This window comes from Azolla caroliniana, unplaced genomic scaffold, assembly GCF_043228905.1.
Source record: "Azolla caroliniana isolate FFs.n. ecotype wild unplaced genomic scaffold, voAzoCaro1.0.p SCAF_10, whole genome shotgun sequence".
Lineage (NCBI taxonomy): Eukaryota > Viridiplantae > Streptophyta > Polypodiopsida > Salviniales > Salviniaceae > Azolla > Azolla caroliniana.
In genome coordinates, this window is record NW_028230445.1 from 12025616 (window position 1) to 12140742 (window position 115127).

At 41.8% G+C, this 115127-nt stretch overlaps 5 protein-coding genes and 1 long non-coding RNA gene across 6 annotated transcripts; 4 read left to right on the plus strand and 2 right to left on the minus strand.

Moving 5' to 3' along the window:
- Positions 1-4534: 4534 nt before the first annotated feature.
- LOC147859049 (uncharacterized) lies at positions 4535-28340 on the plus strand. The gene is made up of 19 exons (XM_087325454.1): positions 4535-4840; positions 5506-5884; positions 6089-6319; positions 6483-6809; positions 10134-10302; positions 12267-12484; positions 12579-12800; positions 12916-13027; positions 14390-14640; positions 14735-14887; positions 16561-16667; positions 23350-23443; positions 23614-23768; positions 25792-25977; positions 26190-26274; positions 26437-26564; positions 26739-26904; positions 27028-27159; positions 27251-28340. The coding sequence occupies exons 1-19, from the start codon at positions 4578-4580 to the stop codon at positions 27917-27919; spliced, it is 4047 nt and encodes a 1348-aa protein (XP_087181580.1). The 5' UTR covers positions 4535-4577; the 3' UTR covers positions 27920-28340.
- A 1250-nt stretch (positions 28341-29590) lies between these two features.
- On the minus strand, positions 29591-32885 carry LOC147859050 (uncharacterized). Its single transcript, XM_087325748.1, has 3 exons — positions 31528-32885; positions 30478-30644; positions 29591-30365 (listed from the first exon to the last, which is right to left on the minus strand). Exons 1-3 carry the CDS (start codon positions 32678-32680, stop codon positions 29844-29846), a joined length of 1842 nt encoding a protein of 613 aa, XP_087181874.1. The 5' UTR covers positions 32681-32885; the 3' UTR covers positions 29591-29843.
- Positions 32886-48995: 16110 nt separating this feature from the next.
- Positions 48996-51436, plus strand: LOC147859051 (uncharacterized). The gene is made up of 4 exons (XR_015530396.1): positions 48996-49267; positions 49639-49759; positions 49996-50156; positions 51079-51436. It is a non-coding gene; the product is annotated as an uncharacterized LOC147859051 (long non-coding RNA).
- Positions 51437-71394: 19958 nt separating this feature from the next.
- On the plus strand, positions 71395-73277 carry LOC147859052 (1-acyl-sn-glycerol-3-phosphate acyltransferase). Its single transcript, XM_087325287.1, has 3 exons — positions 71395-71970; positions 72183-72200; positions 72922-73277. Exons 1-3 carry the CDS (start codon positions 71445-71447, stop codon positions 73092-73094), a joined length of 717 nt encoding a protein of 238 aa, XP_087181413.1. The 5' UTR covers positions 71395-71444; the 3' UTR covers positions 73095-73277.
- Positions 73278-76563: 3286 nt separating this feature from the next.
- Positions 76564-77308, plus strand: LOC147859053 (uncharacterized). The gene has a single exon (XM_087326148.1). It carries the CDS (start codon positions 76779-76781, stop codon positions 77241-77243), a length of 465 nt encoding a protein of 154 aa, XP_087182274.1. The 5' UTR covers positions 76564-76778; the 3' UTR covers positions 77244-77308.
- Positions 77309-83218: 5910 nt separating this feature from the next.
- On the minus strand, positions 83219-100487 carry LOC147859054 (3-oxo-5-alpha-steroid 4-dehydrogenase (DUF1295)). Its single transcript, XM_087326590.1, has 3 exons — positions 100158-100487; positions 99786-100049; positions 83219-84013 (listed from the first exon to the last, which is right to left on the minus strand). Exons 1-3 carry the CDS (start codon positions 100470-100472, stop codon positions 83534-83536), a joined length of 1059 nt encoding a protein of 352 aa, XP_087182716.1. The 5' UTR covers positions 100473-100487; the 3' UTR covers positions 83219-83533.
- Between the last annotated feature and the right edge of the window lie 14640 nt (positions 100488-115127).

The following is a 115127-nucleotide window of genomic DNA, read 5'->3' on the forward strand; positions in this document are numbered from 1 at the left end:
CATGCTTCGAGCATACGTTGGTGCAAAACCAACAAAATGGGAACGTTACCTCCCAATTTTGGAGTTTGCTTATAACAACTCCAAGCATACGTCGACGGGATATAGTCCTTTTATGTTGATGTATGGATTTCAGCCACGAGCCCCGATTGATGTTAATATACATCATGATGAGTTGCGAAGTACGCAAAACTTTCTTCGGGATATGCAAGATATGTTGCATATTGCACGGGATAATATAAAAACAGCTCAAGATAGAGCGCGTTTTATGCCGATCATCACAGGCAACCTCGTGTATTCAGCCCTGGACAGAAGGTATTTTTACGTGTACCTCACAATTCTAAGACATTGTCTACGGGTAAGTGCGCTAAGTTAGCCCCACGGTTTTGTGGACCTTTTACAGTCCTCAAACGCATTGGATCATCAGCCTATCGTCTCGCTCTTCCCGATGGTGTTGGAATCCATCCAGTCTTTCATGTAAGTCGTCTAAAAGAACTTCTAGGTTCTGTCGACAATACAGTTACAACTGAAACTCTGGTTACTTCTGAAGATTTATCTTCTAAACCACATGTACCAGAAAGAATTCTCGATGTTAAAACAAAAAAATTACGTGCTAAGGAAATCCGAGAATTTAAAATAAAATGGATGGATAAATCAATCAAAGATGCCACATGGGAACACGAAACGACTCTAAGAACTAACTTCCCTAACTTTCCATTGCAAGAGTGCAATGTTTTAAAGAGGGGGAGTATGTTACGGGCATGACCATATAATATCCCGTGGTGAGAATTGTCGTAGTATTCTATACACGTGGATAAGTGTGAGGGTTAAACAAAGAGTCTAAAGAAGGGGAGGATTACTTTTAATCCTCGGGATTGAGACAACCCATGAGGCCAAGTGTGAACATGGCTGGGGGCCTTGAGAATTACTATAAATAAGAGGCCTAGCTACCCTCATTTGGGCATGCATTGACTACGTCGAGACTCTGTCCGTGAGTGGAACGACTCTTGTAGCAAGCGCGCTATCGTCCAGGTACGACTCGACGCCAAGGCGGTGGTATGGGACGCCGATCGAGGCTCGAGTCCGTCTCGATCCCTTCGCTCGGGGGTGGTCGGGTGGATCGGCACCCTTCTTTCTCTCTTTTCTCTCTATTCTTTCTAGATCTATCATTGATATATCCTTATTTTATGCTTACTTTAGTACCTAATCTCTAATACCGTGCATGCCTTTGTGTGGCGGTTCATGTAGAATGCCTAGAAATCCTCCAGACTACGGAAATGCATTGCTCCTTATGCTTTCTTCTCTCTTATTTTGTTGCTTCGCTCTCTTCTTCGAATCCTTCTTCTTTCGTTGCTTCTTTTTTTCTCCTTTGCGATTAGATCCGTGCCAAACAAACCAAACACAGACCAACATAACACACTCGTATAGAGATTAGTTCATAGTAAAATTGTGCAGGCAGTCAATTTGCCATTTCCCGCTCTCTCGCACATCACATATTGTTGTTTCCCGCACATTGTTGTCATCATTTGTCACAGACTCGCACATACTGTTGCCATTTCTCGTTCTCTCATGTACTTCCACCTTGTCCATTCATCAATTCTTCTCGCACATTGTCATCGCATATCATTTTTCGACTTCTTCTCCAAAGGGGGTTTGCTAACAATCGGCAATGGTTCGGTTCGGTTCGGTTTAAGAGGGTCCAAACCGAACCGTTAAATTTTGAAACCTGAACCAAACCGTTAAACATTTTTTCAAACTATTCAACTGTAAAAACCACGGTTTCGTAGTTCGGTTTCGGTTTTGAACATAGGTCAAATTTTTAATTTTTAATTTTTTTAAAATTTATAATATTTCATGATTTAAAATTTTTAAAATTTTTATGATGTTCCTAAAATGTGAGAATAAGGTCTAAAAATGAAAAGATTGTTTAAAACAAATTTTAAATTTTTTTAGAATTTTTAGAATTTTTTTACAATTTTCTTTAAAAAATAAAAAAATAAAAAACCGTTAAACCGTTTAAACCATGATTTTGACTATTGAAACCAAACCAAACCATTTAAAAAACCCAAACTTGAACCAAACCAAACCATTGCCGATTGTTAGGGTTCGCCATTGTGGTCGCCAAATAATTGTTTATGGGTTGGGGGATGGAACCTAGAATGGCTCCACCCCCACTGCCAAAGGGGTTGAGCATGAGAGGGAGGGAGGGAGAGAGAGAAAGCAGAAAGCTTATTCTTCTTACCCATAGATGCCCCATGTGGGGTAGTATAGTGAGGTTTACATATCAAGGTGATACATAAGGGTGCATACCATTCACACACACCCTTTCATATCTAACCACATGCACACACATATGCATTTGTTCATACAAATACGCATATACTCACTCACTCTCACTCTCACTCTCACTCTCGTGCACATTTGCACATACACAACAACAAAACTATAGACTTTCACCATTATCCATCCCCGTACCTCTCGTACGGGTAACAATTGAGTATCCGACCTTTGCTTCCTAGGGATTAGGAACATGTTCAGCCCCCTAGATTTCAATCTGAAATGAACAAGTCAGCCATGTGGTCAGCGGAAGAAGTCGCTTTATGGCCTTAAGCAAGCCCCTTGAGCTTGGAACTCAAAGGTTATGCCATGACTAAGTAGGATGGGGTTTCAGCCATCAAAGTCCGTCTCTTCTTTTGTTCATCCGGCAAGGTTAGAAAGGGTCTAGTGTGCACATTGCTATATGTTGATGACATGGTCATCGCCGACACCAACCTTGACGAAATCGGCAATGTCAAGTCTCAATTGTCGACAACCTTTGAAATGAAGGATCTAGAGGAACTTCATTACTTCCTCGAGATCGAAGTGATCTACACCCCGAATGACATACTAATCAACCAAAGACATTATGTCCTGAATATGTTGTTTAAATTCGACATGGCGGGCCGTTGATCCATCTCAACTCCTCTAGACAAAAGTGTCAAGCTTCGCCACGATTCAGCGCCGACTTGCGACGCGACACGGTTCCGACTGATAGTTGAAAGTCTTATCTACCTGACGATCACCCGACCCGACCTCAGCTATCCGGTCGGTGTGATAAGTCAATTTATGTCCAAGCCGATGGTCAATCACCTTCGGTGCGTGTATCGGATACTAAGGGATGTTAGTGGCATGAAGGACAATGGTTTGTTGTATCGGATCGGTGTAGCTGAACAATTAGTCGGCTACACGGATATCGATTGGGCTGAAAATGTTGGTGATCGCTGATATGGTTTCTCCTTGGGGAGTGTGGCGATCACATGGTGCAGCAAGAAGAAACCGATAGTTGTTGAGCACGGAGGTCAAATATCGAGGAACGGTTGTCGCAACGTCCAAAGCCATATGACTCAAGCGGCTATTGAAGGATCTCTGCAGGTGGAGGTTGCCGATCCGACAACGATATTTTGTGACAACCTCAACAACATCCAGGTCATGAAGAACATTGTCTTCCAAGCTTGGACCAAATACATTGAAGTTCACTATCACTTCGTGCGTGAGCGCATTCTCAACGGTGAAGTTGAACTGAAATACGTTCCGACTGATTGGTTGGTGGCCAATTTCTTCACCAGACCTCTTGGATTCAACAAGTTGCGACAATTCTCGAGCATGCTTGGGTTACAACACCTCGACGTGCCGAACTTGAGGGGGAGAGTCGAGGGGGGAGGAGACAACTAAAAGAGTTGAGAGAATGGAAGGGAGCAAATCGTCTAGGGGGAGCAACAAAATAGACGAACTTGAGCCAACCTAAGACAAAGGAAGAGTCGATGGAGAAGATGAATTAGAGGCAACCGATTTGGACGAGTCAAATCATGTAAGCGCCGAACAAGGGAGAGGGCAGCCAAAGCAGATGGATCGAAGGGCGCCAAAGCCCGAAGAGGTGAGAAGAAGGCCGATGAGGGCGGGACAAGCTGACTGAATGGGTCGAAGAGCATGGGACCAGACGGGGTCGTGGAGTGTGGGCCAAAAGGCAAGTAGCCAAGAGAAGCCGGAGCAGAGGACCGGTTGGAGCTATAATGATGACCTCAAGTTGAGCTTGAGTGACAAGCTCAACATGGGCTGAATCGGCTAAAGGCCGAAAGGTCGAGTCGGTTGAAGAAACCAATAGCTGAATCGGCGAGGAGGATCGGCTGAAGAATCCGAGAGGCCGTTAAGGTTGTATGATTTAGGTGTGCAAATAGACACGAGCATGCATGTACATATGTATGCGATACATACATACATACATGACATGTATGTATTGTATGTATGCGATGTGGATGATGATGGTATGTACATACATACATAGTAGAAACGGAATACGAAGAGCCTGGAAAATCCATGGCGGCTGCAGCAGTTGTTGTTGTTGGATGAATCATGATGCATGGCGCCTCCTCCTCCTCCTCCTGCCTTCTTCTTCTTCTTCTTCTTCTTCTTCTTCTTCTTCTTCTCTCATCTCAGTAGATCGACGACTAGGATAGAATAGAATAGAATAGAATAGAAGGAAAGAGCGGCGCAGAAAGAACAGAGAGCGAGAGCCCGCAGAAAGATTTCATTCATCGCCAGTCATGGCTCATCTCCTCCCCAACCACGTGATCGGATTGAAAGGATCCCTGAAGGACTCCATCCATTTCATGGATGAAACGACCTACTTCTTCGTGTCGGGACACAGCCTGGTGGTTGCATCCACTGAGTCGAAGCAGCAGAAGCTCCTCCCGGGGACCAACGACACCAGCGCCATCACAGCAGTTGCCCTCAGCCCCACCAAGAAGCTCCTGGCTGTTGCCGAAAGTGCCCTCCCAAGCCCTGCTGCTCTACAAGCCGAAGCCAGGTAAGTACCCATTCCAGAATCTCTGATAAAATATGAATATTCTGATCCCTTCTAGTTATTAGAGATTTTTTTTCAAAAGGATTAACCCCTCTTCCGATTGAGAAAAACAAGTATGACTGCCAGAGATGCAACATCAACTCTACCAATCCCTCCTCAATCGTTTTCAAAAGATTATATCAACGCTGCCCTCCTTCACCCCTAGTGGTTTCATATGGTTCTAATTAAAAGAAGTAAGCTTTGCCGTGGGAAATCATCAAATCTACCCCTTGTAGTCTCGATAACATACAAAATAGTACCCCTAATTGGAAAGAAGTATTGAGTGCCTGAGGTAAAAATGATCAACTCTATCTAACCTTGGGAGGTTCAAAGTGATCAAGTAATGCCCCCATAATATGAAAATTGCACGATTGCGACAGATAAAATGTCTGACTCCATCACAGGTAGTTTTTGGAAATATTTCAAGTAATACCCCCAAATTGGAAAAAGCATGAGTGCCACAGGCACTTACCAACTCACCCATTTTAGTTTTGAAAATATAAGAAACAGAACCCACTAAAAAATGAAGCGCCAGGGAGAAACTATCAACTTTCTCCCTAGTACTATTCCTAATAAATAAGTATATGTATATATTTGGTTTAACCAAAAAGAAAGGGTTTAACTGCCAGGTATGCCTCTGCCCTTACTTCTGATTCGCGGAGCTCAGCTGGGGGTGGATCTGGACCCAATGGACCTATAGATAGCAAGTCCCTTGATGGCGCTGAATCAAAAGATAGCGACTTGAGATGCCTCTCTCCGGAAGTCAAAACGAGCAGCCCTATCATCAGCCTTTGGGAAACTGGTGTTTGGAAGAAGAGAAAGGTCCTCTCAGGTGGGGAATCTCTTGCTGGTATGAAAGAGTATATTTCGATATCATTTAGTGCCGATGGGAGGAACATTGCTGCCCAAGGAAGTGGTCCAGATTGGATCCTTGTGCTGTGGAGTTTGGAGAAGTCGAAGATTTTTGCCACTGCCAAGGCTTCTACACCTCAAACAGAAGTGTATCAGGTGACTTTCTCATGAAGCTGGTTTGGACCTCATTTTACTTCACTGCAATACATTTCTATGCAATGCAATGCGTATTTATGCGTAACTATACATTGGTATGCATAAGTATACATTGCTCGACATTGCTAGAAACTCACTAGTTTCGTTGTTGAACCCTTAATTTTCCAGTAGCATATTGAAACTTTCTATTTTGTTTCGTCGTAGGTGCAATACTGTCTTACCGATGCATCACTTGTTAGTGTTGTTGGTGATGGTTTCACAAAGACATTTAAGCTAACAGAGACGGCATTCCGACAAATTGCTACTGATATCTCAAAGTGGGAGGGAAAAAGCTTCTTGTGGCACACATGGCTTCCAGAAGTAGAGCACTCTGGAAAAGATTGTTGCATTTATTCATTTGGCACTGGAGAGCTTGTGCGAGTAGAAGGTGGTGAGGTAATGTGAAATTATCCGTATGTCAAGGAATCCTATTAACCCTGTAAAATACGGTAAACCTCCATAAAAAGAGTGATGCCCTCACTAAATTCAAATGGTTACTGTGCTGCATTTTGTTAATTTTCATCATTATTCCCCTGAACCAAAGGATGTGTTCGTATAGATTATGGCAGTGGTTCCTTCTTCCTCTTCTGATGGTTCAAGTTCTGCAGAGATTATCATTTTATATTCCAAAGGAATTATATGTGGCGAAACATGTGGTACCATATCTGTTTATGAAAAGGTAGACGAGAAAGAAGTTAAAGAAGGTTTGAAGAAGGTTTCTAGTTTTAAAGTTGATAAGAATGGGGCAAAAGTATGTGGCCTTGCACTCTCTGCGAATGAAGAGGTTCTAGTGTGCATTCTAGACAACAACCATCTGTTGAATTTACCATTCCAGCATAGAGATCTTTTCAAGCTGGACGAGGTTCCGAAGGAGGTGGTTTGTCAGGTACTTTAAAAATCAGGAAGTCTGCTATTAGTAATGTGTGCTATGTAGTTCGATGTTTCTTCTTGTAAACCGAAGTCAAAATGTATTCCATATCTTGAATTACACCATTGAAGTGATATAGAGGAGTGTTTGCAATTCTACATAAGTTGTATATATAGTTATTTGTTAAAGATATATTCTATTACTATGTAAATGGTACATGTTCAGCTTCCCCAGGCCACTGAAGGATCATGCTAGAAAGCACAGTGCAGAAAATCTAGGATGCATTATGTTTCACCATTTTATTGCATATTCACCATTTACAGTTGTATGCTTTTTGTTTCTATCTTTGGCAAGCTCAAGATATAAGTGAAGTAACAAAATATGGCAAACATTTTCTAGTGTTGGGAAGTACACATAGATTTGTGATATGTAATGTTTTATCTCTATGGCCCAGATCAGATGCCTTGACATGTTGGAACAAGCACATGTGATTAACTAATCAGATCTCCATCTTTTCTACCCGAAATAACAGAGTTCACTATGTTTTGTAGACCTATAGGGTTGGCAACAGATGACGCATATCTATGCTTTGATGTGAAGGATGGATGCCAAAAGAATGTATATGCTAAGAATGAGAATGCTAAATACCAATTCACCCAAGAGACAATAGATGTGTGTAGTTGTGGAGTATACAATGGCATGCTATATTTGGATCCTTTCGCACCTCTAGAGGAAGTCACACAAGGATTTTCTAAACAATTGCATAAAGCAGCCAGGAATACCTTTTGTCACACAATAGGCAATGCGCCCACACCTTGTAGAGTCATGCGAGATAGTTGGTATGGTGAGGAATGTCACGATACAAGAAGAGACTTCGAACGCCAAGTAACTCGGAGAATTTGTGACAAACAAGCAAGAGCAACATTCCAATGCTTTGTGAGGAAGAAGATGAGTTCGTCTTTGGCTAAATTTGAACCACATCTGTAACCCTAAGACAAGACAGTAAAAGAGCATGGAAAATGTTTAATTAGAGGCAACCCTACTACACAACTGACCTCATCTGAGGTGTGGCATGAATATGGAAAGCAACAATATGATATCCCATGGCAACTTCCACTCCCCTACTGACATGGTTCATGTATACATGCATCCAACTTAATACTCTAGAAACTGTAAGAAATGCCATTGAACAATTAGAATTAGGGAAGGCCCAAGATCATCATGGATTGATAGGATATAAATGAGCATTTTATCCATACCTGTGAGACCTTGCTCCTGTTACGAGCACACATCTTTAATAGAGCTATATGTGAAGGTTTCGTTACTAGCTGGACCGAACATAGTGCACCAATCTTGATAGGCGGAGACCCCATAATGCTGAGCAATTATAGGACAATCATGATTTTCCATTACTTGGCTAAACTATATGGCTCAATCCTAGAGTTAGGATTGAGTGTATGGGCAGACAAGAATGGCTGCTGTTCAGCTTGGAAGGGATTCATTACTTTGGATTACATATTGAACTTCCAAGCCCATATCAAGGAGGTAGAGCCCATAAAAAGAGGATTTATTGTTGCTTTGTGAATTTCTAAAAGCCTTCCATGCTGTACGACATCACATGCCAAGCTCATGTACCGGAGAGAAGCCCTTGGTGTCCCCATAGATATGCAATCAGCAATTGGCAACGATTCAGTTTGGAAGTCTCAAACTTGAACTGTTTAAAAAATTTGAAACTTAAACCGAAGCAAACCACAAAACCGTTCAAACCGAACCTTTATAGGAATTTCCAAGTCAAACCAATGGTTCTAGAGTTTTACAAACGGTTAAGCTGTTAAGCCACGGTTTTGGAGTTCAATTTTGCTTTCGGGTGTAGACCGGGATCTATGATCTGTGTGACTTCAAATCTAAGAAAACGCTGTCTCAATAGGTTGTTGGAGGCTATGGCTGCCACAAGTGGAGTAAAACAAGGATGCCATTGTCACCCAGTCTTTCTAGTCTTTATGTAGATGAGGCATTGCATTGCATAGGGAGATTTGGTGGTTGAGGAGCATGCCTAGCGGGTATAGCCATATGAATAATACTATATACTGATGAATGATATTGTGCTGATTTCCATTTCTTTAGAGGGACTACAAAAACATCCAAACGCCTTAAAATCATTTTGTATGGACAAAGATTTGTCAGTAAGCCTACTAAAATGATTGGGTTCAACACCACTCAAGCATGTATAATGAAATCAGAATCAGAATTCTCTTTGGCAGAGGAAAAGGTGCTATATGCATGATCTCCACATACATTGGAGTAACATTCAGGAAGCTGCTTGTGCTCAACTTTCTTGTGGATGTGCAACCCTTGGTGCTCTTGAAAGCCACAGACTAAATTGTGGCTGTTTTGATACACTTGTCTCACAGCCTTTTCTCTTAAAGTCTAGAAACCTTGGGACCAAGCCTTAACAAGGCAAACAATTGGAAAGATTTGGAGAAACCTATAGTCCCAATGGTAAGGAGCAAAGCATCGGTGCCTCATGATATTATCTGGGCAGCTATGGGAGCATTCACAGTAATCAGCGATGCATTATTCTAATAGTGACCACACTCCAAAGGTGTTGTGAGCTCCCCAAACAAAGGTACTTAAGGTTGGCACTTATGTCATCAAATCAACTTTCTAAACATGGCAATAATCATCATTGGTACTCTGAAATGCAGCAGTGTTTTGAGCCAATGGCAAAGTATAAATGCACCACCCCTATTCTATTAAGCTTAGATTGTCCCAATCTAAACATAACGAAAGTGGAAAAGAATAGAGTGATCGTTGTATCAAATTGGATAATGGAAGAACACCTAAATGGATCAGCCTCACCCATAAATGGCTCCCTTAATTTGAGGCTTCATTATTTATGAACATAATTTTTTTATCGTCCTCATAAATCCTTAGCATTACGAACAAATATAAGAGTCTCCATGGGTTGCTTCACAATTATTTGTTTACAAATGGATATTTGATATCACGTTACTGCAGATTTTAGTCCGGATTTGAACAGCTAACTTCAATGAGTTGTTTAGAACATTGATCTAATGCTTGGTCTGAATAGTGCTGCTTTTGGATTTTGATGGCGATACATATTTATATTTAGTTGTAAGCCTAATATCCTATATATGATCGGTGATCATCTTCTGTGTGAACCCCAAACAGTGGACGATTCTCTGCTCATGCAATACACACCAATATGACTAATTGTTTAAAATTGTTGAGATTTGGAAACACAACCTAAGATTCAAGCTATATATAAGCCAACTACTAATATTTATCTGTGAGCTGTTTTCTGGATTTATTATTTTTCAGGCTTATCATGTGGGACGAATAACAGGTTTAGACATTTGTGTTCGTAAGCCTATACTAGTCACATGTGGTGTAGATAAAACTGTTCGAGTATGGAATTATCACGAAAAGACTTGTGAGATTATGAAATTTTTTCATGAGGATGCATTCTCTGTAGCTTTACATCCAAGTGGTAATTTCATCTATATTCTGCCAGTCTAACCAAATAATTATTTGTAGTTAAGTACAGAACATTTAAACCATAAGGCTCCTCTACCTTGGGCCAGTATAAAAAAAACTGTGTTGAAGTTTCGAGGCAATTAAATGCATGGCAAGTATGCCTAGAGCTGGTACATTCACCATTTGAAGAATCCCATTCCAGTATGCTAGTTGTTCCATATTCTAAAATCAGTCAAGCTATTCTGGTAGCTGCCTCCAGTTTCAATGCTCATCGTGGTTAGTATATTGCCGTAGAGAGACCATTTAAACCCTCAAACTGTTCACACCAATCACTAATGTATTGGACTAAAGATTATTAATTTATAGCCGATACAAACATGATTTATTAAACTTCCATTTCCGATCCCAGAGACATGGTAATTTTTAAAAGTACTGAAGTTACAGTAGTAGCTCACATCCTAATTCTTTATTGTCATAGTTAGTCCTAGGATACAGGTAAATGGCTTGATTTTTGGGTTTGAATGGATTCTAGGAAGAAATCTCTTTTATGCTAGAAGCTAACACATAATAAGATAACGGCCCCTGAACCTCTTAGCTTTGTCCTCCCTCTTTAGCTGATTCTCTTAGTCCTGGGAATAAAACTGAGTAGTTCCCCGTAAAGAATCTTTTTATATTATGACATCCCGTGTTGACCTACCGGATGTAATGATTTGGTAGCATGGTGTATTAAACGGCAGAGGTATGGAGGCATCAGCCTGGGGAATGCAAACAGGATCTTCAGAGGATTGACATTGTGATATACCACATTCAATAGCAAATTCCTTTTTCACAGGCAGTATGTCATTTTTGGGAGAGTGATCTTCTCACATTTTGAGTAGTTCAGGCACTAGAATTGCCCCATCTTAGAGCTTACATAACTCATCTGAGATCTGACAGTTTTTGGGGATGTAATGGGCTTGTACATTTGGGAAACCTTGCCTTCTCAAAGGCCATGGGCATAAAGAGTTTCCCAGGGCCCAAATTCTTATATGCTTTGCAGTTCAACAGCTAAGATTCAGATTGAATCTTAGGTATTGAGTGATGGCAATAACATTTTATCTCTGAGGCTGTCTTTATAGTGTTGTTTACACCAGGGAAGGATCTACTGCATTGCTTGGCTAGAGGATGTCTAGGCGCAGTTAGTCATAGAGTATGTGGACCTCCTACAGGATCTAGTATGCTAGTACTTCTGTAAAACCCAGGTTCTAACTTCTCAAAGCTAATTGTCAGTGAGGCTTGCCCCACAACCCAAACCCTTACAGTGCTCAAAGGCCATTGACAGTCATGGGTAGCCTACAGACAAGTTTCAACAATTCAGTCCATTAGAGACAAACATGAATAGATTCAGGGTGATTCTTATGCTCATGTGGCAACTAGTAGAAGTTTGTGCTAGTATGGGGTTCTGATGATATATTTTTTCATTCTGAAAGATGGCCATCTTAGATACATTTTGTTCCCACTGGTAGTTTCTCTCAGATTTCATATTTATACTATAATCGATAGTAGGTCTCAGATCCTCGTGCTTAAGCTCTAATGCTTCTATCTGATCTCATTTTCTGGTCCCTCAACCCGACGATAATAATTAATGGGAATAAGTCCTATATATTGTTTCAGTGCAGTCGTCGAGTCTCTTGGGTAAGGTTTCTTCGCTAATATGGTTAGATGCTCGTTTTTATATCTAAATGTCATCTTGTAAGGATCTTGTTATCTAGTGTTAAGTTTATGTTATGCAAGGCTGAGTGAAAAATAGTGATGTTGGGAAATATTTGGGCTCTGAAATGTTAGCATTTTTGCATATGTGATCACATGTTCCTGTTTAGTACTTTACTCAGAAAGAGGAGACTTTCATCATGAATTGACATAGGGAACATATATTAATGTTAGTCACAAGTAAAATTGACTTTGCTTGATTTTGTGCTTTTTTGTTTTGGTATGTAGGGTTACATATATTGGTAGGATTCTCGGACAAGTTAAGGTTTATGAATCTTTTAATTGATGATATCCGACTTGCCAAGGAAATTGGGATAAAGAGCTGCCAAGAGTGTACATTCAGCAATGGTGGTCAATACTTTGCAGCTGTACATAACAATGTTGTTCAGATATTCTCTACGTACACTTGTGAAAACATTGGGAATTTGAGAGGCCACAGTGGTAAGGTAAGTTCTAAAATGGCTTGTATGACCTGAGCTACTCTGCATGTATATTCATAATCATTCCTCATATTTATATTATGTCATATGAAGTTTTCAGGTTCATAATGTATGGTGGTCCTCGGATGACGCATTTATCCTAACAGCTGGTTTGGATGGAGCCATTTATGAATGGAAAGTTAAGGATTACAAACGCAACCGTGAAAATGTCTTGAAAGGGTGTGCTTACACCAGTGTTACTGGTGCATACAACACTAATACTTTCATCGCTGTTGGCTCGGACAGGAAACTGAAGGAAATGGATGAAAGTCAAGTAGTAAAGGTACATAATATAACTATGTTTGCATGATACGTAATTTTTATTGCGTCGTTTTCTTTTAGTTTCACATTCTATTCAAACATCTTTGAAAATCTAAGTGAATCTATAACTTCTCCAGAGCTTCAGTAGTGCTGCATTACTGACCCAAATTACTCTTCCTGATGGAAGCCGTTTGCTGTTTGCTGGTACTGAATTTGGTGGTGTTAGGACCTACCGTTATCCTCTAACAGGCAAGGATTAAATCAGCTTTTCACTGCTTGTTCCTAAGGAAATGATTGGTTTTATATGAGTTAGTCTCACTAGAGTGCTTCATTTAACACCCTGACAATACTTCGTTTCTATGAAAATGATTAGCATGTACTAATTTACATAAAATTTCTAGGGATTCTACAAATAATTCCTCAAACACAAAGGAACATTTTACTGGCTTGTAGTGACAGTTATTACAAAGGGGAGTGTTGGCAACACACTTTCCAAATGTTTGTTGGACCATCAATTAGATGTCATGATTTCGATAACAGATGTATGGGTTTCTTGATAACAGATAACGATCTTTCTTGGTGGTTTATATCTTTGTTTCTTTTAAGTATTACTTCACTTTATAAAACATATTTGAAAAAAGTATTCATCCATATAAGACAGTCTGATGAATGTCAGAGTGAAAATGTGCCAAAGGTTATAATGTATCCAGGATATGCCATGTAGAAACGAAAGGGTATTATGAGAGGCAGGGTCGTCATGTTTTCAATTTCTTGCAAACTTGTATAAAGATCCAGTGATTCTATTCAAAGTTTCTCTCAATATGATCTGTCCTTAAATTTCCTGGTTTCTGTGATGTTACTTGGGTTGGTAAAGCTGTATGCAAATTCCGCAGCATTGCACATCAGGGCAATCATGCAGGGAAGGCCCAATGAAGGAACTGTTAGAAGGCCTTTTCAAGGAAATATCAAAGAGACTGCATTGTGACTCCAGTTCTTCTAGATTTTGATAGGATTCTTCAAATAAGGCACATCAAAGAAATAAAAAAAGGAGGCAGATGTATCTAGTTCCAGAATATTTTTCCAAACGAAATCTTAGGCTGACTCTTGCCCATCTGGGAGATTCTTGTGGATGAACAGGTTCTGGGGAGAATTGTTCCAGAACAGCCAACTCCAAATAATGCACATCAAATAAATTAAAAATGGAAGGGCACAAGTGTCAGGTTCCAGAATATTTTCCAAAGGAAATCTCCGGCTGGCTCATGGCCATCAGGGATATTTTTGTGGATGAACAAACTTTAAAGACATCACCAAGTCTTACAAAATGTGAAGGTTGTTCATAATTGTGAAAGAGAATAGACATAAAGGGGCCTATGACATCGTTAAACAAACTATGATGCAAACAGCTGATACTTACCATGTTTTGTAGCATAAATTATTAGTATGTGGTGTAGATACCATGTGTATGTGAGACTGCTTGTGAGTATTCTGGAAAATCTTGCTTGATACAGCCCTAACTATTATTTCTGTTTTCAATTTGTTTCATTTTCTTTTACAATGGACATAGTGTTTGTTATGTTCTGATGCATATCTAATATAATATCTGGTTTGCAGGAGAATATCAAGAAGTTCAGGCTAGCAGTGCATATGTTACTAGAATGGTTGCATCTTATGATGCCAGCCTCCTTTTTGTTGCTGGTGATGATGGCGTGGTTTCAATATTTGAGGTAAAGGATAGAGAGAAGGCATTAGTGGTCGGTTCATTAAGGCGGGAGAAAGATGCATTTGGATGGGCTGAAGAAGTGTTGATTACCAAGACTGATCTAGAGGAAATGCGAGTGCACATGCAAGAGCTGGAGGAAAAGGTGTTGTGCTAGTACATGATGGCTCATAAGAAGGGAAATTGCACATAAGTTCAGCTTATGAATGCCAAGATTCTAACTTTGAAATATCTTGTAGGTTTCGGAGCTGAAGACAGACAATGAATATCAGATGCGACTAAAAGATATATCGTTAAACGAAAAAGTAAAGGCTATCAGTGATAATTTCCAGCGTCAAATTGATGAGGCTCAAGCTAGATATGAGAAGCTTTTCCAAGAGAAAAACCAAGAGGTAAAGATTAATTTATATTTCAAAAACTTAAGGTTTAAATTGAGAGCGGTCCAATATAGCATTATGGTCTAGAAAAATGCTTCATTGTTATATTGGATGAACACTTCACTCAAGAGAGAGGACGAGTATCTCAGAGGGGAACTGTATAGTGTTAGCAGCATTTACAACCCAGGAGTTAAGGTGCTACAATAGCTTATTTGTGAGATTTATAACCCATGGTCGTTTCATAAAACCATTAGTTATGATGGAGCTAGTCAGAACCTCAATTAGTTGCCCTCACTTTGGGGAGTTTGTTGGGAGTATATCCCATTTAATATCCCCATTTATGTAGGCATGTTTTGAGACCTAAGTGGGGCCTATATGAAGGTCTCCTCCCAACACAGTTTCTCATCGTAGGTGCTTCCCTCGCTTCGGAGACATTTCCATTCTGGATCGGCCTATGCTAGAGATCTTTCGAAGACAAAAGCTACAATATACCTAACTTGAGGATCTCACATGTGCCAAAAACCAGATTCCCTCATTTCTTTTCTTTTCATGTTATTTACTGTGTAATATTTATTTTATTTTGATTTGTTCTCAAAGACGAGACAACACGTAAGATGTAATCTCTTATTTGGTCTTATAGGCCATTTTGGCCTCTTAAAAGACGTTAATATATCTTTCTTTCTCTCTTTCATCTAGCTTTCAGACATAAGTTTAAACTGTCTTAATCAGTTTCTTTTGTCTTCTCATTTGAGCCCTTTTTCGCAGCCTACTCTTGAGGGTTCTCACACTCTCACAAGCTTCTGGTAACCTTGTGTTCTTCTCTTGCATTCTCAGCTCATGCAGTGACTAGAAGCCTTCGATTTCCAGTACATATGCAATGGGGGATCTATGCGCTATGTGAATGGGTGTAGGCCTATCCATTGGGGTTGGACTACGTGTTTGCCTTGGAGTTGGAGCAGGGCTATATGTTTGCCTTCTGTGCACTATTGGGTTGTCAAAGGTCATGGATAACACGATTGGAGTAAAGCAAGGATGCCCACTATGACCCTCTCTTTTCGGTCTTCATATAGGTGAGATATCTTAAATTACATAAATTGGGTGGTTCAGGAGCATGCTTAACATTGGTAGCCATACTGATTTTATTGTATGTTGATGAGATTGTGTTGATTTCCAAACTCTCCAGAGTTTACAAAGACATCACTTTCTATAGAGAAGTTTGTCAGTCAACTGTGGTAAAACTAAAGTGATCGTGTTTAACACCACTCTTGCATGAGTAACAAGATCAGAACTGGAATTCTTCTTGGAAGAGGAAAAATTCACAAATGGTCCTAAAAATATCTGGTAGTAACATTACAAGAGGCTACACGTGGTTGACTTTTCTTTGGATGTGCAGCCTTTGGTGCTCTTGTAAAACATTGTTACATATCCAGTTCCAAGAATCACGAACTAAAATGGGGTTGTTTCATACACTTGTAACAGTAACTCTTCCCTATAGATCAGAAATTTGGGGACCGAGCCTTGATAGGGCTCATGACTGACAGATTTAGAGTGACCTTCAGTCGTAATGATTTCTGAGCTTTGATAGGGTTCTGATGTTTTTCTGTGATGTTTAAGTTTGTTTTATCCTCATGCTTTGTAAATGAGAAGATGATATTTTGGCCATGGACACTGTTCTGGAAACTTCTCAGGAATTGAATATGGAGGAGAAGCGGATTCATACAGAAGAGAGACATCTACAACAGTTAAAGGAATTAGAGGAACAGTGGCAGCAGAAAATGATGATGGAAGTTCAAAGGTAACTTTTAATACTAGCGGCTCAGAGATATGACTGCGACGATAGCAATGAACTAGTTTTTAGTGGGTAAGATTAAGGAATCTGTAAGTCTTAATGGTCATTGGTAATAGTCAAAATACCTCATAGGGAAAATGGTCTCTCTTTAAGCAATAAGTGAACTAAACCATCTATCTAATATCCATGGCCTGGAACTTGTGCATGAGAGACAATGCTGGTTATTTGTGATTATTTCTTTTTTTTGTGAAATAAGTGGCAGATGCCCTCTTCAAGCAAAGTTTTGGCACACTCCGAAAGGTAACGGAATGCAAAGAGGAATGTCGCTTTCTTGCTAGAAATCTAGGGACTCGAAGAGAAGTTGATGAAGTAAAAAATACAAGCATAAAAGCTAATCAACAGAGAAGTGTCGCAACTTTCTTTAGCTCTGTCACTCTTTGCAGATTGCAATGAGTCTCTTGTCGATGTTGAAAAGAAATTTATCATTTTGTAAGCCAATTAGGGGTTACAAAGAAGGGTCTCAATCACAACATTTGATAGGGGTTAACAGAGAGCGGGCAATAGCAATTTGTTGTGCATGTAAAACATCTCTAGTTAGACCATGCTGTGTAACTGTTATTGACAAATCAAGGCCATTATCACCTCATCACCCAAGGTGCTGTCTATAGAACGAAAGATATATTAACGTATTTTAAGAGGCCAAAATGGCCACTAAGACCAAACAAGAGATTACATCTTAAGTTTCGTCTCGTTTCTGAGAACAAATCAAAATAAAATAAATGTTACTAGGTAAACATAAAAGCAAATAAGATAATACGAGACTAAAAAATCTTGTTATCGGCACAGTCAGATATATTGCAACTGTTGTCTTTGAAATATCTCTAGCATAGGTTGATCCAGAATGTAGAGGTCTCCGAAGTGAAGGAAGCACCTCCGATGACGGGAGATAATGACCTTTATCTGTTGATGACAAGGGTGGTGAGATCGTGGTCCATAGGGCCGGGGCCTATGTGCAAAAAAAATTCTATTGCCCCCTCTATTGTAACCCCTTCGTTATGTCCTGGTCAGGGGGCCATTTGTGTAGCCCTTGATTGTCTTGTAACATTAGGAGTGATAGGGGCTAAAGAAAGTTGTGATTGTTCTTTGTGGATGAGCATATGTGGCCGTGCTGTTGTCCTTCAACAACTTTTCCTTGTGTCTCTTTAGTTCAAGCAAGAAAAGTCCTAGGCACCGTTGGTTCTCATATTCCATTACCTTGCATAGTGGTCCAAAGACTTGTTTAAAGAGGCAATGGTATCTCCCTCTTATTTCATAAAATACGCTATAGTGACAAACATAGTGTTCTTCCAATTTCACTCCTTGATGACACAATTGGCAAATTCTTTCGTCTAGAGGTATTCTATTATCTGGCTACCTGAATCTCTAACTAAATTAATAGCCTGAATTAAATAAAAAGGCAATCGATCATAGTCTCTAGTCTAGATACAGCCTACATAGAAAAAAGAAAAAACGATAATAAAGTACTCCCTAAAGTACTAGAGAAATTTGCTGTCTAACCAAGCATTTCTTCATCTTAAACTCATATGGACTGAAACTTCTACCTTCAAATGATCTCCAAACATGGGCCGATCAAAGGTGGAGATGGAAGCACCTTCATCTTGGGTGATAATGACCTTTATTTGTCCATAACAAAGGTGATGGGATCATGGTCTAGATATATGTGCACGACAAATTACTATTCTCAATCCATTGTATTCCTCTTTGAATGTTTGTCACAACCCTATTTGTGTAGTCCTTGATTGACTTGTATCACTAAGAGTAGCAGAGCTAAAGAAAGTTGTAAAAGTTCTTGATTGAGTTGTAGTGGTTGTTTTGTTGTCCTTCAATGAATTCTCTTTGCCATGCCACCCTTTTATTGACTTATAAACACCATTATCTTCTGCCATCACAGGTGCTTCCTCACTTTAGAAACCTCTCCATTCGGGATCAACCTATGCTAGAGATCTTTCGAAGACAAAAATTACAATAGAAAAATGAGAAAGCGCGTTTGTTTAATAATAATATACATTGGTATATGCCACACCACAACATCATCTGATTTTCTTGATTCACCTTTAGTTCTACTAGGAGAGTTCTCAGGCATAACACCTCCGCAACTCCTACAACAATAGCTCTATACTCTGCTTCTGCTGTTGACCTTGCACTACTGACTGTTTCTTACTTTTCCAAGAGACCATATTGCCCCCAACAAACATGCAGTATCCTGATGTGGATTTCCTATCATCAGCACAACTGGCCCAATAAGAATCACAATAGCCTTCAATGTTAAAATGACCATGTTTTCTAAAGATCAATCCGTTCCTTGGGGCACCTTTGAGATATCTTGAATATGGTACACTGCATCCATATGATCTTTCGTCGGATCATGCATGTAGCGACTTACCACACTTACTACAAATGAAATATCTGGACAGGTGTAAGTCGAATAAATCAGCCGGCCTACCAATCTTTGATACCTTTCACGATTTGCAAGTTCAGTTAGCTTGATCTTTTGGTCGATTGGAGAAGCTACGGGCCTACAACCCTACATTCCAGTTTTTGTGAGAAGATCTAATACATATTTTCGCTGAGATAGAACAACTCCTTTTGCTTCATGAGCTACCGCAATTCCGAGAAAGTATCGTAGCAATCCTAGATCCTTCAGCTCAAACTCTTTACCCAATTGCACGTTTAGTTGGGCAATTTCTCCTTCATCGTTACCCATGATAATTATATCATCCACATACACAACAAGTAATGTAGTATGTTCCTTGTCGAAAAAACATTGTATGGTTTGCATTGGTTTTTTGGTATCCCATCCCACCATATCCCTTCTTAACCTGTCGAACCAGGCTCGAGGAGATTGCTTTAGTCCATAAAACGACTTCCTTAGTATGCAAACCTTACCTACTGTTTGAATTGTACCAAAACCTGGGGGGATATCCATGTACACTTCCTCCATCAACTCTCCATGAAGGAATGCATTTTTTACATCCAATAGGTGTAATTTCCAATCCTTATTCACCGCTAAGGAAATAAGTGTTCTAACAGTGCTCATCTTCGCTATAGTTGCAAAAGTCTCATCATAATCAATGCCATATGTCTGACTAATCAGGCCTTGTATCGATCTATTTTTCCCTCTAGGGTCTGTTTTATTGTAAACACCCATTTGCACCCAACCGCCTTCTTTCTTGGTGGTAGTGACATAATCTCCCAAGTTTTGTTCTTTTCAAGAGCTTCGAGTTCTTCTTGCATGGCTGCTTTCCACTTTGGATCTTCTTTAGCAACTTGCCAACACTTGGGTAAAGTGACAGAGGCTAATGATGCAATGAATGCTCTATGTGTAGCTGATATATTAGAATAAGAGATAAACTGAGCAATATCATGAGGAAAACCATAACGATCAGGAGGGACTCCTGCATTATTGCGAGAGGTCCTCCTAACCTTTACAGGAGAAGGAGAGGAAATCATATCACGTGTGATTTTTGGGTTTGGGAGTTCTATAAGTATTTCATAAGTCGAGGCAGGTCGGGACATGGAACTTGATGGCACAAGTGGCACTGAAGACGTGTTCATATTTTTTTCTTTCTGCCTCCTCTTCCGCGTATACACCATTAGCTCCTCCTCAGCTTGAGTCCCAACATATATAGGTTCCTCGTCTTTTCCTTCTTCTTATCTCCTACGCTCACTTGTTTCTCAGCTGATGTAGGGATCAACAAAGGAATTTATCCTAATTTTAGCAACCTCTCATCCTTATCTCTTCCCCTCATATTTTCAGTCTCAATTAAGTCATCAAAGGGTGAAGTTACCCCTTGTTTATAATATGGCTCCGACTCTCTGAAATGCACATCCATGCTCGCAAATAATCTCTTCTCTATTGGACTCCAACAAACATAGCCTTTTTGTGTGGCAGTGTATTCCACAAATACACATTTTACAACTCTAGGATCAAATTTTCCTATAGATGGTCTACTGTCCTTTACAAAACACACACATCCAAACACCTTCAGAGGAAGGATTCCATAGTTATTCCCTTGCAACAACTCACATGGAGACTTCCACTCCAATACTCTAGAGGGCATTCTATTGATCAATGCGGCGGCCGTCAAAATTGCTTGTCCCCACAACTGCTTTGGGACATTCATAGAAATCATCATGCTTCTTGTTACCTCTAGAAGACGTCTATTCTTGTTACCTCTATGCATTTTATTTGGTCTTATAGGCCATTTTGGCCTCTTAAAAGACGTTAATATATCTTTCTTTCTTTCTTTCTACTACTCCATTTTGTGCTGGTGCGTATGGGCATGTAGTTTGATATTGTATTCCTTGATTTGAGAGGTATGCCCTAAACGTAATGTTAGCATACTCTATTCCATTATCAAACCTCGCAACACTTTTACTGCTGCACCATAGTGAGTTTGAACTGCTCTATGAAAATCTTTAAAACAAGCAAATACTTCATTCTTTTTTCTCATCAAATATAACCAAGTCACACGAGAGAAGCAATCTATATCCATTAATAGAACTTGTGGAACACTGTCCCCAAACATTGGAGTGTATTACATCAAATGCATGGGAACTCCTATGACCTGAACTAACATATGAGCTTTTAGTAAGCTTACCAAATTCACATGCATCACAAAAAAGTTTCGTTTGATCAACCTTTTCAAAAGGGTGTGGATACACCTGACTCAAAATGCCATAAGAGGTATGTCCCATACGTTGGTGGTAAAGTATCAACAAGTCCTCATAACTCATTTTAGATCCCCTTACATTTGTTCCCTCTACCATAGATGCTAATGCTGAATCCAGCCCTTCACGATCCAAATGCCATAGTCCACTATGCCATGTGCCAGTCCCAAGTCTCCGACCTGTCCCTTTCTCTTGGAATATCACCTTGGGAATATCATAAGAAACAACACATTTTAGTTGGAGTATGATAGACCTTATGAATAATAGGTTTATTGGGAAAGAAGGAGCATGCAACACATTAGACAATGTCATAGAGTCGGTACATTTCATTGTACCTATACCAACTTCAGGTTGTGTTGTACCATCAGCAGTTTGAATGCTCTTTGGCATTGCTAAGTGAGTATATGAGGAGAATTTACCAGCATTACCCGTCACTAGCTTGATCCTCTTCGGTGAACACCACCTTAGTTCCTCTTCTTCCGCTACAATCAGGTTTGCTTGGTGACCTCCTCTTCCACCTCTTCGGCCCCCTCAACCCCAACCTCTAGTTTGTCCACATCCTCCATATTCTCTCTCCTTAGATGGTTTAGGGCAAGCATTCTTTAAATGTCCAGCTTCACCACAATTGTAGCATTTTCGATTTTCACTTCCGCTTGAATTTGACACTATTAGTGTCGATCGTACCCTTGGAAGTTGGTGGTGTCAGAGAGCAACTTCATTCTACTTCTCCTGTATCATAGTCACAATTGCCTCATTAAGTGTGGGAATTTCAGCCTTGGCTAGAAGAGCTGCCCTTCTTTGATCAAACGATGGGTTGAGATGTTAAAAAAATTGCATGGTTCTTCTTTAAGCAGAAACCTTCTTGCTCTTACATTGAGGATCAATGCACACTGTCACAGGCGAGAAATGATCATATTCTGCCCATAAACGCTCCAGTTCTATGGCATATTCCTGAATCATCCTATTTCCCTGCCATATGGCATCTATCTCCTGCTTGATGTGAAATACTCTCATGTTATTTCCCCTCCCAACATACGTCTTTTGCAATTTCTCACCAATCTCCTTCATGTAATCTCCTGTTTGGTGTTATAGGCTGTTGTAAGTGTTGTCTCATCTTTGCGAACAACAAATCGAAATAAAACAAATGTTACTAAGTAAACAAAAAAAGTAAATACGATAAAAAGAGACTAAAATATCTTGTTATCAGCAAATGTAAGATTCTCAATTCAGATATATTGTAAATTTTGTCTTCGAAAGATCTCTAGCATAGAGAGGTCGATCCAGAATGGAGAGGTCTCTGAAGTGAGAGAAGCACCTCTGATGGCAGGAGATAATGGCCTTTATCTGTCAATGACAAGGGTGGTGAGATCGTGGTCCATGGTGCCGGGGCCTACATGCACGACAAATTGCTATTGCGCCATCTATTGTGCTCCTTTCGTCTCTTAAATTACGTTAATATATCTTTCTTTCTTTCATAGCTCTAGAAGGGTAGATCATTGGTACAAGTCTAACAGTATCTAGTTTAATGGCATTGATATAGTTTAGAAATGGCTTGGGATGAGTAAAGGTTCTCTTTGAGAACACTGAAAATAGGTAATTAAAGCAGTTTGAACATTAAGAACATGTTTGTGAGATATCTATATAGTACTTCAAGAACATTTTCTATGCAACCAAATAACCGAATAACTTGTCAAACTTATTTGCAAATCTCCTTTTGAGTGGATTTAGAAATTGTGTGAGACCGTTCCTTTATAATATCCAATATTCCAATTGGGCGTTCCATAAGAAAAGATATACAGCTAGCATATTTTCTGGAACTAGTGAATCTTTAAACCCCTATCTTAGGTCTATGGGGAATGTGTGTACAGGGTAACTTGTTTGTATTATTCTTTACTATATCTCAACTAAATGGATATGAAGATAATCCTCATCTTGATGTAAATCAACCTCCCTGTAGGTATTCATCGTTGAGCCATGATAAAGACATGTTAAATGAACGTTGGGAGGAGGAAAATGCAGCAATGGTGGCTTCACATCAACAGATTATTCAGGTATGCAATTAATTTCTGAAATTAACATATGAAATCTATCTCAGACCATTTATGAGTAGAATGTTATACCATTTCAATGTTCTTCATCAAGCTTTCATATATTTTGTCAAATAATGCAAATATGTTTAATTATCTTTAATATAATGATTCTGATATAAAAAGGAGTGTAGGAACTCACTGAAGAGTTTGAGACAAAGCTAGAGGAAGAGCATCAAGCATATGAAAAGCTACAATGTGAATTATTTCAAACAAAGAAGGATTTTGAGGAGATCAAGAAACAGACTGAACAGGATACTGATCATGAGATTGAAGAAATCAAGCAGAAGTATGAAAGTCATCTAAACTTACTTTTATTTGAGGGCAAAGATTTATGTCTCTAAAATACCATATGGTATGTGTAGTATATACGTACACTAAGAAATCCCATTAAATGATGTCCTATAGAATTCGTTAATGATGAGATGAGTCTCTTATAGAGGCTAATGAGATAGATATTTTGAAAATGATTGTACTCAAAACTCAGGATCATCATGATTAGACACTGTCTTGTGAAGATGTATGCCTCCATTCTAGACTCCGGATGGCGAGAAACAGACTGACATACACCATGGCAAGTGGGTTCATGAGAGCTTCACCACACATCACAACTCAAGGGAAGTCATGATTACCAGCAATGCCTTAGAATAACATTACAAGCTGGGGGTGCAAAAATATTTGTTTGGATGGAAGTCCAGGAATCAGGTTCTGTCAATGCAATTAGAGATTTCAATTAGAAGGAAACATGTTGCAGCATCCCCATGGATGGAAGCAGCCTTAAAGCTTTCTCTTCACAATATTTATCGGTATCCTTTTGGACTGACAAGTCAATGAGTGATACTTCCTCAAAGACTAGTACAGGAATCCCAATATCTCTTATATATATATATATTGTATGCAATTCTCAACATTAAAAAGTGCTTTTGACTGTTGGGTGCTGATCCCAACTCAACTCTAACTATCTCTGATGATACCAATGTAAAATTTCAGCAATAACCATGCGTAAATTTGTGGCACTATACTGTTGATATGTTCAGCATTACATACCTGCTCATTTCTTACCAGTAAACTATTGTCATGATATTCGACTGTGTCAGCTCAAGGGGTTCAGGCTGAGCGCAAGTCTTTATATTGGCGTAGTTATATCTCTACACCAATATCATTCACGAATGGTTACAGACAGACATATCTCTATTGATGACGAGTTGGGTGAAAGTGATTGTCAATCACCTTCGAGCTGTTAATCTAACACTAACAAGAAGTTAACTGATGCCTAAAGGCTAAAGTGTTAACCATATTAAGATAAGTAAATACAAATGGAAATACGTTAACCACACCTCAATTACTATGTCACCACATACAATGTGGAGAGTGATTAGTGTTTGGCTTAGAAGCATTTAACACTAATATTTGACAAATGAGGAGAGAGAAATAGGGAGAGAACTCTAGCTTAAGCTACAAGAGGGCTTAAAACTAAAGTTAAAGAGGAAAAGCTAAAGTCACTAAAGTAAAGCAAAAGTGACTTTTATAACTCTAGCTTAGATTTTCCCCTTCACATTTGGGTTGCCATTTGGCCAATGCCGATGCTATTGTTGGTCATGCTACGTTGGGCAATTTCTTAACATTGACATTGCTCATCGGGCGTAATAAAGGACAACAATGTTGAATGCATCCCCAGTTTCATTTGACAGGTGTCTTTCTGATTTTTTTACAACAATTTAAATAAAATTCAAAGAGGGAAAAAGTTTTAACAAAGACAAAAAGATATATAAAAGTTGAACCGACATTTTCATTAATACAGAAATTTTAATGATTGCTGTCGAAAACTATGTAAGTAGGCAAGGCAGGCAAACATCATGGCCAAAGGCCTTCCCATGTTTCTCTATCTTTTGCATCATGGTTCAAGAATGCTTGGTTCTCCTTTACCTCTTCCATCCACAAACGGTGGACAGCCAAAATCATGAACAGCCATAGTTTACAAACATGCTGTCTCTCAAGCGTCCTGAAAATCTGTGTAGCCTTTAGAGAGCATGGATGTTCCGTTGCTTTCATTCTCATATCCATGATACTATAGTTTAGTTGTAGCCTCATTTCGTTTCTAATAGGCCATTCTGCTACTGGCTCTCTTCCCTATTTTGTTTTGCGGTATACGCACTGTTTTTAGGGCTTTCTGGTATTTCTGTCTATGACAGAATGTTCTATACAGTGGATGCTGGTTTCTGCATAATATGTGTAACCTCTAGATAGTCTGGATGATCATCTTTTTCTTAGATCATCAAAATTGGATTGGTTCATCTTCGATATATGTGCAGATATGAAGCAAGACTTTTACAAGAAGCAGATACTATACTCAGATTGAAAGGAGAAAATGGTCTTCTGAAGAAAAAGTTCAATGAATTCCAAAAGGACATAGAGGAGCAAAAAGCGGAAATCAAACAACTCTTTGATCAAAAGAAGGAGCTCTATTCAACATTAGGATTTTTCGAACGAGATATTGCGTATGTGTCATTTAATTCTTTTGAGTCATTTCTGCTGTAGTTTTTTGGTCTGTTTTACAGAATGTATTTGCTCTTGCTGACTCTTAACTACCCTATCAATGCATGGTCTTGCTGACTCTTTACAGAATGTTTTTGATAATGTAAGATATCAATTTTGAGGTGCTTTAAAAGAATATAAATCTAATGCAATGGAGTGGAAATGTCTCATGAAGATCATTGAAGAAGGATGTATCTGAAAGAGATGAAACAATAGGAGAGAAAGAGAAACGGATTTTTGAACTTAAAAGAAAGACACAAGTGAGAAACAACAAACCGTGAATCTTCTTCTGACCATTTTTTCAGATCTGAAAATTAATTCCTTTGCTAGATCTCAACAAGAAAACTCTAAAGATTGCTATTGTAAATTTTGCAGAATTATGTAACTGTGTTTTAAACTCTAAATTTCACCGACTTCTGCAGGAGCTTGAGAAAGTGAAATTTGTTCTAGACTTTAAGATAAAAGATTTGAAACAAACAATAGAACCAAGAGAGCTTGAGCTTCAGAATGCAAAACTTCAAATCGCAAATATGGAGAAAGAGCTGGAGAGGTAAGAATCTATCTTACTTTCTTCTCTTATAGGGGTCTGCTTTACAGCCAGTGGTTGAGGCATAAGGTGAACTTCTAGTCTATGGATTGCAACTAGGGCAAATTCTCAGCCCAAAATGTATCTGTAACTGATTGAATTATCTCTCATGAATGTCGTACTCTCATGGTTACACAGGGCTCACAATGGAAACACGAGAAAGGAATTGATTATTGCAGAAATGAAGCTTAAAGTTGATGGATTACGAATTGAAGAGGCTAATATGAGAACAAAACTTGCCAGTACATCTCAACTCATTAAGAGCTTTAACCATGATTTCTACCAACTGACGCAACTTATCCAGGTAATTTACCTCCAGAATATCTGAAACACATGCTGCTTTTGGTCGAAGATTTAGCTCTATAAAACCTTACATTTTTTACTTGAGATTGTTCCATGATGATGTCCCTGCTTTATGCCAATGTAGGAACCACGTGCTCTGAAAGAGGCTGTCAAAGATCTGAACATGAAATATGGTACTCACAAAGTGAAGATCGTTCCTGTCGATAAGGATTTAAAGAAAGAGATGTTGAGACAACGAGAGTACCTTGAACGGAACGTAAGATGCTTAAATGTTTCTCTAGTTGAAGCATTGAGAGAGATTGAAACAGCATTCAGATCCAATGCAACATTCTTGAATTATTTTTCAGGTTGAGGGTCTCCAACGCAAACTTACAAAAGATTCCAGTACCAGCCACAAAAGCCATCAAAAGATTCTACAAGAGAATGTGGTGTTAATAACTGAACTAAATGAGCTGAGGAGAGAGCTGAAAGTTCTGAAGTTGAATGCTCAAAGAGGTCCACAGTTAAGATCAGATAGCAGTGTTAAGAACATCCCAAAAGAGATTGAATCATCCTACAGTCGAATCAATGAATTGCAACTAGAGCTAGAAAGAAAAAATGAACAGGTGAAGGAGCTTAAGAGATTGGTTGAAGACAGTGCTGAAGGAGGCAAGGACGGACCCAAACTTTGGCTGAATGACAAAAACTCTGAGGAGAAACTGAAGGAAGGCAGTAGTCAACCCATGGACACATCTGAAGGTGTTGGTTTTGAGTTGGTAGGGTCAATGTCACAATTGAGTGAAGACAATAATGCACGTGAATGCAGCAGTTTGGAGACTGATCTTGAAGAACCTCTACCACCACAGCCTGAAAGGTTGATGCAAGGATTTCATGGTGTTTCTGAGCATGACCAAGGAAATGTCCAAGTAGAGGCTATTACTGACTTTGAGTCTGATCATGGACCACCCCCACAACCTGAAAAGATTATGGAAGAGCAACTGTGTGACCAAGATCCTGTCCCAACTACAAGTGACTAATAACATGGATGAGAATCAGTAAGAACTGACATCGCAATCTTCTACAACAAGCAGGTAGGAGGCATTAACACCTATTGAAAGGAAGATTAAATAAGATTTCCTCTGTGACATGCCTATCAAGTGTATAGATAGATGTTTGACAGCAAGATGTACACACATGATGGCGTTGTCAATAGTCTAGTTGTGGGGGGCTGAAATTGTAACATAATTGTCCCGTGAAAGATATGGATAGTTTGAAATGCAATCCTAAATCTTCTTTCCCCATATTATCTAATCATGACTGTTCTATAGGGGAATAATAAACATTTTTGTCAATATGTTTTGCAGCATTTCAATATTGAATGTTTCATATTTGAAATGGAGATGTATTTCATGTATCTCAAAATTCTACTGTTCCAATCAATGTTTCTTTCTGATTCTAGTGGAAATATTTGATGCTTAGTGAACACAATGGACAGTGTTTTAGTACAGTTGAGTGTATAATAACCCAGGATATAGAAATCCCACCTAGTTTAGAACACTTGTATGTGATTTTCCCATTGATGTTTTATCAAAAATATTAGGTTATTTTGTTCTCTATAGAGGGGAAAAGAACTTAGTCAGTTTCACACTTTTAACCTTGCTGTAGTTTTCTTGGCATATAGCTAGAGGCTCTTTTTCTTGTGCTTTGTATTCATAGCTAACGGCTCTTTTTCTTGTACTTACATGTTTTTCCAAAGTTTTATGTCTGAATTGCTGCTGCATTTAACCATTTTGTTTGTGCTCAGTATCTTTATGGGTTTTATGCCTATCGAAAGATGAATATTAAATGTATTAAGCATTACGTATGTAAGGTATAAAGATTTAAGATTTCAAGTTGATCTCTAGTGTCTTGAATCTATTTTACTAGTTGTGAATGTGGTGTTGGTTATGACATGGTTTCATTTACTTTTCTTGCTCATATCAACTCATAACAAGTACTAGTGTGTCCACTTACATAACTCCCAACTACCGTTTGATGTTCTGGTACTACCTATATATAGTATACAATGTTATCCATCAATGACAAACAAAACACTCTTTTAGAATAAGCTCCCTGACACTTTTCTCTGCCTAGGTTTACAGAATATATTTTATGCACAATGACATTTACTATAATCACTGTAATAACTATTAATCTAAAAGTTATAATCACAATGACCTTCACATGGCACCCTTCTAGACCCCAACCATCTATTACTGTGTAATAGCCTTCATTCCCTTTGCCTTGGAACCCACAATACAGATGATATAGTCAATTGTGTGCATCAACACGTTTCATTTCTACGGGTTCAGAAGTAAAAAACGGCTCATATCTTGGGTCAGAAGTAAAAAACGGCTCATATCTTGATTCGCCTCTTGATGAATGCCAAAAGCAAAAAGTTGCCAAAGACTTTTAACCCTATTAATACCCTCAAGTTTCTCAAGTGTCTTCAAAGATAAACTAAATGTATTATTGCAGATTGCAAGAAAATTAATCTTTTGTAAGCTTTACAATTTTCCCAGCCAAACAACTTTCGAATGAGATGATGGTTTTATAACTAAGGTATAAAAGACAAATTAATCAGACAATGATGAATAGATGCATTGAGTTCATTTACCAATAACATAATCACAACACAAGTTCTAAATTGGAGGACCTCACTCTGTCAGTGAAGAGAAATGATCCATTTTCCACTTTTGATTACCTTGAAGTCATTGGCATTTCTTGCTATTTGAATGAGAAAATTACACACCTTTATACTCATTTTATACTGACTTCACCGCATAGACGAGATATCTCAAACCTGATTTGAGAAGGTAGATATATAACGAAATTATGCTTAAGAGACATGCGGCATCCCATCGGCACATGGGTCAATAATTCGGATACACAAATCTACCAAAACTAAAAACATCAGAACACCTAGCGAAGGAATTGAGATGGATACGGTGTCTGAGAGGCAAGCCCGTTGCCATAAGGGTAACCTGAGTAGCCTCCTGCAGGCAAACCAGAATAGGCAGAAGGTGCAGTAGGATACGCTGATGCTGACATCATATCGGCAGAATAGAGATACGAATTTGGAATCGAACCAGGGCTTCTAGTATCAGTCCCATAAATAGAGCTATAATTCGCTTGTGGCCTTCTATCATAGGCTGATCCAAAAGGTGGTATTGTGGATGCAGTTGCATACTGCCCTCGATCAGTAGACATCTGTTGAGGAAGAGATGATGGCCCTTGAGAACCCATACCGAGACGAGGCCTCTTCTGTTGTTGCGTCTGGGTCTTACTTGGAACTGAGGGCTTCCTCCTATCTGCTTTGGACTTCTCTAATTGAGCAAAACGTTTGTGAAGTCCTTCAGTCGGAAATTGATCAGCCAATTTGTACTCTTCCACAGCTTTCAAAACCGCTCTTACTGCAGACAGCTCCTTCATCATTGATTCATGCTGTACTCAGACACCATTCAATAAATGTCAATAAATGTCATTGAATAACACCCATACTACTAGGGTCATATACAGTTCAGTAAACTTCATTGATAGTAATAGCAAAGCAAACCTTTGGATTAGCACTGTTCTTGGGTGTCTCTTGAGCAGCTTTGCGAGCTTCCTTCATGTAGGACTTTAGCATAGCCCCTGGGTGGATTTTATCCATAATTCCAAAGTAATGAGCAAAACACAAGGCCTCTATCTGCTTACCGTCTTTGCTTAGGGTCTCCACAAAACCTACATGTTCAAATGAAAGATAACCATATATATAAGACATGCTATAAAACATGTATTCAGGTGTTTAAATAGACCCTTAGGATTCGCCTCTATGAAACAAAATAATGAACAAAACACAGATTACACTGTATTTGCTTAGGATTTCCACTATTAGATAATCTACAAATTTTATTCAGATGATTTGAACAAACTACAGCCCTTATTTTCTCAGTCATCCTTTACCAAAAGCATGGTCAAGAAAAAAGCTAATCAATCAAGTTTCCTTCTCATGCATGGCTTAAAGACAAGAAATGGCACAAAATTACAGGAATTTTACAACATTAATGCATATTTTCAAAACTTCGAAGCCTTATGCAGCATTTCCATAAAGAGCCCACCTTTTTCCTAAGCCCCAATGTACAAGTGTGAGATTTTAAGGCTTTAATGGAAACAAAGTGTTGACAAGCGTATATGAAAATTTCTTAGTTCCAAATTTTGATGGAAAAAAAATTCTGACATACCACTGAGTTTTCTTTGGCTACCACAATTCTATTATGATTTTGTCATTCCTTACAAATGTTAGTTCATCCCTTAAATGCTCAAACTGTTTCGAGAAATTATATGTGCCATTTGAGAGATTAAATGATCAGTTCATCCCCATTTTCTCAATTATATGTACTATGTGAGCAAGTATATAGTCAATTCGTCATGCTTTTCTCTCTATAAGGGGGGCTGACCAAGGGCATTTAATGAAAACTTATGGGAAAACTCAAGGACAAAAGTTCTGGTGTTTGCCCAATTTCAAGACAACAAATAAATTGGATTGAATAGAGGGCGAGAGAGAGAGAGAGAGGACGCCGTTCACTTCATGAAAAATAATTCAGTTCAAAGACAGATGGATTACCTGGCATTTTGTTTTCAAGGCCAAGCTCCCGGCAAAGAGCAGGAGTCTGCTTACGACGGCAGACTGCATAAACTAGCTTCAGCATCTCCTCATCCTCGAATTCCGACGAGATACCGAATGTGGCAAGCAACTGAAGGAAAGCTTGTGCATCGAGTGAATTCTCAGTACTACCTCCTCCTCCACCATCTAAAGTGGCTGACGCTGAGGATGATAAAGTTGTGGCTGAATCACGTCTCGATTTCCAAAGATCAGCCACTTTCTTGGCAGCTTCTTTGATGTTGGGCGGCACGACAGGTGGCTCCCCACCCATCCTTCCACCTGTAAGGACTGGGTCTGAAAGCACCTCAGAGAGGCATTCCATGAGCAGAATACAAGCCCTTCGATTGGTTGATGCACCGGCTTCTTTCGCATGATTGGAGTCAGGTTCAAGGGCGTGATACCCTTCTAATGCATTCAACACAAGCCGGGATGGATCGATTGCACTGTGTAGAGCCACTTTAACCTCGTTGCGTAGAGCTACTATCTCTCTCCTATGGTCAACTATAAACTTCCTGAGACCCTCACCATCCATATTCTCGCACAAAGAAACAATATGTGGTCGAGGCCTTACCTTGTTAGACGATTCTTTTCCTTCTTCTTTTTCTTCATCATCTTCTTCTTCTTCTTCTTCTTCTCCTCCTCCTCCTTCACCCTCATTTCCGGTGTCTTTATCTTCATTCTTCTTCTTCTTCTTCTTTATCTTATTCTCTTTCGCATGAATTTCAGCTTTTCCACCTTCAGGCATAGCTTTCGCGGATTCTTCCATGGCCATGATCGATGCATGCTTTTCGGAGGAAAACTTAGGTTTACTGTATTTCTCCATCGCAGCTTCTTGCTGTTCATGGAGGCGAGCTAAGGAAGCTTCCTCCCTCACAGGGATGGCTTCTTCTCTGCGATCGAGAGCCTGAGACATGGCCATATTCTTTTCTTTAAATTCTTTCTCTTTGGCATCCAGCTCTTCGAGCTTCAAGACCAGAGATCGATCGATTTCGGCAATGAAGGAATCCAGGTCTTTCCATTCAGAAGTGTATGTGGAGAGAAGTTCTTTGTAGCTGTCGAGCTCTATGATTGCTTTCTCAGCTCGCTCCTTCGCCGAGCACAGAGATGACGCCATAGCTTCTTCTTCTTCTTCTTCTTCTTCTTACTACTCCTCCTGCTGCTGCTGCTGCTGTTGCAGAGGAAGCGAGATTACGATTTTGCTTGCGTTTCCACAGAAGGAGAAGGAGAAGGAGAAGGAGAAGGGTTATGGGTTTGGGTTTATTGGTTTCTTGGCAGGGAAGCGGGATTAGGGTTGCGCCATGTTTGGGTTGGTTTGGTCAGGTCAAGATTAGGGTTTCCCTTAAGAGGAAAACAAAAACAGTTGAAACCACCACAGAGAGAGAGAGAGAGAGAGAGAGAGAGAGAGAAGGGGGTATGTGTGTGTGTAGTGGACCAAGCAAGGCTCAAGCAAGCAAGCCCATCCTTTTCTCCTTTTTTTTCCTTTTGTTATTTCGGCTTTTTCCAGGCTTCGGCTTCGGCTTTGGCAGGTACGAGGAGATGGAGAAGTTTGGACGGAAGGTGAGGCCATTCGTGGCACCCTTACCAGAGGACATCTGGGAGCAAATGAAGGGGGTCGTGACCCACCCAAGTCTACAAGAACTAGTCGGCATAGGGCATCGGGTCACCGACGAAACATTGCGGAAGTTGAAGATCGGTGGGGGTGGCTTTTTACTACCGACGGAGGAGGACCGGTTCCGGAGAATGCTCGAAAGGCATGAAAAAGCCTTTACATTCTCGTTAGCAGAGATCGGGTGTGTCGACCCGACCATCGTCGAACCAATAGTGATATTCATGGTACCGCATGTACCGTAGAACCTGAAGTCGATTCCGGTGCCGAGGTCTCACATCCCGAAGTACGACATAGGGATCCTCGAACCGTCAAATGCCCCTTATTCGAAGCAGTGGTTCACTATGCTGAAGAAGAACGCCACATTGTGCTTCATTCAGGACCTGCATCCGGTCAACAAGGTGACCATTTGAAATGTAGGAGTCGGCATGACGATCAATGGATTCCCAGAGGCCTTCGCCGGAAGGTCGATCTACTCGGTCGATGACTTGTAACTAGCCATCGAAAGCAGGGACATCACGACGATGTAGACACCTCTCGCCTTAGTTCGGATGTGTATCGTGCCTCAAGTAGGCACGAATTCGGTGGAACACATGGTGAATGCAATGAACAAGGTGTTGAGGGACTACATCCCAGACATCACCATGACATTCTTGGATGACATCCCAATAAAGGGGTGTTTGGAGGATGCGAAGGACGAGTCAGCCGGAGAGGATGGGTATCGGAAGTTCACGGCTGACCACATCACCGACTGTGAAAAGATACTAGAGAGATTGAAAGGGGCGCACCTAACCTTCTCAGGAGAGAAATCCGCATTCGGGAAATCAGAGATCTTGGTGGTCGGACACTTGTGCGGGCCATATGGCCGAAAACCGCCTCCGGCAAAGATCGAGGCCATCTCGGCGATGAAAGAGGTATGCAGGTTGACCGCGGAGGTTCAACGGTTCTTAGGGGCCTGGGTCTTTTTTACCACATATGGATCCCACACTACATGCATATTGTAGAGCTGCTATATGGCTTGCTGAAGAAAGGGCAGAGGTTTGAGTGGAGAGAAGAGCACTCAGAGGCGGTTCAGAGATTAAAGGGGATGTTGACATCGGCACCGGCCCTCCGGAAGGCAATATATGGGAAGGACTCTCCGATTTTCGTCACGGTCGATACGAGCTCGATCGGAATCGGATGGGTAATCAACCAAGAGGATGAAACTGAAACGTGGTTCACCATCCGATTCGGAGCAAAGGTCCTAAGCGGCAACGAGGATACGCCCAAGTTAAGCGCGAACTATGGGGTACCATTTCAACAGTAAAGGCCGACAAAGACGACTTAATCGGGATAGAGGTGATAACCAAGACAGACTACCTCTCGATTCTCGGAATGGTATCCGGATGCGCGACTCCGGACCTAGAGATGCCTAGGTGGATCGTGTACATTAAGTCCCTCGATTTGGAGATACGGGACATCTCCGGAAAGGACAACGCCATGCCCAACATGCTATCAAGAACACGGTACAATAATGAAGACGACATGGTGTCTGAAGATGAAGAAGTCAGTGTGGACTTCTTCGAGTCGCCTCGACTTTCGATGAACGAGCAAAGCACTCCGGCCCTACACAGGTTCAATGAGGATAACTTTAATGGGGAGTGGCTTTGAATCGGGAGATTTTTGAGCACAATGACAACAGATGCAACGTGGACAAAGGAAGAAGTTGGTTGGATCCGGAGGAAGGCTTACAAGTTCTTCTTATGAGACGAGGTGATCTGGCAACACTTGAAGAACTGGAAAGGCACGCCACTCCAGGTGGTGACGAAGAGGGAAGACCAGTCGGTGCTATTGTCGGAGTTCCATGAGAGCCCTTGGTCTGGACATCGAGGGACTTGGGCCACGTTCGAGAATCTAAAGGAAAGGTACTGGTGGCTAGGGATGTACAGGGATGTGCACCACTTTGTGTCGACATGCGAGAACTACCAAATGCATTCGGCGGTTCGACATCGCAATGAGTTGCACCCGACTTATCTGTCGACCATTCACTTTAAGTGGATGGTTGACTTAGTGACAATGCCGATGGGGGTGGAGCAGATGCGGTACCTGGTGCTTGTGAGAGAGGATCTAATGAACCAAATGGAGGGCCAAGCATTAACAAACAAGTGAACTGTAGCAATATGTTGATTCCTAATCAAGGATGTAATATGCCGGTACGGGTGTGTTAGGAAGATCGTGGCTCACCAAGGGGAACTAAACGCGCAAGAAGCCGAGGAGCTATTTGATCGACTAGGGGTCAAGATTTCCCTCATGGTGGCGTACAATCCGGAGGCCAACAGGAAGGTCGAGAGAGGACACGGGCCGATTGTCAAGGCGATAGTGCGAGCCTGCGACGAACGGGTCGGGAACTGGCTAAGACTTCTACCTTATTGTTGGGAATTCAGTCCCTTCGGATGAGAATCGGACAAACCGGATTAGACGAGCCGAAGGAAAGAACCGGACCAGATGGATCCAGAAGATATCCAGTCAGACATTAGTTTATGTATATGTTCCGATGTGACTGTTTCAGGCCGTATTTGTAAATAGCCCATAAGTTATATGAGTATAAATATAACTAGGGCAAACAATAGTATTGTGTGTAGTTGATATAGAAGTTGTACAGAGACAGACAAACAAACAGACAGAAAGCTCTTTCTGTTCTAACCGCTGGTTGGCGAAGATACAGAGCTCGAGGTCGTTGCCTTTGAGTCTCATTCTATTGTACCCCTCCTCTATAATGATCCTGTTCGGAGTTAGAGAGCTCCCATGGTTTTCCCTGATTAGGGTTTCCACGTTAATATCCAGTGTTGACCCATTTGTGTGTGTAAGTGCATTAATCTTTATTTCTGTTCTGTTTCTTCCATTGTGATTGAGACTCGGTTGTGGCCGAGCACTATTTGCAACAAATTGGTATAAGAGCGAAGTTCTAAACTTCAAAAAGAAGAAGAAGGAAGACTCATTCGACGACATTTTCAAGCTCACTGGCTCCAACTACCTAGTATGGAAGTCGAAGATGAGGAACATGTTGGTGGTCAAAGATCTCTGGTTGCCGGTACAGTTTGGGGACAAAAGTAATGCCACGACAAAGATCTCTGGTTGCCGGTACAGTTTGGGTACAGTTTGGGGTCAAAGATCTCTGGTTGCCGGTACAGTTTGGGTACAGTTTGGGTACAGTCCGAACAAGATCGATGCCACGACCTGGAAAGTAATGCACATGAAAACGACGACATACATTCGATGCTTCATCAACATGAGCCTATACAATAACTATAATGAAGAGAACAAGGCCAATAAGCTTTGGGAGAAGATCGACACGATTTTGGAGAACAAGAGCATCGTAAATCGGGTCTCAATATTCTGGAAGATAGTGAGGCTCCGGTATCAAGACATCGCTATCATGGCAGAGCATATGAATGTGTTTAAGGGGCTGATAAACCAGACTACCTTGCTCGAAGTATTGTTAGCCGACAAGGTACCAGCATTGTTATTGCTTCAGTCCCTTCTGGATAGTTGGGAGACATTGGTTGCCACTATGGGCAATGCCGGACTAGAAGGAAAGAACCTATCCCTGGCGAGAGTGAAGTCAAGTTGGCTAAACGAAGAAGCTCGACGGAAGGATCGGGAGTCCAGAACCGATCCGAAGGCCTTGGTTACGGAAGACAACCATAACCGGGGAAGAGGCCCCAAAACCGGGACAAATCGAGTATGAGGTCGAAGTCAAGGAGGAGGCCCACTTGCTTTTGATGCGGAAAGCCAGGGCACTTCTAGAAGAATTGCCAAAACTTCTGGAAAGCCAAAGGGGGAGCCTACATTTTGGAACCGAAGAAGATTTCGGAAAGAAGAGAAACGTGGGCAATCATGACAAGTGAAGAAGAACTGTTGCTAATCACTGAGGAGAGTGAGCTGCATCTTGTTAGCAACGAAACAACGTGGGTGGTCAATTCTGGTGCGTCGTTCCATCTGACCCCCAATTGGAAGTGCTTCTCATCCTATAGAGCCGGAGATCATGGTTGTGTCTGAATAGGGAATGAAGGTGCATGCCGATTTGTCGGCATAGGAGACGTGTTGTTTACGACGTCAACCAGGTGCAAGATGTTGTTGAAAGGTGTCTGACACGTTTCGGAGGTTCGGTTGAACCTGATATCAGCCGGTCGGTTGGATGATTAGGGCTACATGGGTAGCATCCAAAACAGAGTAATGAAGTTTTGTAAAGGGAACTTGGTCGTGGCTCAAACCTGGAAGATCAACACATTGTACCAAATGCATGCTCAGATATGCCAGGAAGAAGTGAACCTGATATCCAACACTATCGGTGAGCTATGGCACAAGAGGTTGTGCCACATGAGGCAGAACAGGATGTACAGACTTGCCGAGGATAACCTCATTCCGGAGGTGAAAGATGTGCAGCTTGAGAAGTGCACCGATTGCTTGGAAGATCAACACATTGTACCAAATGCATGCTCAGATATGCCAGGAAGAAGTGAACCTGATATCCAACACTATCGGTGAGCTATGGCACAAGAGGTTGTGCCACATGAGGCAGAACAGGATGTACAGACTTGCCGAGGATAACCTCATTCCGGAGGTGAAAGATGTGCAGCTTGAGAAGTGCACCGATTGCTTGGAAGATCAACACATTGTACCAAATGCATACTCGGATATGCCAGGAAGAAGTGAACCTGATATCCGACACTATCGGTGAGCTATGGCACAAGAGGTTGTGCCACATGAGGCAGAACAGGATGTACAGACTTGCCGAGGATAACCTCATTCCGGAGGTGAAAGATGTGCAGCTTGAGAAGTGCACCGATTGCTTGGTTGGCAAGTAGAACCGAACCTCTTACTGAACCCAACCACCGATAAGATGGAAAGAACCGTTGGAATTTGTGCATACCGATGTATGCCAAGTGGACATGAAGTCACATGCCGGATCGAAGTTGTTCGTGACATTCATAGATGATCACAACCGGAAGTTGTGGGTCTCACCGCTGAAGACAAAGGATCAGGTATTGACCGTCTTCAAGGAGTTCCATGCGAGAGTGGAAAGAGAAACCGGTCGAAAGCTAAAGGCAGTTCAAGCCAACAATGGTGGAGAGTATCGGGGGCAGTTCAAGGAATATTGTCGGTCAAAAGGAATCCAACTCAAATTCACCATGCCAAAGACACCAGAACTGAACGGATTGGCCGAAAGGATGAACCAGACTATGATGGAGAGAGTTCGGAGCATGCTTGCACATGCCAACCTATCCAAGATGTTTTGGGTGTAGGCGTTAATGACAACGACATATGTGATAAATAGATCACCCTCAACACCCTTGGGTGAAGACACACCACATAGAGTATGGACCGGTAAAGACGTGTCTTACCGACACATGAAGGTGTTCGGTTGTCTCACCTACGTACATGTGGCAAACGACAAGAGAGAAAAAATTGGATCCGAAGTCTCAACCATGCATTTTCCTTGGATACGATGATGATGAGTTCGGCTACCGAGTGTTGGACTTGGTCGACAAGAAAGTCTTTCAGAGTCGAGACATAGTCTTCATAGAAGACAATACCATTGCCGATTGGGAATCGGAGAAGAAGATAATGGACTCCGGGTTGATTGACAGAGATCGATTGGAAGAGCAAGGACACATCCGGTCAAAAGCCGGATGTCAGCCGAAGACCATAATGAACCGGTTGGATTTGGACAAAGAACCAAACCGACCAAAGAAGAATCGGACACTGGAATCGGACAAGACCCTGAATCAGATTCAGATGAAGAATAGACGAAGGATCTGGTAGTCGTAAACCAAGGATGGAGATACCCTCTAAGAGAGAGAAGGCCCCCCTAGAGATTTCTAGATGCAGATCATGTTTTACTGACCGATGAGGGGGAGCCGGAAAGCTTCGAATAAGCAAAGAAAGACACTACAACTGTAAGTGGTTAAGTGTCATGTAGGATGAGATGGATTTCTTGCATGAGAGCCACACATATGAATTGACAAAGCTGCCGAAAGGAAAGAGAGCACTCCAGAACAAGTGGGTATACAAGCTAAAACCGGAAATCCACCGAGATACAAAGCCTGCATTGTGGTGAGGGCTTCCAACAGAAAAAAGGAGTGGATTTTGATGAGATCTTTCCCTTGGTAGTGAAGATGATATCCATCCGGACGGTGTTGAGCATAGCGGCAAGCATGGACCTTAATGTAGAGCAACTAGACGTCAAGACGACGTTCCTACATGGCAACCTCAAAGAAGAGATCTACATGCAACAATCGGATGGATTTGTCAAGAAAGGGAAGGAGCACCATGTGTGCCAGTTGAAGAAGAGCTTGTATGGACTGAAGCAAGCTCCCCGGCAATGGTACCAGAAGTTCGACTCCTTCATGACCGACCAAGGATACCACAAGACGTAGGCCGACCACTGCATATTTTTGAAGAAGTTCGATGGAGGAGCTCCCTAATACTGTTGCTGTACGTGGACAATATGCTGATCGTCGGATGGGACCGTATCAAAATTGGGATGCTGAAGAAGGCCTTCAACCGGTCATTAGCAATGAAAGATATGGGTCCGACAAAGTAGAGATTGGGGATGCACATGGTCCGAGACTGGACGAAGAAGCAGTTGTGGCTATCACATGAAAAGTACATGACAAAGGTGCTTCAACGGTTCAACATGACGGATGCTAGTTGGGTCGACACTTCTGACAAATTGCAAGTTGTCTAGGAAACAGAGCCCGAAGACAAAGGTAGAGAAGTCGGAAATGATGAAGATACCATATGCCCCTCTATCGTCGGAAGTTTGATGTACGCTATGGTATGCACATGATCGGATATCGGATATGCAGTCGGAGTGGTCAGCCGGTTCATGAGCCATTGTTGTAAAATACTTAACATAAAATACGCGTACAATACGTATTCTAAGTATTCTACAAGTATTCTAACTTCTTTTTTTTAAATACTTAGAATACGTATTTTATAGATAAAGTACGTTAAATACGTTAAATACTTAGAATACGTGTAGAATACTTGTAAAATACGTTAAATACTTCTTAAAATTTAAAGTTTTTTTTTCAAAAAAAGAAAATATTTTTTGAAATGATAAATACTTGTTAAATACGTTGAATATGTCAAATTTTAAAAAACGGCAATTCTAAAACGTAGAATACTTCAGAGTATTCTAAAACATACTCTAAACGTAGAATACACGTTTTTTAACAATTATGTCATGAGCAATCCGGGAAAGGACCACTAGGCAGTCGTCAAGTGGATACTCCGGTACTTGAAAGGCACTTTGAATATGTGCCTCTGATTTGGCTTGGGTAAACCCCTATTGTAAGGCTTCACGAATTCAGACATGTCAGTTGATGCAGATAACATCCGGTCAACGTCCAAATATGTTATGACTTATGCAGGGGGAGCCGTATCGTGGCAGTCGAGGATGCAGAAGTCTGTTGCACCATCGACAACGAAGCAGAGTACATGGCAACCGTGGAAGCTGGCAAGGAAGTCATCTGGATGAAGGACTCCATCGGAGAGCTAGGAATCCGGTAGGAGGAATATCGGCTCTACAACGATAGTCAAAGTGCCATTCACCTTGCAAAGAAGGTGGCCTACCACTCCCGAACCAAGCACATCTAGAGGAGATATTGGCTCTGGGAGAAGGTAGAACATAAAGAGTTTTCGCTGACAAAGATCCATATAGAGGAGAACAGGTCAGACATGCTAACCAAGGTACTGCCAGTCGACAAGCTGGACGCATGTTGGAAACAGATTGGATTGACAAGACATCCCATGCCTGAGTGAAGGGGGAGTTTGTCGGGAATTTAGTCCCTCCGTATGGGATCCGGATGAGAATGGATTGCCACAGCTTGCTTGGAATTGGTAATGGTTCTAATAAACCATATGGATGATGCCTTGGCATATTTTCTCTACAACATGTATCACAAGTTTGAACAAAATCTTCGACCAATTGTTGCATACGGGGCCACCAGAATGATCGTTGTACTAAATCTAATGTTTTAGTACTACCAAAATGCCCAACTGTATATATGTCATGATATTTTTGGACTACTCGAAGGCGACAAGAACCATTAGGAACATACAAGAGTTTCTTAAAGAATAGTAATCCATCATGACATTCGAATTGTGGATAGTCCGTACGTGGTTGTTGCGATTGTGAACAAGATGCTTGAGAGGGATCAATTTGTGCTAGAATGGCTTGGGTGAAAGCATTTGTCTTCAAGTCCTCACGTATGGTATCGATAACGTGGGAATCCAAGGGCATACCGAAGACCTGCGTTGCCTGCATTCATGCCGGTCCCAAGATTACTTGCTTTTGGTTATCGAAAGTTGGCTCGCCATGACGTGGTGCTAGATATGAGCGCCGTGATAATGCATCTGCCTTCCCTTGTTGCTTCCCCGGATGATATGTAATTTTGAAGTCGAAACGAGTGAGGAATTGGGCCCACCGATCTTGACGTCAATTTAACACATGAGCATTCTAAAAGTAGGCAAGGTTTTTGTGATCACTGAATACGGTGACTTGATGAAACGGTCCCTCTAGAAAATGCCTCCATTGCATAAAAGAGTCCACTATTGCTAATAGCTCCTTATCATTAATTTCATGGTTGACTTCGGCGGCGTCAAACTTGCATGAATGGAAAGCCACAGGATGCAGCTTTTCATCATTGTCGTGTTGTGAAAGAATGTTACCCAAGGCGAAATCCGACACGTCTGCTTCAATGATGAATGGTTTTTTCGGATCAACATGAGCTAGAATAGGAGCTAATGTAAATGCCTTCTTAAGACTCTCAAAAGGCATGTCTGCTTCTTCAGACCAAATGAACGATTGTCCCTTCCTGGTATGTTGTGTGAGAGGTAGAACAAGCTTTGAGTAATCCTGTATAAACTTGCAACAGAAATTGGCAAAGCCTAAAAAGCATTGCATATCTCGCAACGAACGCAGAGTCTGTCACTCTACCACTGTTTTGACCTTTGCTGGATCCATGGAGATGCCTTCCGAGGAAATGACATAGCCCAGAAATTCTACCTGGTTGCACCCGAAACTACATTTTTCAAGCTTTGCATAAAGACCATGTTCTCGAAGTCGTTTTAGTACTAACAATACATGAGAATCATGCTCTTCTTGGGTCTTCAAATAAACCAGTAGATCATCCAAATAGATGATCAAACAAACATCCAAGAGATCTTGGAATATATCATTTGCCATGTGCTTGAAGACTGTTTGCGCATTAGTGAGGCCGAATGGCATGACCGTATACTCGAAGTGCCCATATCTGGTGTGAAACATGGTCTTCCATTCATCTCCTGGTCGGATCCATACGAGGTTATATGCTCCTCGTAAGTCGATCTTTGTGAAGAACCTTGCACCATTGATCCGTTCTAAAAGACTTGAGATAAGGGGAAGTGCATACCTATTCCTGATGGTGACCTTATTCAAGCCACGATAATCTACGACGAGACGAAGTGATCCATCCTTTTTCTTGACGAAGAAAATGGGTGTGCTGACTGGAGATTTCGAATGTCGAATGAAACCATTTGCCAAATTCTCCTCTATATAGGCTTGAAGGACTTCTAGCTCGGTTGGTGAAAAATTGTAGATTGGTTCCCATGGTGGCTCTTTTCCCAGTTGTAAATCGATGGGGCAATCATACGGTCGATGGTGAGGAAGCGTATTGGCTTGTACTTTATTGAACACATCGACATAATGATGATACTTCTTTGGAAGTTGAATGGTGGACTCCTCTTTAGTGGTGTTGGAGGGTTTACTGATATCGCGAAGAGAAACATTTCTTCCTTGCGTCCTTCCTCATGCATTTGATGTAGCGAAATGGTTGCAATTTGTTGAGCGAGCAAGCTCAACCGGATCCGGATCGGCTGAATAAGCTTGAGTTGGATCGGCATCCAGAAGGATGAGTCGGATCGGTATCCAAAAACAACCGGCCGGATCGGGGAGCTGGATCGGAGAGCCGGATTCGAGCAGGAACCGGAAGCCTAGTAGTATCCTAGACTACTAGGTAATCATTGTCTCGTAGTTAGTGTCAATCACACGTTGTCGAGTTGTTACACTCTTCGCGTGTGGAAAGAGGCGGGACCGCAGGGGCCTTGAACTAAGGAGCGTGAGAAAGAAGAGAGAGAGAACAGCTTGCAGAAACACAGCGGGAGGAAGAGAGAGAGAACAAAGTCTTAATTACAAAATCAATAACGATTACAACCGGCAAGCCGACAACGGACCCAACTCAGGCGAACACACACACACACACGATGCTCACGCACGCACACAACCTGACTGCCCTATGGAGCCTCTGTCGGAAGCACACGGGCTGTCCACGAAGCAGAGGCAACTCAGTCCAAAAACAATCTTGCAGAGAATGACGAACGATGGAGGAGAGAGCTCGGTCCCCGTCCCACCGCACTTCGTCCTCGCTCCCCAAAACGCGATGATTTTATCCCCCCTTCTTCCTTCCCCTTTTGTAGGCCGTCGAGGCCTGCCGTTGCACCCTCATTTTCATCAATTTATTCTCTGTCCTTTTGGACGGAGATACTCTTCGATTCCCAAGACTTTCAATGCGTCACCTCTAGTCTCTTTGCTCCCACCGTCCTACTCCTAGTTATTTACAGGGTATCAATTGGTGTGGAAAAGTGTAGGCCCGATTCATGTGCCCTGCTTCGCTGATTCCGCTTCTAGCCGATTTTCTTCACGACATCCACCCCCACCAAACCGCGCATCCACCGGTATGCGCCGGAGAGGGATAGATACCGGAGAAAACCAGCTCACGTTCACTCGTCGCCCTCCGGACTATCGACGTCCCAGAACCGATCGTCATTCTTATCGCTTCCCCGCTCCGGCTCGTCTTCGTACCGCTTCTTGAACATTTTAATCCGCTTCCTGGCTACTGGCACCGCCAATCGTGTCCCGTCGAGCTCCGCAAGACGGTACGTGCCGTTGTCGTTCGTGCTTGTCACCGCATAGGGTCCGAACCATCTCCTCGCAAATTTGCGGGTCGCCTTGTGCTGATTATCGAGGTTGTTGTCGTAAACCAGCACCTAGTCGCCTTCCTCGATCTTCTTCGGTCGTAGCCAATGTGTCCAGTCAAACCGGGTTTTGTTTCGTTCCCTTGCTGCGCGCAGCTTCTCCTTCGCCTGTTCCACGTCCTCCGGCCTCCGCTCAGGTTGCCGGATCCACGCTGCCAACAACTCTTCCCGACTCATTTCGTCCTTCCAGCCCACCGCGGCCCACGAAGAAATCGTCTGTTCCACCTGCATGATCGGCTTCTGCCCGTACATTAGTTCCGTTGGCATGAACCCTGTTACCGAACTGTGCGTAGTCTGGTCTGCCCACAACGCATAGGGTAAGAGCCGCGACCTGTTCCTAACTTGGCCTCCACACACCCGTACTAACGCTTTGACGATCGGCCCGTGTCCGCATTCCACCTTCCCGTTAGCCTCCGGATTGTACGCTGTGGTGAGCGAGAGTTTAACCCCTAGCCAGTGAAACAGCTCTTCCGCCTCTTGCGCGTCCAATTCCCCGCGGTCGGCCATGATCTTACCGACGCACCCATACCGGCATACCACATCTTCGATTAAAAACCGGCACACGGCCGCAGTCGTTTTGTTCTGCAACGCTCGGCCTTCCACTTGGTTCGTCAGGTCCTCCCGAGCCAGCACCAGATACCGCATTTGCCCTACCCCCATCGGCATTGTCACCAGATCCACCATCCACTTGAAGTGGACGGTTGGAGGGTAGGTCGGGTGAAGCTCGTCTCGATGTTGGACTATGGAGTGCATCTGACAACTTTCGCAAGTCGTTACGAACCAATGCACGTCCCAGTATAGTCCCGGCCAGCAGTACTTCCCCTTCAGCTTCTCGAATGTGGCCCATGTCCCGCGGTGTCCGGCCCAAGGGCTCTCGTGGTACTCCATAAGAAGCGCTTTCTGCTCGTCCTCCCTCGCCACCACTCGGAGCGGGATGTCGTTTCTCTTCTTCGGGTGCTTCCATATGCGCCCTTCCCGTAGGAAGAACCGGTACGCCTTCCTCCGCACCTGGCAGGCCTCTTCTCTCGTCCATGCCGCGTCCGGCGCCATTGTCCGTAGGAACCTCCCGATTCGGAGCCACTCTTCGTCGTATTCGCTCTCATGGAACTCGTTTAACGCCGGAGTGCTCCCCTTTCTTGTTGTAACGTTGGCTGACCCGAAGAAGTCCTCGCCGACTTCTTCGTTATCCGAAACCATGCCGTCCTCGTCGTTGAACTGCCCCAGGGGCTTCACTATGAAAGCTTGTATGATAGCATGTGAGTTCATCAAAAGGGGTTTAAATTAACCATTGAGATACAGAATGTATATATATAAGGGTATTAACAAATGCATAAAAAATATATTTACATAAGGGTATTATCAATTATGCTATAGAAAAAAATTACATAAGCCCATGAAATATTAGATATTTCAATGAGATAATAAATAATATATTGTGCAAACAATAGTCAAATTTGGAGTGGCATACATACAACATACATATACATGCATACATGCATATATGTACCTACATTTAAACATCACATTCATAAACATGTATATACATACATTACACCCATTTATACATGCATATTGATTAAACATGAATTGTATACAAATATATATTATCATATGTAGATATGTACATACACATACATAAATACAAATATGTAAATGCATACATGCTACATACATATTATAATAAGCCCATGAAATATTAGATATTTCAATGAGATAATAAAGAATATATCGTGCAAACAATAGTCAAATTTGGAGTGGCATACATACATACATACATATCCATGCATATATCTACCTACATTTAAACATTACATCCATAAATATGTTACATGTATATACATACATTACACCCATTTATACATGCATACCGACTAAACATGAATAAATTATATACAAATATGTATATATTATCATATGTAGATATGTACATACACATACATAAATACAAATATGTAAATGCATACATGCTACATACATATTATAATAAGCCATATGTATTGACAGATAATAATACATGCATAAAAATTACCTATTACACAATATACAAATTTACATACACATACATACACTGCATTACATATATACATACATACATATATATACATATATTACATATGTACATACATATTCCACATATCGCAATATATATAGGTTATATGGAACCATACAACCTACAATACTTACATATATACATACATACATACATACATACATACACACACATCGGATATATGATTACATATTACGTACATATTGAAAATATAAATCCATATATGATCCATACACATACTAGACATGAAAATATCCCAAAAATATACATACATAAATACATTACATATATACAAATGTGTACATTCATACATGTACATACATATATTCATTCATAGATTGCTACACATATATACGTACATACATACACACACATCGGATATATGACTGCATATTACGTACATATTGAAAACATAAATCCATATACTATCCATACACATACTAGACATGAAAATATCCCAAAAATATACATACATACATACATTAAATATATACACATATGTACATTCATACATGTCCATACATATATTCATTCATAGATTGCTACACATATATACATACTTACATACACACACATCGGATATATGACTGCATATTACGTACATATTGAAAACATAAATCCATATACTATCCATACACATACTAGACATGAAAATATCCCAAAAATAATACATTACATATATACACATACGTACATTCATACTTGTACATACATATATTCATTCATAGATTGCTACACATATATACGTACATATGCCTACAATGTTACATATACAAATTTTACAAACATACATACATACATACATTACATATGTACATACATATCACACATACACGAACATAGACACACACAAGATCATACACACTATAATAGTACATATATGCATACACATACATACATTAGACATATACATACATATTATGCACATATTATAAACACACATCCAGACACATTAAATCATGTGCATTGACACATGCATACATGTACATACATACATATTCCACATATCACTATATATATAGGTCATACAAGTTACAATACTTTCATACACACACACATTAGATATACATATGCTTACACATACATTGGATATATTCATGCATATTATGTGATATTGCAAACATACATCCATATATGAGCCATAAACATACTAAACACGATAAATACACCAAAAATATACATACATAAATACATTACATATTACATGTATACACATATATGCATTCATACATGGACATACATATATTCATTCATACACTGCTACACGTATATAGGTACGCATGCCTACAATGATACTTGTATAAATGTTACCAACTTACATACATACATGTACATACATGCATGCATGCATACATACATACACACATACATACGTGCATGTGTAAATATGTATGTGGTGTGTGTATTATATGCATGAATAGACACACATAACACATACACATGTGCCATACATACAATACATACATATGGACATGTAAAGAATATATATACACACACATGCCATACATATGATACATTCAACACATGCAATACAATACAATATGTACATACACACACATACATATATACACATGCAATACAATACATACATATGAACATCAATAGAAAATACAAACACACACACACACAACACATACATACATAGCCACATGATAGATATACAATGTACATAATACATACATACATATGTAGAAATATAGAATACACACACACATATAACACATACATACGTACACACATACATACACACATATAACACATATGTGCATGGACACATGCCATACATACAATACATACATATGCTACATGCCATACATACAATACATACATATGCTACATGCCATACATACAATGCACATATACAATAATGCAATTAATACAAAATGATACAATACAATAAAATGCAATACATGTACATACATGCATATACACATCGATACATACACACAACACATACATATATATGCATAGTCACATGCCATACATACATCACATGCAACACAATACAATATGTATGTCATACATACACATGCACACATGCCATACATACAATGCATATATACAATAATGCAATTAAAACAAAACGATACGATACAATACAATGCAATACAACATGTACATACATACATATACACATCAATACATACACACAACATATACATACATAAACATGCATATACGCATCAATACATACACATAACACATACATATATATGCATGCAATACAATATAGATGCACATATACAGAACATACACATACATGCTATATATATAAATTTACATACAATACATACTTAAGCACAAGTATAAAACATATACATACATACACACATGCAATACAATGCACATACATAGAACATACAATACATATGCAATACATAGAACATACAATATATGCATGCAATACATATGCACATACACATAAGCACATAACACATACCCTACATACTCACATGCCATACACACAAACATACAATATAATATGTAATACACTCACATGCCATACATACATACACACAACACAATGAGAATCCCATCAAACAATATGTACCTACCTACATACATATATACAACATACACACATTGTTTTTAAAACACTAATTGTTTGAAAAAATGGGGGAAGAAAAAGGGGGGAGATTAGATAGATATGTGTTGTTAGCAAAAAGTGGGGGAAAAAGAAGAAAGTTGGAGAGAGAGAGAGAGAGAGAGAGAGAGAGAGAGAGATTCATCTTTGTTAATTGTTTCTCTTCCTTTTTCTCAAAGGAGGAACAAGATAGAGAGAGACAAGGTTTACCTGTATCTATGGTCGTCTTCACCTTCATCAGCAGAAGCGGCGACGACTCTTGGAGTGCTAAGCAACACCTTGCTTCTGAGGACGGAGTTTGCCTTGAGGGATCCGCTGATTCTTCCTTCAATCTTTAGCGCTTGCTTATGAAGCTCTCTCTCTCTCTCTCTCTTATGGCGCTTTTGGATCGGTCTTCTAGGTAATCATTGGCGGTGGAACAAGGGCGGCTTTGTGTCTAATGGTGCAATAACATCGGTTGTGGGTGGGGGTGGGGGTAGTGGTGGTGCTCCTATTGTAGAAGAGAAGGAAGAAGTAAAAGAGAAAGAAGAAGACAACGATGATGATATGGGATTCTCATTGTTTGATTAAAATTAATTAATTCAACTATCTGAGTAGAGGTAGCGTCTTTTTGTTTGCATTTTTTATCGGCCTTTTCCCCTTTATTGGGTCTAGTTGCTTAGAAATAGTAGCTATTGGGAATTTATTTGTAAGGGTTTTTTCTTCATGAATGGATTTATGTATGTTTACACTTTGGAGTTATCAATAGTAAGTGAGTTGCTTTGGTTTCAGAGAGAGAGAGAGAGAGAGGAAAAGAAAGCAAAGAGAGCAAGAGAGGAGCCATGAGTGTGATCGACCTCTTCGAAGTGACCTCCTTTGGCAAGCAAGGATGTGTAGGATGAGCTACAAGAAGGTGAGAATTTGTGGCCATTAGGATCCAAACCACTTTTCGAGGGTTATTGATTTAGTACCATATCAATTTTTTACCATATTCATATGTGTGCATGTGTATTTGCATATGCATGGTTGTGTTTGTATGTGTCTATTTGTATGCATGTATGAATGCATGCACACATGCATTGGTAGCATTCCATCTCATGTTCTTTTTTTCCATGTTAATTTGTGTATTTGCTATTGTCATTTCACAAGCAAGAAGAATTCTTTTGGTCTTGAGAAGTCTCATGGGGAGCTCATGATGGCGGTGCTTTCTCTAGGAAGACCAAGTTTGATTCGAGTAAGGCTACATTGTGAGGCAAGTTGTGAAGAGTATTGTTGCAGCAACAAGACTTGCTCGTCATTGCATTGTCCCGGTATGTATTCTTCTTGTGACCTTGGTGGATGTTGAACCTTGTTCTTTACTCATTGTGGCACACTTTGTCCTTTTTCATGCAAATAAATTCATGAGAAAAGATTGAACACTATTCTTCTTAGGAGCTTAGTAGAATCCAAGTTTGGTTGTGCATATTCGTCAAGGAATGTATAATAGTTTAGGAAAATGTATTCATTGTGTTTCCTTTTTATTCTTGAAATTGAAACGAAATGATGAGAAATTGTTTTACTTCAAGAAACCCTAATCCCAATGTTTTTCGATCTTAGATGATGGCTATCCACCTCGACCTTTGTAGAGGCAGAAACAAACATAACTAGAAGACCCCTACATATGGTCACTTTGGTCGTAATGACCCCGACTTCATTTGGGAAATTGTTAAGCCATTGAAGTGGGAGAAAACTTAGCTCGACTTAACTTTTGATTAGTTATTGTCAAAATGAAACAAAAAGCCGACAAAATTTACTATTATGACTAAGGGTTTTGCGTATGATCTATGTCTTTCTTTCTATTAGAGAAGTATGCAAAAATAAGAATGAAATGGTTGGAAAGGAAAGTATAGAGGGAGATGATATTTTGCTTATTCCAAATTTTTTCTCTTAAAACTCCTTTTTAACTAATATGGGAGTTTTGTCCCATTTGTTTGAAGTTTTTTCTTCAAATATTTGCTTTCTTTTCATTATCTCAAATGGAAGAAAAATAATGGGCTATTTATAAGAGAGCACAACAACAAATATTCATGTACTATTTGTGGTGATGGAGATGTTGAGTTACTTGGATATCTTCATCAAAGACTCGTTGTGCTTAATTCCTTTTCTAGATGATATCTTTGTATTTAAGGATATGGAGTTTTCAATACTTGAGACTAGGCTTCACACCTAACTAGTTTTTATTTTGGTGTTCAGTTATGCTAAGAATGCACCATCAAGGCTCTCATACCATGAGTTTGTTTTGAGGCTCGCTATCAAGGGAGGTCGAAGCATGCATTTCTTCCTATGATTGCCTTTTGTTCTATAAGTATGGATGGTCTTCATTCTTTTCATGACTTTTTGGATTTGGAGGTTGACATTTATTAGGTTATTAGGAACATTTTTGAAGCCAAGTGGGTGTTTCTTTTCATTGAATCCCACCCACTTTAATCTTCACTGACCGTGTTTGTGGATTTTTATTATCACCTAACATTGTATTCATCTTTCTTGGTGCTACATCATTAGGAGAATGCAAGGTCCTCATTTCTACTTGTTGTAAAGGAAGGAGATTGATAAATAAATCATTGCATGTGTTGTAATATATTACTTTCCTCTCATCTTATGAATCATTGTTTGTTTGAAACATTATTTGAATTGTAGGTATTTCATTATTATAGCAAGTTGGTTTTGCATGTGTTTGTTTGTTGCAAACTATATAATCTAAAGAAAAGGTGTATTAGAAAGAGATGTTGTATTGCCAATAGTGTGATTGATACGTATGTCAAATGTGGCTTGACCCATGTAGCACATATATGCTTGATAAGTTTCACATATTGAATTAGTTATATATTAATCTCTTCCTCGTTAAATAATGTTGTGATGTGAGAAGTCATTGAGCATTTGAAGGAACTTCTTGTAGTGATGGGGTATTCATGATGATTGTTGATGAAATTTCGTGAAGTTTAAATACAGAATAGAATTAAACCAAATAATGAACTCTTAAGACTTTATTAATAAAAGAATATCTATGATTTAGGTGCAAATAGACATGAGCCCCCTACACACATACACACATAACACGTAGATACATACACACATGTCATACAACTAAGATATACCACACATACAATATAATACATACATAAATAAACATGGAATACGATACATACATAAATAAACATGGAATACGATACATACATATGAACACACACATAACACATACATACATAAAATATATACAACATATGCAATACAATATAATACATACATACACACATGTAAAAAGCATACATGTGTCTTCTATGTAAGGGCATTTAAAATGAGTTGTTGTCAAAATATAAGGAGTATTTTTATTAACCGTGTTTTTATAGAAGGGTATCTAAAATGGTAAAAACCATATGTATAAGGGGTTTATAAAAGGTGTCATGAACGCACGTGATATAACCTCTTTATATATAGTGGAGCCCCCGGGTGAACTGCGCCCTTGAAAGCATATCAGCCATGGCATTATCTTTCCCGGAGATGTACCGTATCTCTGGGTTCAGGGACTTGATGTACGCGATCCACCTAAGCATCGCCAGGTCCGAAGTCGCGCATCCGGAGACCATACCCAGAATCGGTAGGCAGTCTCTCTCGATGATCACTCCCGTCCCGATCGGATAGTCCTTGTCGGCCTTGACTGCCGAAACGATACCCCATAGCTCGCGCTTAACTTGGGCGTATCCTCGCTGCCGCTCGCTCAATACCTTCGCCCCGAACCGGATCGGGAACCATACGCCGTCCTTGTCCTCCTGACTGATCACCCACCCGATCCCGGTCGGGCTCATGTCCACCGTCACGTAGATGGGGACTTCCTTGCCGTAAACCGCTTTTCGGAGAGCCAGTGCTGCGGCGAGCGCCTCCTTCAGTCTCCGGACCGACTCCGTGTGCTTGTCTCTCCACTTGAATTTACACCCTTTCTTCAATAGCCCGTAGAGCGGTTCCGCGACATGCGCGTAGTGTGGAATCCAGATGTGGTAGAACGTGCACGCACCCAAGAATATGCGGACCTCTGTAACCAACCTGTAGTCGTCCTGCATTACGGAGATGGCTTCTACCTTCGCCGGGGATGGTTTCCGGCCATAGGGCCTGCACAGGTGTCCGACTACCATGATCTCTGTTTGCCCGAACGCTGATTTCTGTCCGGAGAAGGTGAGCCGCGCGCTCTCGAGCCTCTACAACACCTTATCGCAGTCGTTGATGTGGTTCACGACGAACCTTCGGCATCCGTCCGGCCCGACCGTTTCGTCCGCATCCTCCACCGGACACCCCTTTATCGGTACGTCGTTTAGGAATGACATAATGATGTTCGGGATGCAATCCCTCAGCACCTTGTTCATTGCATTCACCATGTGCGCCACCGAATTCGTTCCTCCTTGCGGTAGGGTACACATTCGCACCAAGCCAAGAGGAGTCTGCATTGTTGTGATGTCCCTGCTCTCTACGACTAGTTGGAACTGGTCGTACCCCGAGTATAAGTCACCGACCGAATAGATCGACCTTCTGACGAAGGCCTCCGCGAACTCGTCTATGGTCGGCCTGATTCCTACGTTACGGACGGTCACCTTGTTGACCGGTTGCAGGTCCTGTATGAAGCGCAACACGCCATTCTTCTTTGGTATCGTGAACCACCGATTCGAGTATGGGGCACTCGACGGTTCGAGGGTGCCCATATCCACCTTCTGCTTCAGTAGCTCCATCAACATCGGGATGTGAGCTCTGGGCACCGGAATCGGTTTGAGATTCCACGGCACATGCGGTACTGTGAAGATCACCATTGGCTCGACGATCGTCGGGTCTACGCACCCGATCTCCTCCTGCGAGAATGTGAAGGCCTTCCTGTGCCTTCCAAGCATTCTCCGAAACCGGTCTTCTTCCGCCGGCAGTAGGAAGCCACCCCCACCGATCTTGAGCTCCCGTAACGTTATGTCGATGAACGTGTGTCCTATGCTGGCTGGATCTCGTAAACTTGGGTCCGACGCGACCCCTTTTATCCGTAACTCACTGCCCTCCGGCAAGGCTGCCGCGACTGGCCTCACCTTCCGGTCCACAGTCTTGTACTTCGTATCCACTCGGGCTGTCCGATTCGACTCGAGTCCATTACCAAAGTTGGCGATGACTTTGTACATCTCTTCCGAACATACCGGAATCGTCCGGTCCTCAGTAAGGCCTTCTCCGAGCATCTCCCGTAACCTCCCCAAGGTGTCGTCGAAAGAGACCGCCTCCATGGCTCTATTGATTTCCTCTTCAGGGCCGAGGACTCCGCATGCCCGAAGTCGTTCCTCTGCCCGCTTCTTTTCCCGGCTAGCTACGCCGGTTATCATACAACCTCCATTTTCAGAGAGCCAAATTTTCCTACCTATGATACATGTGTGGGGTTCTTCCGGGGTGTCCGGACTATCACGGCCCCACGCTTTGATAGCCCTCTCTAAAAGTCCCCTTGGTTGTCGCCGCCGAGGGTCTCGCGGTTCCTCTCGTGGTTGGGTCGCACTGTCATGAATTGGACGGAATGCCGACCATCTTGGCTCTTGACGCGCGCATACGTCGAACTGTTGTCCAGTACCTTCGTCTCCATGCGTGCTGCCGTAATGTACGGTTCGCTAGAATTACCAGGTGCGAGGAAGTCTCCTACACGAAGAAATGTTGATCTATCTCGACGTCGCCGATCTTCACGCGTATGTTCGGGCACACACCATGCATCTCCTTTGTAGCGCGCATCGCCGCGCGTATCTTCCACCCGTGCTCGGTGTTGATCGGCCATTTCCCCTTTTTATAGAAGTCCATGGACATCAGGTTGATCTCCGAACCGTGGTCTACTAATGCCACCATCGGCTCCTGGACGTCGTCGATCCGAACAAGGGCTTCCGTAGTGGCCCTAGGCCAATGCGGCTTCGCGTAGTGGCTTTCCGCCAACTCATCCTCTAGGGCCGTGTCTTTTAAGTGCGTCGTCCGCACTTCCACCGGCCTCTCCGGTTCCGGCTCCGTCGAGAGCCTCTTCCGCTTCACCAAGTCCACGATGGAGTCGTGGAACTCCTTCTTGGCGATTCCCAGCACCTCCCATAATGACAACTCGACCTTGCTATCGAGAATTCTCTCTTCCAGGACCTTCCGCAGGTCCGTTGTTCGTTCGATTTCGGTGCTCAGCCGGAAACCGGCCTGCTTTTTCTTCTCCGGTGTGCCGGCGTTGGCGGCCTCATTCGGCTTCGGTCCGAACCGGGTCTCGTACCGTTGTGAGGGGCCGCCCCCTCCGGCCTTTCCCGCGCGCTCGTCTTGTCTTCTACCAGAACCTCGTAGTTCTAGCATGCGGCTGCCACGAAGCCAGTCTTTTCTTCCACCACGCGTCCCATCCGGTGACCTCTGGATCCGTTGTTCCGCGTGGTTTTCCTCTTCCTTCTTCAGCCATACTCCGGAGAGACCCTCTAGCACTAGCGGCTAGAATCCAGAGTCCTTCGCTTTCCGGGCCTCATCACCCCCGACCCGGATTCCCGCCGACGCCGAGTAGTTAACGGGCAGGTCTCGCTCGCGTGCACCCACCCGTTCCAGAGGTATACCACGTTGGTCCCGAGTGCCTTGGCGAAATCTGCGCATTCTTTCCGGATGTGGCCGATCACGTCGCACCACATGCACCGCTGCCCCGCCGACGACCTTCGGTCACGAGACTGTTCGCCGTTGTCCCTCTGGACTTGTGCGATTTGGAGATCTCGCACCATCTGCGACAACTCTTCTAGAGCTGCGCCTCCGGAGGGACCTTTGACCATTCCACTCGAGGCTGAGCCCGTCTCAAGCCAACTCCGAGTTTCTTCCTTCCTAGCCGGTACCGACACCGGCTCCTCGAGCTCCCTCGCCGGGACCGGCCTTGCCGCCGATGAGCTCTTGTCGCTCCACTCGTGCTGCTTGTCGAAACGACAGTAGACCCTCCTTACCATGGCCCAGTCTGCCGTGAGCCCTTCATCCGTTTCCAACAGGAGACCCACCTTCTCCCGGTCCATGGTGTCCACCGACTTGACGAATAGTAGTACCTAGCTTGTGTCGAGCACGGTCCGGTCTAGCGTTGACAGCCGTGCGAACCGTTTCTTGAACTCCTGGAGGAGTGTCGATGCGTTCCTCCCCTTCCTAGGGCTCTCAACCCATGCCATGAAGTCTCGCTTCGACAACCGAAGTGATTCATCGAACCCATACATCTCGAGGAGCCGTAGCTCGAACTCCTCCCAAGTCTGGCATCCGGCTAGCACCTTGAGCACCTCTGCGTGGATGCTCGGCGTCACCACCCGAGGGAATCCGGACAACCGCCTGTCCACCGAGATATCCCTCATGATCATTTCGGCCCGATAGGCCTCCAAGTAGCTCGTGGCATTCTTCCCACCGAATCGACCTATGGTGCCAACGATCGACTCAATGGCCCTGTCGAGGGCACCCGTTCCCTCGCGAGCGCTCACTAGCCGGTCGACGGCTGCGTCCATAGCTTCAGCAAGCTCGGATCCCCTCATCCTTCACTCCTTTGCCACCTTTTTCACGTCAGGTTCACAAGATATGTCGAGTTGTTACACTCTTCGCGTGTGGAAAGAGGCGGGACCGTAGGGGCCTTGAACCAAGGAGCGTGAGAAAGAAAAGAGAGAGAGCAGCTTGCAGAAACACAACGGGACGAAGAGAGAGAGAACAAAGTCTTAATTACAAAATCAATAACGATTACAACAGGCAAGCTGGCAACGGACCCAACTCAGGCGAACACACACACACACACGATGCTCACTCACGCACACAGCCCGACTGCCCTGTGGAGCCTCTGTCGGAAGCACACGGGCTGTCCACGAAGCAAAGGCGACTCAGTCCAAAAACAATCTTGCAAAGAATGACGAACGATGGAGGAGAGAGCTCGGTCCCCGTCCCACCGCACTTCGTCCTCACTCCCCAAAACATGATGATTTTATCCCCCCTTCTTCCTCCCCCTTTTGTAGGCCGTCGAGGCCTGCCCTTGCACCCTCGTTTTCATCAATTTATTCTCTGTCCTTTCGGACGGAGATACTCTTCGATTCCCAAGACATTCAATGGGTCACCTCTAGTCTCTTTGCTCCCACCGTCCTACTCCTAGTTATTTACAGGGTATCAATTGGTGTGGAAAAGTGTAGGCCCGGTTCATGCGCCTTGCTTTGCCGATTTCGCTTCTGGCCAGTTTTCTTCACGACAACGTCTGAGCATTGAAGTACCTGTCAGTAGTTCTGTCAGTCCTTTATGGACTTGTATAAATAATGTTTTTTAGCACATTGTATGCACAGAGTTTTAGAGTTAATTTTTGAATATAGTTTTATGTTCTGCTCTCTCTGTCTCCTCTGTGTTTTTAAGCTTTTCCATTAAACCTTCATCTCATTTTCTGTTGCTATCTGGCTAAGCCGGTTCTATCTGAAGCTTTCGCACATTAACATTCACATGGTATCAGAGCGCGAGGGTTGAGAACCTCTACAGCCGGCATTTGCTTCCGTAGACGAACCCTAGAACCCGGTAACAACAAATAGAGAGAAGATATGGACAGAGGAATGGTGAGTTCACTTCCAACAGAGAAGCTCGACTGGAGCAACTATGCGTCCTGGTCATATAAAATGCACCAGTACCTGCTGGGGCATGGATATTGGAGCCTCGTGGAATGAACAAATGAAATAGCACCGAAGTCGTCACACAAAGACTTCCCGGTATGGGAGCAAGGATCGAGTTGGGTACTGTACTGTCTCGCATCCTGTGTGCATGATCAAATGCTCAGCTACATCAAGGATGCAAAGGCGTTGAAGGAGGCCTGGGAAAATCTACGGAAGATTTTCGCCGCAAGTACCACAACTCGTAAGTTGCAGCTTCGGCAAGAGTTGAATAACATCCGGCAAAGAGACATGTCGGTTACAGACTACACCACCACAATAAAGGAGATTTGCGACATACTCGGGTCCATCAACGTGACGGTGGACAAAGATGAGATGGTACAAATCTGCTTCAGTGGTCTAGCGCAAAGGTATGGGCCAATCCGGACAGTGATCTGCGCTCGGGAGAAACCACTGTCCTTCTTCGACTTGCAATCGATGCTGATGGTCGAAGAAAACCACGGGAGTGGGTCAAGGACCACTCAATTGGACAACCGGATGCTGTACACGGAGACCGATCGGAGAGGAAGATCAAGTGCCTGCAGTCAGATGGCACGAAAGAATACTTTTCCGGCCAATTCAACAGTTATCTATAGCAGAATGGAATTCAAAGAGAATTCAACTGCAAGTACACACCGGAGCAAAACGGTGTGGCCGAAAGGAAGAACCGGTCGATTGTCGACGCGGCAAGGGCAATGCTGGAGGAGAAGAGCATGCCCTATTTCTACTGGGCCGAGGCAATCCGGATGGCCGTCTACATCCAAAACTGGATCGGTGACAAGGTGTCAGCACATGAGTTGTATTTCGGGCGAAACCCGAATTTGAGACACCTTCGGTTATTCGGTAGCATAGCATATGTGCATGTACCGGATGAGAAGCGGAGGAAGCTGGATCCAAAGTCAGAGAAGTGCATTCTAGTCAGTTACTCGCATGAGCAAAAGGGGTATAAGTGCTATAACCACCAGACTAAGCAGGTCCGAGTAAGCCGAGATGTCGAGTTTGATGAGACGGCATCATGGTACTCCTTACCGACTCCAACTCCCGATGAAGACCCGATTCCGAAAGATGAGGCTAGTGAGCCCGAGGAGGTCTAGGTAGAAGATGAAGACTTCAGCACTCTAGAGGAGAGTCTAACCTCATTCCGGCTAAGTGTATCGAATGAGTGGCTGAGCCGGGGTGACCAGTCGGATGGGGAACCGGAGAGTAGTAGAGACTCTTCCATGCTCTCCCCGTGCAAGGAACCAAGGAGACGGTTCACGCGCAAAGAGAAGGGGAAGAAGAAGATGCTGGAATATGAAACCGGCAACGTTGAGTCGGATTGGAGCGAATCTGACTCCGGAAAGGATTAAGGTGGATCTTCAGGAACGAAGTCCGACTTGGCCAAGAAGGGCCCCAAACCGGGTAATACCAAGTTACGCCGGTCTTCCCGCCTGAAGAACCCCATTACGCGGTACGGGTACAATGAGTACATGGCGCATCATTATGTGTTCATGACTAAGGTGGCGGAAGTGCGTGAGTTGGAGAGCTACGCAGAAGCAGCAAAGGACGCAAATTAGCGTGCCGCTATGGAGGAAGAAATGTAGGCACTAGATGCCAACGACACATGGGACCTCATTCACCCTCCTTGACACTGTAAACCGATCGGTTGCAAATGGGTAAACAAGGTAAGTACAATGCCGACGGTTCGGTTCATCGGTACAAGGCCCAGTTAGTGGCGAAGGGATATGCATAGACCCAGGGAATCGATTACAATGAGACCTTCGCCCCGGTAGCGAAGATGACGACGGTTCGCGTGGTACTAGCGGTTGTTGCGGCAAGGGGGTAGCATCTTCACCAGATGGACGTTGAAGAACGGGTCTATATGATTCAATCTCCCGGTTTTCAGTCGGAGATGAACAAGTCGGCAGTGTGCCGGCTCAAGAAGTTGCTTTACAATCTGAAACAAGCCTCCCGAGCTTGGAATGCGAAGATCATGCACCGGTTGCATAAGATGGGGTTTGTGACCTCTAAATCCGACTCGTTGTTGTTCATCCGGCAAGGTCCAGAAGGTCCAGTTTGCATCCTACTTTATGTTGATGATTTAGTCATCACTAGACCCAGACTCAATGAAATCAGCCAAGTAAAGTCCCAACTGTCGGATGCATTTGAAATGAAGGACCTGGGGGACCTTCATTATTTTCTTGGGATCGAGGTGATCCAAACCCCCGACGGCATATTGCTCTCACAATGACACTATCTGTTGAATATGTTGTACAAGTTTGGTATGACGGAGTGTCGACTTGTCTCCACACCCCTGGACCGGAACCAAAAGCTCTGTCCCAACTCCGAACCGGCATGCGATGAGAAACAGTTCCGATAAATCATCAGAAGCCTGATATACTTGACAATCACTCGACCCGACCTCAGTTACCCGGTCGGAGTAATCAGCTAGTTCATGCAGAAGCCGACCGTCGAGCACCTTCAGAGCGCACACCGGATCCTCCGGTATGTGAGCGGCACGAAGGACTAGGGACTGTTATACCAGCATGGTATAACTGAAGCACTAGCCGGATATACAGATCCCGACTGGGCCGGTGATGCATCAAATCGTTGATCCACCTCCGGTTACATGTTTTCTCTGGGTAGCGCGATTGTTGCGTGGAGCAACAAAAAGCAACCAACAGTGGCTCTATCGAGCACTGAGGCTGAATACCGGGGCGCTACCAATGCCACCTGTGAAGCCATCTAGCTTCCATGACTGCTGCGAGACCTACGGTTTGAGGTCCCGACCCCAATCCTGCTCTATTATGACAACATGAGCAACATTCAGCTCGCCAAGAACCTCGTGTTCCATGCTCAGATGAAGCACATAGAAGTCCACTATCACTTTGTGCGTGAGCGGGTTTTGAGCGGTGAAGTAGAACTTCGGTATGTTCAGACGGATCGGCAAATTGCCGATATCTTCACCAAACCACTCGGATCGGACAAGTTGCAACACTTCACCGAAATGCTTGGTGTTCAGCATCTCGACGTGCCACAATTGAGGGGGAGAAAAGGAATGGGAACGGATGGCACCGAACAAGGAGCCGGAGAGGAAGAAAGAACCAACAAAGGGGGAGACAAGAGGAAAAAGGAAGCCAAGCCGACCGAAGGAGTCGGCACATTCGAAAAGGTCAGAACAAGCGGCAACGACGACAGAGTCAAGAAGGACAAAGCCGACCGGAAGAAAACAGCCAAGACCCGGACGTGGTCCAGTGTGGTGAAGGGCCTGAAACCGGAAGACGAGTTGGAGAACACCGACTCGGACAAGAGTTGAAATGAATCGAAGGAAACCGATTCAATTCAAGATTCGGAGAAGCCGGATCAACTAAAGGCCAAGCGGACACGGACACAGCGGAAGTCGACGCCAACACGAAGGAACCAACGGGTCGAGAAGCGCCGGAGTTGCAGCAACAAGGGAGCTGAAATGGGCTTGTTGAGCAGACAAACCAAACGATGAGGTTGAGGTCCGTAGAACCAGAAGGGTCTCGGCAAACAAGAGCGGACAGGACGAGCGAGGCGGAGCAACGCCAGAAGGAGCCGGGTAGAAGAACCGGTTGCCGCAGACACTAACAACACGATCCGACTTCAAGTTGAGCTTGAGGGGGAGTGTTGAGCGAGCAAGCTCAACCGGATCCAGATCAGCTGAATAAGCTTGAGCCGGATCGGCATCCAGAAGGATGAGCCGGATTGGTATCGGGAAACAACCGGCCGGATCGAGGAGTCGGATCAAAGAGCCGGATTCGAGCGGGAATCGGAAGCCTAGTAGTAGCCTAGACTACTAGGTAATCATTGTCTCGTAGTTAGTGTCAGTTGCACGTCTGAGCATTGAAGTACCTGTCAATAGTTTTGTAGCCCTTTATGAACTTGTATAAATAGTGTTATTTAACACGTTGTATGCACAAAGTTTTAGAGTTAATTTTTGAATATAGTTTTATGTTCTGCTCTCTCTGTCTCCTCTGTGTTTTTAAACCTTTCCATTAAACCTTCATCTCATTTTTTGTTGCTATCCAACTGAGCTGGTTCTGTCTGACGCTTCCGCACATTAACATTCACACAATCTTATAAGTAGATCCTCGGGTTTGTCAATACCGGATTTCTCTTGTTCTCCAATCTATGTTTGGGTTATGTTATTCGAACCATGGTAATCCGAAAACAATGGGATGTTTTGGGATACTAATTATATTAAATGATACTACACATGCTAAATTATTTAGGACAATATTAACGGGATCTGACTCTTCTATGATATTTCCGGAAGCAATGGGACGACCATCAATGACTACTACAGAGGCTGGACATGGGAGTTTTCTTAGGGATATCTGATGAGCTTGGGCAAAATTCCTATGCATGAAGTAAGAATTAGCTCTGGAATCTAGGAGTGCTGAGACATGTACTAGAGAGGTACTTTTAGTACTAACTGTTACTTGGGCTAAGAACACATTGAGGGAATGGAACCACTAATGGGTTGCACATATCTAGGGTTGTCCAACCAAATGGTTCCTATTTTGGATGGACTTAATCGTTTAACTCTTCTTCTAACTGACTAAGGACATCAAATTTGTTTGATAGATTTGGGCTATTTGTACTATTAGGACTATTAGATATTCCTATTGAAATAGACTCGGGGTTAGTACAATTAGAACTAGTAACTATTTGGTTTACCTGTCTAGTTGGCCTATTGGGATAGTTCACTGCAATATGCCCTGGTCCACCATAATAAAGACGTAGTCGATTTGCTTGGCGTCGCTGCTTTACTTCTTCCGCGAATGGTCCGCAACGACGTGTAGTGTCAATTTCCATCGGAGTTGGAGTAATCATTGGAGATGCATTATATGACTCCCTTGGAAAAGGTTTTGCTACCATTGAGGCGTAGGTGGGTTCTGATCTTTCCCTTGGCATCTGGAACTGACGTTCCAGACGTAGGTTCGAAAAGATGGTTGTCGCATCTCACAGCGCGATTGATTGCTTTTGTCAATGACTTTTGTTCTTTGGGGAAGGTCAAGAGTAAATCCTTGACATTGTTATGTAGACCATAACGAAATTGCTCCATTAGTGCTTGGTCATCCCAGGGGATATCAGAGGTGAGTAGGCAGAAATCTGTAGCATATGCGGAGGCTGGATGATCACCTTGACGTAATCGTCAGATTCTCACTTAAAAACTCTTCAAATTTGTTCGTAAAGGAGATTCCTTTTCTAACAACGGAGCGAACCATGCCAAAGCTGAGCCACTTAACAACATGCCTACTAAACCCACTCGTGATGCATCGGTGGGATATCGAGAAGGACGCATTTGAATGACTAATTGTACCTGATTAAGGAATCCTCTAAATTGCGATCACGTGCCATCGAATTTCATGGGAAGGCCGATCTTGGGTTCTTTATGAATCCCTTGCATACTAGGTTCTTGTTGTTGCATCGCTACTATGGTTGCTTCGAGTTGTTGCACGTGTAACACTAGTTCCCCAATGTGTTGTTGTTGCGTCTGGTGCTTTTCTAAGGAGATGTGTTGAAGATCCCCCAACAACCGTTGATTTTCTTGTTCCAAAGTAAGGAACTTCTCTTTCAAGCAATGCAGCTCTGAGAAAACAGATTGATATTCTTGAGCGCTAACAATGGCCATAGGATGAGAGGAAAGAGGAATAAGATATTAGTATGAAGGGAGGGAAACGTAAGAAGATAAAAGGAAGAGGAGGAAAGAGGTGAGGAAAAATCGGTTCAAATTGTCAGGAATAGTACTGAGACAGAGAGGAAATTAGTACTAAGAGATGAATATTAGTACTAAGAGGAAAAGAGGGTGTAGAACACTCGAGAGAAGGGGGGGGGAAGAGAGAGAGAGAGAGAGAGAGAGAGAATGATGATGACAACGATGTATTATGTGAAAAGAATATACAAGGATGGCTAGGAGGCTTAAGACTGGCGTTGAACCGATTTGGTTCGAAATAATGCCTTGTGCCTCCTTTTATAGTGTTCTCAGGAGTACTCCTGACGTTTCTAGAATATTCCAGAGAAATCTGGAATATACATCAATTTTCTATAGTAAAACTTAAATGAAAATAATATCTTTCGTATTACAACATATAGTCTAATGGTCAAGAGTTCGACCCATGTAACATAAGGTTATGGTTTCGAGTCTTGTCATATCATATCAATAGAGAGGCTTCTTGAGTCGGCAGACAAATTTTGGATGAATGTTGGATTCGAAGCTAGGTGGTTGTGCTTGAAGAAAGGTGTTCCTGACATCCATCTGGTGGAGGTGCCACCCTTTCACTGTAGCAAGCATTATCACAGTCTACACGGTTGTCATCTTTGCCATCGGGGCAAAGGTCTCTTCATAGTCGACTCCCTGTGTTTGTGCGTAGCCCTTTGCTACAAGTCGAGCTTTGTAGCGGTTGACGGAACCATCAGCATTATACTTCACTTTGTATATCCATCTACAACCGATTGACTTCTTGTGCGGTGAGTGAGGGACAAGATCCCATGTCTCATTCTAGTTGAGAGCTTGCATCTTCTCGTTCATCGCTTCGACCTAGTGCAGATCTTTAAAGGCTTCGGCAAAGCTCTCCGGTTCGTGAATTGCTGCCACCTTCATCATAAAGGCATAGTGGTATGCCATATAGTCGTTGTAGCCGAATCGACTAACCGGATTCTTCTCTCGGGTGGAGCGACAGAGTTTCTCATTTGTCGATGTGAGAGCTTTCTTTACTCCGGGTGACCTCATAAGAGGCACATCAAAGCCATCGAACTCACTATCGAGTGAGTGAGTCGATTCGTTGCCGTCGAAGTGATCATCTTCATATTTCATCGGAATATAGTGAGAGATAATTAATTATAGAATTGACTTCTGTTATTTCAACCTAAAGCATAACCTTTCAATGAAGGGAAAGAAACAATGCACTATGTAGTATTAGTAATTGTTCAGTTAGGTTAAAATTGCTACAAATCTAATCCTCATGACCCAACTTAGATATATTTTCCCACTTCTTCTTTTAAATAGGTCTTTTGAGAATCTTTTGGACCGTTTGGTGAAGAAAATTAAGCTAAAATATCAAAACTCACCAGTGGAGAACCAAAACAACCAGTTGCACATAATGTGAAAAAGGGAAAGAAACTACTTTTTCACGACAACATTAGGAAACAACTGTTTGACAAAGTTAGTCAAAAGGAGATGGTTGCAGCAATTGGTGGGGAGGACCTACCTGGCCATGATTTGACAAACAATGAGTGGTGCATGCAATATGTCGACTTGAAAAAGAAAGTTGTCCTATTTACCGCAAAAAAGAAGGGGGACAGTCAACTTAGTAAAGAGAAAACCTTTACTTATGGCTGATTGTTACACCTTGACTACGAAGCCGCCGATTCCCTCAATCTTATCATAATGGTGGACTATTCGAAGGGAGTCCGAAAAATGTTTCTGTCTAAAGATCAGCTTGTTAAGGATTCATATGGTCCCGAATCTTTTAAAATCGTCATCGAGACTTCACAAATTCTTATAACAACATTAAGACCATATATAAAAAAACTCTAAGGGATGTGTCGCCATCTTCGGTGAAGGCCCCACAAAAGGACTCAAAGATGCAGTCGAGACCAACAAAGAAAAAGATCACAAAGATGTTAGAGTCCGAATCATCAAGTTCAATAGATGATGAGGAAACTCGGGCCACACCAGGTGCTGAGCTAGCATCAAGTGTTTTGTCTTCTGAGCAGAACAAGATTCGAAGAGAGTTAATGCAAAAGAAACTGGTGAGAAAAGGTTGAAAGTCTTCAATTTGCCTATTATAACACACATTCATAGGCCACTAGTAGATGTTAATGCAGGACGAAGCAACTTGAGATTAGAGAGCCACATAGAATGCATGTTCAAAATCTCAAGAAAAAAATGAAAATAAATCCACATGCCACAGTTGTACCATTTATCGTAATGGTGGATCCTGACGAATGTTCTGCAATTGAGTATTTTGATGTGAGAAATCATGATCAATACAATTACTTTGTAATTGGTGGATCACATTCGGCTGAAGCACGGCGACTACTTGTAAGAGAGCACCCAACCACTTTTTTCTTCAAGTATGCCGAGTGTAAAATATACGTGGGCCTCACAACTGAAGAGGCAAAACTCTTGGCATGGGACCACAACAATGACAACGACTACCAGCAAAAAATGCCATCCATCGAGCGGATAAGGTTCTTCCACCATGAGTACTTGGACGTCAAACAAAAGTTTGGTGTAAAGCTTCACTCCGGACTATGACGTCAATGTCTTTGTGAGGTCGGCATTGTTGTTGATGATAATGTTAAGTCAGATGGTCTTCGTAAGTACGAATCATGGTTTCAACTAGCCTTTAGAGATGGGGAAGTCTGGGACCTTCAAGATCAAAATTTTTCAATGTGGGAGAATAAGGAGGTCAAGGGTCAACGACAAAAAAAAGGTAGAGTAGACCCCCAACTCGAATTGAAATCAGAAGCGGCGAAGAAAATTGACCTGACAATTGAAGAAGCGGATGATGACATGAAGTTGTCTCTGTGGAGAGCAATGCAAGGCATTAAGGATGAACAACTATTGGCGTCAGTGTTGTCAAGGGTTGTGGCCAAAGAATTGAGCCTAGAAGAGATGGTCACTGAGTTCAACAAGTAAGTCTTGTCAAATAGTTAAATGAAACAATTATGGTTTTATATAAAGTTCTAATCTCTATTGGTGATTTCACAGTCATAAGGTATATATGAAGATCCAAGAAGTTATGATGAAACAACTTGCATGTATAACTTGGGAACAAGTGACTGATCAATAACTTGGGATTATCCTTTGATGTCTTCATATAAAACGTTATCTGAGTATTTCATTGCATTCAAGGATTGGGTTAGTATTCGTCTTTATAATAATGATTTGTTAATATGTAAATGTTGTGCATTAATAGTCGATGCCTTATTTTCTCTATTAGAAACCTTGTCGTGGCAAGAAACCAGGAGAAGTCAAGGATATACACGACTTTCCAACATCCTTCCTCGCACATCTCGCGAGAGAGCCAAAAAAGAAAAAGATCATCGCTTAGTCAAGGCGTACGAAATTGAAGAAGATGGCTCCTTCAAAAAATTTAGCCACAAGAAAGATGTTACAAAAGATCTCTACTATAATGTGATTTGTGGCAATATCGTAGAGATTATCTAGAAAGTGCCAAAAAAAGACTATACACTTTTGATTGCAGATATACCTTACGGATTTCAAATGGTTGGATCATCATACGATGATGAACCTTTCATGTTGAAACAATTAGAAAAAATGGTTAGAGATTTTGTTGAGTTAACGACTACATCCTTGTGGAGGATAGTTGTGTTTCATCGCATGGGCCAAGGGTACTCGGCAGCTCAAGTGTTGAGATCTCATTGCCACGACATCGAGAACCTTGCTTGGTAAGGATTATTTATAAGTTTCATTCACCATACTTTTGTTCTTAATTTATTGAATCTATTCTTAACTCACCTATTATTCATTATAGGATAAAACCAACGTGAATATAGGACCGAACTTTTGGTTCGTAAATGCGATTGAGTACATTACGGTTGGTTACTTCGACGAAATAAAGAAACAAAGAATCAAGGAGCAGTCTAATGAAGTTGGAGGTTCAAACCTGCTGGTATATCCAACAGTCACACGCAAATTGCAAGATGTCACCACGACAGAACGGGGACTTGTCAACCCATACCAAAAACCTCAACGACTTATGATGCGCTTGATTGAAATGTTCTCGAACAAAGGAGATTGGATATTAGACCTATTTTCTGGCACATGTATCCTTTGAACTAGGTTTAGGTTGCTGATATAATCAATACTGATTCTTGTGGTTGGATAACTGAATCTTCTTGCCCATTTCTTTACAAGTACAACGTTTGCATGTGCATTGAAGCTCTTCAGAAATACTGTAGCATTGGAGGAGGACGAGGAGCAGATTATATTTATAAATATGAGGATTAAGGCCTTGTGGGAATGCCCAGACCAGGACGAGGAGGTCGGTGCAAAGCACATCGCTGATACGGAACGGTTTCAACTGGCTTCCCGAGATCCTATTCCTCCGTCAGCTGGGGAACCGGGGGAGCTAATTGAGCTTGATGAAGAGTTTACAAAAGATCTTACGGTTGCTCGACTAATAGGGGAAGACAATGCATAGATAGCTTATGAAACTTCTCTAAGGGAAGATGACAATAATGACGTTGATGATTTGATTGCTATGTAATAGACTGTTTTTTTGATGAAGTGTAAACTTATGAATTCCAAGTTCTAATATCAATTTTGGGTTCTTCCATTCGTGTAGACCATTGTTTACATTGTTCTATATGTTTCAATTATATTCCTATACACCTAGTTTGTTGACCGATGACTTCGGAAAGTTAAAGCTATATGAATGTTATTCAATTATTGCGTAAGGGAACCTTATTTAACCTTAACCGTGATTTCGCGCATAAATTGTTGACTCTAATATGGAGAAACATGATTTACTTAAACTTAAGCCTAATTTTGCGCATCTATTGTTGTCTCTAATATGGAGAAACATGAATTACTTAACCTTAAGCCTGATTCTGAGCATCTGAGAAACATGACTTATTGATAGGGACAATCTCCAGGTCAAAGTTTACTTGAACATATTATCCCCATTGCCATGTGTTGCACACAAACATGTGGAGATTGTCAGTTTGGAGACTTTCAAGACTGTCGATGTTGGTGATGTGAATGGTCATCGAGACTACCAAAGTGGTTAATTGAGATTGTGTCTAATATATAATTGTCCATATATTATGGTTCTTTGTCTTCTATTGTTGGTTAGAATGGATAGTGTGTTCACAATTATCAAACTATTATGTTTGTTTGTCTTCCATTGCTGCTTACTTTGGGTAGTGTGTTGATAATGATCGATGCTACACTGTCCCATTAGTTGCACAACCTTGGAGTAACACCTCTCATCAATATCTACATGTTTCATACACTTGTAGTTTAACTAGCGTTATCATTCGAAGTTCGATCTCATGAGAATCACCTAAGGATTAGATTGCATCAACTTTAAACACAAGTATTGAAAGCTTTAATAACTTTGTTTTTTCAATCACATTATCCTAAGGTTCACTATCTTACATTAAGAACAATTATATAGATACGAGTATGGGTCAAAATCTTAATTATAACTCATTTTATTAACATGGATACAATTACACCTCATATTTTTGCTAGACTTAGCAAACAAATATAACTCTTTGTTGAGCGGGCAAGCTCCATTGGATCCAGATCGGCCGAATAAGCCAGAGCGGGATCAATATCCGGATATATCGGTATCCGGAACCTAGAGCTGGACCAAAGAACCGGATCGTACTCTGGAATAGTGAGAACCGGTTGGCCGTTGGAGCCTACGGTCCGATGCTAGTATGTAGGCATATTCCTTGGAGTTAGTGTCAGTCGCACGTATGAGCATTGAAGTACATGTCAGTACTTCTATCAATCCTTTTAAGGACTTGTATAATTTAAAGTGTTCTGTAGTACATTTGTATGTACAGAGTGTTATTATTACGAATTGAGTTTATGTTATTCTGCTCTCTCTCTCTCCCGTGTACTGTGCGTTCTTAAGCTTCCATTAAACCTTCATTTCTGTTTTAGTGTTGTTATCCGGTTGAGCCGGTTTATCTAAGCTTCCGCATATTAACTTTTACATGGTATCTGAGCGCGAGGGTTGGGAATCCTCAACAGCCAACGAGTGACACTCACAGACAAACCCTAACGCCCAATAAAAAACAAGAAGGAAGATATTAACAGAAGCATGGCGAGCTCGACCGAAGCAACTATGCGTCCAAGTAGTATAAAATGCACAAGTACCTGTTGGGGCACGGATACTGGAGCTACGTGGAAGGAGCAAATGAAGCAGCGCCGGATTCGGCACACAAGGACTTCTCGGTATGGGAGCAAGGAGTGAACATGGTGTTGTACTACCTCACGTCCTGTGTGCATGACCAGATGCTTGGCTACATCAGAGATGCAAAGTCACTGAAGGAGGCCTGGGAAAATCTCCGGAAGATTTTCACCGCAAGTACCACGACTCAGAAGTTGCAGCTCCGGCAAGAGCTCAACAGTATCCGGCAACGGGACATGTCTATCACCGACTACACCACCAAGATCAAGGAGATTTGTGACTTGCTCGAGCCCATCAACATGATGGCGGATGAAGACAAGATGGTCCAGATCTACCTCGGTTGTCTAGCACACCAGTACGGGCCAATCCGGACGACAATTTGCACCCGGGAGAAGCTACCATCCTTCTTTGACCTGCAATTGATGCTCATGGTCGAAGAAAACCACGCGAGTGGGTCAAGGGTCAGATCAAAGAATGACAGTGGTTTCTCCTTGTGCAAATAGCCATCCAAATCGGCCTGTACCTTTGTGCTAGACCACCGAGGCAGATCTGTACCATCTCATCTTCGCCCACCGTCATATTGATGGACCCTAGGGCATCACAAATCTCCTTGATTTTGGTGGTGTAGTCGGTCACCATCATATCCCTCTGTCGGATATTATTGAGCTCTTGTCAGAGGTTCAACTTCCGGGCTGTGGTACTTGTGGTGAAAATCTTCTTCAAGTTTTCCCAGGCCTCCTTCAACGTCTTCGCATCTCGAATGTAACCCAACATTTGGTCGTGCACACATGATGCAATGCAGTACAAGATTCAGCTTGCTACTTGCTCCCACACTGGAAAATCCTTGTGCGCCGAATTTGGTGCTACTTCCTTTACACCTTCCTCATAGCTCCAGTAATCGTGCCCAAGCTAGTATTGGTGCATCTTGTAGGACCAAGATGCGTAGTTGCTCCGGTCGAGGTTTTCGGTTGGAAGCGAGCTGGTCATGCTTCTGTTCATTTTCTTCTTCTTGTTTGTTCTTACCGGGGTCTAGGGTTTGTCTGTGCTACAACTCTCGTCGGTAGTAGAGGATTCTCAACCCTCGCGCTCTGATACCATGCGAAGATTAGCGTGCGGATGCTAAAAACAGACACAACCGACTCAGTCGGACAACAATAGAAAACTCAGAGAACAACGGAGAACACACAGAGCATAAAGAGTACGAGAGAGAGAGAGAGAGAGAGAGAGAGAGAGAGAGAGAGAGAGAGAGAGAGAGAGAGAGAGAGAGAACAGAACATTGAAAACTCGATTTCAAAAAATAACACTTTGTACATACAAATGTGCTTAGTGAGCACTTTTATAGAAGTCCATAAAGGACGGTTAGAAATACGGTCAAGTACTTAAAGGCTCATAACTGAGCTACTGACACTAACTTCTAGGAATATAACTTCCTGGTAATATAGGATCGTAAGCCTCTAACAGCCTACTTGCTTAGAGGCTTACCTGCTCCGCACGGATCTGCTCACCGATCCGGCTTCCGATCCGATCTGGGCCTAGTCGATTGGTCTTCACCAGATCCGGCTCTCGACTTGTCCAGCCGATCCTGACCCACGTTGAGCTTGCTCGCTCAACAGCAGATCACACATGCCCTTGGTTGAGCGACATGTACCGTTCGTTCCCGCGATTCCCTCCCTTGCCCACTTTAATATGTATTTGGTAGTAGTTAGACACCCTCACACCAGGGTCCAACATATGTACGTACGTATGTATGTATGTCTGTATGTATAGGCTCCAGAATATATACATATGTATGGTATGTATGTATAGGCTCCAGAATATATACATATGTATGGTATGTATGTATAGGCTCCATAATATATACATATGTATGGTATGTATGTGATCGAAAAAGAAAGAAGAAGAAGAGAGACAAATGAGTGTGGTGTGTGTGGATGATGATGATGGTGATGATATGAGTACATATTGAAAGAGTGGAGTGGAGTGGAGTGGAGTGGAGTGGAGTACATATGTATGTATGGCAGTGGCCAAAGGGGCAGCAGCAATCTCAATCTCTCCAGGATGCGGGATCTTCTTGTTGAAGGACAGAAGAAGAAGAAGAAGAGGAAATGGAGATGGAGATGGAGATGGAGATGGAGATGGGTGGTGGTGCCCAAACATGTGCAGACTTAGAGAGGAAGGGGGAAGGAGGAGGAGGAGGAGGAGAAATGGTTATGGTGGCAAATGCAGAGGAGTGGTGGTGGTGGCTCATCATCATCATCTAACGGAAGGAGGAGGAGGTATGGGCTTTGATGCCTTCTTCTTTCTCTTGAACAACGTCAACGTGTTGGTGGATCCATGGGCCCCCAACAGCATGGACATGGATCCTTCTTCTTCTTCTTCTTCTTCTTCTTCTTCTTCTGCTTCTTCTGTGGCATCTCAGCTGTTTGCCGCCTCGCTCTTCCCTTACCTGGCCTTCCTCTTCCACATCACACGCTCCAAAACGGCTCCCAAGCTCACCCTCTTTGGCTTCTACTTCCTGCTTGCCTTCGTCTTCGCCACCAGTAAGTCCTCAATTCCTTTCCTTTTTTCTTTTCCTCCCTCCCTCTTGTCTCTTCTTAAATCTGTCTCTACTCAATTAACCTTAAATGTTTCTTCTTCTTCTTCTTCTTCTTCTTCTTGTGTCTTGCAAATCGGCTCTAAATGGATGGATGGATGGATGGATGCATACCAACAAAAAATCAATGGCCTTCAATCATCCTGCCTCTTTATCTAGTTCCTGCTGGTATCTATGGTAAGTATGTAAACCCCATCCCCATCCCCCTCATCCATTTCCGCTCTCCTCCCCCAATTATTGTGACCACGTTTTATCTCAAGCTTTATCAGTCTTGTCGCTCTCTCCACGCTTTTGGTAGCGACTGCATCTTCTTAAAACCCACGGTTTTTGGGTTTTAAGAATTCGTGGCACTACATCAATCTCAAAATGCTGCATATGAACTGCCACACACTTACTTATCAAAACAGAACAAAACAAAACATGAACACACATGACTGATGCGACAGACAGACAGACAGACAGACAGCCGTAAAAACAAAACAAAAAAACTGGCACCTTTGAAAAACAAAAGTGTATGCTTCAACATTCGAAGAGAAAGAGCGCACAGATCAGATCAGATCAGATCGAGAGGAAGTATGAGAACTGTGGATTAGAGCCAATGTTAGTTAGTTAGTTAGTTAGTTAGTTAGTGTCACATGAGTCTCCAACTTACTACTTTATTTGAATGTGAACTTGTCTGTAAAAACAAAAGAAGAAAAACAATGTGAGCTGTAGATAGATCGTATCTATGCTAGTGTTACCTGAGTTTCAAACTTACTACTTTATGGATGTGAACTTGCTCTTCATTTTGCAATTTAAGGGTTCCACTTCATTTGGTTGTGTTCATTTCCTTGCTTCTTCCTCATTTTCATGATATTGTCTCCTTCTTACCTGTTATTGTCTTCATCTACTTGTGCAGCAAAGATAAGATATGGAACTTCCCTTGCAAATGTGGATTGGCTTCATGGGGGTGCTGAGTCTCTGCTGACATTAACAAATCTTTTCATTGTGCTTGGTTTAAGAAAAGCTCTACGCGAGCCTAATGAGGTAACAGAACAAAGCCATGATGTTATTGAAGATGAAAAGATATAGTGAGATATTTAATTCTGGCGCGCCCTCTCATATGGAAGAAATTGCTGCTTTCCATTTGTTACCTGTTATTTTAGCACCCAATGATGCAAATGGCATAACACTGTTGTATGCTATAGACATATATTCCCTAAGTAGCAACATATTTCAACTGTCACCAATCAAAATTTGGCCATTGTTCAATAATTTTATCGCATTTCTTCCTGGAACCCAATTGAGGGTGCGTCTTCTTGATTTATATAATGAATGATGGCAGAAATTGTAGATGCAAATCTAGCAACTCAAGAAATATTGTGATTATTGATGAAATATACCATGCTATTTGCTCCCTCAAGAATGGGTTATTGTGATGAAATTTGCTCCCTCAAGAATGGGTTATTGTGATTATTTTCCACGTTACCATGAGAAGGTGTTCCTTCCCAATGGACTCTTCAAATTTGCAAGCTAATAAAAAACGAGAAGCACAAAGGGTGTGAATAAAACTCCTCAAACGGCTGGTGCAATTTATTTTCCTTATCAGTAACATATGCCTTTTTTACACACGATCAAGGCTACCATCGAAAGGCCCGAACTCCAAACAATCCATGTTGAATAAACTAGTCATCAACACCAAGTTACTCATGCTTATCCAAGCAATTATTTGGTGCTTTTATGTGTTGTAATGTATTACAAATGCAGTTGAGGCCCCAAATTATGTGAGGTGAAGTACATTGGTAAGATGATTTGAATTGATGTACTAGATCAATGTAGTAACTACATTATAATGAATTATGTGCTCAACCATGCTAAGAAAGAATCTTTGAATTCTCAATATATCGAAATGCTATAATGATAAGAATAATTTTAATTTGACTGTTTACTTTAAAAGTGAATTTGTCTCTCAAGTCTAGTATGTGTGAGTTATATAGCAAGAGAAGCATTTGATCAAGTATACTAATCCATTGAAAGATAATACTCTAACTTCATTGTGTCGTCCAAAATGAGTTGTATGAGGTGATAACATGTAAGATAAGAACACATCGTTGACCAAGACTATTGATGGCCAATGCTTTATAGTTGGTAGGGTACACAACCTACCTATACACAAGCATGACACAACCCCCTAGTTCGTAATATTTGCGTATGTTCAATTTAGTAGATCTATGTGAACGTTTGCGTATGATACATGATATTAGTTTCCCTTATTTTTTTCCTTTTGGGTTTCTGTTTTATATATGTGCCGCAAACTGAAGTTTGAGGAGGACAAAATGAAGAAGACAAGCAACCTCTACCTACGGCCCTCCATCGGACATCCTTATTACTCACAACCGCCCTCCATCCATCGTCACCTACTGCCCTCCATCCTGATTCCTTGCAATCGCCTTCCATCCATCCTCACCCGCCTACGGCCTTACCAATTTTTCCTTTTTGATTCTTCTTTAAAGGTACTTACAATTACTTGTAGTTCCATATATCTCAGATTTTGCTTATGCTTGGTTCTTTCTATCTCAGATTCTCAAGTTAGTAGGCTTGCTTGTAGGCAGTTATAAGCTGATGTAAAATCCTAATATTTAGATATAATGTTGAAGTGTGTGATTCAATAAGATTGTGAGTTAAAGTCTTCAATAATGGGTTTGATTTGCTTTCATTGTAAAATTGTGTCATAAAACTCACTCGAAACAATGCAAAATTCTGATTTGAATACAACTTAAGTTTCTCTCTTCTTTCATAAGGAAGAGAGTTATTGGCTTATATTGAATAAGAAGGCGACACAGCTAACCTAATGAATTTTGGGTATCTATGCATATAGCATTTGTTTTATCATCTCTACCAAGTATATCCAAATTAATAATTAGTGTCCCATTTTGAAATTGATGCTATCAATGAGAACTTCTATCTTGGGAGGAGAAAGATTAATGTGACACTAATTATTAATTTGGATATATTTAGTAGAGATGATCAAACAAATGCTATGCATAGATACATTGTTTCTTAATTGCATGATTGTATTTACTTGTTAGAATGCTAATTATTAGAATGCTTGGTTCTTTCTATCTCAAGATAGTAAGCTCGCTTGTTATAGGCTGATGTATGCAAAGGGAATCCAATTTGGGGTCAAAATACATCATATACGCTATTGAAAATTTGAATGTGCATTGTGTTTTTTTCTTATGTTTTGTTTTATTTTTCACATCAATGTGATTATAGTTTTATGAAATCACTTCCTAAATTGCTAATGTATACATCAATGCGATTGTTGTTTTATGAAATCACTTCCTAAATTGCTAATGTATACATCAATGTGATTCTAGTATGGGTAAACAAAAGAGTTTTTTATGGGATCATATTATTGTGGTGAAAAGAAATGACAAAGGAATGCATGTAAATGAATGCAAACATTGCAAGCATGTATTTGTTGGTGGTCCACACAGAATTAAAGCACATCTATTGGCGTTTAAAGGACAAGGACTTGATCAATGCCGCAATGTGGCTGGACCAATAAAAGATGAAATAAGAAAATTGATATCGGATGTTGATGCCCATGAAATTCCTTATGCTAATGAAAATTGTATTATGGAAAATGAGAATAATGTGGATGTAAGTACTTCTAATGCAAATGTTACGCTATCTACTTGTACATCTATAAATGAAAGGTCGTCTTCATCATGTAAAAAGAGGGTAATTGAGAATAGTGGTGGATCCCTACAAATGTCTTGGCAAAAAAATTTGAATAAAATTATAGATTAATCAGTGAGAATGTTCGTTTTTGTAGAGGATATTCCACATCTAAAGGTTGATAGCTCATTTTTTCATGACAAGCTTCAAGAAACTGCAAAGGTTGGTCCTTCATATAAGCCACCAAGTTCTTTCCAATTTAGAAAGAGACATCTAGACGAAGAAGTGAAATATGTTGAAGATAAACTTTCATGCATTAAAGATAAATAGAAGTATGGATGCACTATAGTCAGTGACGGTTGGTGAAATACTAGAAATAGGCCAACAATTAATGTTCTGGCTTCATCAATGTTTGGTTCAGTGTTTTTAAGATTTAGAGTATATATTTAATATTCTAAAATCTATCATTCTTGAAATTGGCCCAACAAGTGTTGTGCAAGTATATATAGATAATGCATCAAATTGTGGGGTAGTAGGACATATGATAGAGAAAGAGTGGCCCATGAATTTTTTTACTAAATGCACATGTCATTGTCTTGATTTGTTGTTTGAGGATATTGGAAAATGTGCTTGCGTTAATGATGCTTTGAGATTAGCTTTGAAGTTTGCTGTGTTTATCACAAGAAAGCTATATGTGCTTGTAATGTTTCGCAAGTTTAATAAAAAGGAATTGTTGAAGCCTTCTACTACTAGGTTTGCTTATAGTTTCATTGTGCTATCAAATTTATTGGATGATAGAGTGTATAGTGGCTTAAGATGGATAGTAGTTAGTGAAGAATGGTGTCAATGGAACAAATGATAAAATAAATAAATAAAATGCAAGGAATTTAGAACATGTTGCTTGATGAAATTAGAGGATTATGCATAGATAGATGCACATGTTACATTCACCACTACATGCAATTGGATATCTCTTACATCCAATTTGGTGGGAAAATGCTCAAGTTTTTGATAATGTGGTGAATGCTAGTTGGATAGACACCATTATGCGATATGCAAATGGTGACGTTAAGATGCAAGGTATTTTACTAGATGAGTATCATACTTATAAAACAAGAGAAGGGTATTTTACAAATTCCACTGTCAAATGATCCTACTACAATGAAAGATGTTGTTAAGTGTTGGGAATTATTTGGAGGAGAAACCCCAAATTTAAGTAAACTTGCGATTCGAGTGCTTTCTCAAGGTACATGTGCATCTCCATGTGAGAGAAATTGGAGTACCTTTTCATCGATACACACTAAGAGGAGAAATAGGTTGAGTCATGATCACATAGAAAAGCTAGTATACTTGCATACAAACCATCGTCTATTAAAGAAAATCAAAGAAAGAGATTCAACTCGCATGGAAGTGACTTTGGATATGATTAATGAAGACGATGATGATGATAGGCTTTTGCTATTGCAAAGGCAACATGCAACTATTGTTAATGAGGATTTTGAAGATCATGATGATGATGGGCAATATGTTGACATTGACAATGCAACTCAAGAATAGGGAGAGGAGATTAAATTTTAGTACTATGAATTTAGAGCGACTTTCTAGGTTACTGTTCATGTTTGAACTTTAGATGATTTTTAGTTCATGTTTATAACTTTAGATGCTACTTTCTTAGTTTTCAATGAATTTATGGTCTTGACTTTTGTCTATAATTTTTTTTTCATATTTAAAAAAAATAGAATAATAAATAAATATAAATATAGACGAATGGATTTCACTGATACTTGGAGCCCTTTCACGTATGAGTATGACACGAATGGGAAGTATGGCACGAACTATACACCACCCTAGAAGCCTCCCTCAAATGGTATGCTCTCCATACACATACAACTTTCTTTCATGTTTCCATGCTAGAATTCTCTTTTCTTGTTGTGAAAGTAGTGTATATATGACAAAGGAAACTCCTCATAAGAAAAGGTGCCGACAAAGCTTCGTTGTGAAATTTGGTAAATTAAATTTCCCTTTAGCTACTATACTTGTGATAGTTAATGTAGACCATCTAATAAGAACAAAACTCTCAAACTCTAATTGTATCATAGACCCCAACAACTATATGTAATGGGGATGATAAATGTCTAAACACTGGGACATTTGAAACAAGTAATATGTCGCATTCCTTTATTGATAAATACGTGAGATGTCAAGAATTATCAAATTTGAACAAACTTTCAAGAATCTATCATGCATGCACACGATTTTTAAAAACTACAAGGAAAAAACGCTCGGCCACAACCGAGGCTTAAACACTCAATGGAAGAACAAAGAAATTGAAATGGAGATTAATACGCTTACATAGACGATAGAGAGGACACGAGATGTTTACATGGAAAACCTGTTAAGAATTAGGTAAGTAATTAAGCAAGGGTTAATTAGTACCTAATTATGTGATTAGTTGATAAGCGGAAGATTATGTGATATGTGTGTGTATGGGTATGAGAGGAAGAGAGAGAGAGAGAGATACACTTATGCACAACACAAGATGGGGGATGAGTAACTATGTTAAATTAGCATTATCATCATCAAAATACAAAAATACCCACAATGAGGTATATATACATCTCATGTGCAAAGGTGCACATGTGTAAGTAGAATATAGGTACTAATGTGTAAGTCCTATATTAAATGTACTTGGGAGTGGAGGATCTACAATATCCCACTTAAGTACAAGGTCCTATTTAAGGTGTTATAGTCAACACTTCTAACTAGATTCTATCTAGGTAACTACGAAGTTACATGGTTGACTAACTAACTAAACTAAGTTGAGCTTGATCTCTCAAAAAAACCCTAATAGGGAAAAACCACGGGAGCCCACAGACTCCAACTATCTCTATGAGAAGAGGATACGATGCGAGACTCACAGGCAACGACCTCGAGCTCTATGTCTTCACCAACCGACGGTTACAACAGTAAAGCTTTCTATCTCTCTCTCTCTCATGTTCTCACTTGTCTCTATACAACAACACTAATAAGTGATTGCCCTAAGTCATATTTATACTTATATGACTTTAGGACTATTTACATATATGGCAATGACATGCACTCTAGAAACATATTTACAAATATGTCCCTCGATCCGGTTCACACCAGATCCATCCGAATACCTTTCGGATCTGTATGATCCGGTTCCTTCGGTTCTCATCCGGATCCCATCCGGAGGGACTGAATTCCCAACAAGCTTCCCCTTCACTCTAGCATGGGATGTCTTGTCAATCCGATCCGTCTCCTGCACACATCTAGCTTATCAGTTGATAGCACCTTGGTTAGCATGTCGGACCCGTTCTCCTCCGTATGGATCTTCGTCAGTAAGAACTCCTTATCTTCTGCCTTCTCCCAGAGCCAATGATATCTCCTCTAGATGTGCTTGGTCCGTGAATGGTAGGTCACGTTCTTTGCGAGGTGGATGACACTCTGATTGTCGCAGTAGAGCCGGATTCCTCCTGTCGGATCCCTAACTCTCCGATGAAGTCCTTCATCCATATTACCTCTTTACCAGTTTCCACGACCGCCATGTACTCCGCGTGACTGTTGTTGATAGTGCAACGGACTTTGGGAGCCTCGACTGCCACGATAGGGCTCCCCCTGCAAAAGTCATGACATATCCGTATGTAGATTTGTTGGTATCCGCATCAGCCAACATATCTGAATCCGTGAATTCGTCAAGTTGGGGTTTTCCTCGGAGTCACATACTCGAGGTGCCTTTCAAGTACCGGAGTATCCACTTGACCATTGTCCAGTGTTCTTTTCCTAGATTGCTCATGAACCGGCCGACCACTCCGATTGCATATCCGATATCCAGCCGGGTACACACCATTGCGTACATCAAGCTTTCGATGGTGGAGGCATATGGTACGTTTATAATCTCTTACTTCTCCGTCTTTTTCTTCAGACTTTGTTTTTCAGACAACTTGCAATTTACCGGAAGTGTCGATCTGACCGGCTTCGCATCCATCATGCTGAACCATTGGAGCACCTTCTTCATGTACTTCTCTTGTGATAACCACAATAACTTCTTCGTCCGGTCTCAGACTATGTGCATCCTCAATATATGTCTCGCAGGACCCAAATCTTTCATTGAGAAGATTCCCGGTTTTTTTTTTTCCAAAAACAGATTCCCGATTTTGGTTCGGTCCGATCCGACGATCAACATGTCATCGTGTTTGCCGCTTATCCCAATATGATTTAGGCAGGTTATTTTCATTCATCATCACCCTTGCTACCTCTAATATGTGTTGATTCTTACGTTCGGCTACTTCATTTTGTTGAGGTGTGTTTCGGTAGGTAAATTCTCGTCAAATTCCTTCCTTTCGAAGATAGGCTGTAAATTCGTCTGAGAAGTACTCCTTTCCTCCATTTTGACCAAAGGCATCGAACATGCCGCCCAATTGCCTTTTCGTTTTCATTTAAAAATTTCTTGAAGTGTGAGAACACTTCACTCTTTTGCCGCATAGAATAAATCTAGATGTGCCTGGAGAAGTCGTCAATGAATGTGACGTAGTATCGACATCCACTGAATGTGGTCGTTTGAGTCAGTCCCCATACATCTGAATGTAGTACATCCAAGATCCCTTTGCTTACATTCCTCTCTTTTGGGAACGGTTATCGATGTTGCTTGCCGAATTGGCAAGCTTCGCACACTCCAACAATCTCCTTCAAAATCTCTATAAAAGTCGGGATTCTGATGACGACTCCTTTTGACTGCATGCCCTTGAGATTTTGGAGATTGATGTGGCCGATTCTTTTGTGCCACACTTCCAAGTCAGTGTCGACTTTGAGGCCTTTCGCGAACATAGTTGTCTTCACCTCGTTCGAATCGAGGATGACGATTCGACCTTCTCTTTGACTTCGAGCAACAAGTCAACCATCTTTTTGAATAAAGCACCCTACGTGATTGAACCGTACTTGCATGCCTTGTTCTACCATCTAGCTGACAGAGACCAAATTTTTCATGATGGACGGGACATGCAAGACGTTCTTGATGTAGGTTCACTTGTCATCGTTCTCAAACGAGACATTTCCAACATGTTGAATGGGGTGAATTGTTCATCCCCAATTTCAACATAGTCGAGTCGATCGGGCTTTCGCAACTCTTGGAACCAATCTTCGTGAGATGTCATGTGATTGGATGCTCCAAAGTCAATAAACCATACATTGTCTAAGGTAGAGGTGCTAGTCGAACTTGATGCCAACATTGAGTGTGCTTTATGCCTCGTTACGAACATTCCCATAGTCGGAATTCATGGCATAGTTCGTGAGTTGTCAGTTGGTTGAAACCGATTCTCGTTTTTTCTTTCGACACTCTTCTTCATAGTAGACGAATTTTCCACATACCCAACTTCGATTGGGTTGTTTTGGGAACTTGATCTGGCACGATGGCTCCCCCTTCTGTCAAACTCCCTTGATGTGTTCCTGGCCTCTTGCCAATGGTGGGAGTTGTGTACTTAGGTTGACTGATGATGTCGACCTCATCCAAATCGGCCTCTGTTTCCTCGGTCGAATCCTCTTCACTCGTCTGATTGGGAGTAGAGCATCTAACCATTTAGCACATTGCACTTTGATCGGACGTGATTTTCTTCAACCAACAGTATCGACTTAAGGTTGAAAAAGGAGGGAGGATTCTTTCTTGCAAGGATGGTTGACCTAATCATGCCGAATCGTGATGCTAAACCACTGAGACAAATCTGAACCATTTCGTCGTCATCGATATTGACGTTGAAAGATCCAAGGGCGTCGCGCAACTCCTTGATATTCAAGGTGTAGTTGGTGACCAACATATCCCTTTGTTGAATATTGTTCAACTCCTGTCGGAGTTGAAGCTTGCATGCAGTCGTGTTGGCTGCAAGGATCTTATTGAGGTTGCCCCAGGCTTCTTTCAACGTTTTTCCCTCTTGAATGTAGCCAAGCATGTTATCATGAACGCACAATGCTAGGCAATACAACACGTGACTCACCGTTGTGTGTGTGTGTGTGACAAAGAGAGAGAGAGAGAGAGAGAGAGAGAGAGAGAGAGAGAGAATTGGAATTAGATTTTTTATCGTCCATAAAGAGGCCAATTCTGACCTATGGGACCAGAGTATACATGTGTTCTTGATATGTGTCTCCTTCCTAAGAAGGGGTATTCATACATTGAAGCACAAAGTCTCCATGTGTGAATAAAGCATACACATATGAGCTCAACCTTCTCGGTGGAGAGAGATCAAGAAGCTATATTAGCGAAAGATAGAAATAAACCCAACAGTAACTTGGTTACAAAAGAGTTGGTTTAAATACCAACCCACTTAGGGCAACTACCCTTTCTACTATTCACAAAACTAGCCTAGACCTAGTATGTCCATTGCTAGTGTGAAAGCCACTACATTAGGGAAGTTGGATTTGGCGCTCAACAATCTTCATAGTTGCAATTGTTGCAAAACTTTCATCAAGACATGTGTTGAAGAACATGACCATAAGAGAAGGGATGAAGATCTTCATAGTTGCAATTGTCGCAAAACTTGCCGTGAACATGAGAGGAGAGATCAAGGTCTTCATGGTTGTAGTCATGAAGAAATGCGTGATGATAACCGTGACCATGAGAGGAGGGATGGGGATATTCATGGTTGTGGTCATGAGGAAACGTGTGATGAGCATTGTTGTGACCCCGAGAGGAAAGATGGAGATCATCATGATTGTGGTCATGAAGAAATGAGTGATAAATATCTTTGTGATCATAAGAGGAGAGATCGGGATGGAGATTTTCATGGTTATCATTATGCTGACGAATATGATAGAAAGTGTAATGATATGAGTGAGGGTTGTGATGATAAAAAAATGGGGTATTTTTGATGGATTTGGTTATGATAAGGTTAAGGGTAACGATGAGAATGAAAGCAAGCTTCAAGAGGATGACCATAAAGGATTGTGTGTTTAAGGTTGTGTTAGCTTTCTTGATGACAGATTTTATAAAGATAAGGGTTTCAAAAATGTATAAGGTGACAATCATGAGGGCTTTCATTACGAAAATTGATTAAGGGTTTGTGATGGGGAGGACATTGTACAAAAATTATGTTGATGATGATGTGAGTTTGTATAATAATCACAAGGGTATAAGTGAGGATAATCAAAAAGATGTTAAAATGATATGGGATGAGTATAATGATAATATGGGTGAGTATGTTGATGTTGCGTGTGCGGGAAGGATGAGATTAAGATTGTTGATATTATGATAATGGGAATGGGAATCATTGTCATTTGATAATAAATTATGGTAATAATGATGCAATTAAAAGTGTTATTATTTGGGAAGTGTATAAGATGTGTACTATAATGATAGTGTGGAAATGATAGTGTGGATGCGATCGATGTTGATGTTATTGAAGAAGATGATCCCATGGATAACTGGATGTCTATTTATTATAATGGTAATTTAGAAAAAAAGGAAAAACGTTATTACCCATGGGATGGAAGGAAAAGATGCATCAATATGGTTGGATGTTCAATTGAATTGAAGGAGGCTATATTGCAAACAATTCCATTCTGATGTCCAAGAAACAAATTCCATATTCAAAGAAACACTCAATTTTAGGCGCATGCCAAAGGACGCGCTAGTTTGGTGGGGGTGAATGTGTTGCCAAATGCACACAATAGGAAACCACCACCACAAGAAGTAATTTATCGATTTTAAAATGATATTTCAAATAAACACAAAGAGGAAGTTTCGAAATCAATACCCTTCTTCCTTAAAGGGACGTAAATATCACTAGGATAAATATTGCATACATATGTGCATACATAATACCATAAATTCATATTCATTAAGATGACTTCACAAGCTTTGGTTTTGCCACATGCTTGGGCAAAGGGATCCATACAGACGTTGTTTGTCTATACTTCTCATAAGCTTCAGACCTAGATGCATTGACAACCATCCTCTCCTCCACTAATATAGTCACTTGAGCCATGATAACAGAGTTTATGATGGTGCCAATTGTTACCCAACTCTGACCTACAATCCATGAATAGCCAGCAAGACTCCACCACCATAATTGTTCACCAAAGTAGTTTGGATGCCTTGAATAGTACCAAAGGCCATTATCAAGTACTGGTATTGGAGGAGCCCCAAGCTGCTTTAAGATTCTATTTTTCTCAACAAAATTGTATAACTGTGTATCAGACACATAACCTATTGCAATCCCCAAGATACAAAGGCAGGATACCAAAAAGTCTAAGATGCCCCACTCAATTGAGCTGTTGTGGACAGCATATATTGGAAGGCAAATTCCCACTAGAAAGCACTGCATGAGAAAGTAGTATTAGAATCTGTGCTCATTTTATCATAACCAAATTTGTGGTAAGATATTAGAATCTCTCTCTCTCCGTCTCTCTCTCTCTACTACTCGGCATGACAAGATCAATTCTTTTTTATTTCTTTTGGATTCGAATGATGCTCTGCAGACAGTAATCTCCATGTCCTTTGGCAAGATGGATTGATGTATCTAGCTAAAATTACTGTATATTCCAAATGGATGTGTAAGGCTGCCTTTTTTGAATGGCGGCCTAATGGAAGAAGTCTATGTAGAGCAGTCCCCTGGTTTTGAGATTTCGGTCAGGAAGATATGGTTTATAGGCTGAAGAAAAAAGCCTTGTATGGCTTCTTGAAAAAGCTCCCAACACTTGGTATGACAAGATCAATTCTTTCTTTATTTCTTTTGGATTTGAATTATGCTCTGCAGACAGCAATCTCTATGTCCTTTCTCAAGATGGATTGATGTGTGTCGTTATTCTATATGTAGATGACTTACTAATTACGAGTTCTTTTGAAGCCAAGAGAGAGCTGCTTCGCAATGAGTTAAAAGCAACATTTTAAATGGCAGATTTAGGACTTCTAAATTACTTCTTGGGCATGGAAATCTATCAATCACATCAAGCCATATTTCTCAGCCACTGTAGGTATCTTCAACTTCTTCAAAACAATGGCAGGTCTGATTGGATCCACAAACCAAGCTTTCTCGTGAAGAACATTCACCCATCTTTGAGGATAGTACAAATTACTGGAGGCTGATTGGGTCTCTCGTTCATCTTATCTATACAAGACCTGATTTGTCCTACAATGCCAGTATTCTCAGCCAGTTTTCAAATGCTCTATGCCAAGTTCACCAGCAAGCAACCATTCATGTTCTCCGGTACTTAGCAGGCATCAATGAGCTACAGCCTTTCGTTTAGAGGCATTGAGCTAATTGGTTACTCCAATGCTGATTGGGCAGGAGATGCAGACACAAGATGGTCTACTTCTTGCTATTGCTTTCTGCTTGGCTCAAGTTTGATTTCTTGGAAATCCAAGAGACAAAGTTCAATTTCTACTTCCAGCTACAGAAGCTGAATATCATGCATATTTGGATACATGTTGTGAACTTTTATGGTTAAGACAAATCCTTGACCATATTAGAATTCCACAGGCTACTCACTCTTATTCGAGTTCTCACCGATAGCCAAAGTGCTCGTGCATCAGCACACAATTCCTCCTTCCATGATAGGACTAAACACATTGAAGTTCGCTGCCATTTTGTTCATGAGCTTGTCACTAATCAGATCATCAGATTGAACTATTGTTCCACTAGAGAAAATGTGGCTGACTAATTTACCAAGCCTCTTTGTAAGGACACTATTCATCAACTCCTTACTTATCTCAATGTAGGAGCACCATTCTGGATCTGAGAGGAGGTGTTGGAGGGTGACAGCCCCTGAACTGAACTTTCCCTTCTACAATCTTTCTCTCTAGGTTTACATAAATCCAGCATTTATTCTCACTCTTAGAACCTACCACTACTTCATTACAGCATTTAATGCATTGTTCTTTTCTCTCCACTCTTGCAGTGCATTAACTCATTATATACCTAGGAGTACTTTATGTCCTTCTGTAAATGCATGGGTAACAAAACCCACTCTCATTTTTTGTATTTGAAGGCTTTGAGCCTCACGAAGAAATATAGTTCTTGTTTTAGCTTATAGTTAAGCTGCTGCAAGCCTCGTTGGCATCTTACAACTATTCAGAACAGTTTTCTAACAGATTCTTATAAATAAGTTCACACCTCTTGTACTTCCGGAGGGTTTGTTACACTATGCAAGCTTTGGTGCGAATACATGTTTCAGGGCCACTTCTCACTTTAGAACTGGCTAGACATATACTATGTACACCTCTCACTTAATATGCATATTGTGCAACCTTTGGTCTGAGCGCATGTTTCATGAGCACTTTTTACTCTAGAACTGAATAGAAATTTTTTCCTCACATGAACAAGTTAGTTAACAGTTGGAATTTTTTAGTAAAAAACCGTCAACTATACAATCACTAGATTTTTTAATAGCTAAGCAGTTTTTGAACCATTCTACAGACCACAAGAATTTTTATATACTCTTGAACTGTTCTATCTTTTGCCTTCCCAAAACTCGTTTTCTTAATCTGTTGTGTATTTTGCTTTATCCAACTATGTATGAGTTAGTCTAAGATACAAGCATTCTCAGCACTACATAGCTTTGAATATGAATGAGGCTCTCCATGTATCAGGGTAATAATAGACTTCATGAGATCAGGACATGCCAATTCTCCTTCAACCATAGGTCCCATCTCCTTTAGAAGGACGCTTAACTTTGTTGCCAAATCTGGAGTAATAAAATTTGCATGAGCTCCAGTTTCAATATAGTTGTATGATCTTAGACAAGCTCCAAGGTTTTCACAGCTCAGTGGCTTCACTGAATAATTGCTCGCCAACCACATCAAGCACTAGTCAGAAATTAGTATTTGGGTTTGGCTTCTCAAGTAGCTTATGGACAGGACAATAAGGCTAATTAAACTTCTTATTCTATTTTCCTAGACTTTGATAATTCCGGCATCCAAGTTGTGCCCCATCATCATGGCATCAACTTAAAAAGTGTTTGTGAACCATGCAACGAGAAAACTCATTTGAGTTGGACCCAAAAAGAAGGTGCTTGACCTTCCATCCATAGAACCCTTCAAGAAGCTGATTACCGAGCACACTTTGAAATTTTGGTGAATATCCCCCAGGTTTGCTGCATCAAATTGCTGTATAAAAGTTAATGCATTCAAAGTATCTTGCACACCACTAAACAGTTGCAAACTTTATCATTGTATTCTCATAATTTCTGCTTTTCCTACATGTGTCAATTGGTCAAAAATAGAAGCCTGTAAGACTGGCTCTCAACCATGTCATTTCTGAGCCATCATCATATTGATGATGAGAGAAAGAAAAAAGATAGAGAAGAGAAGAGGAAGAGAAAAGAATACTTCGATATACTATTAGGAAAACAATACAATCCTCTTAGACTCCAAAAGTAACAACCCCAAATACATACTTCAATATACTATTATCCAAAATAGTCTTTCCTTCTTCTCTCTTTCTTCAACTAATCTTCTTCTCACTTCCTCTAATCTTCTTATTCTTCCTCACTTCTTCTTGTCGATATTCTATTCCTCTCCCCCTTTTTTTTTCCTTGTAGATATTCTATTCCTCCCCCCTCTATTGCTAAGAATACCCTCATATTTATAGGTTTTTAGTTGCGTTATTCTTACTTTTTTCTTATATCCTCGAGTTTGCGTGATGCGTTTTTTATATCATTATTTCTGGTTTTTCATCTAAATTTATCATACAAGAAAGCTCTCTTTGTCAACTTTCTTATGAATCTTTTCTTTTGAAATTTGGACATGAGATGAAGAAGTTATGAGCATTTTTCTCTACCTTGCTTTCTCTGCCTTTGTATGCGTTTTTTCCTTTTTTCTATTTTCTTGCTTTTTCTACTTTTGGAAAACGCCTCTAACTTCATATCCCTTCAATCTCATTCGTCTTTTAACTCTTGAACCTTTCATATTGTGCTTTATTCTTATACACTTTAGCATCTGATGTATCTGCCATGGTCTTTTCTTACGAGCAAAAATTGACTTCACACATGGTCTTCCATCCATATAAAAGCTTCCCACATATGGTCATGAAAACTCACTTGTTCCAACATGTTCTATAGGAGCTGCAATGTTTCTTAGAGGCTATTGAAAACCTAGTTGCATGCCGATATTCTTGTACATAGGATTGACTACGTTAGTTCGATTAGAGATTTGTTCTCATGTGAACATGAAAATAAGAAAACAGATAAAAAATGAAGAATGGATAGACAAAGAAGGGTATCGATCACCCCAACCACCCCTCGAGTGACGGGATTGAGACAAACTCGAGCCGTGGATGGTGTCCCATACCATTGCTATGGCTGGCTTTGAGCTGTACCTGGTACTAGCCCACACTGGCCACAAGAGTTTGTTCATCACAAGATCACAATCTCGACATAGTCTAATAATGGCCCCAATGAAGATGGCTAGGTCTCATATTTATCGTCAGACCCAAGGCCCCCAAGCAAGTTCACACTTGGCCACTAAGGGTTGTCTCAATCCCTAGGATTAAAAGCAGTTCTCACTCCTTTACATTCTCATATCAAGCTACGGTATGAGAAAGCTACGATGCAAACTACCATGAGATATGTTATAGTTATGCCATAACAATTTCAATGATCCAAATACACTTCCTGTCATATAGAATTGGAAACATGTAGGAATTCCATGTAAACCATCTCCAAAATAACTAGCATGTGCAGAGGGCAAAAGAAAAGTCGAAACACAATTTTCTCATTACTTCTTTGGCAATTCAACAAAAACTTTTGTCCATGCCAAGAAGGTTGAGTCACACTGGTTTGAGTGATAGGGTGCCAACCTCTTGTTTTTTTGGTTGGCCTCTTGTGTTCATGCCTCGAAGCCTCTACAATGAAAGACATCAAACCTCTCCATCTACAGCAACAAAAGTTTGAACAAAAAACTGCAGCAAAGGCGATCTTTCCCTATCTTCACATTTTCAAAAAGTAGATGACGAGCTGATTCTTTTGACTACTTGCACACCCAAATCGGATTTTTGGTTTTGGAGGTACAATCAAAACAAGTTTTGTAGCAGTCTCAAACCCTAACTGCACAACAACTACAGCAACCAGTTTTTACCACAACAAAATAAGTTTTCAGCAAAGCAGAGTAACTCTTATCTCTCATTTATTTCTTCAATATTATATTGCTTTAGTACATTTTGGTGAATATAACCAAGTACTACAATATCTCATCCATATTTCTTGCTTTTGCAATGGCTGAGCAAGCTAATATTTTTGGTATGCTTAATGTTGAAGACAAGTTGGATGGTACTAACTATCCTATGTGGGCGTACATGATGAGACATGTACCGGTAGCAAAGCAGCTATGGGACATTGTCATCAGATCTAATGAACGACCAACTTCAAGTTCTTCTCCAAACTCTCCCTTCCCTTCAGGAACAACTAACGCAAGCAATGCTTCAAGCTCCACTCAACAATCCACTTCTTCACAACTTAAGTGCGAGGGTAAGGACGCTCAAGCCCATGCTCTCATCGCATTATCGGTCAAATATCACATTGTTCCACATATCCGATCTTGCATGACCTCAAAAAGTGCTTAGGATGTGTTAAAGAACTTGTATGCTCAAAGGAATGAAGCAAGAGTTGATATGCTTAAGCAGCAACTTGAAGAAACAAGGATGCAAGAAGGTGAATCCATGGACACATTCTTAACAAAATTAAAGGACTTTAAGGAATAATTACTCAACATTGATGAAGTGATTTCAAACAAGTAGCTAGTTTCTAAAGTTCTTGCCGCGCTTCCAAATTCATATCAAGGCTTCACCACAACAATAAGGCTTCTTACAAGAGGTAAAGAGAGCTTCAGCTTTGATGAGCTAATCTCCCTTCTCTTATTAGAATCTCAATCTCGAGCAAATCAGGATGTTCTTAATAGTGGTGATCAAGCTTTTGATACCTCTTCTAAGTCCAAAGGCCAAAAAGGACGAAAACAAAATAACCTTCCTTCTAAAGGCAATCATGCCTCAACTTCCCATGAGGAGAAGAAGAAGAAAAGGTGCAATTATTGTCGTAAACCAGGCCATGACATTAGCGAATGTCGAAAAAGGAAAGCTAGTGAAGAGAAAAAAAAATTGTCTGGTCTTAATGTTACCACCTCTACTGGTACGAAGGTAGAAGCACACATTGCTTAACATGAGTGGGCATTCTTGATACATACAATGTATGATCCCTCAAAGGATGACGCATATTTATCAATAAGTGACTGTAAGGATGCTTGCTATTTTGATAGCGGTGCTTCTAAACACATAACTTCTTGCAAAAATTTCTGTCACACTTAAAGATGCTTGTCATAAGGAGAACACCGATACTTGTGCCAATAATGCTTCTTACATCATAAAAGGCATTGGTCAAGTTCATATTACAATTGTCAATGGGGATGTAGTCACCTTGAACAATATTCTCTATGTCCCTGGCATAAAGAAAAACCATTTTTCTGTTTCTGCCATTGCTAAGCATGGATACCCTTGTTGGGAATAAAGGGCCATCGTGCCTTTTATTAGTGCACAAGTGTGAATGCACTCGTAGCACACTTTTGACTTGTACATACATAATATCTAAAACCAAAAAAGAGGTACACTCTTTGTACCCAAGACAACGTGCATCCCTTTGTCTCTCACTTCGACTCTCTCCCTCTCTGTTTTTGACCTAAACCCTAATCCTCGTACTGCCTTCAAACTGGTATTAGAGCAGAGTTTAGGGTTTTCTACAGAGCAAGTTTGGTCCTTCGTTTGGGCTAAGAAATCATGACTAGCAGCAGTGACAGTAGCCACCTTATGCACATCAAGAAGCTTGAGGGTGCACATAACTTTGCGGTTTGGAAAAAGCAATGCTACAACATCCTGTTGTAGAAGAAGCATGCATAGCCTATTAAAGTCAAAGGGGTAAAGCCTACAGATATGGACCAAGATGATTGGCAAGAGTTGAACGAGCTTGCACGCTCGACTATTGAGTTATCGATTTATGATGCCTTGCTGTTTAATATTGAAGGTTTGGACTGTGCCTATTCTATATGGACTAGACTAGAGGAACTGTATGCCCAAAAGACGACAGCTAGCAAAGTTTATTGGCTTAAGAAACTTATGGATTTGCGCATGACAAAGGGCACACCCATGTCAACTCACTTGAGTGAGTTCAATTCCATTTTCAGCCAGCTGGTTGCCTTGAAATTCATCATTGATTATGAGTTTAAGGCCACGTTTTTACTTTGCACCTTGCCAGAAAGTTGGGATACTTTCAGGACTGCTATCAGCAATTCAAATGCGATGCTTCTTTATGCCGATGTAGAGATTTCTCTACTCATGGAAGAGATGAGTCGACAAAACAATGCATCCAATAAGTCCTCTAGTGCGTTGCATATGAGGGGTAGGTCACAACAAAGAGGCAAATCTGATAGTTATGGCCGTAATAAATCACGTGGTAAAGATGTAGAATGCCATCACTGTGGCAAAAGGGGTCACTTTAAACATGATTGTTTCAAATGGAAGAAAGAGAAAGGAAAGGGCACGAAGATAGATGATTTCATAGAAGAAAAGAGAGAAATTCAACCGAGGAAAGGCAATACTAAAATTGAAGAGGTGAATGTAGTCACTCATGATAGTGATAGTGGAAATGATGTACTCTTTGTTTCATCATGCCATAGAGAACATGCTTTACTTGCAAATACGGATGGTGACATGCACACTTGGATACTCGATTCCGGTGCTTCTTTTCACGTCACCCCTCATCGTGAGTGGTTTTCAGATTACACAGCGGGTCGACATGGTGTTGTCCATCTTGGGGACAACTATGCATGTGAAATTGCAGGTATTGGCCCTATGCAATTATAGTTTCAGCATGGTTCTGATTTCACACTTCAGCATGTACGGCATGTACCTCAGCTCAAGAAGAGCTTGATTAGCACAGAACAGCTAGATGATGATGGATTTCACACAACATTCGGTGATGGGAAATGGAAGATTTGTAAGGGATCTAGAGTTATGGCCAAGGGTAGTAAAAGTGATGCTTTGTATCCTCTCCATGTATCTAGTGTGAGTGACCATGTTGTTGCCATAACCGAGCAACCTAGTGTTTCTTTGTGGCATGGCCGGTTGGGACACATGAGTGAAACTGGTATGAAAGTATTGTCTCGTTTGGGTTACTTGCCATGTCTTCGTTATGCTGATTTTGAACATTGTGATCATTGCATTTATGGTAAACATGTACAAACATCTCATAAAAAGTCTCTTTTGCTGAAGTCGTCCCCGCTTGAGTTAGTACATTCAGATGTATGTCAAATGCCAAGGCTATCATTAGGCGGAAAGAAATACTTAGTCACTTTTGTCGATGATGCTACATGGAAGGTATGGGTTTACCCTATTCGTAGCAAGGATGAAGTGCTCGACAAGTTTCGAACATTTTTGGCATTAGTTGAGAATCAAATTGATAAGACACTTAAGTGTCTTCGATCTGACAATGGTGGGGAATATGTGTCCAAGGCCTTTCAAGCATTTTGTGACAGCAAAGGGACAAAGAGGGAACTCGCTGCCCCTTATAATCCACCCCAAAATAGAGTTGCAGAGCGTATGAATCGAACTATTCAAGATAAGGTCCGTACAATGCTGTCTCATGCTGCGTTAACCCATGGTTTTTGGGCAGAGGCTGTTATTATAACAGCTGTTCACTTGATTAATCGGTCACCTAACAAGTCTTTGGGAGGGGGAATACCCCAAGAAGCGTGGTCGGGCAAACCACCTTCATATGCTCACTTGAGAGTGTTTGGCTGTGAGGCTTTTGTGCACATTCGTAAGGAAGAACGCAACAAACTTGAGCCAAAGTCCTGCAAATGTATTTTTCTAGGATACGAGGACAAGGGTGAAATGTGTTAGATATAATCAATGATCAGCCCCAAGTTGTAAATCTATCCCCATATGTGCTCTTAGAGTGCACATTTTGTGATAGCGCCCCAAATGAGGAGCGGCTAGTGTGCAACTCGACCATATGGGTCGATAAAGTGTTAATGCGTAGGACACAATGTATTTAGGAAAGAGAGAAATAGGTAATAGGATTGGCTAATCAAGTCAACTAGAATATTTTGTGGGCAAGTTACGATGTACTTAGTCTTGAAGTATGCGTCATTGACTTCAAGATAAGTACTATCTAGCACTAGCCTGTACCTAGGGAGTTTGTCATATTAAATGACAAGTTAGTTGACAAAAAAGGAATATCTCCACTACTATCAACTGACTTGCACATTTAATGTTATACTTAGAACAAACATAGAAAGCAACCCACTTTCCTTTCACAGTGGTTGGCTTGATTATCAGTCCCCACTAATTTTGTAGTGAGCTGGTCCATATCCTATCTAAGCTCTAAGGTGTGACTGCATGGGAAAACTACCTCGTATGTAATAGAAGTTTTGTTTTCATATATCCCATCTCTATAGTTGTAACTCTATATACCTATCTAATCGATTCTCAATATTTCTAACAAAATGGGGTCAGAGCTGAGAGGTTGATCTAGATTAGGTATATACGGGCAGTTGCTGTCTAGCAGCACAGAGAAATAGAGAGAGAGAGAGAGAGAGAGTATCAATGGCTTTGTCCACGAATGTTGCAGCTGCTCCATTGCGCATTCGCCCACCTCCATTGTCTGATGGAAAGCTAGATGGAACCAACTACACTCTATGGAAGTTCAAAATGTCTGCCATTTTGGACTCCTACGAGTTGTTGGAGACAATCATGGGACCCACAAGAGGAGACCATGAGCCCATGACGACCTTTGACCCTGCACACCCTACCACATCAATCCCTCCAAATGCTGATCTACTTCGAGCCTGGAAGAGAAGGAATGTTGATGCGCTGTGTACCATAGTCACTAGTGTATGTGACTCTGTACTAACATTAGTGCAACATACAACCAAGGCACATGAAGCTTGGAGCATATTGGCCAGTCAGTATGAGACCAGAAACTATACTAGGATACAAAACCTTGAAAATCAGCTTTCTGCAGAGAAGCTTGCTGATGGAGAGAAAGTAGAATCCTTTGTAAAAAGGATTAAGGATCTTCAAGATCAGCTGGCGGCTGTTGGAGTAGTCGTCTCTCAAGAGGATATGGCTCATCGGTGCATTTGAGTACTTCCTTTCAAGTATGATGGCATTGTGACAACATTGAACACTCAGGTTCGACCCACTCCTTTAAAATTTGATGAACTAAGTGTGATGCTGCTTGAAGAGGAGCTTCAGCTGAAGACAAGAGAAGGGAAGATTCGGCATTTGTCTCTAGGACTAAGGGTAAAGGAGCATCCAATTCAAACAATGTGAATAGGATACCAAAGAAGAAGTTCAATGGATCGTGTTTCTATTGTGACAAGAAGGGTCACACAATCAAGGATTGTCGGAAGAAGATGGCGGACGAGAAGAATGGTTCTAGTAAGACCTCTTGGAGAGAGCCCGAGTCCGCCAACAACGTCGTAGATGAGCTTGAGTTATGGGTCGCAACTGAAGAAGTGTGTTCTTTAGTTGATACCCAAGTTGTCGACGACTCTTGGATTCTCAATAGTGGAGCATCCCGACATATGACCAGTAATCATGACTGGTATAGCTCTTGGACACCTCTACAAGAGCCCATCAATGTTGTGGTCGGGAACAATGCTCGATGTCCAGCCAAAGGAACCGGAACCATCTCCCTCAAAGCAACGACCGGCAGGACAAAGCATCTCTCTCAAGTGTTGTATGTGCCAGATCTCAAGAAGAATCTATTGTCCATATTTCTGCACTGACCGACAAGGGTCTTGATGTTCGATTCAAGGAGTCGGGTGCAGAAATAACATATTCTGCTGGCAAGGTTGTAGGAATAGGTGTAAGGCGCAACAATCTCTATGAGCTGAGCGCACTTACCATTTCTACTGACCACAGCACAAGTACTAACACAAAGCAATGGCATGAGAGATTTGGGCATCTCAATGTTGCTGTGTTGAAGGAGATGAAGAAGTCGAATATGGTAGTTGGGTTGCCAACCCTATCTGACTTAAGTCATGTTTGTGATGCTTGTATGATGGGCAAGCATCAAAGATCAGCTATTCCAAAAGAGAGTCAAAATCGGACAAAGACTCCTCTACAGCTAATACACATCAACCTCTCTGGAAAAATGGTGACTCCTGCAATGGGTGGATCTCTCTACTATATGCTGCTAGTCGACGACTTCAGTAGAAAGATGTGGGTTTACTTCCTTTGGGAGAAGGCTGAAGCTTTTAAAATCTTCAAAAGATGGCATAAGTTTGTTGAGCAAGAATCCGGAAAGTTAGTGAAGGAGTTACACTCTGATCGAGGTGGAGAATTCTTATCAATAGAATTCTGTGAGTATTGCAAAGAGCATGGAATTAAGCGCCAACTTACAACTGCCTATACCCCACAACAAAATGGTGTTGTCGAACGTCGAAACCGAACAGTTGTCGAGATGGCTAGGTGTATGTTGAAGGCACAAGCACTACTTGACCCATTCTGGGCTAAAGCAGTGAATACAGCAGTTTACATCCTCAATCAGAGCTACACGAAGGCACTTCAAGGGAAAACACCCCACGAAGCTTATTCAGGCAAGAAACCTTCAGTGCTGCACTTCAGAACCTTTGGGTGTACGTGCTACGCACATGTTCCAGATGTGAGCAGAGAGAAGTTGGATGCTAAAAGCAAGAAGTGTATCTTTCTCGGACATAGTGAAGAGTCAAAGGCCTATCTACTCTACGATCCAGAGGCAAGAAAGATATTGACAAGCCGCGATGTGGTGTTTGATGAAGAACAACCACAGCTAGCTGAGAACAACGATTCTCAAGTTATCTCATCAACTGAAGAGGTATTTTACCCAATCCCGATCCATTGTCCAGAAAAGGAAGCTGAACCATCTGATGGTAATGGCTCACTAGTTCAGCCTATGCCAGTCCCACATGTAAAGAAAATACCTAAGTGGGCTCAACAATTCTTCAATGACCGTACTCCTAAAGTTGAGTTTCCTGAAACTTCAACTGATGGATTACGAAGATCAAGAAGAATACAGGAGCAAGGGAGAACCTCTGACCACATTGTCAACATGGCTCTGATGGTGGACATCATCGGCTCAGTGAGTGAGCCGACCTCGGTGGAAGAAGCCATGGCCAACCCGAAGTGGAAAGAGGCGATGATATCAGAATATGATAGCATCATGAAAAATGACACATGGGAGTTGGTAGAGAGGCCAACAAAGAAGAAGGTGATAGGCACGAAGTCGGTGTGTAAAGTAAAGTATAAAGCTGATGGTTCTTTGGAGAAATTCAAGGCCAAGCTAGTAGCCCAAGGATACTCCCAAATTGAAGGGTTCGATGTACAAGAAACATTTGCCCCGACAGCTCGCATGACAACAATTCGAATGGTCATAGCGTTGGCCGCTTCAAGAGGATGGCCGATTTACCAAATGGATGTCAAATCGGCATTTCTGAATGGGCATCTCAAGGAGGAGGTATACGTGATGCAACCACCGGGGTTTGAGATGCTGAATTCAGAAAACAAAGTATGCAAGCTGAAGAAGGCGTTGTATGGTCTAAAGCAAGCACCAAGAGCTTGGAACAAGAGGATAGACAGCTTCTTACAATCAATTGACTTTAAGCAATGTGCTTCAAATGCAAGTATGTATGTCAAAATGAAGGACGGGAAACAAGTCATCCTCATCATTTACGTGGATGACCTAGTTCTTACTGGTGACCATGAAGAGTGCATTGGCCAAACACGAGTGTTTGAAAACTGAGTTTGAAATGACAGACTTGGGGATTCTACACTACTTCCTTGGAATTGAGGTTTGGCAAACTTCAGTTGGCATCTTCATGTCACAAAGAAAGTATGCAACAGAGATCTTGAAGACCTTTGGGATGATGGACAGCAAGTTGAAGTCAACTCCAATGGAGTCAAACTGCAAACTATCCCAAGAAGACGCATCACCAATGGTTGACATAAGGAAGTATAGACAACTAGTAGGAAGTCTAATTTTCCTATGCAACACTAGGCCGGATATTTGTTTTGCAGTCAGTGTGGTGAGTCGATTCAGCAACAAGCTGAAGGAGACTCATTGGAAAGCTGCTCTTCGTGTATTAAAGTACATTGTGGGTACTTTAAATTACGGAATCTTCTACAAGCCGACAATTGACGAACTTAGTGGGTATTGCGACTCCGACTGGGCTGGAGATAGTGATTCCAGAAAATCAGTTTCTGGATATTGTTTTTCAATAAGTTCTGGCGTTGTTTCATGGAGTAGTAAAAAACAACCAACAGTGGCACTATCTTCAACGGAGGCAAAATACAAAGCAACATACATAGCGGCATGCGAGGTAGTTTGGCTAAGAAGAATCCTTACGGATGTGGCATTTCCAATAAGGACGGCAACGGTATTGAGGTGTGACAATCAGAGTTGCATGGCCATTGCCAAGAACCCCGTATTTCATGCACGTACTAAACACATAGAGATTCAATATCACTATGTGCGGGAGCTAATAAATGATGAGACTGTGGAGCTTGAGTATTGTCCGACATCAGAAAATGATGCGGATATCTTCACAAAGGCGCTTGGAGCGGAATAGTTACAACAACACCTTCGACGACTAGGAGTTGGCCCAATTCCAAGTGAACTCAATGGGTTGATCATTGAGGGGGCATGTTAGATATAATCAATGATCAGCCCCAAGTTGTAAATCTATCCCCATATGTGCTCTTAGAGTGCACATTTTGTGATAGCGCCCCAAATGAGGAGCGGCTAGTGTGCAACTCGACCATATGGGTAGATAAGGTGTTAATCTACGAAACCGTAGATGCGTAGGACACAATGTATTTAGGAAAGAGAGAAATAGGTAATAGGATTGGCTAATCAAGTCAACTAGAATATTTTGTGGGAAGTTACGATGTACTTAGTCTTGAAGTATGCGTCATTGACTTCAAGATAAGTACTATCTAGCACTAGCCTATACCTAGGGAGTTGGTCATATTAAATGACAAGTCAGTTGACAAAAAAGGAATATCTCCACTACTATCAACTAACTTGCACATTTAATGTTATACTTAGACCAAACATAGAAAGCAATCCACTTTCCTTTCACAGTGGTTGGCTTGATTATCAGTCCCCACTAATTTTGTAGTGAGCTGGTCCATATCCTATCTAAGCTCTAAGGTGTGAGTGCATGGGAAAACTACCATTGTGAGCTACTCTCGTATGTAATAGAAGTTTTGTTTTCATATATCCCATCTCTATAGTTGTAACTCTATATACCTATCTAATCAATTCTCAATATTTCTAACAAAATGGGGTATAGATTTGCTTTGGAAAGCAAAAGGCATCTGTCGTTGGTTTTAAGGATGCCACGCGGACTACAGAAAGTCTACTTCTGGGTATGTGTTTACTTTCATAGGAGGAGCAATCTTTTGGATCTCCAGACTACAGAAGTGTGTTGCATTGTCTACTGCAGAGGCAGAGTATGTTGCTGCCACTGAGGCATGCAAGGAGGCTTTATGGCTTTCATATCTAGTGAGAGATCTTGGCATTACAGAGTTACCTATTCTTCATTGTGACAGTCAGAGTGCTATCATGCTAGCTCGGAATCCCGTCTTTCATGCAAAGACGAAGCACATACAAGTGAAGTATCACTTCATCAGAGATGTACTTGACAGCAAGAACATTGAGCTTGTCAAAGTATATACAAATAATAATCCTGCAGATCTTCTCACGAAGGGTCTTCCAGCTGAGCGATTTGCTCATTGCCGACAGATGATGGGAGTTAGATAGATGTATGTAGTTCAGCTTTGTACATACTTGAACTTAGCTGACTTTTTTCTTTCTTTTTTTCTCGCGGCACATTGCCTTTAGGTGGGAGGTTGTTGGGAATAAAGGGCCATTGTGCCTTTTATTAGTGCATGAGTGTGACCGCACTCGTAGCGCATTTTTTACTTGTATATACATAATATCTAAAAACCAAAAAAGTGGTACACTCTTTGTACCCAAGATAGCGTGCATCTCTCTCACTCTCTCCCTTTGTCTCTCACTCAGACTCTTTCCCTCTTTGGTTGACCTAAACCCTAATCCTCATGCTGCCCTTCAAAGTGCATTTATGTAGGACCTCCACTAAAGTGACTTGACAAGGTACAATTTTCTCATGATGGCACACATGCCGATCCTTAGACCAAAGAGTGTGCATAAGTGTGAACATCCAATCATATAGTTGTGCCTTAGAAAAACACTTTAGGTTAGGACATACATAAAGCCACGTTAAGTTATAACGTCAGCAAATATGAGTGAGCTAATATATTCTTTTTGAAGCGGTAACATGTGACAGCATTAGCAACTCTTGCTTTATACATACTCTTCGCTGGTGCATTTGTGGTGCTAGAAGTTGTAAATGTGGCAAAGAATGAGCATGATAAGTCAATTCCAAAACCTCTATAGCAGTGCATATCATGTTCTTTGAGATATATACACCATATCATATTCAATAACAACTGTAAGACTGTATCGCCAAGGACCCATGCAGCTAGTACAATTTATTGTGGAGAGTTTCTGGTATTGCTACATGGAAACCAACTCTTGTTTTCTATATCCAGATTGACATGAAGGAAATTTCGTAAATGTGTTTTACATTCCAAGCACTCAACTTCATATATCTCTTTGACTATTTCACATTGGAGAAAAAGTAAAAAAGACATATATAGCCATAATTTGTAATGATACGTGGCATTATTCAAGGACAATTGCCAACAAACTTATGATCCCAACAGAAAATATAGCTGGGCTTCCAGTTACTTTCTATTCTATACACATAAACTATTTCCTAGTTGATATTATTATGCTAATGTAATGAATGTACAACACGGAATACAGAATGCACAAATCTCACAAAAATATGTGAATCCAGACATTGAACACGAACAGAGAGAACATACGATGCTACATTATTCCCGATTCTAATATCCATTATGTGTGTGTGTGTGTGTGTGTGTGTGTGTGTGTGTGTGTGTGTGTGTGTGTGTGTGTGTGTGTGTGTGTGTGCTACTCCAAAAATTAGGAAGATAAGAAAAACTGAGCTTTTGATACCTGTTGAGAGACATAGACATAGAAGAAAGAAATCCACCACCAATGTTTGGGATACTTGTCTCTCATCTGAGCGAAGCGCCAATCTTCTCGCTCGCCCCACTGCCACTTCTCCCTCCGAAAGTAGGAATGAGTGAGACGGATGCTCCAAAGCCAAGTCAAAGCAATGACGACCCGAGATCGAATGGGGTCGCTTTTGGATCGAGGGTGCAAAGCATAGAAATGCGCCATGAAAAGAGGCAAGAAGGTCCAATAGGGATCTATGAGCTATTAATATGCACAAGAAAATGCAAATGGGACATTAGACCCTAACATAGTGCAAAGGAAGATAATTGGCGCTGAGCACAAGAAGCAGAGGTTTCTTCTCTCACTTACCCATGTGCTGCGCTGAAAGAGACTGATGAGCCAGAAGAGGACGTCCACGTTGAGGAAGAAGAGGAGATTGAGGAGTGCAACGGGATGCTGAGAAGAAGACCAGTGGCAGACGCGGTCCCCCCAAGTAACAGGAGCAGCAGTATTGTTGTTGTTGTTAGAAGAAGAAGAAGAAGAAGAATTGATCCGGCAGTTAGAGAGGAAGGCGGCGTAGAAGGCGATGGAAGGCAGTGGAACGAGGGCAGCCAGCAGGGCATTGCCGCAGTTTCTGCTTCTGCTTCTGCTTCTGCTTCCGCTTCCGCTTCTGTCGCCGCCCATCGTCGCCTTCTTCTTCGATTCCTTCTTCCTCCTTCCTCTTCCTCTTCCTCTTCCTTCACCATCTCCTTCTCTCTGTCTTCTTCAATTTATGTATGTACATACTTTACATGTTACTTGGCAAGCCCCATACCCATGGGCCATATAACAACCCTTGACCCAAGGGGATAAATAGAGCCATCACACACCATCTTTACGAAACATTAAAGAGATCATTCATAATAATATGCATGGGCTAGGCTATTTATTTAATGCCCAATGACGATGACATGTGTCTTTTTCAATTGTTCTCACAAGTTCTCTCTCTAGACATAATGCATTATGAATACATGCACCATTAGTTGATGAGCTTTTAGATATCCAAAGCCAATCACAATCTCAAAGTTATCGTTATGTTAAGATGTGACAACTCAAGGATGGGCATATACATCATCCATGTCAATCTCATTCATTTTTTTATTCAAGCACTATGTCTTGCCTATGCCTGATCCAATATAGGCACACATGAAGCAAGGGGATGAATTTATTGTGGACCAAATTATTATAATTATAATATGTGTTTATTTCTTTAGGATTCTCTTGGCCCCCATTATTTATGATAATGAGGTGGTTTGATTCATCGGTCCTTGGAAGGCATTAATGTGCTCCGCCATGCTAGAGCCATCTTGATACCGAAGTCTCATGATTTTCCTGAAAACAAAGACTCTGTTCACAACGTTCTTGTTCTCGAACATTATGCCAATCTTCTTCCAAAGGACGTCGGCACTTGTCTCTTCATCAGAGTTGTTGTATAGACTCATGTCTATAAAACACCTTATATATGTCGCCGCCTTCAGATGCATGACTTCCCATGTCGATGTATTGATCTTGTCCAGTCTTTTATCTCCGAACTGCACCGACAACAAGAGGTCTTTGCACACAAGCATGTCTCTCATCTTCGACTTCCACACCGAGTAGTTGGAGTCGGTTAACTTGATCATGTCGTCGAACGAGTCTTCCATCGCTCTGATACCAATTTGTTGAGAATCGACCGGCCACAACCGGTTTCACGTATGTGTTCCAATGCACATAAAAACGAGCAGGGTAATGCACAAACATAAACGAGGGGTAGAAACGAAAAACAAAAAGAATAGAGACACAAATATTTAACGTGGAAACCCGAACTGGGAAAAACCGTGGGGGTCCACAAACCCCAAGAAACATATCACTATGATAGAAGAGAAGTACAAATATGAAACTCGAAGGAAACGACCTCGAGTTCTCCTTCGTCTGACAGACGGCTAGAGAGTAACACTCTCACTTTCACTCTCTCTCGCTCAAAGTTACAGAGGCAACTACCTCGTTCTAACTATACAACAATAATGACCATCACCTTCTCATAAAGTTTTCCCTAGTGATATTTATACATATACAACTTTCTGGCTATTTACATACATAGCCCACAAAAGGGCACATTTGGACTATTTACAAATATAGTGTTCCTAATCGGCTATTAAATCGATTTCGATCTCTGCCTCGGCTGAATTACACTTGTGTCCTCGATTCAGTTCGTTCTCTTCTTCCCATCCGGAGGGACATGTTTCCCAACACTTTGTAACCTTCATCGAGTAAAGAATCGAGAGAGATTTAGTGCAACGAAAGATCACTGTGTGTGTGTGTGTGTGTGTGTGCACGTAAGACACAGAGAGAGAGAGAGAGAGAGAGATCGAACAAGAAACTGTATATTACTTCTAACAACCACTAAGTTACAAAGGGTTGGTTTAAATACCAACTAGGCTTGGGCAAGTGCCCTTTCAACTATTTACAAAACTAGCATGGTGTGTCCATGAGCTAGTGTGAAACCTATCTCTATGGGAAGTTGAGTTCGACTCTCAACACGCCCCTTCAAACACAACTTCCATCTATCGAAAAGTTGTATTGGTTTGGTCTTCGGAGTACTTCGATTCGAATGAATCGGCTTCCGGCTTTCATAATCCTACTCATCCAAACTCTTATTCGACTTTTCGGCTTCATGCTCCTTGGTCGGCTCGACTGTTGCCATCGTACTTCGAATCATCTGGTTGGCTTTGATCAACTGATCGGCTACTTCCGTGTTGGTTGCTTATCGGTTGCTTCCATGCTGCCCGTTGTACTCCCCCTCAAGCTTGGCAATGTGGATATCGTGAGACCAAGGTCGGATGCAAATTGCCCGAGCTTGTTGACACCTAAGGCCTTCGTAAAGATAACAACGACTTGAAGGTGCGTATTGATGTGTTGTAGATCGATTTCTCCGGCCTGAACGTGCTCACGAATGAAGTGGTAGTGCACTTTGATGTGTTTAGTTTGCGCGTGAAATACGGGGTTGCGAGCCAGGTAAATACTACTCATGTTGTCACAATACAAGCAAATCGGATCTTTGATGGGTACGCCCAGATCCTTTAGTATGCGCTTTAGCCATACGGCTTCGCATGCAACAACTATCGTGCCCCTGTATTCAACCTCCGTGCTCGACAATGCAATTGTCGGTTGCTTCTTGCTGCTCCACGAGACCGCTCCGCTGCCGAGGGAGAAGACGAATCCGGATGTCGATCGTCTATCGTTCTTACATCTAGCCCAATCCGCGTCTATGTACCCTTCGAGTCGAATAAGTGTATTCAACTTGTACATAATACCATAATCCATCGTACCACTAACATACCAAAGTATCCTCTTAGCGCAATCGAGATGGAGATTTCATGGGTTCTGCATGAATTGGCTAAGTAGGCCGACATAATAGCTAAGGTCAGGTCGTGTGATGGTTAGGTAGATGAGGTTGTCAATCAATTGGCGATACTAAGTTGGCTCGCCCTCGACTGTGCCGGAATTGACATTGAGCTTGAGATTATGGTCAAGAGGAGTAGACACAGGTTTGCACTCGGTCATTTCGAACTTGTAGAGTAAGTTGAGAATGTAGTGTCGTTGAGAGATCAGGATCCTGACTGGTGTCCGAATTACTTTGATGCCAAGGAAGTAATGGAGCTCCTGCATATCTTTCATGTCAAATCTGCCGGGTAGGAGTGATTTCACCGTATTGACTTCGGCTATATTTAGTCCTTCGATTACCAAATCATCCACGTATAGGATGATGATAATCAGGTTGTTCCACACGTTTCAGATGTATAGGGAGTTGTCCGATTTCGACATTCGAAATCCGATTTGGTGAAGATACTGCGTGAGCTTCAGATGCCAAGCACCCAGTGCTTGCTTAAGACCGTAGAGTGGCTTTTTGAGTCTGAACACGGCTTTTGGATGAGTATGTGATTCAAAGCCGGCTGATTGTACCATGTACACCTCCTCTTCCAATTCGCTTTGAAGAAAGGCGTTCTTTATGTCCACCTGGTGGAGGTGCCACCCTTTCATTGCAACGAGTGCGATCACGGTTTGCACCATTGTCATCTTTGCCATCGGGGCAAAGGTCTCTTCCTAATCGACTCCATGTGTTTGTGCGTATCCTTTTGCTACGAGTCATGCTTTGAAGCGATTTACGGAGCCGTCGGAATTGTGTTTCACTTTGTAAATCCATCTACATCTAATTGCTTTCTTGTGCGGAGATTGAGGAACGAGATCCCATGTCTCATTTTTGCACAAGGCTTGCATTTCTTCATTCATCGCATCGACCCATCGCGGGTCCTTGGCGGCTTCGGAAAAGGTTTTCGGCTCCCGTACAGTTGCAACCTTCATCATAAAGGCGTAATGGTACGCCATGTACTCATCGTAGCCGTATCGACTTACGAGGTTCTTTCCACGGGTGGGCCGACAAAGTTTTTCATTTGCAGCCGCAATGGCCTTCAAACTCACTGTGATTTGACTCACTGTCCATCAAGTCTTCATATTCTGGCATTTTCGCCTTCCCTTTGTCCAGCTTCGGAGTCGGCCGAGATGTGCTTTGATTGCTCGGAGGCTCTGGAGGCCCACTAAGCCTTGTCGTAATCGGGCTTTCTTCGAACATGTGCGTGAGGCGATCTTCGTCTTCTATCTCTATTTCGGCGGATTTCGGGTAGAGCGGAATCAGAGTCAAAGTTGTCTCTAGTGCGTACCAGGATGCGACCTCGTCGAAAACGATGTCTCGACTTACTCGAGCTTTTCGAGTTGAGGGGTTATAGCACTTGTACCCCCTTTTCTCTAGTGAGTATCCTACGAGGATACATTTCTCCAACTTCGGGTCGAGCTTTTGTCGTGTCTCGTCGAGAGTATGCACATAGGCCATTGAACTGAAAATACACACATGTGATAACTCAGGCTTCTTTCTGAAAAACATCTCATACGGGGTTATGTCGTGTACCCCTGAGGTTGTACACCTGTTCATGAGGTATACGGCTGTGGTAGCTGCTTCTGCCCAGAATGATTTCAGTAGGTTCTTCTCGTTCATCATTGCTCGTGAAACCTCTACTATGTGCTGATTTTTCCGCTCAGCTATGCCGTTTGGCTGAGGTGTGTGCCAGCATACACCCTCCTCCTCCTTGAGACGGGATCGCTTCCCATTGAGATCATGGCCATGGAAAGGGTTGTTGAATACATGCTTAAGGTTCAAAAAAGCCCCTCACATCAACTTCCTAGAATTGCATGGGAAGCAAGCAAAAAGATCCAAGATGCATAAAAACAAAATTTTGTGTTCCGGTTGGATGCAAGATTTAGAAAAATGGTTTGGTAGATGGGATGCAAGACACTTGCTTCATGATGCGTCACTAGATTCCTCTGTAAATGAGGCCTTTTTGCAACGCCAATGTATCATAACATGGGACAAATATGGTGGTTCACGCTTCACACATTATACTACAAATGTTGCACCTAACTACAAAACCATATTCTTCGCGGAACGGGGAAGCCGTACACATCGATACATGTTAGAGCCCATCTCGATATCTGCCATTCGAACCATTGCTTCCATACGACTTAGCTCGCACGCATTGAGATGTGAGACGGGGCGTTGGGGCACAAGTGATGAGAGTGGCAGACTATGCACACTTTGCCCTAAACAAGTTCGAGAGTCTGAGTATCACACTTTGATATAATGCTCTGCCTTTGATCATATTCGACTGTGCTTTCCACATCTCTTCGATCGAGCCCAATCCTTGCACGAATTTCTCTCACAACCACGATGTGCACTCTCAATTGCAACATTTATTGGTAAAGTTCTTGAACATCAAGAGTTGCTACTCACCTTCACACGTATCACGTGAAATGTAATATTTTTGGTCTCATAGGTCATATTTGACCTCCGAAGATGAGAATATAATCTCTCTCTCTCTCTCTCTCTCTCTCTCTCTCTCTCTCGACTCAACCATATCAGAAACGCATGAAATACACACAATTTACAAATAAGATATCCATATTTATGCCATTTCTACGTGCCCACAAGTTTGTACTCATACAAAGGAATGATACATACATTATTTACGTCTTGGACACTGAAGGCTTTTGGATTCAAGTTGTATTAAACGAGCTACAAGTACTTCTGAACGACACACACTATCACCCTCTATTGCAACAACCAATCCTTACAGTATCAAGCTAAAAACACTCCAAAGATGAGGATGACATCCATCATGTATCCTTCAAACATTACCGTCTAAAAGACCAAGTTGAAGAAAATTATCCATGTGGAACAACTTTTTCATAAAACTTGTTCCCAAGACAAATAAGAATAAATCATTATTATCTAGTGAAATGTTTTGTAAAACATATCATGAAACTTCAAGCAAAAATGCTCTACCACAAATTATACAATTGAGTGCCATCTAACATCTAGCTCAACACAAGTAAACTAGTAGAGCATCATAGAACTATGCCATTGACAAATCTCTTGAACAACCACACATTCTTAGAAGATGATATTTTTCTCCATATGTACAAAGTTTCACAATCAAGAGGATCCAAATGAGCATATCGTGTCAATCCTCGATATTTTGAATGTAAACCTCTTGTCAAGAGGACCTCAAGGGCGGTATAGTTGTTTTGTTTGTCCTTACAACAACTTTACAAGTTGAGGCGATAAGCTGATTCAACCAATTTGGTCCCAAATGTTTTGCCAACATTAATCAATAACTTGCAATTAATATTTTTACATTGGTTCCAAAGAGGAACTCGTTGTCACAAACACGTAGTGAAATTTCTCGTATTAGATATTAGGTGAAATGGTGGCACACATATTTGTGGTTTGCTTAAAGCAAATGTTGACATGGCTAAATCCATGTGTGGTAATAGGTACAACATGCCATTTTTAAACACACTTATGTGTTTGTTGTGCATGACATTATATGCACGACTACATTCCATTTCACAAAATAGGGCTCCATGTCAAATTGTTGGTTTGGACTATGGATGATCAACAAGACTCCCACAACCAATGTCCACAACATCATTCCTAAGCATCTTGGATGAAGAGACAAATATTTCATGCAATGTTTTGTCAAAAGTGTGTACCCACGCACTCACAATATTATGTATATGCCAGATGTGGGATCAATGTTATCAAAGTCTTCTCACCAATATATGTATGCATGGATGATGCGGTTACCCAATGCCTCGCTTTGATCATCTTAAAAGAGAAAATTGGAAATAGAGAAGAACTCGCCCATTGCAAAAGAGTATATAACTTGGTTGAAGGACCTTGTGGCTCTATAAGGGACAATGTATTTTCATACTTTGACAGGATCGACCGATAAGCAGTTTACGAAGCATTGCCAAGTGTTAGTCAACATGCCGAGCATGAGATCAATAATCTATTCATCCAAACACACTGTTGAGAATCAAGCTCAACTTGGTCTAGTGTGTGAACTCACCTTGAGAGTGAATAGACACTCCAACGGTCAAGAGTCACCATTATGTCACCACTTTGTATTCTAGCATTTAGTATGAGTCATAGAATCATATTCTATGACACATAACTTATGAGCTTTCACATTCCCCATGCTCCATGAGTCTTGTATTTAATGAAGAGAGAGGGTGACTATATAAAGCACCCTCCTCCCACCTTGTACAATGTCCTGTCTTACTCCTTGTCTCTCTCTCTCACACACACACACTCTCTCTCATACACACACACACAACTCATATCTATTCTGCTGCACAGAATCAATCTCTTGATTATTTACATGGTATTAGAGCGACTTGGTAGCTCGATCTACCCCATCTGCGTGTGTTGTGTCCTACGTCGACGACCAAGAACCAGCTCATCGCTATCGTAGCTTCGCTACATAGCTCGCATTCGAAGAGAGAAGAAGAATAATAATAATAATCGACATAATGAATACTCAAATGGGGAGTGCTCTCCCTACCGAGAAGTTGGATCGAAACAACTTTGCATCTTGGGAGTACAAGATGCACCAATACCTTGTCGGACAAGGCTATTGGAGCTACATCAAAGGAGCACACGAAGACCGACCCATCGAAACGGCTCCCGGATACGCGACATGGGAGCAAGCCGCAAGCCGCAAGCCGCGTGATGTATTGCTTGGCGACATGTGTTCACGATCACATGCTTGGCTACATTCACAAAGTCAAGACGCCGAACGAGGCATGGGAAAATCTACGAAAGATTTTCGCGGCGAACACAACCGCAAGAAGGCTTCAACTCCGCCAAGAGTTGAACAACATTCAACAAAGAGACATGTCCATCACGACATACACGTTGAAGATCAAGGATCTTTGTGACTCGCTGGGCTCGATAAGCGTAAATATCGATGATGATGAGATGGTGCAAATATGCCTCGGCGGCCTCGCACCACGGTTCGGCGTGATGCGAACCGCCGTTCTAGCAAGATAGAAATCTCCCTCCTTCTTCGAGCTCCAATCAATGCTATTGGTCGAAGAAAACCACGTGCGTACAAGGAGCAATGAGTCGGAATGCCACATGCTCTACACACACTCGAATAGAGGAAGAGGACGTGGACGAGCGAGAGGCCGATTCGGCCAAGGACAAGGCGGACGAGGTCCGACCTACGACAAAAACTTCCAATTTCGACCGCAAAACGGAAGCCAACGAGGAACCTTCACAAGAAGGGGGAGCTTCCACTCCGGCCCGAGCCGTCGAAATGCAACCGAATGCGGATATTGCGGAAAGCTCGGCCACCACGAAGAAGAGTGCCGAAAGAAGATGCGCGAATCGGCTTCCACAAGCCAACAACGCACGAATTACGCACACAATTCTGACTACGAAGAGTATAGCGGAATGTACGAGCACAATGTTGGGATTTCGGTCCCTCCGGATGGGATGTCCGGAGATGAATGACGGCAAGCCCGGTTGCGGTTACGGAGCCGGATGACGAAGACCCCGGCTACGGAGCCGGATGCTGAAGACCCCGGCTACGGAGACGGATGATGAATACCCCGGCTACGGAGCCGGATGCTGAAGACCCCGGTTACGGAGCCGGATGACGAATGTACCCGGAGGGAGATCCGGATGCGGGGACACATTTGTGAATATGTTTGCCAAGAGCCCTTGAGGCTATACTTGTAAATAGCCCGAAAGTCATATGTGTATAAATATGACTTAGGGCAAACAGTTGTTTTTTTCTGGTTGCTCATTTTTCATGCGAAGCGAGAGCAGCCGAGAGAGAGAGAGAGATAGAGCGCGAGAGAGACGAAGAGGTAGACGCCTCTGTGTACTTCCGCCGCCTGTGGCGAGGACAGCGAGCTCAAGGTCGTTGCCTTGCAGCTCGCCATTGTATATTTCTCTGTGCATAGTTTGGTTTTGGAGTCTCGCACTCCCGTGGTTTTTCCCGTATAGGGTTTTCCACGTTAATCCCTGTGTATCGCGTCTTTCTCTGTATTTCCTATTTTCTGCTACATTGATCCGCGATTAATCGGTTGTGGCCGAGTGGTGAAGGTGAATCCAAGCGGTGATTCCCAACACACAACTCTGACTACGAAGATCGTGGCGGAATGTTCATGATGAAACATAGAGCAAACTCTATGTCGGCCTCTACCTCAACTAGTGCCCTCAATCCGGAGGACGTATGGTTTGTTGACTACGGAGTCTCAAATCATATGACATCTCATAAAGAATGGTTTCTCGAACTTCAAGAGTCGGAGCGACCTGGTTATGTCGAAACTGGAGATGACGCTACGCACCCGATTCAGCACATCGGCAATGTTCCGTTCGGCGAAAGAGGTAAGCAAACATATAATAAAAATGTCTTGCATGTTCCCACCATCATGAAGAATTTGGTCTCGGTCGGCCAAATGGTTGAGCAAGGGATGCAAGTACGATTCGACCAAGATGGGTGCCTCATCGAAAAAGAGGGCCGAATCATCGCGCACGGAAGAAGAGAGGGTCGGATGTTCATTCTCAATTCACACGAGATGAAATCTGCCATTTTCGCAAAAATCACGAAAGCCGACTCCGACATAGAACTATGGCACAAGCGAATTGGCCACATCAATCTCAACAAACTCAAAGCAATGAAATCAAAAGGAGTCGTCATCAAACTCTCAACATTCAAAGAGAAGGAGATTGAAGGTGTATGCGAAGCGTGCCAATTCGACAAGCAACACCAACACCCATTCCCGAAAGAGCGGAATGTGAGCAAAGGTCTACTCGACGTAGTCCATTCCGACGTATGGGGACCGGTGCAGACGGCTACATTCGGCGGATGCCGATATTACATGCTCTTCATCGACGACTTCTCCAGGCACACGTGGCTCTATCCGATGCGACAAAAGAGCGAAGTGTTCAAACACTTCCAAAGGTTTAAAAACGAAGTCGAAAAAGCCACTGATCGTCATGTACGATACCTTCGATTAGATGGAGGCAAGGAGTACTTCTCGAACGATTTCACGACGTATCTCCGAAAGGAAGGAATTTGGCGAGAATTCACTTGCCGACACACTCCACAACAAAACGGAGTAGCCGAGCGCAAAAATCAGCACATCCTCAAAGTAGCGTGGGCCATGATGAACGAGAAGCATATGCCCAAGTCATATTGGGCCGAAGCTGCAAATACGGTCGTCTACCTAATGAACCGATGCACAACATCCGGCGTGCACGAGGTCATTCCGCACGAGAAATACTTCGGAAAGAAGTCGGACTTATCGCACACTCGGATATTCGGCGCGATAGCATACGTGCACATACCCGACAAAAAGCGGCAAAAGCTAGATCCAAAGTCGAAGAAATGTATCCTCGTAGGATACTCACTCGAACAAAAGGGGTACAAATGCTACAACCCATCTACCCAAAAAGTTTGAGTAAGTCGAGACGCCGTTTTCGACGAATCCACATCTTGGTACGCACTAGAGAAGATTCCGACTTCGACCCCGATCAACGCTGTTGTGAAGATTTTCGACAATGGTGTGAAAATCAAATAAAATGTACGAAATCGAGTGTGATTCATATAAAACAATAATAGTGAAGATACTAATTTAAATATGTTTAATAACTTAGTACAAAAAGATGGAGGTCTTCAAGAGCTTTCAAATGTGCTTTACCACATAAAAAACGGACATCTAAATGACAAGTTATGTGGGAGTGAAGTATGAGAAGGAAGAAGAGAAAAATAAAACTGTGAGATCCCACATAGACAGGAAATAAGGATCTCACCATATATAAGGTAGAGCAAAAGCTATTATCTATGTGTCTATGTGTGGAGCATAGAGAGTTCAAGGTGACTTGAACTAAGCTATTGGATGAATGGGTGTGGCTTGGCAACTTGCAAAGGTTTTGCCAAACCAAAACCGGATCGGTAATGTAACCGGCATTCGGCAACGGAACCAAGACCCAGTGACCAAACGATAACCGGCATATGGCATCCAGCGACGGAACCAACAACCGAACGGTAACCGGAACTGGCATCCGGCGACCAAACGGTAATCGGAACTGGCATCCGGCGACGGAACCGAAATCCGGCGAGCGACAGTAACCGGCGTCATCCGGCATCCGACGACCGAATAGATATATAAATAAATAAATAAATACATGTATACACATATATATATACACAAGGAGTGCAAGTGTGAATTTGAACCTTGCACCTCCAAGTTGAGAGTCTATAGGCTTACCACTAAGCCAAGACATTTTCTTAAAGTAATATTTTTATCATTGGAACTTTACATGTAAATTCTCATACATGAGAGGTAAAATGAGTGACGTGGTTATCATGCACCACATGTAATACATGAGCGCCAAATGGCAAACATGCATTTTATGCATTTCTTGAGCCCTCAAATGCATGAGGGCATCTATAAAAGAGGGGATGAAAAAGATCAAAGGGGGATTTGTAATGTAAAATTCTTATCAAGAGCTTTGTACTTTAAATCAAAATTAATATTAAGAAGAAAATTCATGATCCTTTTGATGATATATCTTGTTCTTCAAATCTAAAGTCAAGAGTTCAATCTTAATCTCTCTCTCGATCTAAAATCAAGCTATCTATCTTATCTCAATCTCTCTCTCTTTCAATCTATCTTAAATCCTTTCTCGCTAAAGCTAGCGCCAACTTCGAGTCCTTCCGGTCCAGAACCTCGGCGGTTCCGCCTCACGATCCGCACGTAGTGACGGATCTTCACGACAATGCGGAACCGGCCGAACAAGAGCGAGAAGGTGGAGATTGCCTCGAAGACATGTTCGAAGATAGCCTGATTACCACAAGGCTAAGTGGGCCACAAGAGCCCCCGAGCGATCAAAGCACATCACGGCCTAGCCCAAAGATGGACGAAGGCAAGGCGAAAATGTCGGAATACGAAGACGATCACTTCAATGACGATGAGTTGACCCACTCACTCGACAATGAGTTCGGCGGCTTCGATGTACCAATCGGAGCTAAGAAAGCCCTCATCTCTACAAATGAAAAGCTCTGTCGCTCCACCTGTGAAAAGAATCCGGTCAGCCGATTCGGCTACAACAACTACCTGGCATATCACTATGCCTTTATGATGAAGGTGGCGACAATACGTGAGCCGGAAACATATTCCGAAGTAGCCAAGGATCCGCGATGGATTGAAGCGATGAATGAGGAGATGCAGGCACTATGCAAGAACGAGACGTGGGATCTCGTTCCCACCTCACCACACAAAAAGGCAATCGGATGCAGATGGATTTACAAAGTGAAGTACAACGTCGATGGTTCCGTCAAGCGCGACTCGTAGCGAAAGGCTACGCACAAACGCTCGGCTTTGACTACGAAGAGACCTTTGCCCCGGTGGCAAAGATGACGACGGTACGGACCGTAATTGCGCTTGCCGCGACAAAAGGGTGGCACCTCCATCAAATGGACGTCAAGAACGCCTTTCTACAAGGCGAATTAGACGAGGAGGTGTACATGATACAACCACCCGGCTTCAACTCGAGCACCCATCCGAAAGATGTATGCCGACTCAAGAAGCCACTCTACGGCCTCAAGAAAGCACCGCGTGCTTGGCATTCGAAGATAACACAATATCTTCATCAAATCGGCTTCCGTATGTCAAAATCGGACAACTCCCTCTACATATGAAGCGATTCCGCAAGTTCGATCGTCATCATCTTATATGTGGATGACCTAGTCATTGGAGGTGAGCATCTCGTCGAAATCAATAAGGTCAAATCCCTCCTTTCCGACAAGTTCGAGATGACGAACATGAAGGAGCTCCACTACTTCCTGGGCATCAAGGTAATTCGGACTCCGGCCGGAATCATGATCTCTCAACGACACTACATCCTCAACTTGTTATACAAGTTCAGTATGGCTGAGTGCAAATCCGCGGCAACCCCGCTCGATCGCAATCTCAAACTTGATGCAAACTCTGGCACCAAAGCATGTGAGTCAACGGGAGTCTCATCTACCTCACGATCACACGACTCGATCTCAGTTATGTGGTCGGTCTCCTTAGCCAATTCATGCAAACACCGCGTGATACTCACTTGGATTGCGCTAAGCAAGTTCTACGATACGTGAGCGGCACAATGGATTGCGGCATCCTCTACAAGACTGCAATGCCAATACGACTTGAGGGGTACACAGACGCTGATTGGGCCGGCTACAGAGCCGATAGAAGATCAACCTCCATATTTGTTTTTTCCCTCGGTAGCGGAGCAATATCCTGGAGCAGCAAAAAGCAACCAACTGTCGCTCTTTCAAGCACAGAGGCGAAGGATCCGACTTCCCTTTACTGCGACAACATGAGCAATATCTATCTGGCTTGGAACCCGGTGTTCCACGTGCGGACAAAGCACATCGAAGTGCATTATCATTTCATCCGAGAGCGCGTTCTAGCTGGCGATGTCGACCTACAACACATTAGCACCAATCTTCAAATGGCCGACATCTTCACTAAAGCCTTAGGAGCCGACAAGTTATGGAAATTCATGACCGATCTCGGATTGACGATCCCTAACCTGCCAAGCTTGAGGGGGAGTACTGAAGACACTATGTAATAACGCGTGGATTCCGCAACCGCGCAACGAAGCCATGAAGAGCCGATCTACCGCGCAAAGCCGCAAAGAAAGACGCAAGCCGAAGCACAGACTTCGCAACTACGCACAACGCAAGCTAGAGCACGGATTCCGCAACCCCGCATAAATGCGAGTCGATGTAGACTCCGGAACGCGAGTCGAAGTGTATTTCGGATACCGTCTGAAACCAACCCGACTTGAGCTTGAGGGGGCGTGTTGAGAATCAAGCTCAACTTGGTCTAGTGTGTGAACTCACCTTGAGAGTGAATAGACACTCCAACGGTTAAGAGTCACCATTATGTCACCACTTTGTATTCTAGCATTTAGTATGAGTCATAGAATCATATTCTATGACACATAACTTATGAGCTTTCACATTCCCCATGCTCCATGAGTCTTGTAGTTAATGAAGAGAGAGGGTGACTATATAAAGCACCCTCCTCCCACCTTGTACAATGTCCTGTCTTACTCCTTGTCTCTCTCACTCTCTCTCTCTCTCTCTCATACACACACACAACTCATATCTATTCCACTGCACAAAATCCATCTCTTGATTATTTTCACACACATAGAACTAGTCAGACTAGGAACTTCATCTAGACCTTGTTGGGAATTAAAGATTAGGTGATCACTAAGGATGAGCTTACTTACTACCAACAAAGCCAAAGACAAGGAAAGAATTCATAAAACACCATAACAAAAAAGAGTAGAACAATTGGAATGATCCTCCACATGCAAAGAACGACAAAAAGAGTAGAACAAAACTAAGGAACGTCGTTCTTGATGAAATCAAGGTCTAGTAATAATGACATCAGCAATCACCAATGACGGAGTTGGTCATGAGGATGGAAAGAATATGGAGTCGTGTTGGTGGCTAGTACAAACTACGATGAATAATGAAAGAGAAGAACTTTTTCCTCTTATAGTTACTCTTGTTAATCCATTTTTATGGTGTTACAAGCATCTCAAGCAATGCCATCATAGATATAGACAAGGCAAGAACAATATCTTCAAACTGCATTACCTTTGTCGAGCATTGTCATTTGTCACTTTGATAGTTAGAAAGTTGTTCTTAAACTTCCACTTAACATGCCTTAGGTCCAACCTCATTTGCTAGGCTATTTTGAGATTTCCCTTGCCTATTGCTCATACATGCACTCAATCATTTTCGAAAAACATTAGCATTATTGCATCATACATCTCAAGCACATATGCCCTCACTATGAACTACATGTAGCTACCATTATGTGAACATAGTTGACGTTATGTGA

Bases quoted from the DNA above. Each gene is read 5' to 3' on its own strand.
- LOC147859052 (XM_087325287.1), top strand. From the start codon at position 71,445: ATGGCAGTGGCCAAAGGGGCAGCAGCAATCTCAATCTCTCCAGGATGC.
- LOC147859050 (XM_087325748.1), bottom strand. From the start codon at position 32,680: ATGGCGTCATCTCTGTGCTCGGCGAAGGAGCGAGCTGAGAAAGCAATC. The intron at 30,645-31,527 runs GTAATCCATCTG...TTGAACATGTAG, and splicing joins CCTTGAAAACAAAATGCCAG to GTTTTGTGGAGACCCTAAGC. The intron at 30,366-30,477 runs GTTTGCTTTGCT...GTCTGAGTACAG, and splicing joins AGAACAGTGCTAATCCAAAG to CATGAATCAATGATGAAGGA.
- LOC147859053 (XM_087326148.1), top strand. From the start codon at position 76,779: ATGAGTATCATACTTATAAAACAAGAGAAGGGTATTTTACAAATTCCA.
- LOC147859054 (XM_087326590.1), bottom strand. From the start codon at position 100,472: ATGGGCGGCGACAGAAGCGGAAGCGGAAGCAGAAGCAGAAGCAGAAGC. The intron at 100,050-100,157 runs GTAAGTGAGAGA...GCATATTAATAG, and splicing joins TCTTTCAGCGCAGCACATGG to CTCATAGATCCCTATTGGAC. The intron at 84,014-99,785 runs GTATCAAAAGCT...TTTCTCATGCAG, and splicing joins ATGTCTATGTCTCTCAACAG to TGCTTTCTAGTGGGAATTTG.
- LOC147859049 (XM_087325454.1), top strand. From the start codon at position 4,578: ATGGCTCATCTCCTCCCCAACCACGTGATCGGATTGAAAGGATCCCTG. The intron at 14,641-14,734 runs GTGTTGTGCTAG...AATATCTTGTAG, and splicing joins TGCAAGAGCTGGAGGAAAAG to GTTTCGGAGCTGAAGACAGA. The intron at 14,888-16,560 runs GTAAAGATTAAT...GAAACTTCTCAG, and splicing joins TCCAAGAGAAAAACCAAGAG to GAATTGAATATGGAGGAGAA.